Source organism: Argiope bruennichi, chromosome X1, assembly GCF_947563725.1.
Source record: "Argiope bruennichi chromosome X1, qqArgBrue1.1, whole genome shotgun sequence".
Lineage (NCBI taxonomy): Eukaryota > Metazoa > Arthropoda > Arachnida > Araneae > Araneidae > Argiope > Argiope bruennichi.
The window spans coordinates 102,734,679-102,878,857 of record NC_079162.1 but is presented as its reverse complement, the minus strand read 5'-3'; the positions used below and the strand labels follow the sequence as shown (position 1 = coordinate 102,878,857).

The 144,179-nt window shown below is 30.2% G+C and overlaps 5 protein-coding genes across 16 annotated transcripts; 1 reads left to right on the top strand and 4 right to left on the bottom strand.

Moving 5' to 3' along the window:
* Positions 1–22,333: 22,333 nt before the first annotated feature.
* Positions 22,334–22,750, bottom strand: LOC129959338 (uncharacterized). The gene has a single exon (XM_056072156.1). The coding sequence runs from the start codon at positions 22,748–22,750 to the stop codon at positions 22,334–22,336; it is 417 nt and encodes a 138-aa protein (XP_055928131.1).
* Positions 22,751–30,760: 8,010 nt separating this feature from the next.
* Positions 30,761–31,856, bottom strand: LOC129959153 (uncharacterized). Its single transcript, XM_056071978.1, has one exon. It carries the CDS (start codon positions 31,786–31,788, stop codon positions 30,880–30,882), a length of 909 nt encoding a protein of 302 aa, XP_055927953.1. The 5' UTR covers positions 31,789–31,856; the 3' UTR covers positions 30,761–30,879.
* Positions 31,857–33,115: 1,259 nt separating this feature from the next.
* On the top strand, positions 33,116–78,392 carry LOC129958597 (uncharacterized). 12 transcript variants are annotated; one of them, XR_008783262.1, is made up of 5 exons: positions 33,558–33,757; positions 34,623–34,652; positions 38,480–38,571; positions 42,901–42,950; positions 44,857–48,139. XR_008783262.1 is itself a non-coding variant. In XM_056071183.1 (4 exons), exons 1-4 carry the CDS (start codon positions 33,468–33,470, stop codon positions 77,580–77,582), a joined length of 345 nt encoding a protein of 114 aa, XP_055927158.1. In that variant the 5' UTR covers positions 33,116–33,467; the 3' UTR covers positions 77,583–78,392. The 12 variants fall into 12 exon arrangements, 4 of the variants coding, with proteins under 4 accessions (XP_055927158.1, XP_055927160.1, XP_055927159.1 ...); XR_008783256.1 differs by having other exon boundaries at positions 34,623–34,850; positions 44,857–48,138; XR_008783258.1 differs by lacking the exons at positions 33,558–33,757; positions 34,623–34,652 and adding an exon at positions 33,116–33,484 and having other exon boundaries at positions 38,511–38,571.
* Positions 78,393–98,358: 19,966 nt separating this feature from the next.
* LOC129959337 (uncharacterized) lies at positions 98,359–100,221 on the bottom strand. Its single transcript, XM_056072155.1, has 2 exons — positions 100,044–100,221; positions 98,359–99,599 (listed from the first exon to the last, which is right to left on the bottom strand). The coding sequence occupies exons 1-2, from the start codon at positions 100,219–100,221 to the stop codon at positions 98,359–98,361; spliced, it is 1,419 nt and encodes a 472-aa protein (XP_055928130.1).
* Positions 100,222–112,028: 11,807 nt separating this feature from the next.
* LOC129959504 (uncharacterized) lies at positions 112,029–138,447 on the bottom strand. Its single transcript, XM_056072365.1, has 9 exons — positions 138,404–138,447; positions 137,865–137,928; positions 128,022–128,095; positions 126,318–126,346; positions 124,352–124,386; positions 122,997–123,079; positions 119,760–119,824; positions 116,994–117,046; positions 112,029–112,085 (listed from the first exon to the last, which is right to left on the bottom strand). The coding sequence occupies exons 1-9, from the start codon at positions 138,441–138,443 to the stop codon at positions 112,073–112,075; spliced, it is 456 nt and encodes a 151-aa protein (XP_055928340.1). The 5' UTR covers positions 138,444–138,447; the 3' UTR covers positions 112,029–112,072.
* Positions 138,448–144,179: the final 5,732 nt, after the last annotated feature.

The window sequence follows — 144,179 nt, the reverse complement described above, 5'->3', positions numbered from 1 at the left end:
ATCTGCTTTAGCAAATAGTTCTTAATTTTTTTTTTTTTTTTTGCTCTTGCTGTAAGGAGGTTTAGTGCTTCCTTCTTGGCATAAAGTTCCAATTAGTAATGATATTATTAAAAAAGAATATTAATAAAAATGAATAATAAAAATTCAGTTATATGATAGTTATTAAATTAATTATTTAAGTAATTAAATGTATTTTTTTTATAAAATACCTTACTTCCTATTGTAATAATCATTTTGTTCAAACATTTGTTATTACTTTTTAATGATATCAGTAATTTTTTTACTATAGAATAAATATTTAGTATCGTTAGTTTAGTCGCGTTCTATTCCTTAAGTTGTATTGAATAATTAATTCCGGTATTATTTTATCACTTATTTTTTATAACAATTAATATTCTCTTCCTTTTCAATTCAAGTTTCGGAGTAAAACTGATGTTGATGTTGATAAAAGAACTGAAAGTTAAAAAAATTACTATATTAATAAAATACTGTAAAAATGACAAAAAGAAAATGCAAAACTATAGGAAAGTGCTTACATTTTCCTTAGGTAATCGTTATTTCTAGGTAATCTTTAGGTTTCTTTTGTTCATTATAATGATATTTTTGTTTGTTTCTTTTCAGAAGTTTGTCTGAAATACTCAGAAAAAGGGAGGGAGGGGCTAAAATTTGAATAGAATCAGCAGAAACAATTTACATTTTTTGAATCTTTTTATTATGTATTTTTACGAAAATAATAATAAAAATAAAATCCTGTATAAATTTTTTTTTTATAAAAATTACTAATCAGTATCATTAATATTTCCTGCATATTTCTAAAGTTTTTATACCAATAAAAAGAAGTCGGCCTAGTTATTTAGGTTGGAAGCACTATCTATTCTGCAATATCTCTTGAAAATCGAAATAAAGGGAGCGGATAAGCATTTATGAGATTTCATATGAAGTCAAAACTGGCAAAATTGGTGCAGATCTTGAAGATTGAAAATTGACTTTTAAAAAAAATATTTCTATTTTTTTCATAAAAGATGTACAAGGAAAGAGTTTTATTTCTCTCTCTCTCTCTTTATGTAAAGATTTTTCTTGAAAGTGAAAGGTGGAGTGCGGCGGACCACTTATGACATATCTACTAATTTTAATATAAAAAAAACAAAAATTGGTATAGTAATCGATGGTTTTGTGAATTATTTCAAATATATAAGTGTCTGGCGAATAGCTGGTATCATTTTAAAATATCAAATAATACGATAAAAATAATTTTCACAAATATTGCGATTCAAAATTTTAATCAATTAAGTAGCTTGTACACTTTTATAATTCCGTATTTAATTTTTGTACTTTTAAGAATTATGTTGTTATTTTTTCGCCATTTATGATTATTTATGACATAGGTATACAGAAAAAAATTTTGATGCTTGGTATTTTTTTTAATTAATTGGACGTATTCGGTTTCCTAAGATGAAACTTGAAAACTGTACTCCCCCGCCCCCACTTCTACCAGTTCTACTTTTTGAAATTCAATTTAGTTAAATTATGAACTGTTTAAAATTGCAAAGAAAAAGCTATTCTTCCATCAAATGACTTGAAAAAAAATAAAGAAACATTAGCATCCAATTTTACGTTGGAATAGACTACAGCTTTGGTTTTGAAATGATTAAAATTACTTATGTAAATGTGGCAATACAGATCGCTTCAATTTTATCTAAATCTCTTCAATCTTATTTATTTTTCATTATATAAAGTTATCTGAATTATAATAAACTGAATGTAAAGTAAGGTTAAGTTCAGTTAACTGAATTATAAAGGTCGCTTCAGTATGCAATATTTCATTGTTTTTGCCGAATGATTGAAAGGAATTTGAAAATACTGCTTATATGAAAAGGTATCTTCCTTTGCTTTCCAGCTTGATTAGGGAATTTTAAAAAAGAATAAGTTGCTTTCCGAAAGCTTTATTTCATGTGTTTTCCATGATTTGAAGCTCCGTAGCTTTCCTTCTGACATATGATTACTTGGCGTCAAAGTTTCTAAGCAATACTTTTTAAAAGAATCTTAGAGTATATAAATCCTGCAGTAACTAAGTATCAGTAATGAAAAAAATTTGAACCTGATATATTATTTTCGAAAAAGTACTAGTACTCTCCTTATATTTTGTATTTCATAGAATTTATATTTTTTAAAGAATTTAATTACTTTTCGACTATTGATCTGCCTGCGCCCCAGCCCCACCAAATAAGTGGTCCTAGGCAGTGGTTTTAATTTATCTATTCAGATTTCTGCTACTGCTTTCGCTGTGTACAAAGCTAACTATAACTTCCCACGATATGCCATATTTTATTTTGTCTGAGCCAAATCCATGCGGATGTCAATGCAGACTGATACGAAACACTCTCCCCCAGTGCCAGGATTGAACGGTGCTCTGTATGTCAAAAGGGCCAACTGGAGGCAATCAATCAACTCTTTCTGTTTAAGGTCTTCCAAATCTTCCCCTAGTAGAAAAATCTCCTCGTAGAGATCTTTTTTGACCTTTCAATTCGCCAACAGATCATCAGCACCATTGCCAATACCTTTAAAATAAAAACCTTCACTGTTTATTGAAAGAAAATCTTTTTTTACTTTCTCGTATATGTAGTATAGAGAAAATATAGTAATTGTCAAAAAATTCAAACTTGAGATTTTGATGAATCTTCACGTTTCAAACCTCCCTGAGTTCGGAAAACACATGTATGGAAAATGTCCGTTTGACTGTCTATGACAAAGATAACTCAAAAATACTTTGATATAGACAGATGAAATTTGGTGTACGGTCCTTATATCAAATTTTTACATTTCTAGCAAATTTTCAGGAAAATCCACTCAACGGAAGTCTGTTAGTCCGACTGTTCGAATATAATTTAACACAATAACTGCAAAACGAATAGGGCTAGATAGTTGAAATTCGACACAGAGAATTATCATCTATAGTTTAGACGCATTCCAAATTTCCAGCCAAATTCAACTAGATATTGACCGTCTATCGATCTGTACTTTTTTGAAACATCTAAACACGATAACTCAAAGACACAATGACTTCATTATATCAAATTTGGTAATGAATTTTGTGATTACAATTGTAATTTGGTTCTAAATTCTCTTTTCAATCGGTTGTGAAAAATTGTGCCTAAAACACAATTTTGTTTGATTTTTATACTATTAACCTCATGCCAAGAATTAATTGCCAAGGATCGCACGGTAGATTCAGTAAAAATCGTATATTCACGCCATATGTTAATAATACATAACTATTGCTCGCTAAAGATAAGCAAGACATACTCTGGGATAACACTTTTATTAGAGAGTATGCGAGAAAGTTTTTAGGACACCACTCCAGTTGATTTCAGATTGGGTTTATGAATGGTTACTTATAAAGTGCGAAGGAGCACTATGCAAGCTAGCTCTTACTTTCCATGCTTATATCGAAAAGTGCTAGAATAAATACAAACGATACATACTAAATGCATTTTGGTATATTGTACTACTTGATTGCATAATAAATTTTGAATAAAATCTGCAAAGGCGTTAACTATTCGTATCTATATAAATGCGTTAACTCGATAATACAACGAATTAGATAAATAAAATTGGCATGCAATCTTATTGTTAAAATTGTAGTTCTACATCGAATTTTGGGTTCAAGCAATCAAAAACAAGCATCCAGACTGTATACTTGGATTTCTTTGTTATACTACGAAGAACAATGCGCTCATGTTCGGTGTTCTGAGACTAAAAATCTGAACCCTCGAGTCGTTCAAGATTTTGTTAAAGATGGAAAGTTTTTACCGAGAGAGAGGGGAGAAATCCCCCTTATCATGGAGTATTGAAAAGTCTTCTATAACAACGCTGCCGCAAGTTCAATGAATGACAAAACCAGGCAAAATTAATGAAAAAAAGGGCCGGTTTCATAAAAAAAAAAAAAAAAAAAAAAAAAAAAAAAATTCAAAAAATAATTTTTGTACATTTTCTTATCTGTATATCGCATCATTTCTGTCTTATTCAAACTTTTTTCTTATTTATTAAATTCTCTTTTTCTTTCTAACTGTATATATATTACTGTCTATGTCAATAATTATTTGGTAGGAATAATTACCCATGAATGTAAATATATTAATCTCATTTATTGGTTATTATTAATATTAACCGATAAATTAATTGATTAAGAGATTAATTAATGGTGAAAAATGAGATAAATTTACCAGAATCCCGACATGTTTCATGAAACATAAAATCTGTATATTATGAAATTTTATTTTTTACTATTTATCTTTAATTAGATTCAAAGGTTCTGCACATTTCTTGTGACTCTTATATACAACCTGCTATTTAATATGAAATACTTATTAACGCTTACAACCTGTATTTCAATGTATAGCACGGTAGCACGAATAATACGTCGAACTTGCACGATTTAAAATATTTCCGTTCTGGAAGAAGTTGGGAAATATTCCATTTTCTTCTAGAATGAATGAAATGGCAGATAAAAATTAATTTTCAATTTGTGATCATTAAAAAAATTATTGTACCCGTCGTCACTCAACTAGAGATTAGTTCTCCAAGAAACGAACTGATCAACTAAGTGAACCCGAAGTGTCTCCATCATCTTCTGATTGTGCTGTTCTTTAGCTTACAATTCCGTGGATAGAGTTATTTTTATCTGCACACCGCTATGTGGATGTTACTATTCTAATTGCGAATTACCCATCCATTCGTTCGTAGACTTTCCTGTGAACTCAGCTATTCGTGATCTCTGTGGACCGCAGTGGCGAAGCGACCTATGGGGGAAAGATATACCCCAAGAGCCAATCTTATGTATCTTCGGGGCAAAACATTAGTGCACATATATCATATTTAAAAATGAAATATCATGGAGGAGTGAAAAATATAATCCCGTTCTCTGGGTGCCCACTGATAGCGACTGGGGTGCGAAACTATTATACCCCGAGCTGCTATTACCCTTACTACGCCACTGATGGACATTGCGTTCCCCCTGTCGGTATTTATAGAGCAGTTAGCGATCCATGCTACATATTCCACATTTATCAGTGACAGTATAGATGCACACCCGGCAGCTGAACATAAATTCTAAATAGAGAATCTGTCAAAAAATATTAATTTTGGATTGTAAGTGGAGTCGTAGTATAACTAAGAGTTAGTTACTCCATGAATGTCATGATTAGGGCCCGAGAAGGAACATGAGTTTTTATATCAACTAAAATTGTTTGATATATTAATGTCGCTTTTCCCACTGTTATGCACTGTTTTTTTCACATTGAAAATACATTTACATTACAAGGATGTTTATTGTTAGACGTATATGATTAAAAGGAAGTTGAAATAATTAGGGATTACTAGCTGCCGTCAGCGATCAGCTGTTTTGCTCATTAAATTGAATTAATTAATTCATTTAATTAATTAATTATAACTTATTATTTGCTTACTTATGTCAATTAATTATAAAGTGTTTGCAATTAATTGAATTTTTGTTAAATTAATTGTAAGAAAAGAACAAAAAATAAATTAGGAAATACAAAAAAAAAAAAAAAACAATTACAGGACAGACGTGAATTCGATAATAAATTGTGAATGAATGTTTTACATCTAATTAATCAGAAATCCATTCATCATTTTATACCAGAAGCATTAAAAGACCAAGAATTGTATTGAAAATTTTATATAAACTTAATAATCAAATTCATAACAAAATATTAATAAATTAATCAGTATATTGCAGAAAGTTAATTTGACTATTTTTCTGTAAAAACTCAAGATTGAATTTAATTTGATGAAAACAGTCTATGGTATATTTGCCTATATTATTCTTAAATGCTAGGAATTCTGACTCAACAAAGTTATTAATTTTAAATTAAGTATTAAATTATTAAATATAATATCAATATTGCGTTGATTTCAACCAAATGTATTAACAGTATAGTTTTGTTTTTAAATAAAGTATATTAGCTGTAAATAAAAAAACAAGATTCAAAACTTCAGGTAAAAAACTTGGATATGAAAATAATACTTGCAAAATTGAAATATTTTCGTATAAAACTCTTGGAACTGAAACTATAAATATAAGATTCAAAAATATCTAATGAAAATCTTGGAAATGAATGAAATCAAAAATATCAAATGGAAAACTTGGAACCAAAAATAATAAATGTAAAATTCAAAGATTTCAAACAAAACACTTGTGAATGAATGTAAAACACAAGACTCGAAATACTCCTATGATATTTTGGGGGAAAAATATGTAATATAAGAAATTGTTGAGTAATTGAAGAAAAAAAAAACATTTGTATTGTGTAAAAATAAATATTTGGACATAGTGATAATAGAGGGCAGCTTAATATCTGTCAGGGATGTAATAATTTCCCCTGAGGTATTTACTACCTTAGTCTAATTATCATGTACCATTAATTATTAAATATATAAGAATCTTGGTATGTTACTTTTTTCGTTTACAAGGTCTGCATGCATAATTTTTAAATAATATATTAGAGAAATTTTAAAAACTCAATATTTTAAGCTAAAACTCTTGACATTTTGAATAATAATAGAAAAAGATTATTTGCAATTATATTATAATAGAAAAATGCAATTCAAATAAAAATCAAAAGTTCAAAATATAAATCTTGAATTTAATCCGTTGAGTCGGTTGATAGTGGCCTTTTTTTTAAAAACTAATAACTTTTTGATGAATCATGGCACAGCTATCAACTTCTTGAAAATAAGCAGCACAAACACGTAGGAAAGCTGGAACGTTTCTATAATGACAAGGAGCACAAAAACACAAGGGTACTGAGCCGGAGTGTCGGATGAGGTCACAGATAACGGGCAGAATGCAGAGGATATCGCATCGGCTTAGTGGAACGACGTGGCCGTAGGAGAAAATCATCGGTGTTGGAGAACTTCAGCGTAGCGAGAGACAGCACGGCCGAACCAGCACGGAACATCTTTGGAGCACGGAAAGTTGCGGAGGCGCAATGCAACGTCAAATTGAAAATTTTTCACAGGAAACTATCCTTGTCGACTAAATAATATATAATTGATTTCGAATCCTGTCGGCTAAATAATATGTAAAGTTATTTTGGGTGTAGCAGAATGCAGGTTCGAAGACGTTGAAGAGACATGTTATATTTTAAAATTAATTTTAATATCCATTTCGTGAAAACAATTTATTTACAAGCAGACGCAGTGCGGCACAAAAGCAGAAGTAGGAAAGAAAGAAGAAGGAACGAAACAAATGATCATTAGCCTTATATAACATGGAATTTCCAGCCACGCGCAGATGGAATACATATGCTGACCTTTAACAAGGGCAACGGAAGTATCACTTTCATTTGAAACTTAGTTCTGATGGGGGATTAGTTTTAAAGAGGAATTAATTAAACCGAAAGTGGAATTGGATCACAAAATAAGAGAAATTTTTTTTAATGAAGTTAATATGGGCTAAATTAAGATAAAATCTAGTAAATGAGTTAAATTGAAATTAGAATTAATATATATATATATATATATATATATTGTTACAAACCTGTAATTTTGCTTCCCATCACGAATAGTGTCATCATAATAAAGACCGTTTTACAGTCATCTGTATTGGATGCTGTCGGATGCCTAGCCAATGATCCCAGAGCTTGGCGACCATTTGGCGACGAATTTGACGACTTTGGCGACAAAATGGTTAATGCTCGGAACTTCGAGAATTTTGTCGATCCGTCCACTAGGAACCGAGATACGCCTGACTGGTCTAGAAGCTTCTAACCCCGTCTCCCGGGAATTATAAAAGGCCGGCATTCTCAAGCTGTGTGTGTTGCCGTCGAGAGTCGTCGTCGTGAATTGTAGTCTTAGTTGCCGACAAGTAACGAGTCTTTGAGAGGATAGCGAAGTAACGGCAGATTGCCAGCGTTGTGTGGAGCTATTGCTGAATTGCTATGTGCCGAGTCCTGTTATCCACTGTGGAAGCAGCGTCGTGTTGTATAGGAGCCAGTTGTGAGTAAGTAGCGAAAGCGAGGAGACAGTGAGAAGTTCGTTTCAGAGAGACTGTAGAGCGAAGCTCCGAGGATTCAATCTCCTACTGGATTCTGTCTGGCCGCTTTCTGTGCTGTGGTCGATTACTACTTGTGGTCTAATGTTTACTGTACTGTTCTACTGTGCTGTCCTGTGTTCGTCTCGGCTGTAAATATTTGTCACCTGTGTACTCGTCCTCTGTGTATTAATGTCTTCGTGTAAATAAACGTCGTTGTTTTCTACTGAGGTCTGCTGATTGTGTTCTCACACCATACACCCACTATCAAGCAAACCCGACGGAAATAAAAAATCCGTAACAATATATATATATATATATATATGTAACACTTTTCGAATCCTGTCGGCTTTTTAATATGTAAGAGTATTTGTTGTGAAGCAGAATGCAGTTGTGACCAGTGAAGAGACTCCTTTTATGTTTTTAATATCCATCCTTTAATATCCATCGGGAAAGCATAATTATTTACAAGCAGAGACGCGGACAAGACGTCCGCCACAGAGCAGTACAATAAGCCGAAGTAGGGAAGAAGGGCCGAAATAAATTATCCCTCGCCTTATATAACCTTAGATTTTGATAGGGAAAATATTTCTTCACAGTGCCAATATATTAATAAGATTCTGATAGGGATTTCTGACACATGTCGATCACATGTAAGGGAAACACAGGGATCTTTTAAGAAAGAATGTGCTTACTGGACATTTTTACCCCTTCACGCCGAGCTTGTGAAAATATCGGCGTTTAGCTGACTAAGCAATTTTATAAAGCTTCTCTTGAATTAATTAAGTAGAGAAAGTGGAATTGGATCACGAAATAAGAGAATACTTTAGAATGAAGTTACTATGGGGTAAATTAAGATAAATTCTTGGAAATTAATTAAATTGAAATTGAGAGTTTAAAATATCATTACATATATATATATATATATATATATATATATATATATATATATATATATATATATATATATATATATATTTCAGAGAGACTGTTTCATAGTTATAATAAATATATAATACATAAATATTTATTATAACTATGAAAAAATAATTTTGCAGATGAAGAAAGAAGGATTTAATAATTGAGCTAAGAACTGAATATATAACTAATAGAAAAGTAAATTTTTAAAACAGTTTTTCATTCAACGCTGAAAAAAAAAGCCATAAAAAGTGGTAAAATAATGAAAATAAACTGTATTTTATTAGGAAAAGAAAAGAAGATGCTCCAGTAATGTTTAACAACTAATTTTTAGAAAATTTTGGAAATTGAAAACAATATATCTTAGGAATAAAATTAACGTAGTTAAAAAGATAATAATCTGCTACAAATCACTATGTAAAACTTCACAAATAAATATACAAAAAACGTCCTCTCCCGTAATGGGCAACGGCAACGTCGTGATGTTTCGGAGTTCCATGGCGTGACAATGTGGTCACGAGCAACTCCACATCATAATTTGGAATAATTACTTTAATTTGTAAGTTTAGGAAAAGATTAAATTTAATTGAACTAGTTTTGACGAGTGCAATAAAGCTCTAACGTGGTGAAATTTGGTATAATTGATAGATTTGAACTTTTCAGATATAATTATTAATTTAAAATAATATTTAGGTAATTTATGGAGTAAATAGAACTTTAATGGGATTACGTTGCACGTTCTTTTCTGTGGGGACTGATTTAGCTATTTTAAACTATTTATTTTCGAAAAAATCCAGAAAATTTCACGCGTGTAGCTCTTCGTAGCTTTTTAAAACCGAAACAGGAATAATTTTGAGATTTTAATCTACCAGATTGATAACAGAGTTAGTGAATTGTCAGTCTTATGACTGAAGGAAAATTGATGTAGGAATTATCATTTGCAGACCTAAGTCATTTTCTAGAGCAGGACGCAACAAGATCATATGCTGGCTACTGAAGTAACTCGTTACGAATTAGCGGTAATTTTTCGAAGAACTTAATTGATGTTCTTTTGAAAAATTCCTAAACCGGTTCAATTTGGAGGTCGTCATGAAGTATTTTCCATCTGACGTACCAGGGAGCAGAGCAGTATGCAGCTTCGTCACTTCTGAAAGGGGGAGGGGAATGGAATTGATTGGAATGAATGTAATTGTCAATGAATCTCAAAGTTCGAAATCTTCTCAAGCGTGTCGGTCGTAAAAAAAATTCCTCAATAAAACTTCTCAATCTTCTCTGCGATACATCCACTTCATTCGACACCAATACTGTATAAGAACTAAATCTCTTGCATAAAAATCACAAATTTATTTCATACCAATCTTTTTACATTTTTATAACCTACAAATTCAGTTTAAAGTTTATTTTGATCCAATCTGAGCTCCTGTTCTCAAACTGTTTCTAGGCTCGTTTGTTTACAGTATTTTATTCAGATGACTAATAATACTTCGAAGGTTCTGTAAGCGCAAAACGACAGTGTCCGACCTGACCGTCATTATTACTAAAGTGTTATTGTTTTATCATTTCTTTTGCAAGCCAAAATGCTCTGGATAAGTGTTTGAGATTTTTGAAGATCTCTTCACGTACAGCAGAGTGATGAAGATTACTGCTATACACTGGCCAGGCCTTCAACCGTCAATCATAGAGTTGAAGCTCATGATTACTATGGAGAAAAACATGATGAAAAAAATGAAAATTTGAGAAAAAAAATAAAATAATCTTTTTTTTTTCTTTCAACTTTATAAATCCCTAAAACGGGCTTTTCCACTGCTGTAAAACTTTCAAATCCATCCAAAAGCTCAACTAATTTATCCCCGATACTCAACAATTCTTCTGTCGGAACAATAGTTTTAAGAAAGAATTTGATCGATATAAAAATTATGGGCAGTTTCAACATTTCTAAACGTTTCGATTTTCCTAATCTATAAAAATTGGTGGTAGCATTATAGCAAACCAATTCCTGGAAAAATTGTTAAAGATGTTGGGAACTGTCCTACTTTTCAATCTGTATTTTTAATTTTTTTGTGGCTGTTGTAAAACCAGCACCGCATTTCCCTCTTTTTCGGAAATAACTTACATTTTTAGAACGAAAAACGATCAACAATTCATTGAATTTTTATCTCAATCCGTAGCTACGCCGTTTAAACTAGTGTCAATTCGGGTTTTGGCTGTTGTTAAAGAGCCCACATCTAAATGCTTTTGTCAGGCTGAGTCGAAAATTTCATATTTCTAATTGCAGAGATAGCGACATTTTTTTTTCTTTTTTTTTTTGGTTTTTCATCTAAGAAATCTTTTACGAATATACCAAAAAGATATTTCCCTCAAATACTATGTCCATCTTTGCTTAGGAAGCTCAGTTATTCGTTCCTATTCAGGATAATTTTCAAAACCAACTACATTTGCTTCTCCATCGTTACTGGCAACATTTCCCCGATAGCATTCTAGACTATCACACATCCACCATTATTTTAGGTATGAAGAATGAAAAAAGGCAAAGCATCACACAGCAGAAGTTTTCTGTCTTGAATAAAACAATGGAGATTCATGTCAATATTACGTTCTTTAAACCACTCCATGGGAAAATATATTACATCTTTTGAAAAAATATTCATTTAAATATGCATGATTGTTGTACTGACAATTAAAAATCCAAATGCAATCTTAGGTAGCCGAGACAATCTAATATATACATATAATGCGATTCCAGATATTTGAATTATTGGAGATAACTTCTTTTGATTTAACTTATTTTTACTGTGCTTCCGTTTTTGTCCTGTCTTTGCTATGAAGTTTGAAAAGGGTTTCTCTTTGGTTTCGGACCAATTTTAAGATTTAATGTCACAGGCCTAATCACAGTTTACAGAAATGACAGAAACATAACCAGAAACTAGGAACACAATTTCTAAACCGATAGAAACCGTTCTATATCATGCTCATCACAACCACCAAAGTATTCGGTGAGTGATATCGGCTCTTATCGACGCCAGGAATGAAAACTTCGAAGTAGTTACCGAAGATGGCCAAAACAAACGCTTTTTGTTATCATCACCTACTAAAACTATTTCTCCAACCTGAGGATTACGCGAATGATTTTCATTATTTTTTTGCACAAGTTGGCCAAGGTATTCCTTTCTAAAGCACTGACGTAGGTCTTTCAACAAGTTGTTGCGATATTGTTTTCTTTTATTGAGACATTCCGAATTTAACTCTTCAATATCTTCAGTGTTTAAGCTTTTGTTTTCGATAAGGAACATACTAGGAGTAAGAGGTTTGGTTTGGTTTGGTTTTTTGGCGCAAAAGCCATTTTTGGCCATGCTGCGCCAAACACAAGATTTATTCCAACATTCATTTTATTACAAAAAAACAATGCACAAAAACGATGTCAAAATTTATGACTCAAATTTGCTTTTCGATTCCAATATCTTGCAAGAATAAAAAAATATTTTATGAGTAAGAGGAATCAATTCTTCTGTATTTTCTGAAACATAGGTTAACGGTCTACAATTGATTTAACATTTAATTAACGGTCTAAATTTCCAAAATATTTTAGGAAATCTTGTTTCTATTAGAATTTTAATCCAATTCAATTTTGAGAGATCACTGGAAGCGCCCCGAAAATTGGTTCCATTATCGCAACAAATTGTTCGTGACCGGCCAGGTCTAACGATAAACTGTTTAAGGGACAAAAGGAAGAAGTCAGAAGATAGAGAATTTACAAGTTCAAGGTGAATGGTGCGATAGACAGCACAAGTAAAAAGAACTATCCACACCTTTTCTCTATCTTTCAGAAACAGTGCCCCTGCCAAATCTATTCCCACAATTTCGAACGGCTCACAATCTGTTACTCTATCTGGTGGTAAAGGCGTGGATTCGCTTGACATAGATTATATTTTAAAACGTTTACAAATTACACAATCATGCAGGACATTTTTAATAGCTTTCCTAGACCTTATGATCCAATATCTTTCTCTTAATAGGCTTTGTATCATTTGAATTCCAGCATGACAATTTTTTATATGTACAAATGTAATTAAAAGTTTAATAAATACACATTTTTCGGGTAATAATTTTGGGTACAGAAAAGATCTCTCATCATTCCGGTTAATTATTTTTGTTTTTACTCTTAATATGCCTTCATTGTCAAGGAAAGTTCCGATGAAATTGGAAGATTTTGCATCACAGAGATAACAACTCTGCACTAAAAGAATTAACTTCTTCTCAGAATATTCAATTTCAGATTGTGAAAGTTCAGAGATTTTACATTTGTCATTAACCTTACAGTTATTCACAAATCTCAATATCCCTGCAAATACTCTAATCATTTTATTGTAATACGATATTCTTTCTGCATACCAAGGGTGTGTGTCTTCGGTTACATTCATGTTTACAGATTTAGATTTTTTCCTTTTAATATCCACGTCATTAGACTAATAAACAATGCTGCTGAAAGGCCAAAACTCATGGTTCTCTTTTAACCACGATGGACCTTCCCACCATCTCAATTTTAGCATTTGTTGTGTGGAACATCCACGTGATAGAATGTCGGAAGTATTCATATCTCCTGGCACATGACGCCACGAATATCCCTCAGTTAGTTCTCTGCTCTCTTTAACGTGATTAGCAACAAAAACAGATCAGTCTCCACATTCTTTGATCCACCACAAAGCAACAGTGGAATCGGACCAGAGTGTGACTTTAATGCCTAATTCATCGATAGCTTTGATAACAGAGTTAACAAGTCTGGCTCCTATACAGCAAGCCATCAATTCCAACCTTGGAATGCTCAAAGATTTTAAAGGAGCCACTCTGTTCTTAGCCCAAATGAGCCTAACCTTAATTTCACTTTCTTCCTTTGATCTAATAAAGACGCAAGCAGCATATGCCCCCTTGCATGGAACTACAAACACATGTAATTCTGATGTTTAGTTAAAGTTCATAAAACGAGGCAACATTTCAGTAACATTAAAAGGAAGTTCATCCTCCCAAGAAAAATGAGATTTCCACAGATCTCGTAATATAAGTTTAGGGAGCAATGTAGAAGGCGTCAACATACCAAGAGGATCGTAAAATTTTTGTACGGTATTCTTTCAGAATCGATGAGGCTAGAAATACCCAAAACTACAAATTGCCAAAGTTTATTTACTGAAAAGGTCATGGAATGCGTTGATAATATCGTTAAAATATTATCTTTTTTTTATAAAAAAAATAAAAAAAAAAATCCTTTCCGAAAACAGTCTAACCGAATTCCGTTTCAACGCAGTTAAACCAGATTCTAATTCAACTGCATTTCCTGTCAATAATTTTCCTAAAACATCTGCGCCGATCAAACGGTTAATTTCCATTTCATTTCGAAGAGAATCCGAGAAATCTATTTTCTTTCTTTTCAGTTCATTCAAAATATCTTTATTCTCAATCCTAGGAATAAAGCCGCAAATTCTTCTTTCAGAAAGAACTTCAAAACTACAAGAAAATGTTTTGTCTAAATTACTGACCTCGATCGGGAATACATCACGATTCATCGGTTTAGTTTCTTTCCCTCCGAATAACGCATGAATAACAGTTTCAGTTCTAAGTGGAGAAACATTGAGTTGATTTAGATGTTTTCATTTATGAAGCTAGATTGCGAACCAGAATCGAAAACAGCGCGAATTAATTTTTGTTGACCTTGATGTCGAATAAAAACACAAAGCGTTTGCAAAAAGATAGTTTCGCTTATGCTGCTGTTAGAGAGGGAATTCTCAGATTTTGGAGCAACACTTTTAGATTCATTTTTTTTTATTCCACATTAAATCAAAATGATGGCTATTACAATGAGAACAATTCAATTGATTTTTAATATTACAAAAATTTGCTTATAAGCCCAAATTTTTTTAAACAAGAAAAACATACTCCTTTTTCCTTTAATATTAATTTCTTATCATCTAAAGACATTTTCTTAGCTGAAAAGCATTTCTCACTAGGTTGCGATTTGTCACAAAAAATACAGTTTTGAACCCTCTTACCTTGCGTTTGAAGACTTACCAACGCTGATGCGGTTGTTGATTCAATCGGTTATAACTGTTCATTATGGATTCTGTAATTATCCCTTCTACGATTGCCTGGCTGGATTCCAAATCCAGCTCTAGCAAAAGGTTAATCATTTCTTCACCTTTTACTTTCTGACGTATTAAGTTCATTAAGACCTCTAAAGTTCGTGGATCTTTAGTCTCTGACAGACTACGATGATTCTGGCTCCTTTCCCATGCCAATAAGATTTCTTCAGGCAAACAGGACTCCACAAGTGGACACAGGAATTCGCTGTATTTTTCCTGGGTACGTCCTAGGCTTTCCAGGGCGCGTATTTTCCCTTCCAGTTCGTCATATAATGCTGGAAGGTCAGTCTTGGAACGTCCGGAGGCCGCATTCTTCATCACCATGGACAGCAAGTCTCACGTATATTTGAACTAGTAAGTCTTCCCGTCCGAATCTTTCTTTTAGCTGAGCGATGGCTTTTGGATAGTTTTCAGCTGTAGCCGGGAAACTTTCCACAACACGGGCTGCCTTCGTTTTTGGCACAACAGCTTGCAGTAAATACTGAAATTTGTCTTCATTCGGAATGCTTGCATCCTCATCGATTTTCTTAAATTGACTCCAGAAGGTTAGGTATTCTTTGGCGTCTCCACTAAACTTCTTTAGCTCAATTTTTTCGAGTTTGAATTTGCGTCTTTCAGGGGATACTTTAGTACTAACTTCCATGCAGCTCATTTGTTCGACTTGAGAACAAAGCTCAGAATATGTATCCCGATATTCCTCAGCCGACAAAAAGTCTTCGTAAGCCGTTTCGGCATCTTCCAGTTCCAAGATTCGGTATGTAAGTTCGGTTTGGCATATTTCCAAACGATGAAATTTATCGCTAATTTGCGATTTCAAAATCACATTTTTTTTTTAGTTCAGGTACTTCCTTCGTAAGCTCTTCAACCTTTTTCGCATATACCGTAAACAAAGTACGATACGATTTTGGCTGTGTTTTCAACTGTGTCAAATCCATTGTCATGAAACTCAGAAAAATTCAAATCAAAAGTACCCGGTCCTGTCACGAACGCCACTACTTTCAAAAACCAAAACTAAAACATAGAATCTTTCAGAAATTTAATAGGTCTGCATCTACCAGATGCGGGGTACTTAAGTCAAAATAAGTTCAAAGGTTTATCAGACACATAACGTTTATTGACAAATGGACGATACAAACACACTTATAATAAATAATCACACGGCAAAGCCGAAATCACAATCCGAACTGAATATATCATGCAACTCGCAGGCTGGCGCCACAACACCGCCGCCAGGTGGCTGTTACATTTCGCTTTGCTTTACAACAAACGGCAAATTCTTACCCTCAGCCGATGACTAAAAGTGATGGATTTTCCGCGTGATATTCGAAACGAATTCGAGATGTATTTCAAACTTAACTAGTTTATTATTTGTAATCCTATAGAATGAGAAGGAAATGCGCGATATATTATCACTACTTTCATATATTAGCACCTAGTTTTCAGCTTTTGCTGATATATTCTACATAGTGTTCAACGAAGTTTAGCAGGAATATATACAACATACCAGTAATAAAAATAAAATTTCATTTTGTTTATTCTGAATATTAAAAAAAAAATTTTCCAGATTGTTTTTCTTTGAAAACCCAAGATACACAATGCTAAATTGCAGTCTCTCAGTAAGAGGCCGCTACGATCGTTGATGAAACTCCGAAGGCGAATGGGTGCAACTTCATTATACTTAACTGAAGTTTGCTGACTTTTATTATTTTGATCCCCTGATGCTCAAAACAATGAAAGGCAAAATAGGTGTGTTGGAACAAGTTGTCTATATACAAATTAAATAGATATTTAAATTTTTGCTTAGTGTCCAGAATGTTATTTTTAAAGATTTAAAATGCTTGTATATATTACCACTTTTTAAATAAAAGATATGATTTATAAATAAAATCACCTAGCATCAGTCCATATTCCTCTTTCATTGTAAAGGGTAACCTCTCATTAAAGCTTTGAAACAAAAGCTAATATTTTGAAAAGGCAGGTCATCACGACGTACATATTAAAAACGATATATTTTATCTCTTGTTTACAGCTAGATCGGCTCGTTCTGAAAATCTGCATTCTCGGAAGTGGTACAGATTCTGAATTACAGCCCAGTTTTTTTAGAATAAATTTTTAATATTAAGATTCCATAAGCGAGAATTAAATGAATAATTTTATTATTAATAATCAAATTGCCATTTAAAAGGAATAATTAATATTTCTGTTAAAATAATTCAGTTTACTCCTTTTTCATTAATTTGGATACAAAAAGTTTTTAATTAAAAAAATTACTATCGACAACTCATATTCTATTTATTTCTTATTATGAGTATTGTTCCTCGATACAGTTTTCAATATTTCGACGAAGACCTGGCGTCACTTAATTTGTATGGTTTGAAAGAATCCACTGTTCGAATTTGTTTTTGTGACAGTAATATTTACGCCGCACTTCCAATTTCTGATGAATTCATATTGACTAGCTCCATACTTTGCAAAATTTCTTACTCCTCATTAAGAAACATTAAACTCCTTTAACATTAATCTTTTTGAGAAATTAAGTTCCGGATAATGATAATCTTTTTAAAATAATAATCTTTTTGAAATTTATGTTTTGTTTTAAAACCGGTTTTTCATGAATTAATTCTGTTTTACTCTGGTGTTTATACCCAAAATATTATTTGAAAAATATAATGTAAATAAACTGTTAACTTTTATCCGTCACTGCAAACAAGTCTTTCCTGAAGTATAAATATTCGTTTGGTCGTACAAATGTTACTCAGGGTACTTACAATATATAGTGGCTTCTTATTGCTATTTTTACTTTTTTGTACTTACTTTTAGTAACAATTTTGTTTCATTAATCTTGGGATACATTGCTGTAACATCAATTTTGTTAATTTTTCTGTAATAATGACAGGTTTACATAAAAAAAAAAAAATCTAATAACTGCATAATCTTATTATCTTTCACATCAGCGTAGTTGTTAAATAATTTTTTAATTGTATGGAAGATGTTAATTACATATTTTCGAAATTCAAAGCATATAATCAAAAATTCTACCAATATGTAAAAAAAAATTAAAGATTTAATCTGATCAAATATATTTCACAAAAAGAAGACTTGACATAAACATTAATAAATTTTTAATTCTGAAAATAATTTTTCGTGGTTTTGATGACTATTGACTGATAATTTTTGTACGAATTTCTTCATATAACATTTTTTTTTTAATAATAAATATTCAGTTGATTCCAAAAAGCCGGTTTTTCATGAATAAAACCAATCAAAACCGATTTTTGTTTATCACACGACCATACAACTTTTTTGTCTTATTTTTTACAGAGATTAGTTAGTTTCATGTTGTCGTCACTAGTGCCATTCTTGACAAATACATCAATACCACGATTGGTTGAATTTCGTTTGCAAACGATTTTTCCGTCACTATCGTCAACACTTTCAAGCAGGTTGAAAAGAGTTAACGATGACGAAAATGTTTCTTGACCGGTTGCCTGCGGGCTTAAACGGAAAACTGTCCACGAAAGCGTAGACGGTATTTGCCCGTCTGATTAGGCCTTAATACTCATTGGCAAGACCTTTTATTTTTAAACCGATTGCTGTTTTAAATAACACAACTGTTAATAGACTTTGTACAAACCGCTTCATAGAGGACACCACTGTCTTTTTTGAATTCCAAAGTTCGGAAACTCCAAAAAAAATGTTAATTGTATGCAAAATTCCCCAATAAAACTTCTTAATTATGTCTGATAATGTCCGAGTTAATTTATCTTTGAAAATTATTTATTTATCTTTTATAATATTATCTTTAATTCATCATTTATAATTAATATTTATTCAATATAACTTTTATATCATTCGAACCTTTTTACCTTTTTAAAGATGCAGTTTGAATTTTATTTTGATCTAACGGGAGCGCCTGTCAACAAACAGTTTCTAGAAATAATTCAGGTTGGCAAGACATTTCGTTTTCGCACTCATAGCTGATTTAGACAATGTTTTAAATCATAAATTTTGCAATAGCTTTATCCGGAGATACATTTTTCTTTGAATGCAACATTTCGACGATTTGTCTAGTGGTTAGACGGCGCTAACAGCGACCATTCTTAAATTTGATAACGGTAGCTTCAACTGCTTTTATTCAGTTACAATAAATTTACGAATTTAACAGCGCATTCTTTTTTTTTATTAGTTTTCCTCTGTGATTATAAGGGTAATCAATTTTAAATATTCTATTTTATTATTAACAGAGGCCGCCTTCTCTGTGAAGGGACCCGGTTCCAAAAAAACCCATCTGGATGTTTTTTTTTTTTTTTTTTTTTTTTTTTTTTTTTTTTTTGTAAAGTAAAAGAAAGTATAATAAAAGTAAAGTTTTGTAAAGTAAAATTTGGATCAATTATTCTAGATTGTACACCTTTATATTTTTCCTTTCATAGTGCTGCCACTGCCATATGCCTGTCCGCTACGATTCATAACACATAAATCACGCTCATTTAAATCTTTTCAAATTTTTGCTGGACTTTCTCCAGTCACATCAGTCACTTCAATAAATCTTATAAATGATTTTTTATGGTTAATCTTTCCTCTTCAAAATTTGCATACCTAATACGACTGAAGTTTGTTCTTTATGGTAATTATCAGGAGTACAATCCATTTGTATAACAGTGCTTAGATGCTTTTATATCATATTAATAAAAACATTCATGTACTTTTTTGTGGTCAGATGTACACAAGTACTTGGATACTTTTATATCGTCTTTAATTTTGTTAAAGGCTTCATTTCCTAATGCTGGAATAATTTTTTCTTGTGATCTATGTGTTAAATGATGCACAATTCTATTTTTCGAATTTTTTATTCTGTTTATATGATTCATTAGCACAGAGTCCCATTTAGTTAGTAATTCAATTTTTAAAAAATCCATTATTGGGGTTCCTATTATTTCATTGGGTCCTCGAAGTGGAAGATTATTATATGCTAATAATAGAATCACGTTTAAAATTCTTTGAAATAGTAATTTAAGTAGTTCTGTTTCCTTATGTATAGTAACGATTTGTTTTATCAAGAGTCGAATATAAACTTTGTCGTTTTAATAATTCTTTCCAAGCGATAAACGAATTAAAGTAAAAAATAGAATACTGATGATCTTGAATTACATTTGACAGCTATCTCCAGTTATTATAACCACCTATAAATCATGTAGATTGTTCATTCCCTCTTCTTTTGGAAAATAGTATACAGCAAAAAACAAAATGTCGCGTCTTGAGCTTTTGAATATATTAATCAGCTACGAAGCTGAATTTCACCATTTGACATTTTTCTTAAAGCAGTACGCAAAGGAAAATATTTCCTTACTATAGACATGATTAGATCTAACAATATTAAATATTTTATTGTATGAATTTCAAACTATTATATACTATCTAACTTAGTAAGAGAGGTAAATGATCGTAAATTTACTTACCTTAGGTTTATACAGGGTGCGGCACAAAAACTCGCATAAAGTTATTACATCATAGAATAGGAGTTAATTAATTTTTTTTTTAATTTTTGTTCATTTCTTTTTGTCTACCACTTCAGTTGTAATATATTTTATAATGTATCTTTTAGATTTAGATGAGAAAGATCACCCATGAACTGAAAATAAGGGACCGATCAGAGCAAGGAATTGCAAAATCAGAGCTTGGATTGAAGCCTTACAAACTCGTGCGGCTCGAAAGACGCCGAAAAATTTTGAAACGGGTGGCATGTCAGAACTGAGAGAGATTCCTTTTCACTAATGAGAAGCTCTTTACCGTCCGAAATTCCGTAACTCCTAGAACTATAGGATTTGATCTGTAGACGCACCAAGCACATCAGCAGTTGGTGAAAATCGCAAAAATCCAAAGTCGGTCATGGTCCGAAGCGAAATTTGCGAAAGCTGCAAAACTTCTCTGATTTTTGTGGATGAGGGAGCTAAAAAAATTCAAAAAGTGTACCAGTGGGACATTCTAGAAGCTGTTATATATCCATGGACCAAAACGCGCTTCGAAAATGTAAAATGGGAGTTTCAATAAGATTCTGCATCAGCTCACAAGGCTAAAAAGACACAAGAGTGGTGGATGGAAAATTCTCTGGACGTGATATCATCTGGAGAATGGGCACAATACTCGTCGAATCTCAATCCAAAGATTAATGTGCATGGTCCATTTTGAAGTCTAAGGCTTGCACTAAACGACATAAAAGTTTGGACTCTCTAAAGAAATGTCTTCTGCGGGAATGGGATTGATTAAAGGTAGAAGACTTGCGGCCCATTGCTGAAAATTTCAATAAGCGTTTGCGCCTCTGCATCACTGCAAAAGCCGGCTACTTTGAAACCAATTAAATTTATTTATCAGTAAAAGTCTACTCTTATTATTATATATTATACAGGGTGTTTCAAAAATGACCGGTATATTTGAAAAATCAATAAAAACTACACGGGCAGCGATAGAAATACACCGTTTGTTGCAATATGCTTGGGAAAACAGTAAATTTTCACGCATACAAAGTTGCGAAAATAGTTACAATTTTCAACAACAGATGGCGCTGCAGTCTGGAAAAAATCTAAAGTACGATTATTTCCAAATATCCACCATGCGCAGCAATAACATGGCATAGTCTCAGAACGAAATGAGCAGAAACGTGTGTAAACGTCTCAGGCGGGATGGCTTCAAATGCAGAACAGATGTACTGCTCCTGTTGTTCAATTGTTTCTGGATTGTGGCGGTTCACCTTTTCTTTCAAGTATCCCCACAGAAAGAAGTCGCAGGGGTTCATGTCTGGCGAATAGGGAGGCCAATCCACGCCGCTTCTTGTATGTGTGGGATAGTCCAAAGCAATCACACTATAATCGAAATGTTCGTTCAGGAAATTAAAGACGTTGGTCGTGCGATGTGGCCGGGCACCATCTTGCATAAACTACGAGGTGTTCGCAGTGTCCTCTAAGGCATTTTGTACCGCCACAAATTCACGAAAATAGTCCAGACAGCGTGGTGCAAGTAATCATTGCGGATCTGAAAAAATGGGTCAATGAGTCCTTTGGAAGAAACCATTACTTTTTTCGGATGCAGGAACGATGGGACAGCAACATGGGGGTTTTCGGTTCCTCATATGCGCCAGTTCTGTTTATTGACGAAGCCGTCCAGGTAAAAATAAGCTTCGTCAGTAAACCAAATGCTGCCCGCATGGATATCGCCGTCATCAATCCTTTGCACCATATCGTTAACGAATCTCTCGTGCATTCATGGAAGCAGCGCTGAGGGGTTGCCGAGTTTGAATTTTGTATGGATAGAGGTGCAAACTCAGGCGAATGAGACGATACGTGGACGTTGACTTTATTTGGACCGCAGCTGCAACACGACGAATGGAAAACCGAAGCCGCTGTTGAATCACCTGTTGCACAAGCTGAGCATTGTCCTTTGTGGTTGCCGTACGCTTTCGCCCTACCTTTCCAGCACGATCATCCTTCACGTTCCCAGTCCGTTGAAATTTTTCAAACAGATTCTTTATTGTATCGCGTTTCGGTCCTTTGGTTACATTAAACTTTCGGTGACAACTTCGTCTTGTTGCAACAACACTGTGTTCTAGGCGGTGGAATTCCATCACCAGAAAAATCCTCTGTTCTAAGAAATAAACCATGTTTTTCACAGCAAACTTGCAATCGGTGAAAGAATGGCGAATTCACATACTGCGTTTTCTTCTATACTTTTCAAATCGCCTGCAGCGTCATCTGTTCTAAATTGTAACTAATTTCGCAAGTTTGTCTGCCTGAAAATTTACTGTTGTCCCTAGCACATTACAACAAACGATGTATTTCTATTGCTGCCCGTTTAGTTTTTATTAATTTTTCAAATATACTGGTCATTTCTGAAACACCCGGTATTTTGTTGATTTATTAATTTTTAATCGAGTTATATTAAAATTCGTTTGCACTAGACTGTAATATATATGTAAACTTCATATATATTTCCAAATCTGTCGTTTTTTTCAATTAAATTTCTTTCTCCCTTTTTTCCATTCCACGATTATTGTTTAGAATATTATTTTAGTTCTTGATCATGGTCCCCCCCCCCCTTAATCTCGGGGCCTCGGTTCATAGCATCCGTCACACACCCCAGATGGCCGGTCCTGCACATATACACAAATTTTATTAAATACACCGTTTCTTTGGTTTTTATAAGCAATTAAAATTGTTAAACAAATCTAATCCATCCACACTAAATGGAGGCGACTTATTTACTCGTTCATTCGGCAAAATTCCCATTATCTGTGATAACAAGATGGGTTTACAATTGAAGCATGTTCCATAAAGATGAGCTGTTTTTCGTGCCAAATCTCTATCACCTAATGGCCAAAAGTTCAAACGTACAGCATTTAGTAGTCCTTGAGGCCTAATATGCAATAATTTTTTGTGTACACTAGAAAAATAAATTTGATTCCATTATGAGTGAATTCTAATTTCAGTTTTATTCAGTAGATACTAAAAAATGTATTTTATAATGTTTCGTTCTTCTTTAAATATCAACACCACCAAAACTGTCTTCCGTGACGTGATTATGATGGTATATGAATAAGGCTCTTTCACATTTTCCTCTTTCTTCGGGGATTATTTAAATTAAAGGCATTGTAATCGCTTGTACAATCCCAGAATATCTTGCTTTTCTGTAGCCATCATTTCTAAATTAATATATATTTTAAGTATTAAATTAAAATGATTTTCTGTGAAGGAAATAAAATGAAATTTATATCTGAATAATTTTATTTTTTTCCAGTGGTACAATTGATGGATTTATAAAGATACTATAGTAATAACGCTTCCTTTCCCTCTCGCCATGGATTGTCTGATTAAGCGGTTTGAAATACGAAATTATCAAACATCAAATCATATATAAAACAGGCATAAAGAAATATAAAATAAACTTCATTGTGTTAGAAAGCATTATTCAATGTAAAAAACATTTCATGTCTCAGCTTACATCTATAATCATTGTTCCGAAATGCCACTTTTTGCATAAAAAATTGTATTTTTCTTGGAGTTTAATGTAAAAAAGAATTGTAATATATGTTTTTTGAACTGACGGAGGAGGACTATATTTGTGTTATACTTGGGCCAAATATAGACGACGATGAAAATAATTTTCGAAACAAGCAAAAAGTGTGGAGTGCTCTTTACGAATAGGGTAATGCTAATTTTTGATTAAAAAATAACAAAATATATGTGCAATAAATTTCAGCACTTTAATGTGCCATGAAAAATATATTCAGTTATTTCCAAAAATATATCAGACATCCATGATTATTAACCAATGGAAATGTATATTCAGAAGTAGATGACAATTTATTAAAATTACTGGTTATCGAAAGCGAAAGGAGAATATTTTCATTTTGGTAAATCAATTAAAAATAGAATTCGTAAAGATGCATTAAAATATTTATCATTGAGGAGAAATATTTGATTTCATCAAGGAAAAAAAATTACTCTTTTAAAGCAATTTTTTTTTTCTTTATATAAGATTATCTACCGCTATTTTTATAAAGTTTGACCTTATAAATATGACATGAGATAACCCTTTTACGTTGTTACAATATTAGTATATATATATCTCGCATTAAAGCAGTTTTTTGGAAATGCAGTTTTAAAAATGAAGGATATTTATCCGCATGGTTAGTTGTACGCTACTCTCCGCACCACTAAAAACAGCGTCTTCTAATTGGTCGCTGCTTTACCTACTGCGTTTTTTGTATTTAATGTATTTTATATTATTATTTTTTTTGTATTTAATGTATTTTAATTAATGCCAACTTCATAGTTGGCTCAAAATTAGTTCATGTAGGGAGGTGTTCACAGTTAGTGAAAAAAATTCCGATGGTAGTACTGGAACATGGATAGACAACAGCGTCACTGCTTTTGGACTTTGGAACTGTCTTAACGTTGAAAATTCGTTGTGCTTACATTAAATTATATAGCCTTATAAATACATCCTGGAATTCGTAATTTCTTTGAAATTTGTAACTACATACTCCATTCTTCTTATATTGAAATTCAGTTTATGATCTTTTCATGAGATTGATTGTTAAGGAAAGATGTTATTTAGAAGTTTCAACAGTGATTTTTTTTTCTAAGGGAAAAAAATGAATTTCACGTTTGTATATAAAATAATGAAAATTTCATATTTTCCGAATTAACCTATGTAACAATAATAATAAAAACAGCTCTAATTCCTGATCATATATAAGTTTAAAAATGTGGTTACGCTTTTATTTTTGTACTCAGTATGTTATATTCATCTCGTATGATCCTGTTCCATCTTTTAGTGTATTGATTCGTTAATTATAAAGTAATTTATTAATGAATTTACAATTTCACTAAATAATGTGCATTAATCTCGTTAAGTATTTTGGATTGATATTTTTAATCAGTTTTTACAAGATGCATTTCTTAAATTCTCAATGAAAATATTATTTAACAAATCCCTTCATTTTTTTTTTTCCTGCAAGATATTATATTTTAAATTTGTCTGATATGTCCAGGTTTTAATCATGAAGCTTGAAAAATTTTAATCATCTGGAAGAAATTATGATTGTAGCATCAGTTTTACATGATATATGTTTTAATTTATCCTATATAAGTTTTTCAAGACATTAAAATCTGTAATAATCATGCTTTGTTAAATAATATTCTTGTTCAATAAATTTTGCGATATTGTTTTGAGTAAGTTTATTTTAACTTATTGCTGCAAAATCAAATATAGAACTTTAATTTGCTGCAAAGGTTAAAAGAAATTTAGAAAAATTGTTTTCACAAAGGAATTCGGTCTATAGAATTTGCAGTCTTTCACTTATTTTTCGTGCCCAGAATATGAAATTAAGTATTAATTTATTTATTGTTGATGTTTAAAAATATCCTAAAAGATACAAAATAAAATTGACTTATTCAATTAAAATTTTCTGTTGAACTGAAAAAAAAAAAAATTATGATCTGAAAGAAATTTTCTGGAAAATGCATGCATGCAGCTTAAAAATTTGGGAAAATACTTTATATTTCTTAAATTTTTTTAAACATATCTTTGGCATACTTGAATTAATTTTTTGAAATTGTGAAAATGTCCTTAATTTTGTCTTAAAGAAACAGATATTTTGGAATGAAAAATGATATTTTAAAATTATATGGTTTTGAATGTTTAAATTAACAAAGAAACTAGTTAACTTTTCTTAAATTTGATGCAAATGAAATAAAAAATGCGGTGTAACGGCGCAGAAGAACTGCTTTCTATAACGTGGACTGTATAATAATGTATAACTAAAAGCACTTTTTTAGTTTCATAGCTTCATTTCGCATGCGATGCTTTGGCGTTCTGCAGCTTTTACTAACTCTCGGGAGGATTTGAATCGTAACCACTGTATGCGTACATTTTGGCAATCGCAGCGCCACTGCAGCATAATCAAAGAATTAACACACTCCCCAAGATTAATAAAATAAATAATAAATTTGTAGACAATCCTGTAAATATGCTGTATTTAATACTTCTTTTTATTGGTATAAAAACTTTAGCAATATACAGAAAATGTTGATGCTACTAATAAAATTAATGATACTGATTAATAATTTTTATAATTTTTTTATATTGGATATTTTTATTTTCATAAAAACACATAATCAAAAGATGAAAAAAATGTAAATTTTTTCTGCTGATTCTATGCATATATTTGGCACCCCCCCCCCATTTGTCTGAGTATTTCAGCCTAACTTTCGAAAATACAAAAAAATATCATTATAATGAACAAAGGAAGCCTAAGATTACAGATATATAACTGGAACAGGGTTAATGTAAGCTCATTCCTATAGTTTTGCATAATTTCATTTTGTTACTTTTGCAGTACTTTATTCATATAATGTATTTCTTACTAATTTCATATAATGTACTTCTTACTAATTTCATATAATGTACTAATTTCATTAGCTTTTCCTCTTTTTTCTCTTGTGATGTTTTGCTCATTGCTTCTGTTTATACATAAATTGTGCCTCCCAGGATTCAATAAAACGATTTTTAAAAATTGCAAATGGATTGATATAATTTGATTATAAAAACAATGAAAAAAATCTTTACCAAAAAAAGCATTTTTTATATTTTAATTGTAATATTCTAACATGACACGAAAATTTTTTTATATATTAGATTCTGATTTTATTCCCAATATTAAATATACTAATTGCTTCTAAAATCTTTTTTTAGATCATAAAAGGGTTTATTAGACTCATAAAGGGTTAAATATCGTACTATCATTTTGGCAAAGAAAAATTTATTTTATCACTTGTCAAGTTATCTTTAACAGCTTGTAATACTATATTGGAAACTTCCTCCATTCAATACTCTGAGTATGATTTTTGATATCTTAAATTTCTAATGATGTTCCAAGAAATAACTAGTTTGTATTTTTTAAGAAACTTTTTTCTAAAATTAAACATTTTTGAAATTTATGCAGTTACCATAATTTAATATAATATTATTTCATATAGGTTTACAAAATTCTTTTAGTAACAAAGAAAATGTGGAATCGAATTGCATAGTTTCTATTTGCCAAATTTTTTGAAGAACTTACCTATTCTTTAAATGGAGCACTCAATTTACACAAATTATAAATATTTTTTTCCAAGAAATAAATCAAAAATCAGATTTTATAAAGGAATTTTTATTGATACATAAAAGCACAAATATTTATTTGTTTGAACAAAAAATACTATTGCTTTGCTACATGAAACAAAATTGAAATTTTAAAAATTTATATTGTGGAACAATAAAATCTTCAAATAAAAATATATCAATCATTTATGATTTTCAAAAATTGTGAACTTTAATCCTACAACATTAGAAGATGCTAAAAAAAAATCAAGATATTCAGAATACTTATTAAATATTTTCTAAATTAATATAAATTGTGAATGTTATTAAATTTAACATAAACATTCTTAAGAAGTGTTTTGTCTCTGAAAATTATGAAAGTGTAATGAAACAAATACTGTTCAATATTTTTGTGTAATACATCATGTTATTAATGCCTTTATGAAAAAAAAATGATCTTTTGAGCATATTAAAATAGGAATATTATAAAAATATTAGATATAGATTACGAATTTTTTTTTTTTTTTTTTAAAATAAATAACATGTTGAATTTATTTTGTACTACATTAAGAACTCGACAACTATTCTCAAAATTAGAAGCTACAATAAGATTAAAATACTCAGTTTGAATGCACAAAACCAAAGTAATACATTTATAACTGGCTTGTTAGAATAATAAATAGTTTTAGGTTTATTAAATCAAATATATATTTTTAAATTTTTACTATTATAAATGAATTTATTTATTAAAATTATTTAATTTATTAATTAAAAGATAGCATTTCATTTCAGGAACCAGGTGAAAGTGAAAACGAAAGAGAATTATTGATTTGATAAGAATAAATTGAAAAACTAATAATAATGCATTTTTTACTATTTAGAACTATTCACTCTTTTTATTACAATAACAATGAAAAATTTTTATACTCCAAGACAGATTAACTTGATAGTACTGTAAAAGTAATAAGTATCATAACAATTTCCATTCAGTAAAAAAGTCTTCATCTGAAAGAAAAAAATTTGAAAAGAATTTTGCACATTTGAAATTCTTTGAAATAAAAGTTCCTTTTTAAAGTGTTACTTAATTTCACAGGGAGGGGAGGGGAAGTTATTTCATCATCTCAGAATGCACTATCTGGCAGATTATCTCTCTATGGTGTTATAATTTTTTTTTTTTTTTAAGGTTTTGATTTTTAATACTCTTTCTTTTTGTATTATCCTACCAACTTCTTGAATACAACAACTTTAAAATCTGATTCTTTTTTCTTCTGTGTTTGCATTGCAGTTTTTGTATACATATATCACTTAACATTACAATAAGATATGAAAAAGGGATTATAAAACAAATATAACAAACTGGAAAAAAGTAAAATATTTTAATAATATTATGAATGCAACAAAATGCAAAATATTAAAAGGATAAAAACCTGTAATATTTCTTTTCTACAATTTTAAATTATTTCTGAAGCCTTACAATAGGCATAACAAATTTTCTGTAATAACACTTATTGGAAAAATAAATAAAATTAATTTGCTCTTAAGCCATTAAATAAAATTAAACATGCTTGTAAATTTCTTATTTTGTTCAACATGTTTAAAACTCTTTAGCATCCGACAATCAATTCTTCTAGTAAAAAAACCATGCATTAGTGAAAAACAACTCAGAAAGTCTTTTAGTTGGAAAACTTTTTCATCAAAATTTTCTATTTTAAACAAAGCGACTACACATAAAACTAAGAATGCTTGTGGAATGATTATAAACACATTGATGAAGCAAACCTTTGACTTCAAACTTGAAAATTTACAACCTTAAATTCAGACTCTCATGCAAAAACTAGAAATATACATGTTAAATTACAAAAGCTTGAATCAGTGTTCAAGGAACAGAAGCTAGAAATATGTATATTAAAATTGAGAAATCCTGAAGCAGTGTTCACAGTGCAGTTTTAGAAACTACAAGTATACACAATAAATTGTGAAGATTTGAATAAAAAATATGTAATAACCCTTAATGTAATATTTAAAAATCACCTTTTTTTTTTGACTTGGAAGACAAATCATTATAAATTTTAAAAATATGCGTGATCTGAGGCTGTATTAGCTCTTGCTACCTCATATGTCTCATATTTTGACAAAATGATATTAATTAAGGTATCACCTTGCTTGTAGTTTGCTTCCAATTTCTTTACAGGTTTTTCTTTTTCAAAGGGAATGTTCTTTGGGGTGTAATTTTTTCAAACTACTAGAAGTAGAAGCCACCTAGGAAAGGCATGTTTGAGACTTTTCTGCAGCTTTTATGGCTTCACATTTATGTTTTGATATTGACAAACCTTTAATGAATTCTTTACATTGTTCTTCAGAATATTCCAGAATTTCAGATGTAAAGCTCATTATTAAAGATGTTGCACTGGATTTTAAATTTTCTAGTGTTTCATGTTGAGGCTTCTCTTTAATGATTGCTTGTTTTTCTTTAATTCCCTTTTCAGTACTGGGAAAATTAGAAATCCCATTTTGTTGTAGATTAGAAAAAGGCCTTTCTTTTAAGCAAAATGCATGAATATGTTTATACATGTTATATTTGATAGTATAATTTGGGCATGTGCATGTAATTTTATGCAGGTATATATTGCAAGCCAAATTGCAATTATGTTCTGCATCAAGATTTTTTTACTGTAATTTTGTAGATTTCTCCCACTTCAGACAATGATGTGATTATCCAAGTATTTTCTGACTGAACAAATGTCTGGAAATGTTCTTTCAGCTTATCAGCAATTTTATGTGTTTTTCTACTTGCACACATTTTTTTAGTTAGTTTCCCCTTTGAATAGAAGTCAATCTATTTAATACTTTTAGCCTTAAATTTTTAAGTAAACCGTGTCCAATCGTCCCCCACATTTCCCTTGCAGATCACTATTGCATTTCAAATCTTTGAGCCATCTTTCCATAGTCATATTGGTATTGATTTTGGCATCAATGCGATAACAAGCTGCCCACTACTCTGTTTGGTTACAGTAATTTTTGATAAAATAACAACCAAAATTATATGTGTCGGCATCTGAAAAAATTTTAGATATAAATATATTTAATAAAGTTTTGAATGTGGCTTCTTCAGTTTCGTTAATCAGCTCATATAATCTATTTGAAATTTCAGGGATTTTTTTCATTTACTATTTTAGTTGCTCCAGATGTTAAACTTTTCTTTAGTGCTCTTTTTACATGCCAGTCACATAAAGCATAGAAGTTTGGTTTACTAAAAATAGAACACCAAGTATTATAGAAGGCTTTATAATCATCAGACATAAAAGCATTAACTTTTATGTCTAAAACCCAAGCTTTTACTTTTTGAAAAAAATATTTAAAAATTGTTTCATGTTGCCTGTTATTCCACAAAAAAGCAACAAGAAAGCCTTCCCAATTATCATCTTTAATTAGCAGACTGGTCAGTTGAATGTTGTATTTATTTGTACCATGAGTAGAGTCAATGCACAACACTTCATTTCCATATATTTTAAACAATTCCTCCAGGGCTTCATTCATAAAGCCCAAAATAAAATCCTCTTTTTCTAAATCAGGAAATTCAGAACTGCCTTCACCTGGTAATTTATACATTAATATTGGATTCTGATCCAATACTAACATTTCATATATCCATGCTTCATCAGAGAGAACATCATTTTCATTTCTAATGGTGTCTCCATTTATTTGATACTTTTTTACAATGTTTCTAATATCCTGAGCAGTTGTTACTGCCAAATGCTTAGTTGGAGAAGATATGCCTGCAATATTATTTAAAATATTTGAAATTCGGACTCCTGTAATCAATTGACCAGCTATCTTCTCCTTTTCTCTTTCACACAACCGAAAATGTTTTATTTCAAATATGTGTCCTACATACGTAGGAAAATATTTCACATGCAACTGGCCTGACTCTTTACAACTTTTTACAGATATGAAAGCTGGGCAATATGAATTTATTTTACATGATCCAGCCAACTTTATATGGCGAAGATCTTTGCTCTTAGAGCTGAAATCTCCACTACAGTGACATGTATACATTGTAGTGTGAGAAGAATACTGCTTTCAGGTTCTTATATAAGATGTTGAAGTCGTTAGTTCAGTTTCTGTCTTCCAGTTTTTGAAAACACTCTAAGAGTTGAAAGTTAAGCTTTCATTTGTTTTAAATAAATTAGGGTGATTTTTTAAATATGCATATATAGTTGACTTTTAATAAAAAAACACATTTTTGCATTCACCACAGGGAAATTTTCTTTGAAATTTGCATGAAAAATTTTCTCATGCCTCCTGCAACATTGAATGGAGGAAAAGGATTTTCTGCAGATGGAACAGAGGATTGGAATTCTGGATGTAACATGGATCTTCTTATGCTTTATAAGAGCAACAAATTCATTAAATATTTCTTCACAATGTGGGCATGAAAATGTTGATGCCGACTGGACTGGCAAAGGATTAGGTTCTGCGAATTCACAACTTGAACATTTATATTTATGATACAAAAATTTGTGAAATTTTTTTTCATGTTTTTAGTGATTACTCTTTGTCAAAAACTTCTTTTTGCAGATTTGACAGAGATATATGGGTGGTAATTGCACTAGCATTCGTTTAGGTACTTCTACTTGGTTTGCTGATGGAGAAACAATTGGCACTGGTGTAGATGCTCCTGTATAGTTTGCTGGTGGAGAAACAATTGGCATTGGAATAGATGCTTCGGCATGGTTTGCAACATTATGCTCAACTAGTTCCTATTTTTTTAGCATGATTCACAAACAATACATTTGTATTTCATGTATATTTTTCCATGCAAATTTTTCTCATGCCTTCGACAATTACTAATTGTTTGAAATGTCTTAGCACAAAACTGAAACACGATTTTTTCCCCCAGAGATATATTAATTAAATATTTTCTATCATTGTTCTAAATTAAATTTGAAACAATAAATTTGGGATGTTGAGCAACAAAGTCGTTTCCAAATGAAAATTCATCAACTTACATAGAAAAAATACAGCAGGATTAAAATGCTTGAGAAAAATGAGGGAGCAAAGAGTTAAGTTAGTTTAGAGGCATAGTTAAAATAGCTCACTGAAGTGTTTTTCCTCATTTGTTCCTCAAGTTATGCCAATGATTTGGTTGACAAATCTAAACCATATTCTCTTGTTGGGACAGAATTTTTCAGAATTTCATATAAAATACCATTATTATTTGATGTTAAATTCAGTTCAATAATACCGTATACTCATTTCACCACCAAATCTGTTGTTTTTCTCGAATTTTTATCTCTTTCTGCCTTCATGATGACGCGCGATTTCGCGTGAATTTCATTGACTCGGATCAAGGACCATTTTATCCATTCGCGGTCTTCTAGTAAACAAATACACAAGAACCGCTTCACACTTACAGTTTTTTTATGTCTTCACATTAGTATTATTCTCATGTTAGCATCCGTCGTTGACGGTTGTGTTAGTGAGAGTATGAGCGAAAGGGAAGATGAAGAGGGCGCGATGGACGCCCAAGATAGCGGAATAAATTTAATCACGGCACGAGAGCAATTTGCTCACTGCCAAAGACTCACAGACCTACTCCTACAAATCCAACACATCCAAAGAGAGATGACAGTCTTAGACTCGCAACTACAGATGCTCTACAAACAGCCCCCAGGAGAGGCATTACAGGAAATAACCAACCAAAAAATAATCGACTACCAAGCCAAGCTCCAGGAATGGGACCGCCTAATAGGTGAGTCCAAAAATACTTTTTGCCCGATAGAGTGGTGCACTCTGCACATTTCTGATTCAATCCCCCCCCCCCAAATACAAAACCACATTCACCTATAAAAACTCTGAATTCAAACTAGTAGCTCCAGCTTCAAAAAAATTAGCTAGAATCATAACACTCGCAGGAAAGAACGAATGGATAACCTATTACATAAGTATTATGTCATTACGTCAGTTAGTACGACAGTGTGCTATTACTCGCTTTGTTTACTACTCGCTAACCATCCACAGTAAGGTAAGAAACCTCGATTTTTCTTTCCAAATTAATGCTAACTATCATTGAGCTATCACTAAGTTCTCAATTCTTGAAAGCTGAAGTTCTAGAAGTTCACTAGATTATTTAGTTTAATTATAATACATGAACCAAAATATAGGATGTAACATTTAACTAAATAATGGACACAGTTGCTAGTCATCTGTAGTATTTATGAAAATATATTTCTTTGCTTTATCTAATCCATAAAAAGAACTCTTAGTGATAGTTAATAAATATTTTATATTTTTTTATTTACTAAACTTTAATAATAACAATAACATTCTATTATATATCTATCGCAATCAACTTTTCTATTATCATTATTTAATACAGCATTAGAACATGAATACTTTTAAAACTTAATTTACAAACAAATCTTAATTTTGCAGGGAAAAAAAATCTCAATGACAATTCAGTTTCTCCATTGGTGTATTGTATCTAATTATTAAAAAAATTTAGTATTGCAGCTTTATTAGAAACAAAACATATATTTCATCACTTCAAAAAATTTATTTGACTTTAAGAGGCAGAATAAACTTACGTAATGCAATGTATTAAAAGAATACAAAGAAAATAGTTATTTCCATTTTTTATCAGTACAAAAATGTATTCTTTTGTATGAGAAGAAATATTATATTTCAATAATTTTATATTATTGTCTAGTAAAAAAATGAACACATAATAAGTTTGGATGGACACTCTAGACACAAAGCTGTAGCAAGTCTGAAAAGTCAAGGAAACAAACTAACCACGAATGAAAGTATTTTCATGAAAATTTGTTTTAAATATTTATATATAAGTTGATTTTTGTGAGGTTAAGAAAATGATATATTTGTTTTATTAGGTTTGCTTGGAAATCATAAAGGAAACCAAGGTATGAATGGCTGCTAAGCACAGGGCCGGCAATCTGGGGTGTGTGGCGGATGCTATGCACTGGGGCCAGTAAATTGAAGGGTTCCAACATGATTAAGAACTAAAATAATGTTCTGAATGGTAACAGTGGGATGGAAACAATAGAGAAAGAAATTTAACTGGAACAATCAATAGTTTTTGAATTGTACAAAGTTTACAGGTACATTATAGTCTAGTGTCAGTGTGTAACATATTATAAATATAAAGTTCTGTCATTTACCACAGCTACTAAGTTAAATTGCATATATTACTTGGATAATAAATATTATAAAATATTTAATATTTTTAGATCTAATTATATCCATGCCAAGGAAGTATCCCTCTGGGTGTTGGTTTCAAAAAAGAAGAATAGCTAAATTTAAAAAAGTCATGTGTAGGCCTGTTTTCATGTCTGCAGAGTAATTCTGTCAATGAAATTGCTTCGAATTCAGAAGTTACAATTTAAGCTTCAACTGGTGAAGAAAGTTCTTGCAATCAAAGTGTAGAAACTGCAAAAATCTTTGAAGAACCATATTTTTGTGCAAATATGATTGAATCAGAAAATAAAGATGAAAATGGCAATAACAAATGTGATCAAGGGTATATAAGTAATTCATTTTATGACCAAGCATTATACCTAATAAGTTTAAGATGTTTTTTGTTAAAAAAGACGTGTGCAACACAAAGGAGTTCTTGCTAAGAATGCTGAAAGTAGATCATTTTCCACTACTTACTACTTTTTTAAAAAGTACCAAATGGTGAAATACAACTTCACAGCTGGTTGATTTTATTCAAAATCTAAGACTTAGTATTTTGTTTTTATCAAACTTAAAAACTCGCCCTCATCTCTCTGATATAGATCCTTAATATTCTGAATTTTTCTTTTATAGGCCAACCAGATAACTGAATAGAAAGGTAAATTATCTATATTATGCAAGACTAAAAATTTTACCATTGATAACCTTTTTTCAAAAATTGTTTTAAGCATGGGTATTTTCTGGTTTATGCTCAACTTCTTTAATCTTTAGTAGCAAACAAAAGCAAATCAAATTTGCTCATTATATATGTAAATTTATTCATATTTGTTATGATTTCATTTGTTTCTCATATGATCTTTGATTTAAATTGTTTTATGAAGAAGTACTATTTTTCTTTTCACTTACTGAAAAATTTAATAAAATTTAAAATTGATTATATGAATCTGCTATTTTTACTAATTGCATATGAATCTGCTATTTTTAGAAATGAAAATTAATTTAGTTTGGAATCTGGAGGTTTACTGTTTAAAGTTTATTTATTTATTTTTGCAAGGCAATTCTTGAAGGCTGACATTCATAAGCCTTATTAAGATTTTTTTTGTCTTTATTTTTATCATATTTGTATTTCCTAAAAAGCTCACATTCATTTTTGTTTCTGAGGGTTTATTTGCATTGAAATGGAGACATTATTCTAAATCCTTTGTTGTTGTAAGGAAAACTGTTAAATTTATGATACTTGCCACTAATTTCCCACCTGAAATTTGATGGATTGTGTTCTGTATTCAAAAGTAAACTTTCTGAATTTTTCTCTATTTCGAACATTTTAGAATTTATTAAACATATTGCAGCTTATCTGAAATTAGTTGATAGACATTCCTGCTTGCATTTTTGTGATGATTAAAGCTGTTCACACACACATACACACAAAGCCCATCGATTGAAATGATTAACAGAAATTCAATTCCACACTGCAAAGCTTCTTTTATTTATTTTTCTATTTTTGTCAAAGAGTTTACTAATATTTCACTTGAATATTTTCTGCCCATTGTTAGATATATGGATAAGATGAATATTACTGGAAAATCTATAAAAATTAACAGCATGCATTAATGGCTGCCGATGCCATTGCATATTTAGACAATTCAGTGTTTTAAAATTGAGCGTTTATTTGACAAAATTAACACTGGTTTTACAATCAAAAGCCTCAAGACACCCTAAAAATTAATTCTTCCTTGACAACAAAATTTGTTTTTGAACAGTATTATCAACATTAGATTTCTTTGAGCATTTAGTGTAACAAAATTTCATTTTTTTTCTAGATTTAACTGAATGCATACTATCGTTTTCCATATTGAGACTAAAATATCTACCTGTGATAAACTTTTGAGACATCCTAATTTTTGGTTTATTCTGGAATCTATGGCAGCCAAATAATTCCACTGCCTATTGTTTCTAAATTATTTATGTTTTAAAATGTCTTCTTTCTGCTGCTTGTAAAATCAGTTATTTAGCCTGTAGTTTTTATGTTATCACTGATTCAAATTGGGATGTTCAAGAGTTTTTTTTTCTGTTATTTTAATTGTCTTTAAATATTAAAATAATTGTTATGAATTATTATTACTTTGAGTTAGGAAGATTAGTAATCCTTAAATTTACCATTTAAAATTAGGATATGTTGTTATTTATGTTAATATTTTAAGTTTGTTATGTTTGATATGTTAATATTTTAAGTTTGTCATGTTATGTTTGATATGTTAATATTTTAAGTTTGCACCTGATATTCTAATTGTGATAATTAAATTATATGAATTTTTTTTAAATATGTTATAAATATTGCAACTGATTATTTTTTTTAAACTAAAATGAAAACTTTCCATTTTTGAGACATTAATAATACTACAATTTAAAACATATGTATAGTAAAAATCTTTTTGAATATTTTTTTTTTGTTGGTTATTTTTAAGATTTGCTGAATTAACTGTCATGTTAATTGTGCCATGAAACCCCCAAATTTTGATGACTAAATAGTTGTGAAGTCTTGTCATTGTGTGTAGAATTAGAAGTATGAAATTAATAGGAAATTAAATGCCCAAGTTGGTATTCTAGCCCATGTATGTTTTTTTTAATTCTTATTTTGCTTGTAAAATTTTTTTATAATCCTTATTATAAATTGTGATATTTTTTGGTACTCAACAATTCATTAAAAACTGTGATTGGCTTATCTGCGAGCAGTAATTTGTTTGAACTTTTCTGTTTTTCTCATGCTGAAATTGTCGGAAGTAAGACATTCAAAATCTTTCTCTGTAATTGAAACTATTGAACTCAAATTTTTGATGCATGCCACTTAATTGTCTTTTTTTTTTTTTTTGGCAATACATTTTATATTTGTGAGAAATTTTCATTCCTTGTTTGACCCAGTTTTGTATTACTACTTCTGATGATATTCATATACTTTTACAGTAAGATTTATGCAGTATATTTCCAGATATCTCACATTTATCAATAATTAAACTTTTTGTTTAAATTATTAAATTTTTTTAAATATAATGTTATAGATATTGCAACTGATTATTTTTTTAAAAATAAAATGAAAAGTTTCCATTTTTAAAATGTTAATAATATTACAATTTAAAATATAATAATAGTGATAATCTGTTTGAATATTTTTTGTTTGTTTGTTGTTTTTAAGATTTGATGAATTAACTCTCGTGTTTATTGTGCCATGAACCTAATTGTGTCTATATTTTTATGACTAAATGGTTGTGAAGACTTTATATATTTCAAAAATGCTTCACTATATTATAGTTGATACACATAAACATGCATCATATACAAAAACAGTTATTTAGCATTGTAAATATGATTAATTTATTTTTAAAAATTAAATCTGAGCTTAGATGTTTCCACTGTTTAAATGATAATGATATTGAATAGATTGAAACTGTTTAGTTGTTTAATTAACTTATGAAAGAATTCAATATTTTCTTAATTATATTTTTTGTCTAGAAAAAAAAAAGTGTGTGCACTTTAATTTATTTATATTTACTTTCAGAATAAAATGCTTCATATTTCTATCCTTGCAGGCCTAATGATATTGAAATTGTGCATTCTCTACATGATTTGAGGCTAAAATATGCAAAAATGGTAAGCATTTTAGAAATTTTTTTAGGCATATTATATATATTTTTTTCTACACCAGAAAGTATATCATTGCTTAATTACATCATAAAATTATTTTTTGTTTAAAATTATTTGTTTTAAAAAAATGTTTTCCCAATTATATATCATGCTCGGATAGGGGGAGGACTTATCGCATTGCTCTTAGTTGAGCTATTTAAATGATAAGAAAATGAATTGTTATATTAACCAATTTATTCTTTCTAACCTGGGCATAAAAAATGTGAAATTTAAGCATCTCTTTTGTATTTTTGAAAATTGCATCCTTGTTTGATGATACTGAACATTTTAGTGAATAGTTTATTAAAATTCTTACTTCCAAATATTAAAAATTCCAAACTGCTTGAGTAAGCTTTTTAAGTTAAGCTAAATAAAATAATTGTGTAAATAATTTTTTTTTTAATGCCTATTACTACATACATGAATTATAAATTTTTTTTCATAAAAGAAATTTCAAACATATTTTTTCTTTAAAAAAAATGTGAGTAACTTATCTTTATTTATTTTTGTGAGTAATTTATTATAAAGAATGATTCTAAATTGAGTTGAATGTTATGTGTTTGCATTATTTGAAAATTAAAGTTCAATTTTTTGTATGTATTCATCTGTTTTTCACCATATTGATTTTTCATATTTTAGTGCATATAATATATTTTAAGATATATTTATCTGTATATTTTATGTTCCATTGAATTGATTTGTATGTATTTATTTTATTGTGATGACTTTTAAATAATTTTACATTTCAAGCAGGATTCTTAATTATTTGCCTAGAGCTATTATTTTGCCTTTTCCATTGTATAAGAGAGTTCTAATTCCTGTTTTATATACCAGGGTTTAGATTATGTACCTCAGTTCTTATAATTGTACTGTCTATTTATTATGATTTCAGTGCTTGTAATTTTACTTAAAAAAATATATATATTTAGTTTATGCAAGTTTTGTTGTCAGTACTCAGTAGAATAAATTCTGTGTATGAACTATTGCACATTAACATCTTTAAAGTGTACTTATTTTGTAAAAATAATTTAGCATCCTATGAAAGCATTCTTTACTCATATATATTGCCACATGGTTCACTCTTTAGATCTGTAATCTTAAAAAGAAATGTAAAAATTTAGTTTTTGTATTGTAGAATTATTGTTAATAAAATATCATAAATAACAGAATCAGTTCTCAGACTACACTTCTTATTGTTGCAATTTCCTTTTGCATGAAGAGTTTTAAAGTTTTATAACTACTCTGTATTGAAAATTTAGTAAAAATGGCAACAAATTTCTACTTTGAAATCAGGGATTCTCTTAGAAAAAAAAAATTATAAAATATTTTATTCTTTGCAAAGTTTTAAATTTTATTGTGAAGCCTTTTTCCATAAGTGTGCAGGATTGTTTATGAAAAATTCCTTATTTGATGCAATTATAATTCCTTCCGCAATCCTATTTCATTACTTGGTAGAAATGTTTTACACTTGGGTTTTTGAATTAATACAATTAACTTAATACACATTTAATTGAATGTTACACATGCATGGGCATGTAACAATGAAACATTAGCAAAGAATAGTAGAACTTTATTAACTACAGGCATGCATATGCTTCACCATCTCAGAAGACATGAATGTCCATTTCAGTGACATATATTTGCTATAGAAATTATCTGAAACCGATTCTTATTCAGATGGAAAATCTGGTTTCTCTCAAAATGAATTCCTGACTGTGAAGAGGAGCTCAAAATCAAATGTACTTAATATCTATCTTCCAAAACGAGTGAGGTCAAAAAGATGCAAAAAATAGGAAAGTGTAGGCTGCAGTTTCCTTCTGATATTCTTTAGAAAGGCGACAACAAAACAATATGTTGAAAGAAATGCCTGAACTGCATTCATCTGAATTTAGCCATGTAACTTTTTAGAATTTTCCAACTTCACGAATACTCTGCATTAATGAAAATATTCTGCATTTCATATAACATTGTGCAGACACAAAAGCTTGTCAACTCTTGCATGCTATACAGCTTTGGGATGAATTAAAAGCTCTTTTTTTCCTAAAAGTATTTAAAAAAAATTTATGTTGCATGACGAACTTTTTTTCACGAAATAGTTATTCAGAGTAGAATGAGAAAAATCTTAAAATATTTACTGTTTGATCTGAAGTTAACAAAATCTAAAGTACTTCAGACAGATCGATTTGTACTGATATTAGAGATTTTGAGCATGCTTATTCAATTTTCTTTCTTTCTTTTTTTTAAGAGCAGTTTAAAGCATAATTGTAGATGAGCAAACATTTAAAGCATTGGTGAACAATACATGTAGGGAAACCCTAATGAATTCTCGATTAAATTTTGGATGGTAGCTGATGTTCATTCAAAATATGTGTTGATTGTCTTTCTGTAATCAGAAAAAATAAATCAGACATTAGTGAGTTTGTGATTTGGCAGATCTGTTTCTTATTATTGAATAAAACATTACAATTGACATTTTTTTCTAACCAAAGCACTGCAAATTAAAGGTTTTATTTTTACTGTGAAGCTTAGAATATAAGAAGTACTGAGATTATTTTTGATTGAAAAAGGAGAACTGCACTTAATTAATATTCTCAAACATGATAATTTAGCTCTAACAGCATAACAAAGAAAAAAAAATGCAATACAAATATAAAAATTAATAGCTAAATATAATTTAAAATCATATTTTAGCAAACTAGTCTTGAAAAAAGTTTGGTTTTGGATAATTTAATGAGAGCTATCAAAATGATTACTGCTAGTCTTTTTAGATATACAGATTATACTGCCTTTGTAGTGTTAGATTTTGTTTTATTCCTTGTTCTTTATATTTGTCTAAAATAATTTTTTCTGGAGTTTTAAAATGAGACATCTTGCGACTTCTGTTTATTCTAGCGCCATCCTTAAACACTAACTTCTTCCATACTATTAAATAATTCATCTGCATAATGCTGACAAATTACAAGTACTCTGCTCAAACCATACATTAATCTCTTACAAATATTTAATCCATTATGCATTCTTATTGTCAGAACTTCCTGACAGCCAAAATTTCTTTTGCAAATCTGAATGGTGAAAATCTGATTTTGAGATTTGTTTCCTTCCTTTTAAACTAAGAAGAATTCTCTCTAATCTCTTGACATAGTGTGTTGTGGCTCAATTAAATTGCAACTTAAAGTTACTGAATTATTCTCAAATAAACTTATACAACCACCTTGTACTACATGTACTTCCGTGATTCCCATGCAGAGTTCTGAACGTATCTTTTGTTTCTAATCTGTGAATCTCGTTTTCGACTCTGCATTTTAAAATAAAGTGTACTGTTTGGACTCTGCAAAAGCTTGTTTTAACTGGGCTTTAAATTTGAATGTACTTCAAAATTATTTATTTCACAGCTTTATCACAATGTCTTTACATTCCTCTAAAAGTTCATTTAAGTTTCTCTTGATTTTAATTCTATTTGCCTTAATTGTGCACCATTCCAAATTGGTTTTATAGAGCCTTGAATTGTATCCTGATTTTTCCTTAACATTGTACAGATTCAAATAAAAAATTTATTCTTGTATTCAGTACGGACACCTACTCTACAGGCTTTTATGAGTCTTCCTTAAAATTCTTAAAAATTACATTGGTAGGTGGAATTTTTTATTCGAAATTTTCTATAAGTAGGGAGTTGTATTAATCTTTGTTATAGTACTATGCAATAGTAGTATTCTAAATGTTTTCCTTATGTTTTAATATCATCATAGTGTGTTCAAATAAAAAATGAAATGTTGTAATTATTCTTTACCCTCTGTTTAAGCCCCCTCCCCCTTTTTGAGCATAATTCCTTGAATCTGAAATTTTAATTTTTTAATGAATTGTAGTTTCCCCCCCCCTCCTCCTTTTCCTACTAAACAGAGGATTTTGTCCTATTTAAATAATGGTCACAGATGGGCACTATTGTAATGTAAACTGTTGAATTTGCTGAAATTTTCATTCTTGCTGTTGGTTTCATGTGTATTATTTTAAAGCAGTATATTTTATATAAGCTTTCTCTTCTTATTTGATCTGATATTTGTCTCTCACCTTCATACAATGCTTGTATTCAACAATTTTAAAACTTTATTAAGCATATTATGATGCATCTGAAATTTGTTGATAGAATTTTCTATAATGAATAATGTAACAATTTTTAATCCATTTTTATGCACCATTTTCATAATTCTATATTTCTGATACAGAAAAATTTTGTTCGCATCAACTTTATTTCCATGAGTACACTGCAAGAAAATTTCATTTTCTTCAATTCTTTTTTAGACTGAAATCAAAAATCTAAAGATGATCCGGGAATGAAAAATCTACCAGTAGTAAGGTTTTTGAAATGATGTTATGCATGTTGTATTTTTTTTTGGGGGGGGGGTTCTATTAACTTCTGGTTTGAATAATTACAAAATAAATTAGTTGTATTTCTTGCTTTCTGAAATATTTTCATGTTTGTCCATTATTTAGTTCTTTGTTGTTTGCAAAAGTAGCTACTGTTTCTGATGCTAGTATTGTAATTTTGTCATTGATCTTGACTGAAATTGTTATAACATGAAACTAATTTCCTGTTTTCTTATAATGAAATTAAATAAATGGCTTTCTAATTTAAAATAAATGCTATCTATAGTTACCATTTAACTTTTAGGAAATATAAAGCAAAAGGATTAATTTATTATACTGTAATAATATTTAAAGTGTTTCCTTTATGCTCTAATTTCTTCATTTTTTTGTTCAATAAGATGCCTGAAACTAATAGAACTACAGAAGTTGCTTTGTTAATCCTCTTAGTAATTATTTTTCAAAATGATAGTTGTTCAAATGTGAAATTTTTATAAACTTTTTTTTATGTTTTTTGAATATTTTTCTATTCAGGTATCCATTTAAAATGTAATTGAATTTAATCATTAAAAGACATTGATTTTAGGTTGTTACCTTATTTATATTAAATTGGTCACAGGGAGGCATACTAAATCTCATTAAATATTTAAGTTTAGAATTTTCTTAAATTTTAAATACATACCACTGATTTTTTAAATGCAGTATATTTTATAATTTGCAAAAACTTTCTCTTCTTACTTAGTCAACTTGTGATTAACTTTGGCTATTCAAGAAATGTTCATATTCCGTGTCAGTAAAATTTATTATTATTATAAGATGCAACTTTATTTATTGATTTTTGTATGTGAATATTGTTAATTTTTATTCTGCTGGTTTATACCTATATTTGTCTTTATTCAAAGCTTTTTATGCTGTAATTTTCTAAAAATAAACGTAGGAATGCAAATAATGTCTCCAGACATTTTATTGCTTGTTATATAATGTTTAATATGATTTCAGCAAATTCAAAATATACCAGACTGTAGCTATTTGTATAATGAATGAGTATAAACAAACCATGAGATAAATTTTTAAAATGCAAGTAATTAATTCTCTCTGGATTAAATTTTATTATTTTGAATTCTCTCTAGATTAAATTTTATTAATGCATACATGTATTAAATCAAACTAGAATGGACTGACCTAGATCTTATATTTATAATGCATTACAGTAAAATTTTCATGACATCCTAAGACATAATTTTATCCCAGAAATGTCCATTCATTCTTAGGATTCATTTTTATGTTACATTTCGTAAAAAATTTTAATGTCTTTAATCTTGCTGATTATATTATTTTACTAAGGACTTTGAAATCATGCATAGCATTAGGCATTAACAAGAAACCCTTATGTGTGTTTAAAACATATCAGCAGGGTCTTGAATCCAAAATTTGTTTCTCCCTATCTTTCTACTACCATGCCTAATTTAATGCTACATCAATGATTGCACTAAATACCATTTTTGCATTTTCCTGAAACAATATAGTTAGCACACATCTATAACTCTGTATAACATATTAACTACTTTCAAATTATTGATTTTTCCAAATTTTTATATAATACGTAATAATTTATAATGCTGCTAATAGTTAAAAAATACTACTATTATGGAATGGCTTTTACCAATTTTATGTTCTAAAATACACTTTAAACATTTACGCAGGTGATTTTGACTGGATATTTAGAATGTACCATTGTTGCTTAATTGGTTTGCTTCAGCGTTTATTTTGAGGGGATGCTACATTAGGAAGCCATTGCTAATGCTTTAAAGAACTTTAATAGGAATTTTAATTTCATAAAATGATTTTTTTTTTAAAAATTTTAAACCTTGTAACCTTCTTCTTTCTTTCTAGGAAATAAATATTTTGCAGAATTGTCCTTATAAAGATGTAAAGAAGGATTATAAGCCTTTTTGCCACTTCCTTGAAAGACTTGGTATTTTACTATTTATTTATTTATGTTTGGAAGTTGAGAATTGTTTTCTCTTTGGCAAATTCTTCATGTGGAGGAAAGTTATATGTAATATAATATATAGTTAATTTGTTATCAGGAGGGGCATGTAAACTGGATTATTTTTGTTATGAAGCATTCATGACTTTGTTGCTTCTGCTACCAGAATTGCAAGGTATATGCATAAACTATCTATATTTGAACTAAATTATGTATAATTTAGTATGGTAATTCATCATACTATTATCTTTCTCTTAGATACGTCTTAATTGCACCTGGGAAACAATTTTAATATTCTAGAACTTTTTTAAAGTAAAAGAATGACTTTCATTATGCCTCCTCTCTTTATTCTTGTGTTTCAACTCACATTCTATAACTCATTACTAATTTTTGAAATCCATATTACATCATTGAAAGTCTTCTTAACCCAAAAAAACCTTAGTAACAATCAGAGTTTTATTCCACTGTACCTAGAAGTGTCAAAATATTCCTTTATTTAATAGCTGCTGAGCAGGCTCTTGATATTTCTCTGTATAATTTTAATCTTTATATTTATGAGACTAAATGTATTATAAAATGTTTCTATTTCAGATTGTGCTTTTGGATGTAACTTAATCACTTTTTAATGTATTCTTAATATTGGAACAGAGGTAATTAATAAATTAAATTTTGCCTGAAACACTTGATGGTAGCTTGCATTAAATGTGCTGTTTGTCTATATTTTGTAAAAGCCCAAACAGTATATATACATTCTTGTTATTTTAATTCTTAAATATCTTTCTTCATTCTGCCAAATTTTTTAGGCTACAAAAAAATTATTTCTTTTATTCTTACTTTGAATGAAATTAGTGAATTATATTTTAAAATATATCAAAATAGTTATCTTCAGAAATTTCTGATATCTTTTGTTTATTATTTGGCACATACTTAATTTTTTTTGTAGTTCAATAATAATAGTGTCTATTAAAAATATTTTTGTGAAGTTCAAATTAAAATATTGCACTTTTAATGGATTCCCTTTATGATGATCAAAAAGTTCTGGTATTTATTGTATGATGAGAGACTGAGTGCAAATTGAACTTTTTTGGTGATATTCTTTCAAAGTGAATAAATACCTTGGGGAATCACCATTATGGAGATGCAAATGAGGATTACAAGCTACATAGAAACTTTCATTAATTATATTCTTCTTCCATGTTCTTTTAAAGCCTAAATATTGTATATAAATTCTTAATGGGCAATAAGTTTTGGATGCTGTGTATGGCATTTCATAATTTTGTGTATATTTAAATTAAGTATTCATGATGAGAAAATTAAGAAAGGTATGGTCAGATTGTTGAGATTGGTGCATTTTTTTTTAATTATCTGACATATGCACTTATTAAAATGATTGTGAAAAATTAAATTTTTTTTCTATATATATTATATAATCTATTTTCATTATTTAATAAATATTTTTATTAATAAATTCTTCTATGATCTGTTTTAATATCATTTCTAGATTACATGTTTGGGACATTAAACAACTAATCTAAATATTTAATGCTGTAGAGTTTTTGTGATTCTTGTTGGCAGTATTGATTTCAAGTAAATATCTGGTTGAACCCTGGTTGTTTTTTTAATAATACTGTATTTTAAATGTTTCATATTTATTTCATATTCAGACTTTGTAAATATTTTTGGCATTTTTAAGTTGGGAAGAAATGTTATTTATCAAATCTTAATTATTTTTTTATAAAAAAGTAGCTAAGCACTAAGAAAATAGATTTCATAATTTTTTCTCTTTTTTTGTTTCAATATTATTTTTCTTTAGTGAGAAACTCATGTATGCTTGAAAATTTGTAAATGAGGTTTGCATTCTTGAGATTTTTCAGAATTCCTCTTTTTCTCTATTCATCATATTATTTACTTTTTCAATCATTCGAAGTTGGTGGCTTAAACGTGTAAAGTTTGATCACAAATTTGTATGAATTGTTTATATAGTTTCATTTTTCCCTTCTCAAAATATGAAATTTTGTAGTCATGCCACTGATTATTAATGTGTGATTATTTTGATGAATTATAAATCAGATAAAATAAAAAAAATGTAAAAGTATTTTTTAAATTTCATCATGTTTATGCATGTCAAAACACTTTTATTACAAGAATAATTACACATTTAGAAATGAAAGTACTTTATAAAATTGTTCATTGCCCATTACTTATCCAAGATGGAACAAAAATGCGAGTCAGTATTAACTGTAGAGCAGCTTTATATTTTTGATCTAATGGCATTGTGGAAAAATGATCAAAAATTAAATTGTTGTTAGAAAGTGCATATATAAATTGCAGTCCCAGTGTGATTGTTATTATTTTCAATATATATTATAAAAAATAATATATATTGAAGACTAATTTCCTTCATATAACGTGTCTGAGCTCAAAAAAATTCACTACAGTGCCTTGCAGATAAATTGTATTGTTGCACTACTCATTCTATGATGGAGTGAAGAATTTGTGTTAATTTTTAAAATCTACATGATAAATTTGACAGCACTTTTGATAAATACAAAGAAGAAAATTCATTTGACATGAACAAGGAATGATAAATATGAATAATATAATATTTTTAACATATAGGCTTAATAAATCTGTTGTCAATTTTTAAAATTAGTAAAGCAAAATAGCATTGTTAATATGTAAAACATTTCTCAATGATGAATCAGAAAGAAACTATTCATGTATATATTGCTTCGGTTTTTTAATTTAACCCTTTGCACTCCTATATCAAGTATAACTTACGATATTCTGAAAAATACGTCGTTTTCATTTCTTGTTAGATAATGATTAAAATAGAAGTCTTTTAATAGCAAAAACTTTGACATTACTTTTTTGGAATAATAACAAACATATAACTATATTTTTCAATGTCCAAAACACATTAAAAAAATTATCGCACTCATATGCATATTTATGTACCTCATTACTTTTTGGCGTGTAAAGGATTGATTCTGACTACATTCAGTGTATCAGAATTTTAATTTCACATTAAAAAGCTAGCTCCATACTAGTTAGGACTGATATTAAATTTTTATCAATATTTTTATTTTTAAGTATTATTTAGATGCTATTTGTGATGCATTCTTAATCATATTTAAATTGAGGGGTCCTTTATTTTGATGAATGCTAGTTAACTTGTATTAAAGTTATTTAAATATTTGTTTTCATTTTCAGAGTGTGTGCATGTCATTTTATTAAGTCATCAGAATTCAGACCAAATAAAGGAAGATGTACTTTGGGATAGTTATTTATTTATTAACTTGACTATGCTTTAAAGTTTTGCCTTTCATTTGAGAAATGCATTGTATTATTCAAGGGCATAATAAAGTTTTTAGTTTACATATGTGGAAGTGTAACCTAGCACAATAGTATGTACTTTGCTGCTAAGGAGATATACAAAAATAAACACTTTAAAAAGAAAAATCAAGAGAAAATACTTATTTTAGAACTTCACTAATAACTAAATATCATAATTATTATTATCTGCAGGTTTGTTATTTTTGACAATATGAAGAATATATTGTCTTCTTTCTTTCTGAAGCAAAATTATTTTAGAAATATATATATATATATATATATATATATATATATATATATATATATATATATATATATATATATAATATAGTTTGTGTGTGTGATCAAATGGATCAACTTATGTGTTTTTATAACAAAATTCTGCATTTTTTACGAACACTGTTGTATCTATGTAAATCTTGAGGAACAACATGTTATTTCTTCCAAAGAATTGCAGTGATCCTTCCAACAAAAAGTAGTATTGAAATGCTTTTGGGGGTCCACTGCATTCACCTTTATTAAAGCCGTGTTTCAAAGATAAAATTCACACCTTTACATTAACTTTGATCAGTAACATTAAAGATGTAATGATCAGGATGATGCTGACTAAATATTTACTTGTCATACAATAGTTGTTAATTTTCTTATTGGTAGAAATAAAACATGCAATTACTACACCAGACTTCCTGAATTGTTGTGCTGGTTAGAACCAGCTATACATGTCATTCTGATATATTTCTTGCACTTTATTGTTATTTTTTATTTTCCTATTTGTTTCCTGTTCTTTTATAGCCATTAATGCTTTCAACTCACCAAAACTGCTTATAGACTTTAAAGTTGTTTATCACATAAGTATTTATTCATTTAATATGATGAGCAAATAAGCCCATCACTGAAACAGCCTTGTATTGCATAATGTAAACAAAAATTGCACATTTATAAATGAATGATAATTTCATTATTCTTGACTTATTATTTAAAACTTTTATTTTGTCTTATGGATGTGTGTGGCATTTCTCATTTAGTAGCCATACATAATTAGTGTGAATTCTTTTTTAAATTTTGTGTAACATTCTGAATTTTAAAAATATTTTTCAAAGTTTTTACTATCAGACTACAGACTGGTATTTTTGTTTCAGCTTATTTTATACTTCTTAAATATAAGCAGTTTTTTTTTTCCTTCCAAAGGGACTTGGTGAATTTTTTTAAAACCATTTAAAAATTATTTAGCTCATCACACTTTTAGATATTCTGTATTTGAAAGAATCTTTGCTTTCTCTGAAAAATCACAAAATATGTTCCAAAAATTGCTCTTGGACAAGTTTTTTTTTTATTTTTATTTTAAATAATATTTTAATTTCAGTCTGATTATATTCATTTGTCACGAAGCTGTATACAGTAAGTCATATGAATATATTGGGAAAATTAGTGCAAAAATTAATTTTGCTTCCCACTGAAATTCTTTTATATTTCAATGTATAAAGTATTCAGTATTTCTTTCTAGAATTATGCATGTTGAAATATTTATCCTGATATTTGGAGAATTTCTTATCTTCTTCCTAACATAATTCTACACCAGTAAGGTAACTTATTATTTGATTTTAAACTGTAGTATAATGTAAATTCATATTTATGCTGAATAATATTTTTATAAATAAAAATGCCCATTTATTTAAGATGCTGCATGTCAGTACATAATGAAGGGCTGTATTTCCACCCCACCGCCCCTGGAAATAAATTTTTAAAGGAAAGAATTTTATTTAATTTTAATGAAGGAAATTAATTTTTGTTGATTATTTTAATTACAATTATGCAATGCTAACAGATTAATATGTACAAATGTAATTAAAATCTGACTTATTTTTTATTTCGTAAAGAAAAATGTATGTTTCAATATTTTATTTTTAATTAGTAACATAAATATATGGGAAAATTTGTGTAAACTTTAAGCCTTATGCAATAACTTTGTATGTGTGTGTTTAATATAAGTTGAACTGTGTTTTTTCTGTATAGTCTTTGAGAAAATACAGCCATGAAAAAAGCCACAATTATTTATTTTAACTAAAGACTTAGATGAATCTTAGATGTAGTATTTACATATTATTGTCAGCTATACATGACCATTGTGAGAGACATGGTGAAGCTTCACCAAAAACCATATCAAAACAAAAAAGAAAATGAAATTTTTTAATTTCAATTTTCAACAATTTTTAGCATTACAGAAAAAGGGCTCCATGTTTTGGAATTGAACCAGGAGTTAAATTAAAGAATTGATGAGACAGCAGTTTAAGAAAAAGTTACACCTATTATATCCCAAGAAGTTTGTTAAACTTGTGCAATTATTAAAATTAAAGTGTTTTTCAATGTTAAATTTAAATGGATAAAAAATAATTAATTTTTCAAAATGCAAATAATTTATGCATGTATGTATGTATGTGCATACATCCATTTAGACACAGTCTTTAACCTCCACCCTGCTACCATTGCCTGTGGTAGGCATAAAAGAAACAAAGCTTTATGAAATGTTTGGTGCATTGAAATGCTTTTAGGTTTTAAAATAATTATTAAAATATAAAATTTAAATTTGCTATTGAATACAACATAAGACCAAATGTCTTCATTAGAGTTATTAATTTTTTTCAGAAAGCTTAAATATTTTTCAGCATTTTGTTAATACATTGATATTTTTGTAACTAATTACACTAAATGAACGTAGAGAGAAAAAGGTAACGAAATTTGTTTTAGAGAAGGTTGGTTTCACATCTGAAAAGGTTAAAAGCAGCTAAGAGAAGTTAGTAATGAAAGAATGAGGAATTAAATGCTAATGAAATTTTCATGAAAATAAATTAAACAGTAGAAGAAAAGCTGCTTCTTTTTAGCATTAAGAATTAAACTTTAAAAATAGAATGAAAAATCGCATTTATTTTTAGAAGTCTACATTAAAAACTTTTTCTGCCTTTTTCCATCTCACAAAGAGGTGGAACGACTCGTGTCTTTTTCCTCAAAGGGTCTGAGTATTCTAGGAGACTCTTGTCTTTGTTATTTCCATTTCACATTGGGAGCATAAACTTGGTTACTTAAACAATTTTCTTGAAATGCCTGGAGCATGTACTTGTTTGCAAATTGTAATAAAAAAAATTCCCATAATCAGCACTGCACTCAAATCAGATATTGTTTTATAGTATTTTCATGAATGTTCTCCATTTTAGTAGATTCAGAACAATTAGAGATATATTATTAATATTTATTATTAATATAATATTCAATTCAAAGCATAAGCATTAATGCATAAATTTAAGTGCTGCCTCTTATTGGCTGACAAATCTATAAGGACCAGAGAAGTACATTTACTCACATTTTTCGAATATAATAATAGATAAAGAAATTGCATTTTCGAAAACTAAATTTGTTTTGAATATATTCATTGAATATTAAAGATTTCTTTGGCGAGAAATATTTACTCAAAAAATTTTCTTGTGCTACAAATGAAAAAAAACAAAAAAAAACATCTTAAAGAAGTATGAATTTAAAAATATTTTTAGAAATTCTACTACATTTTAGTACAGTTTTCTTAAAATATAAGAAACATTTTAATATACATCAAAATAATTTTGCATGAAAATAACTAGACCTCATTAAAATAATCTTATAAAGGGTGGGACAGATATTCTCCCACCACCCTCAAAAGGTTATGACTTTTAAACTTGAAAAGTAGAAATCGGACAATGAGAAAATAAGTTTACAAAATTGAATGTTATTTTGAACAGACATTTGATAAGTATATAATTTTATTATCAGAACTTCAATCATTCATGCGAGGTAAAACATTATTCTTTTGAAATTAATTTTAATGAAGCTGTATTCAATTGGTAATGTGCAGTAAGATTTTTCAAAAAAAGCAAATATATAAATGAATGTTGATAAGAAGGAGTGTGTTTTACAAAAGTTATCCCAGCTTCTGGTTTCTCATGTATTTGAAAATTGCTCTGACGTCGAGTAAAATTGCTTGTTTTGACCATTTTTTTTTTTATTTAAATTGTGGCATAAAATTTTTTATGGTTATCTCAATTTAATTTTTTTAAAGTAGTGTCAGATTTGAATCGGACCAACTTTCATCACACATAAATATACTGTTACAAATCTGTAATTTTGCTATCCGGCACGGCGTGCTGAGCTTGGCCACTTGGCGTTGAATTTGGCGACTAAATGGATAATACCAGAAAGTTCGAGAAGTTTCATGATCCATCCAGTAATAACAGAGATACACTCAGATACGCCCTGATTGGTCAGAAGATTCTAGGCCCGCCACCCGGAACTATAAAAGACGGGCACTCAGAAGCTACGAAGAAGTCGTGTGTATCGTCAGAAGTTGTGTGCGTGCGAGTGGTCGGAGTCGCCGATGAATAAACAGATTTGAGAGGATCAGACAGCAAGCAAGCTGCTGCACTATAGCAATTAAATGTGCTGCGCTATTACAATTGATTAGCGGTATTTGTTGTAGAAGAAAATTTTTTGTAACATTTGGTGTCAGAAGTGGGATTAGTTGGACTTTCCTGTGTATGCCTTGAACCAGAAAAATGGATGAAAAAATTCGCATTGTTACTTGCCATGATGGCAGAGATAAAGAAAGGACAAGATGAATTGAAAGCCGGATATGAAGAAATAAAGAATGGATTAAAAAAAGAAATTTTAGAAGATAAAGGTAACAAAATCGAAGATGTCCTAGATATCACAGAAGAAATTGAGAGAAATGGCGAGAGCCATGTGGACGAAGAAAAGACTGAAGATCGAGTGGAGACCGGTGTCACTGAAGAGAAATTTAGCCATCCTGAGGATGAACTGGAGTTCAACAAGGAGAGGCACGAACAGGGAGACTGTCAAATAAAGGCAGAGCTGAAACAGACTTCTCCGAATGAATCCCCTGAAGTGGAATCGAAGGAGCCGGCACTTGGGGATGGAAAAGATGAACGCTCTTTGGACGAGTCTGTTGGTGGCGACCCGTGCTCAATGCCTGTGGATGCAGAAGTGAAAGAGACCCTGTTTGGATTGGATTCATCCCGAAAGTTGACTGGGCAACCTCTTTGCGAGCCTCTAAGTTGCTCCTTGTCGAGTGATACGGATGAACACTACGTAGGTGGTATCACTGATCCTTGTGGTCCTGCCCTCGATATCCTTAAAGAATTCAACCTTGCGGTGGATTTGCATAGGAGTGCGATGCAAAAAGTAACCAATGGATCTTCTGTGTATCCGGATCAGTTATGTCGTCGCAGAGGAGCCCTTCCCTCAGGGGCAGATGCGCTGTTTGGAAGATCCTGTGTTGAGAGCTACGGATAATTCTTGAGTGTCGAGAAGGGCCCGGGAAGAGGTGGACGTATTCCCGTGAAAGCTCTGCAGACAGAGTTGAATCCCTGGTTTTCAAGTGGACTCCAGAGGGCACTGTTGGACAATCCTGATAGCCGATTGGTTCGACGGAGGAAGTTGAAAGTGACCAACCGACCATCCTGGCTAGAGTTCGTTTCGGAGAGTCATGTTGCGATATCATGTTTGGCTCCATGGGACATCCTACATTTTAGGGAGCGGAATCGGGTCTGGGTGTACAGTCCGAGACGACGAAGACGTCCGTGTCAAAAGAATTGAGAAGGTTCGGATGGATCTTTGGTCGCCGCCAAATTAGTGAATGGTGTCATCTTCGAAAGCGCGGAAGTCGCCAAACGCATCAACATCGTCACATCATTCGGAAGCCTACGCCAGTTGTTGGATTGAAGTGGGACTGCCGGGACGTCAGTCTTTGAAGAGGAGAGCAATGTTACAAATCTGTAATTTTGCTATCCGGCACGGCGTGCTGAGCTTGGCCACTTGGCGTTGAATTTGGCGACTAAATGGATAATACCAGAAAGTTCGAGAAGTTTCATGATCCATCCAGTAATAACAGAGATACACTCAGATACGCCCTGATTGGTCAGAAGATTCTAGGCCCGCCTCCCGGAACTATAAAAGACGGGCACTCAGAAGCTACGAAGAAGTCGTGTGTATCGTCAGAAGTTGTGTGCGTGCGAGTGGTCGGAGTCGCCGATGAATAAACAGATTTGAGAGGATCAGACAGCAAGCAAGCTGCTGCACTATAGCAATTAAATGTGCTGCGCTATTACAATTGATTAGCGGTATTTGTTGTAGAAGAAAATTTTTTGTAACATTTGGTGTCAGAAGTGGGATTAGTTGGACTTTCCTGTGTATGCCTTGAACCAGAAAAATGGATGAAAAAATTCGCATTGTTACTTGCCATGATGGCAGAGATAAAGAAAGGACAAGATGAATTGAAAGCCGGATATGAAGAAATAAAGAATGGATTAAAAAAAGAAATTTTAGAAGATAAAGGTAACAAAATCGAAGATGTCCTAGATATCACAGAAGAAATTGAGAGAAATGGCGAGAGCCATGTGGACGAAGAAAAGACTGAAGATCGAGTGGAGACCGGTGTCACTGAAGAGAAATTTAGCCATCCTGAGGATGAACTGGAGTTCAACAAGGAGAGGCACGAACAGGGAGACTGTCAAATAAAGGCAGAGCTGAAACAGACTTCTCCGAATGAATCCCCTGAAGTGGAATCGAAGGAGCCGGCACTTGGGGATGGAAAAGATGAACGCTCTTTGGACGAGTCTGTTGGTGGCGACCCGTGCTCAATGCCTGTGGATGCAGAAGTGAAAGAGACCCTGTTTGGATTGGATTCATCCCGAAAGTTGACTGGGCAACCTCTTTGCGAGCCTCTAAGTTGCTCCTTGTCGAGTGATACGGATGAACACTACGTAGGTGGTATCACTGATCCTTGTGGTCCTGCCCTCGATATCCTTAAAGAATTCAACCTTGCGGTGGATTTGCATAGGAGTGCGATGCAAAAAGTAACCAATGGATCTTCTGTGTATCCGGATCAGTTATGTCGTCGCAGAGGAGCCCTTCCCTCAGGGGCAGATGCGCTGTTTGGAAGATCCTGTGTTGAGAGCTACGGATAATTCTTGAGTGTCGAGAAGGGCCCGGGAAGAGGTGGACGTATTCCCGTGAAAGCTCTGCAGACAGAGTTGAATCCCTGGTTTTCAAGTGGACTCCAGAGGGCACTGTTGGACAATCCTGATAGCCGATTGGTTCGACGGAGGAAGTTGAAAGTGACCAACCGACCATCCTGGCTAGAGTTCGTTTCGGAGAGTCATGTTGCGATATCATGTTTGGCTCCATGGGACATCCTACATTTTAGGGAGCGGAATCGGGTCTGGGTGTACAGTCCGAGACGACGAAGACGTCCGTGTCAAAAGAATTGAGAAGGTTCGGATGGATCTTTGGTCGCCGCCAAATTAGTGAATGGTGTCATCTTCGAAAGCGCGGAAGTCGCCAAACGCATCAACATCGTCACATCATTCGGAAGCCTACGCCAGTTGTTGGATTGAAGTGGGACTGCCGGGACGTCAGTCTTTGAAGAGGAGAGCAATGTTACAAATCTGTAATTTTGCTATCCGGCACGGCGTGCTGAGCTTGGCCACTTGGCGTTGAATTTGGCGACTAAATGGATAATACCAGAAAGTTCGAGAAGTTTCATGATCCATCCAGTAATAACAGAGATACACTCAGATACGCCCTGATTGGTCAGAAGATTCTAGGCCCGCCTCCCGGAACTATAAAAGACGGGCACTCAGAAGCTACGAAGAAGTCGTGTGTATCGTCAGAAGTTGTGTGCGTGCGAGTGGTCGGAGTCGCCGATGAATAAACAGATTTGAGAGGATCAGACAGCAAGCAAGCTGCTGCACTATAGCAATTAAATGTGCTGCGCTATTACAATTGATTAGCGGTATTTGTTGTAGAAGAAAATTTTTTGTAACATTTGGTGTCAGAAGTGGGATTAGTTGGACTTTCCTGTGTATGCCTTGAACCAGAAAAATGGATGAAAAAATTCGCATTGTTACTTGCCATGATGGCAGAGATAAAGAAAGGACAAGATGAATTGAAAGCCGGATATGAAGAAATAAAGAATGGATTAAAAAAAGAAATTTTAGAAGATAAAGGTAACAAAATCGAAGATGTCCTAGATATCACAGAAGAAATTGAGAGAAATGGCGAGAGCCATGTGGACGAAGAAAAGACTGAAGATCGAGTGGAGACCGGTGTCACTGAAGAGAAATTTAGCCATCCTGAGGATGAACTGGAGTTCAACAAGGAGAGGCACGAACAGGGAGACTGTCAAATAAAGGCAGAGCTGAAACAGACTTCTCCGAATGAATCCCCTGAAGTGGAATCGAAGGAGCCGGCACTTGGGGATGGAAAAGATGAACGCTCTTTGGACGAGTCTGTTGGTGGCGACCCGTGCTCAATGCCTGTGGATGCAGAAGTGAAAGAGACCCTGTTTGGATTGGATTCATCCCGAAAGTTGACTGGGCAACCTCTTTGCGAGCCTCTAAGTTGCTCCTTGTCGAGTGATACGGATGAACACTACGTAGGTGGTATCACTGATCCTTGTGGTCCTGCCCTCGATATCCTTAAAGAATTCAACCTTGCGGTGGATTTGCATAGGAGTGCGATGCAAAAAGTAACCAATGGATCTTCTGTGTATCCGGATCAGTTATGTCGTCGCAGAGGAGCCCTTCCCTCAGGGGCAGATGCGCTGTTTGGAAGATCCTGTGTTGAGAGCTACGGATAATTCTTGAGTGTCGAGAAGGGCCCGGGAAGAGGTGGACGTATTCCCGTGAAAGCTCTGCAGACAGAGTTGAATCCCTGGTTTTCAAGTGGACTCCAGAGGGCACTGTTGGACAATCCTGATAGCCGATTGGTTCGACGGAGGAAGTTGAAAGTGACCAACCGACCATCCTGGCTAGAGTTCGTTTCGGAGAGTCATGTTGCGATATCATGTTTGGCTCCATGGGACATCCTACATTTTAGGGAGCGGAATCGGGTCTGGGTGTACAGTCCGAGACGACGAAGACGTCCGTGTCAAAAGAATTGAGAAGGTTCGGATGGATCTTTGGTCGCCGCCAAATTAGTGAATGGTGTCATCTTCGAAAGCGCGGAAGTCGCCAAACGCATCAACATCGTCACATCATTCGGAAGCCTACGCCAGTTGTTGGATTGAAGTGGGACTGCCGGGATGTCAGTCTTTGAAGAGGAGAGCAATGTTACAAATCTGTAATTTTGCTATCCGGCACGGCGTGCTGAGCTTGGCCACTTGGCGTTGAATTTGGCGACTAAATGGATAATACCAGAAAGTTCGAGAAGTTTCATGATCCATCCAGTAATAACAGAGATACACTCAGATACGCCCTGATTGGTCAGAAGATTCTAGGCCCGCCTCCCGGAACTATAAAAGACGGGCACTCAGAAGCTACGAAGAAGTCGTGTGTATCGTCAGAAGTTGTGTGCGTGCGAGTGGTCGGAGTCGCCGATGAATAAACAGATTTGAGAGGATCAGACAGCAAGCAAGCTGCTGAACTATAGCAATTAAATGTGCTGCGCTATTACAATTGATTAGCGGTATTTGTTGTAGAAGAAAATTTTTTGTAACATTTGGTGTCAGAAGTGGGATTAGTTGGACTTTCCTGTGTATGCCTTGAACCAGAAAAATGGATGAAAAAATTCGCATTGTTACTTGCCATGATGGCAGAGATAAAGAAAGGACAAGATGAATTGAAAGCCGGATATGAAGAAATAAAGAATGGATTAAAAAAAGAAATTTTAGAAGATAAAGGTAACAAAATCGAAGATGTCCTAGATATCACAGAAGAAATTGAGAGAAATGGCGAGAGCCATGTGGACGAAGAAAAGACTGAAGATCGAGTGGAGACCGGTGTCACTGAAGAGAAATTTAGCCATCCTGAGGATGAACTGGAGTTCAACAAGGAGAGGCACGAACAGGGAGACTGTCAAATAAAGGCAGAGCTGAAACAGACTTCTCCGAATGAATCCCCTGAAGTGGAATCGAAGGAGCCGGCACTTGGGGATGGAAAAGATGAACGCTCTTTGGACGAGTCTGTTGGTGGCGACCCGTGCTCAATGCCTGTGGATGCAGAAGTGAAAGAGACCCTGTTTGGATTGGATTCATCCCGAAAGTTGACTGGGCAACCTCTTTGCGAGCCTCTAAGTTGCTCCTTGTCGAGTGATACGGATGAACACTACGTAGGTGGTATCACTGATCCTTGTGGTCCTGCCCTCGATATCCTTAAAGAATTCAACCTTGCGGTGGATTTGCATAGGAGTGCGATGCAAAAAGTAACCAATGGATCTTCTGTGTATCCGGATCAGTTATGTCGTCGCAGAGGAGCCCTTCCCTCAGGGGCAGATGCGCTGTTTGGAAGATCCTGTGTTGAGAGCTACGGATAATTCTTGAGTGTCGAGAAGGGCCCGGGAAGAGGTGGACGTATTCCCGTGAAAGCTCTGCAGACAGAGTTGAATCCCTGGTTTTCAAGTGGACTCCAGAGGGCACTGTTGGACAATCCTGATAGCCGATTGGTTCGACGGAGGAAGTTGAAAGTGACCAACCGACCATCCTGGCTAGAGTTCGTTTCGGAGAGTCATGTTGCGATATCATGTTTGGCTCCATGGGACATCCTACATTTTAGGGAGCGGAATCGGGTCTGGGTGTACAGTCCGAGACGACGAAGACGTCCGTGTCAAAAGAATTGAGAAGGTTCGGATGGATCTTTGGTCGCCGCCAAATTAGTGAATGGTGTCATCTTCGAAAGCGCGGAAGTCGCCAAACGCATCAACATCGTCACATCATTCGGAAGCCTACGCCAGTTGTTGGATTGAAGTGGGACTGCCGGGACGTCAGTCTTTGAAGAGGAGAGCAATGTTACAAATCTGTAATTTTGCTATCCGGCACGGCGTGCTGAGCTTGGCCACTTGGCGTTGAATTTGGCGACTAAATGGATAATACCAGAAAGTTCGAGAAGTTTCATGATCCATCCAGTAATAACAGAGATACACTCAGATACGCCCTGATTGGTCAGAAGATTCTAGCCCCGCCTCCCGGAACTATAAAAGACGGGCACTCAGAAGCTACGAAATGGTATATGAGAAACACCGACATCAGGAAGACACTGAATTATCCCTCCTTCAAGGAAGTAATTAAAAAACTCACAATTAATTTCTTTAAATCCCTCGACAATCATGAAAATGAGGAATTAAATAAACTCATACCATATACTCCTGATCCCAAATGCAAAAGACCTCGCAATGTTCTGTTAATTTAAATAAAAAAAAAAAAATACACGTATAACCAAATACCTCCACCCCTCCGACCTAATTCTGTGTTTCTTGTATACCTGTTTAATGGGTATTGTTATCACAATACCCATTAAATCACATTAATAGTATGATCAAACTAAATCTTAATCTTGGTATAAAAAATCTCACCCACGCAAGCAGCCAATGAGAAAGCTGAGCAGTTAACCATTCTAACCCCTACCCCTCTCAACATCCTGAGGAGAAAGTTGGAACTGTTAAGAGTTTCTCGATCCAGAACATCTGAAAGGAGAGCTTCGGATTGGCCGGAATACCTCACCCACCCCCACGCGCCGCTTACCAGACGTCCCTGATTGGTCGACGACAAATCCTATATATACCTCGGAGATATCCCAGTCCAGGTCATTCTATCTATTTTTTTTTTAATTACCGTACTTCTCTTTCTTTTTTTTTTTTCTCCCACAAAACAATGAACATATACGAATCCCCCAATAATTAAATAAATGGTGCACACTTTAACATAACAAGTTAGTTCCATTTGCGCTAAGTCTTAATATTACCAGATTTGCAGATGGTGGGGCCTGCGGCCCCAATGAGCTGCAACTCCCATACAACAATCCAGGTCATTCTAGCTCAAGCCAGGCTTCTATCCACATTGCTATGTTGCAGGTAGCCCACACCGGGCGGGAACTCCATCAATCATTGCTATCTAAAGGGCTACGAAGAAGTCCAAACCCTTCAAAAAGAAATTTAAAAACATTCCACCACTTAAACACACACACACACTTGCTCTAACAGATGAGGATAAAGCAGAATGCATAGCAATTAGTTTAGAAAATCAATTTCAAAATAATGACACTATAGACTTTGACACTGATAAAATAGTAAATGAAACTGTTGCCCACTTTAAATTTAATCAAAACACCTTTAAAGAAATCAAAACACCTCCCACCCCCTTGAAATTAAAATAGCTATTAAAAACTTAAAAATAATAAATCCCCAGGACATGATGGTATTAACAATAAAATGCTCAAAAATCTCCCGGAAAATATTATTTATGAGTTAACAATTTTAATCTATAAAATTCTAATTATTGGGTATTTTCCTCAAAGATGGAAAACAGCAACTGTGGTACCTATACACAAACCCGGCAAAGACCCAACCCACCCAACAAACTATTGACCTATTTCACTACTACCTTCAATAAGTAAGTTGACAGAACAAATAATCCTTAATAGACTTAATAACTTCCTAGAACAAAACAATATCCTTATCCCAGAACAATTTGGATTCAGAAAAAATCTCTCGACAACCCATCAACTATACCGTGTTACCGAATTCATCGAAGAAGCATTTATTAATAAAGAAAAAGCTGCAGCAGTCTTTTTAGACATCCAAAAAGCCTTCCATAGAGTTTGGCAACACTGTCTAATCTACAAACTAATTAATTACAATATCCCCAACAATCTAATTGAAATAATTTACTCATACCTGTCAAATCGAAAATTCAATGTAAAAATTAAAAATGCAATTTCCTCGGAAAAAAAAACATCCAAGCCGGCGTTGCCCAAGGATCAAAAATTGGCCCAGTGCTGTTTTCCTTATTTATAAATGATATACCTAATCAATTCAACACTATACTATGCATTTTTGCAGACGATACAGCGATACTCGCTAAAAACAAAAACCCAAACTACATACAGCTAGCTCTAAATAGACACCTCCACAAACTGGAAGGTTGGTTCGAAAAATGGAAAATTACTATTAACGTCTCGAAAACAGAAGCAATAATTTTCCACAAATCACCTATTAATAAATCCTTCCCCCAACTTAAAATTAATAACAAAATTATTCCGTGGTCTCAGAACTGCAAATATCTTGGCGTAATCTTAGACAGAAAATTAACCTGGAAGCCCCACTTTTTATATGTTAAAAATAAATTCCGTGATCTCTCGAGAAAATTTTACCCCCTACTATCATGGAATTCAAAAATGAATAGGGATAATAAATTACTTATTTACACAGCCTATTTGCGTCCAGTACTCACCTATGCCTGCCCAGTGTGGGGGTATGCTGCCAAAAGTAACTTAAAATTAATAATTCAACAACAAAACCAAATTATTAAAAGTATCTGTAAAGCACCCAGATATTTCTCCAACTCTGAAATATATAAAGCTATCGATTACCTACCTCTCAAAAAATTCATACAAAAAATAGCCACTAACTTCCATAACAACCTTGTAAATATCGATAACGAAGCAATAAAACTAATCCCTAAATACGAACCCAATCCGCGAATAAAAAGACCAAAAAACGTACTCCTCTAACACATCTAACCCTTTCACTAACTGGTATAACCCTTTCACCTTACCTGCTTAAATAAAGTAAACATTAAATGTACATGGCGCCATCTAGTGCTATTAAACTTAATCTGTAACTTCTGCACTGGATTTCCATCGCAGAGACCCGTTACCGCTGGCAGCATGCCCACTCACCCACTCCTACAGTAACAACCAATAGCTTCACGCCATTCCAAAACTCACTCAAAACAAGCCAATCATAAACCTAGCTTCACCAAGTTCACAACAGGACTCTTTAACTTCAACATTATAACAGTATCATGGCAATATATTAAAAGTAATGCTCTAATCAGCCACATCATTAAAGGGATAGTCCTTCTCCAAGGACGGGTGCCCCGACAAACTTACCATCGAGATCGAGCTACGAAGAAGTCGTGTGTATCGTCAGAAGTTGTGTGCGTGCGAGTGGTCGGAGTCGCCGATGAATAAACAGATTTGAGAGGATCAGACAGCAAGCAAGCTGCTGAACTATAGCAATTAAATGTGCTGCGCTATTACAATTGATTAGCGGTATTTGTTGTAGAAGAAAATTTTTTGTAACAATACTGACCTTGCATTAGTAAATAATGGTTCGTTCGGGATTGTAATTCTTTTATACATTATTATTATTTTCAGTGTAGGCATCTACTACCATTAGTGTCATTGAGGAAGAATGGAGTAAGATTATTCAGAGTTCATAGATCGTCAAATACAACACTATTCTACTGAAAAATATTGAAAAAAAAAAAAAAAGAATAGTTAATAGAGAACAAAATTATCTCGTAATTATATTGAAATAAACATACTATTGATTTATGATAAATTTTAAAATTTCATTTTTATGAGAAGGAAACTCTTCTTCCTCAGATGCATATTAAATTATGTTTAGACAAGTCTGTGTTGGTGGTTATCTGCTAGAATGACCAGGCATCACTAAATATTCAGGAAGAAGATTTGGGTTTTGAATCCTTGCCTTCATGACCGCAGATCTAGATCATTAAGAAAAAAGAAAAAAAAAAAAAGGCCATTTACGTATATGAATAAATATGGCAATTTCTGACAGGAAAGTTCCAAGTTCTAAATTATTTTAATTTTATTACCCATGACATAATTACTATAATTGAAAAAATTTCTTATTTCTGTTACGCAGTTATATTTTTTATGATCCGTCCATGTTTGGCTAATTTAGTTTCAGATAATATTTTGAAGTTGCATAAGTGCTATATTATATAAGTGAGAATGGGCCTCATATAATTTTGAATCAAGTTTTTGTGCTTGCTCATCTATCAAGATTTCGGAATCGCATAAAATGAAAACTATTTTAAAATCTTTATTTATTTATTTTTAAACCTATTTGGTTTAATTTTTCTCATTAAAAGTTTGGTGAACTAAGCAAAAAGTTAAGTGCGTGTTTTCATTTTAAAAATATTTTTAAATGGTGTTTTGCATATATTTTCAACGACATATTTCTTTATTGCAGTGAAACTGAAACCATTTCATTGCTTCATCAAATAATTAATCATGAAATTTGTTCAATTTTTCAAAGCGAAGAAATATGCTGTTTAATATCTTTATTTATAGTTGACATAATTAATAAGAAAGTGAAACTACGATACCGCAAAAGTTAGAAAACTGGTGTACTGAGCCATGCTATTAAAATAACAAATTTCTAATGTATGTTTTAATCTAATGCTTGAAAATACTTTTTTGAGGAAATCATGAGCTAGATTGAATGGAATTTAAACATAATGATTATTTCTGGTGAACCAGTTGATCGCCAATGTGGCTAGTAATAATAATAATGATAGAGAGACAAAAAAGAGTCTATAAATAAGAGATGTGCTTGCTCAGAAGACATCAAAATTCGCTCTATTCAGTACAGCATAAGACTTAAATCAGTTGTTCCTCCTTTTGAGTTGGCCTTCTGTGTGGGCTGGGCTACGATGGTTGCATACCAGGCTTCACACACATTCAACTGTCTCCCTCTCCTTTCCTTATACTTTCTTGATTAATTTCCCTCTAGTTTTTATTGTTAGCTGTTGTTTAGTTCTTGTTTCTTTTATACATTGCCCAACGGAAACGAATTTGTTTTGGAATATATTCGTATTTTTTTATTAGCAATCATTCATCTCCTCCCCCAAGAAAAATCAGTAATTTTCTAAAATATAATTAAACTAATTGCATTTAAAATTTTGAACTCGAGTCCTCCAGTCTCAAGGCCGAAACTTTACCATCAGCCCATGTATTAATATGTAATAAACACTTGTTTTATGATTTCATTTTAACGTATGCCTGAAAAATCTGCAGTTTGCTTATCCGAACTGAGTCTATCCTAATTATTTTATATTCTGTCTCCGCCGATCCCCTGTCATATTCCCTAAAATACAGCCGTATTCAGTTGCGACATCCTCTTTTTCCGCATGCTCCGAACAAGAGAAACTAACCAGTACCTTTCAGATTGGGAGATGAATCATGATTGGTCTCCGTGTGTGCCCCATCCTGCATCCACTCCAACTTACTGGAAGCAGGAGTTCCGCTCGCTAAAGGCTGTTCTGTCGTATTCATCGGCGATTTTTATCTGATCAGCAATAGATGGCGTTGGTATTTCAGCTGCAACCGGAGAGCAACCCAAAATTGGTCTTCTTGATGTCACGTGATTGAAAAATAATCATGACTAAGTATACCAAATTTTGCTAAAACTTGCAATTTGTAAATTCATATATAAACTAAATTTATTCATTAGATAGATTACAACAAAAGTTTATAGCAACTTCATTTCTCAATTCTAAAATTGAATATGCTTTAAAAATCCAAAATAATTTTGATTAATTCAGAATATTTTGTGCAATACAAAGATGTTTATTTTTAAAAATTACTAGATTTCGACTAATTTACTCACAACCAGAAGCTTGATTATTTCATTGAACTTTATACTGTCTAAAAGTTTTACATTTTTTCAATATCTTATATATATATATATATATTTTCTAAAATAAAATGAAAAATATTGAACCTCTGGAAATTTTTGATTCGAGAAAGTGAAAAAAAAAAAAAAAATCGAATACAATTAGTCCAGCACAATAAAAAAAAAAATCTCAAGCTATTCTAATATTCAATACACGCACTTACGAAGAATGACAAACAGAATTATTTGCGATGGTTCATTTCACTCAGATTCCGTATTAGGGATATTTAACTGGCCATTTTAATAATTTCATTTTACAATAATACCTGGTATTTGAATTAAATCAATCACACTCAAAAAATATGTGAAGTCAAATTTTAAAAATGGAACATGACTCATTGTATATACACTCAGATAAGTGTTTATTAAATGATATGATGGAAATCTTTTAAGAATTATTAAATATAATTTTTTTAATTAAGTAAGATTTACCTTTGAAAAGTTCTGAGATATAATGAAATATAGAAGGTGTTTTATGAAGTAAATAGTTTCTTTCTGAATATATAAAAACGATTGCTGTGCTTTTACTTTCAGCATATTATGAAATCATAGCTGTTACAGAATAAAAAGATCCATCATTTTAAACATGCATTACCATTCAATATAAAAGATTTTTATATAAACATTTTTACTTTCAAATAAAGAAAAGCATTTTCTTTAAAAAAATTTACAGAGAAAAGATGCTGTAATAAAAGGACATTGTATTGGGGTTCAGCAATAACAAAAACCCTAACCCTTGAATAACTTTCACAATAATATTTCATAAGCAAAAATAAAATAAAATAATCTTAAGAAATCAAAAGCAAGAAGATTTTTACTTAGCTGAATGCAAGACATATATTTAGTTCCCAGGTTGATGTGGAATTTATTTATCCAACTAAACATAATCTTTTGTCCATTTTTTACATCAATTTTCAATGAAATGTTTTTTTAAAATTATTATTATAGAAATAGTTGTGTATAAGATTTATTATCAACATATGTAAACTTCATAAAAATATTTCAGGTAAAGGAAATAGGACTTTCTAAATGACAAATACATACTTAATGATTTTTAAAAGAATCTCATGGGAGAGTTTATAAGAAGTTATTTTATTAAAAGATAAATATTAGTTGGAACTATTATCTAATCCTATATCTACTTAACTGACATGGACAGTTAATAACAGATTTTTAATTAATTATATATACTCATATTTCTGTCATGCTTACAAATAATCAAAAATACATTCAAAATACTTCCAATAGAAACTACAATCTTATTTAAGATTAATCGAAAATAGCGGATGCTACCAGATAGTTTTTGATTTTAAATTAATCGTATGAATTCACAAGCTCCGTTATGCTTATAGATAATCGTAACCACATTCAAAGTATTTCTAATACAAACAACAATCATATTTAAAATTAATCCAAAGTAGGTTCAAAGCAATTTTTCAGCTGTGAAAAAATAACGGAATCAACGACATCGCTCTTGAAGAGAGGTATAATAAGCTACTATTCCTAAGATTTTCCCCTTTGAATTGAATTTTTGGAGCAGCCCCTGGACGCATCTTTGAAACGCTAGTAGTGTAGGAATTGAAAAAATAAGAGACGCTTGGTATAAAAAGGGCTACGATTTCATTTAAAGTTGTTGGCTTGAAGTAAAATACGTTGATGTGGTCACACAAGATTAAGGAATGCTTTTTTACAATAAAATCAAATATTTTTATAAGCCTGTTTTATTTTTAATTTATCTGTTCCTTTTTTTTGATTATGTAAGAGCGCTCAAATATAAGCACCTGCATATGATGATTCATATTTTATTCATTGCTGAATTTTCAGTGTGAAGAATTATTATATTTTTATTTGTTGTTACCGAGAAAAAAATGTATTTGAGTTTCCAAGTATCTATGGAGAGTATAAGGGAGATGGTATTTATTTGAGAGTGTTCCAAACATGCTATTGATGTCTAGGAAGTAATTTATTTAGCATTTTTTTTATTTATTATAATTAGACGCAAACCATGTTATACCGGATTTTTCTTATTTATTCAGGATTTGGATTTAACTGTGTCTTCTTTGTTAAGTGTTGGAGAGAAGAAACGAATATAATATATTCCTTTTACTTAATCGATAATTAATGACTTATTTTATTTATTTTATTTTTAATACGTATATAAATCATCAAAAAAGGACGTAAATTAGTATTTTGTTCAAAAATTCTCCAAAAATGTTAGGCGATTTCTTTAGATATAAATAAAATCATATAACTATTATAGTACATGATATAATAATGAACTTTAATACAACATTGAAAATTATTATTTTACATAACCTGTCAAGTGTAACATAACATTAATTTAAATGGTTAATTAATATTGCAGCATATTATAAATACATAATTATAGAGTTCAATTTACAATTCAACTCAATGTGCCTTTAAAGCAGCAAAATCTTTTATCACATCATTGAATTAAACACTTTGATTAAGCATAGAGTTAAAACAGAGCAGATAACATTTGAAACTCCAACTTCAATTGAATATTTTCTCCTCTAATTTTTTATTCTTTTAAAGATATTATCAAACTTTTCTACAGATGCAATTGGTAATCTTCATTGTAATTCAATATACTTAAACAATTTAGTAAGAATTTCCAGGGAACATTGTGAGCTTTTCCGTTTAATGCATGTTCTACTGTTTGAAATTAATGCATATTTTACTAAGATCTTCCATTAAGTCATTTTAATAGGTTTATCCATGTCACTCATGTCATGTTTATAAAATCACTCTTTTCTCTAACTTGGTCATCATCCATGTCAATTAATTTATACAAATATATCTGGACTACTGAAATTTAGACCAGATTGATGCATTGCAAATTGCAACTCGGAATGAAGGTTTTTATGCTGCATTTATGTTCAGTGCTTTTTCATATTCTACTACTCTAATATTGTTATCCAGTTGTTAAAACACCAGTAAAAGAATTTCACTTTACTGAAAATAATTTACATAGTAAACAGTAGGCTCATTTTTTGCATTATTTTTCTTGAGAGAACTAGTTGGAAAAGTACTTTTTCTGTCCTAAAAAATTCCTATCTAAAAATGATCTGCACTTTCAAATAGTTTCTACATGTTATATGTAGAAAGAAAAAACTTACTGTAATGGCAATTGTTTCTTGTGAAATATTGAAAAGTAGAGTTTGCAAGTGTAAAGATGTATGGCTTGAGGTATTGAGAAATGTCCTAGATATCATTGCTTTTAGAAGTAATTCTTGATCAGATAATTTCTTTGCATTTTTTCATCAGCGCTTATTTCCCCTTGCATTTCATTTGTAACTGCTTTAAGATAAATGGGTCGTTTAGACGTACATTTCGCTAATTCATAAAGCATAAATTAATAACAGAAGATTTCTTATTAGTTGAAATTAAATATATCCAAAGCTTTAGGACTTTCGGTAATCTAATAATTCATATATATACAAAATCAATCACTTAATAACCCTAATATGTTTATAAAAATACACCAAATCTCATACTTAAAAATTTAGTATTCACGTTTATATGAAAGGTTTATAATATCATATATAAATATAAAAGGAAGATCTCAACTTTAAAACGTATTTGATATCTGAGACCTATACGTATATTTTTTAACAATATAAAGACACATCCTAAAGACTGATTTAAGTTGCGTGTTTAATTTAATTAATTAAAAAAAATAATTAAATTTTTCTTAAATGTATAATAATTTGCATTTGACATAACATTATTTTTGTGCGTTATTATTTTTGGATTGCATTCATGACACATTTTTTCTTCCCAAATATATTCATCCTAAATTTAGTAACTCTACGTACGATGGTTTGTCTTGTAAAATGGACGGACCATCAAAATCAGTGAAGTTTCTGTGAAAAACAGAATTAGTTAAATTTTTTCATATATGTCTGTTTCTAATATTTTCGTTTTTGATAGAAACAAACTTGTGAAGGTTTTAGCATAATTAAAATAATATACCCCTAAATACAATTTAAAATAATTTCTAAAATATATATTATGCAAATCAAAATGTATTTGCTCATGATCAATCAACATTAAATAAAAGATTATTCTATACTAGCCGCCTTTGGCTACCAGCCGGTTCGCCAATCTTAATGTTCGTTAAAATTTTAATAATTAAATATTTTATACAATTTCTACTTTAATAGCTTCTTCATTAAAATATTTTAAAACTTCAAATTTTGATTGTCATATAATTCATTCATAATATTATAAAGGCCTTCAGTCATAACGTAATATGTATCTCTCATTTTCTGTTAGCACCCGTAGAATTTATGCTTTAAATTAAAGTGGAAAGAATTAATCTTCAATTAATATAATAATATTTTTTACTGAAACAAAGCATTTTTTTTATAATCCGATCACTGAAAATAGAGTCACTCAGCGTTTAAACTCTATGGGCACTAAAGAATATCTTTTTTAATTTATGTAATATCTCAAGAGTTTGTCAACAAAATTTTCTTAGATTCATTATGAGCAGATCGATTAATTAACAATGTTTAAATTTAAATGCATCAAACACTAAGAAAATAAAACGAATCGTTTAAAATAAACGGTTGAAAACAGGTTTTAAAAAAACTACTTAAAAAACGATGTACTTAAAACTATAAGCATATACAAAAAATATATAACTAACATAAATACAATTTACTTACAAAAGCATGCGACTAACTCAAAAATAATTTAAATCATCCGTTGATAACGGTTGTCATGGCAACAATCAGAACAGAATGCGCATGCGTGAATTTTCTTCCCCAGTTATGTAACGCAAATACGTGATTTTTTCTACGCCAGTTGGGGTAACGCTATGCGGATTAGAAATTTTTAATTTCCTTTATTCTGTTTTATTTTAATTCAAAAGTACTTCAGAATGAATCTGAAAGATCGATTAATTAACAATGTTTAATTTTAAATGCATCAAACATTAAGAAAATATACAGAATCGATTGAAATAATCCGCCGAAAAATTTTAACCCTAGCCTCATTACTGTTGGGAGAAAAAAAAATTGAAGCCTTTCTCATTTGGCGGTGTGGAAAATGGAAGATTTTTTTGGCGGAAAAGTTGGCGGTGGGGAAAATGGAAGATTTTTTTGGCGGGAAAGTTAGTTTTTAATTAATAATTAAAATTCTAATTAAAAATTCGAAAAAAGGAACCCCAGGTGCACATTCCCAACCACCAAGGTATATATGTACCAAATTTGGTAGCTGTAGGTCAAACGGTCTGGCCTGTAGAGCGCCAACACACACACACACACACACACACACACACACACACACACATTGAGCTTTATTATAAGTATAGATTAAAAGAAAATCATTAAATACTAAATAATCTCTACGCATAATATCTTTTACATTCACTATAAACTGAGTTTATTTTTATTTGTTTCATTTTGTATCATCATACAAAAATAAAAGAAGAGGGAAAACATTTCTCTGCACAAATGATAATTAGTAATAATAGTAATTTATTAATTACTAATTATTATTACATTAGTAACAATAGTAATTTATTATTTTCAAAATAAGTGAATGATGAACAATGATAATCGTATTTTTATACTTTAATAGTGTTAAACATTCTTTGTGATAGGTTATTAATATAGTAATTTTAAAATATAAATGTTATGCAAAAATAATTCAAATTATTTTTTATGTGTAGTTGCATTCAAACGTTAATGTTTTGTTAAATATTCCTTCAAATTTAATGCCAAATCAAAAAAAATTTTAGCCTATGTTGAGAAAAACATTACAGCTATTACATAAGTATTACAATACATTTTTTTTTATTTAACAATATATTAATAGGAAATTATTCATTTCATGTTAATAACACGATGACAAATATCTATAACGAAAATATACTAGAGATTTAATCAAGGTTTCATGTACTGCGATTGAAAATAAATTACACAAAAAGAAAGGAATGTCATTCTCATAATTGTGAGGAGAGAAAATATTTTGTTAAAACATTTTTAATGTTAAAGCAAGAATTTCTCCTGAAATGACTAATTGAGTAACAGATTAAAAATTTACAAATCATCATAACAGTGATAACTTTATTCGGCAAAAGGTATTCACCTCGGAGGCCTTTGCGTTAGTATTTTTAGGGTGGGATTATTTTTTTTTATGTTTTCTTGTTATACATATTTTATTCTTTTTTTATTTTTTTTTATTTTTATACGTTACATCCATTGCCGTTCCAATGATGAACGGTCAACACTATATTGCCGCTCAGCGGTCAACACATCTTGCCACTCAATGGAAAGATCTCTCGAAGAGGTCACGTCAAAGAGCGGTCTACACACTACACTGCAATCACCTCCCAGGCAGACACCTTAGTAGACATCAGCTTCAATCTTTATATATAGCATTGAAAGATTCATTTATTAAGATAGTGGTAGAAACACAGAAAGATGTAATTGGCGGAATCTTACTGATTGTAATATCATTTGCCCTTAAACTATTATTATTGGAAAAAGACGCATACGTAAATTATTTAACTCAGAAATATTATTAATTACTAAATTTAAAAAAGAATTTTTATTCAAACATAATTGAGGTACCATATCCATTATCTCTTTTTAATTTTTAATGAAAGATTGTAGCGCCGCCTTAAATCAATAAGCAAACTGATTTCTTGCACGACCCCTGACAGCGCCATTTATCGGCACATTTTGGAACTTTTTTTCCTTCTTCAAACAAAATTCCATTACCTCACGATTGTTGTGCTAAAATACCAAATCATTCTGACAAGTAACTTTAAAACTATCCATTTTTGAAATCGTAACTTTTATTCCAATCACAATGAATGATGATCATGTCGTTACCGCCGAAAGGGGGATGCAGTAGCTTCTGAGAGTGAAGACTCGAGAGCAGAAGTCAGACTTCCAGCTCATATGATGATAGCACTCACGCTCGCTTTCATAACCTCTTTTTACAGGGGGGGGGGGCTCTTTCACACACCTCACAGAAAGAACACAGGGTGAATAATAACCATGTCCGAACCAGGACTCAAACCCGGGACGCCCAGATCACAGGGAAGACGCGCTACTCCTATTCCAGGAAGCCGGCAAACGCAACGTATAATATTAGTAATTTATTAATTTCATAATAAATGAATGCTGAACAATGATAACGGTATTTTTGAACATTCTTTCTGAGAATTTTATAGTAATTTTAAAAATAAATGTTTTGAAAAAATAATTTAAACTATTTTTATGGATAGTCGCATTAAAACATTAACGTTTTGTTAATATTTCTTTCAATTTAATACAAAATTAGCAAAATTTTAGCCTATGTTGAGAAAAAAAAATTACAGACGTTGCATAAGAGTTACAATACTTTTTTTTTTTTATTTAGCAAGCACTAATTTAAAAGGAAATTATTCGTTTCATGTTAATCACACGATGACGAATAATGTAATAATGAAAATATTCTGAAAATTTAATCAAGGTTTCATGTATTATGACTAAAAATAAATTACATAAAAAGAAGTGAATGTTCATTCAAATAATTATGAGAAGAGGAAATATCCTTTAAAAAAATTTCTTTAATGCTACAGCAAGTTTTTTTCTGCAATTCAATAACATAAGTCTGATTTTATTACTTTTAATAAAGAAACTATTGCTCTAAATTCAATTGCACTTCTTGAAATTTTATAGTGAACCGGATTGGATTTCTACGATCTGTGAGTTCATTGTGTAGCCAACTGGCCTTTTACCATAGCAAAATCTCTACAATATGCACGTAGTTTTCACAAAAAAGAATTGTTAAAGAACATCCAAATGAACGGGAACATCCGAATGAAATGTGTCCGTAAAGCCGTTTCTAATAAATATAATTAAATTCCCAAGAGTTTCAAAATTACAATACGGTAGCTTTTATGTCAACACACCACAGAAATTATTTAAATAATTCTAATGAAGAGGGGGGGGGAGAGAACGGCCGATTTATTAAATATGCGAAGTTAGCAATTGACCAGAGGCTCCTGAGCTCTCAAAATATTTTAGCGGTATTTTGAAAGTTATTTAATTTTATACTTTCATTTAATTGTAGAGGCCATGTAACTAAACTGCTTCAAATCAAAATCAAATATTGTATAAATTAACTTGGTACTCTATTCTAATGATATTCCTAATTATCATTTGCAACTTATTTATTACGCTATTTTATAACTCTAAAATATTAGGCACTTTTTAATTTTAAAACATATTCCCTACTTTTATAATATTATTAAGAAATATTATAAAAATAGGGGAAGAAAAAATTTGTATTTTTTACTACTTTGCTTAAAGTTACTTTAGGTTTAGGTTTAGTTTACTCAAATTTTAGCTGCTTCCTTTTTTTATAAGTGAAAATTGAGATCGACTTTTTAGAAAAAGATTTTCGATTGCATTTTGTCAAAATTTGCTTCTTAAAACTGCTGAATAAAAATTAAATTAAAATTTAAAAAAAATACTGGGTTTTAAAAATTTTTAGGGAAAAGAGGGTCTAGAGATTTGCATTGCGTCACGGCCCCTGAAAGGGTTAATTCGGTCTTGAATTCTTCTGAAATTGGAAATACTCACATGGTTTGAAATATGGAAAGTGATTGATTATATTCAGTGTAAATTCATCAGGTCTTTTGTTTTATAAGCATTGTGGGAGCATAGATTATGAGTAAAAACATATACTAAAAGTGTAGATCTACATTGTTGAAAAGTGCATTACAAAAGCTTCATTCATCACGAGTTTTAATGACTCATTTTAATCTAAGAAAGATCCTTAAAAAAATTTGAATTCCTGAATAATATAGACTGCATATATTAATGTGTAAATCAATTTCTTTTATTCTGTTTTATTTTTCAGCAGTAGATTTCGATTCTTGTTTTATAGTGCATCCAGAAGAAATGTAAATTTGAATTCAGCTAATATCTCATAGATTTTCACAGCAGCAAATGATCAGTTAGTGAAATAATAATATATTTCCGTGTCATTAAGCTCTCTTTTTATGCACTCTGTACTTGCAGTATTTCATATACAAAATGAAAAGTCATATAACGGACATATGATTTATCCTTATCGGATTACATATTTTTTAAAAAAATGTCAGATCCTTGAAATTAAACCTATGGTGATAGCAAGACAGATTTAAATTTGTAATAGCATTTTTACTCTGGAAATTTATTTTTGAAACTGATATAACACGCCAATTCATGGACACTTAACATCCGTACTTGGATATTTTCTTACTATTTATGACATTTCAAGAATTGCTTTTGTAACCATTCCCTCTTTAAAAATCATTAACCTCATTTAAATGCACTGCAAACTTAAGAAACATTATTTAAGTGTCTACATTTAAATAACATATATTTCTGTATTCGAATTTATTGAATCAAATAAACGAATCAAGAAGAAATAAAGCAAAATCTGATTAAATCATAACCTTTTCGTTTAATGAAGATCTTAATATTTACGTAAAGTAAATTACTTTCTAAAAATAGAAGAAATTATTTATGTTTCGAAGTAGATACAGTAATTATATGAGAAGAAATATCATTCGTCCTTAAACATTTTTGAATAAACACATCAAACATTTTTGAATAAATTAAGTGAAAGACAGAGTGAAAAGTATTCAGAATGCGTATGAAATTGTATTAAAGAACTTGTCATTAAGTATTTATAATTGCATTAAAGATCATGTTCAATTTCGCCAAATCTGTCACTTTTAGATAAGGTTTAAAATCTTGTAACATCTTATGGAACTGATTCTTATCTGTAATACAACGGGCTTGTAAACAAGACCATTGATTGGCAGTTTTATGATCGGTACGGAAAAGTCATACAACCGAGCAACAGGAGCCTTTTCTCACAGAAAGCAGGGTCATAAGCACTCCATGCCTCCTTTTTCCTTGAGGGAGAGTTTGCGGCCTTTTCTTCCCGATGGATACCCGATAGGTATAATCAATCAATGCCATTATTTGGCTGGAAAACAGTAGAAAGCCAACTTCTAGAAATCAGAAGATGAGGCCACCAAATTTATAGTTGTGCTATTTATTTACAACCTCATTAGATTTGGAAGGAGTTCCTTAAATTTATAATTGTGCTAGTTATTTACAACCTCATTAGATTTGGAAAGATTTCCTTAAATTTGAATTAAATGTCATTATTTATTTAAAAGAAAAATAATTCATAAACAAAATATTCATTAAGTTTTGTTTTTTAAAAAAATTTCTGAAAATTCTATGCCTCAACCTTTTTTCTTACGTAGAATATAATCATCAAGTTTATCGGACAATAAAAAGAGAATCCCTTTATCGGATCATTTTTTTTTTATTCGGAGGGAAGTATTTTATATGCTGTGTGATGTCGTGTGACAACAGAAGTTGAGCGAGAGAAAAAAAAATTATAAATTCATCAATCGCTCTGTGCATTTGAAGTACTATTTATTATTATTCTAGATAAACTGCAGTTTGCATTATCTTTTGTTACGAATATTTCCAGGAACTGTTGATGTCAATAAAATGAAATTCTAAGGATTTCATTATTTTACAATACAGAATTATTAAATGATTTACTTAAAAATAATGAACTCTTGAAATTCAGGAATAAAGAATGGGATATTTCTTCCGTTTAACTGGAAATAATTCCTTTATGAATAAATATTTTTTTTTTTTGTATGAATAATAGCTCTGCGAGTGAAACTACTCGGTAACGTGAAATTATTAAAGATTCTGTTCATTAATAACATTAAATTTCAAAGTGTTCAAAGTAGCATGAATTATGTAGATTAACTCAGAAAAAATTGCAGTTTAAGAAAATAAATTTGCAATTAAACGTTAAAAATGAGAGTAAAGAGGAAGTAATATTTTTTATTTCTTGATTTCTTTTTTTGATATGTTTTAATCATCAGCTTTTCCATTAATTATTAATAACATTTCGTACTTCCTTTTTTTTCTTTTCTTTTCTTTATATTTTTCAGTTATCAATTTACTTTCACTATTCAATCTTATAATTTTCTACTTTCATTTAAAATATTTCCAGTTCGAGGCTCAAGAAATTGCATGGAAAAAAAACGATAAAGCTATAAACAAATCGTGCATGCAAGGTGCTCTTCCTCCTAGTTTTATTTTTAAATCATTAATTTATATTTGACTTACATTATTTCTTGTTCTTAGTTTTTTTCAGGTTATTTTTACTGTCAGTTCGGGCCGAAAATTAGTTTTAGAAAAAGACGCGAAAAACACTAATAAGGTGAAAATCATTTGCTTGTTCATACGGCGTAGAACAAATGCATGTATCAGCACGCCATAAGGAATACGTTACTGCGCATACCGCGTTACGCAGGGTTTACCAGAGAGAGCCGTATGGAGATTAACAATAATTTACAGTGAAATATATTTATAGAATTAGAAAACAATTTTCAATGTGATTTTCAGTGTCTTGTTGCATATCAAAATAATTTTCGACAATTGTTTAAAAGGTTCACATATAAAAAAATATTTATATCTAGAATGTAAAATCAATAATGTACCATTTATATGATTTAAGTTGATAAAATGTTAACATCAGCTGCATAATTGATAAAGAAATTTAAATACTATAAAACTAACAGCTTAAACATTGTTATAGGAACTAAATACTGAATTTTACTGAGATTAATGCATTAATTTGAGAAATGCTTATTTTACAATCAGATGTAAATGTTGTCCTTATGGGAATTTAAACATTTATAAACATAAGTGCTAAGTATATTTCTTCCATTGTAGTCACTGTTATATAATGCAACCCATCTCACAGTAAAAAATATAATGAATACATCTACAGAAGATTTAATAAATGGAGATAAGGTAGATTAATTTAACATACAACAGAAAAAAGATTTATTAAATACACTTATATTATTTGCTTTGAAGTCTCCTTTTGTAATATTCTCTCCGTAAATATCTTCCAATCCTATAATTGACATTGTATCCTCAATCATGTATCCATCTCTATTTCTAACATAATTATGAAAATATTACAGGCTTTAATAATATCATGCGTAAATTATGCTAGAACATTAAAAAACAATGGAATATTCTCACTTATTGATGCGAATATCAAAAGCGCGTTCTATCTATCTTCTTTCTTGACAAATCAATAATTTAATTTCGACTGTCAAATGTGTTCCAGCATATGGACTTAGTAAATTTTTATGCAGCCGGAATGCTGCATTACCAACAAAAAAGTACGTCCGTCTCGTACACAGCGTGTTGTGATTTAGCCGCTGTGTTTGTAACTAGTCTAAATATGCTGGTAAAACACTGTGAAAATTTATAGTGTACAATCACTTTCTTTCGTTTGTTTGTTAGCGCTGGTTTCCCAGCGCTTTCTGGATAGGTAAAAATCACCTGCATTCCAAAAGAATACAGGTTGAGAAATTCAATATAAACTTTCGCTGATTACTTTTAGTGGTATTTTCATTTTACTTACTTTATTTTTATGAGTTTTTTTTTCTTTCTTTTTTTTCATTTCACATTCTTTCTGTACCATTTTATACAAATCATTACAATCTCTTCTAGAACTTCCAGTCGACGATGGAAAATTATGCCTCCTCGAAGAATCGAATTTTTCCAACTTTGGTATCGCATGCATCCAACTTCAATCGCATAGCGGTAACAAACGTCTCTCCTGCCATAATAACATCAGCATTCAGAGATTAACGAGTCTGGATTTTGTAAGGAAGCAAGTGAAGGCTAGGTATTAATAGGTAAATTTAGGTAAATAAATGTAGGTAAATTTAATCTGATAAGCTAGGTGGTTAACGGAATCTCAGGATCACAGGTGGATGATTTAAGAAGGACTGCAACATTCAGTAATAACTGCAGGTAGTGGTTATTCCAGCACGATCTTCAGTGACGTCAACAGCACTTTCAAATTTTTCAAAAAGAGCCTTGATAATACTATTTGCCGATTCATTTCTACATTAAATTTCCTCCAGAAACTGCAATAATTCATAGGAAAGATAGCGAATTTCTGCACCGTTTTAATACGGAGACCAAGGATTGCAATTGCGATCGATGCACCATCCTTACATTAAGGTAAAATGAGAATGAATAATTAGTTCTCAATCGGAGGAATTACTTGCGTTTGAAAAGAAAAAAATGTAGACAAAAACTTTGAAATTTGTTTTCTGTTTATTCGTAATTTTTATTTGTGCCAAATTAAGCAAGCATGTTGTAATTTCAATATAATCTACCCGCCCTTATTATTAATTACTGATGTACTATAAAACACTTTGAGCATAAGACGTCCTTCTATATACAGTTAATTAGATTTTCGTCGCTAACTCAAATTGTTAAATAGTCACTACCAAAGAAAAGGAACAACATAGGTCCCAATCTTAAAGAGAATAATAGCAATTCGTTTCATGTTGTGTGCTACTTAGACAGTGGCGGCATCTCACTTTCACCTGTTATCTGTAAACTAATACGAGGCAGTATTACGCCATCCATCTCTTTGACCTTAGGATAATGATGCCGACAAGGGATTTCATGTACAGAGGTCCTGAATTGTACTGACGATTTTCAAAACTGTTATTTTGGAAATTCTTGTTTTAAACACATATTAAAATAATTGTGAAAATTGAAATTATCTTATCCATTGTGGAAGCAAGATATCTTACTTTTATTGCTTTCTTGTGTTCGACTGTGTAATAAATGAGTATCCGGATTTTTTCTGTGTGTTTTCAAAATGAGGTAAATATTGTTACATTAACACTGCACCATCTGACAACACTACATTCGTGTCCCACAAAAATTATCATGCAAATGCCAGTGACGCCGTCTGGTGTCTTACAAAAATTGATTTAAGAATAACTAAAGAGGTCAGAACCAATCCTATTTTTGCCAAACAGAACCCTCCTTGTGTAGGATATATATGGAAGCTCAATAATTCTACTGTTTATTATTATTATTATTATTTGCAAGTTCATGACAGCAAATGGTATTGAAAGTAAGCAAAAACCAGGGAGTTTAAAGATCATCAATGAAGGTGAAGAGATATGGATTGTGAGACACGTTTACACTAATCCAAGAAATAGAGTAGTAAAATTGACTCTGTAATGTAAAACTAGATTCTGGATATCTATAAATCCTGAAATTGTCAGAAAAGTTTTAAGAAAACATAAGAATCATGAACATAATATCTTGAAGAAAGGTTTACTTCAGCATTCAATTCATTTAGATCGGCATTTACATAAAGCAGCCAGAGATAATTTTATTAAAATGTCAGTTTTGTGGATAAATGAACTTATAACATTTTCAGATTGGATGACAAGCAAAAAGTTTGGAGCAATTCAAATACATTATTGGATATCAAAAATTCGCGGTTTACTGTAAAATACGATGATGACAACCAATTAGCATGGAGCATGGCAAGCTTTGGTGTGAGGAACTTAGACTCTATAAATGATACAATAATTAAAAAAAAAAAAAAAACTTTGTAACTTTTACATGTATTGTTACATCTTCACAAAATTGGTATTCGATGGAAATGGCTCGTTGGGACAGCTTTATTCCAACCGACAAACCGATTTACCGAGTTAATTAACTATCTCTAAATTTTTCTTTACCGAAATCGAGATTTAGGAGAGTTCGGCTGGCAATATTCTGCTCTGTTCGATACATTGGTGAGCTTTCTCTGATTAGGAATAGATGGCGCTGTTAGTTCATCTATAACGAGAGATTCTAAAATTTACTCTTTCCTGATGTCATATGAATGAAAGGTTTGGGAAATGGAGGGACTTTTTATCATTGCCTTTTTTCCTTTTTTGGCTCTCAATTCATTAAAAAAATATTTCTGTTCTCGTCAAGTTATTCAACGTTCCATCTCAAAAATTCTTAAAAGGAAAAACTTGAATAAGAGAATTTCTTTTTTATTTTTTTCCGTTCATTCAGAATCTAATAACTATTAATAACTTTTATTCAATTCAAAATTTAAAAATACTCTTAATTAATATGTTTCTAATTGTTTCATCCAAAATAAATATTTATTATCGAAATACATAATAATAAAATTAAAATTTTAAAAGAAAAAATTGTAAATACAGATGCATTTTTTAAACAAAATAAAATTATTTAAATTTAATTAACTATTTACAGATACTTTTAATTAATATCCTACTTATTTTTATGCATGGATAAATGTTTATTCTTTTAATACTTAAATTCTAATTTAATATTTAAAGGAAAAAAAATTAAAAACGTAACATTAATGGCTAATTTAGCTAGCTTGAATCATTTTCAAACAATTTGGAATGTCCCTCGATAGCTCAGTTTTTAGAGAAAACTCAATGACATATAAATGAAACACAAACTCTTGGACTGTATCTCTGTTCCTTTATTCTCAACACTCCTGACACACCCTCTCTCTGGAATTTTACACAAACACTCAAAAAGTTATATGATTTCACCATTTGGTGGCGCTACAATTTTAGTAGGCGGAGCGTTCTGCTGACTTATTGGCGCCAACACAATTAATTTTCAAATTCTTGGATTTGTTAATTAAAATTGTTAAATTGCATGCATTCGTTTTCTAGAAACTTTCTTTCTGATCACATTTTTTTCAATTCAACAGAAAATCACTTTAATTGACCAAGTTATTTTATTCTGTATCTTTCGGTATATTTTTAAACTTCAACAATAAATAAATACTTTATTTGCATATTCAAGCCACGAAAAATAATTTCAAAACTACAAATTCTATAGACCAATATGATATGTGAAAACAATTTTCCGAAACTTTTTAACCATAAAATTAAAGTTCTACATTTGATTTTGCAGCAATAATTTAAAATAAAGTTACTCAAAACCATGTCGCAAAATTTTACTGAACAAGAATATTTATTTACAAAGCATTATTATTACATACATTTCAATGCCTTGAATTCCGCATAAATTTCAAAAGTTTATTTTTGTGCTGGTACCTTTTAACCACCCATGTAATTCCCCCAAAGGAAGTCCATTCTGAAATAAATGACGAATTTCTTTTGCCTCAAATAACTGCCTCCCCCCACACACACCAAAAAACTCCCAAATCATCTATTTTCATTAATTGAATAATAAATCGAAAGTCATTTTTTTTTAATTTTCTTCTTTATTCGACGACAAAGAGAGAATTTGCACTCTATTCATTTCAAATTACCCTTAAGCAGTAAACAGTTTATAACACGGTTAAAATAAATTTATTCGTTGATGAAATTGCGTCGACTCTTACGCCGGCAACGGAAATTTTTCCGCCGTATATGTAAACCTTCGATTTCTATGAACGTTAAAAAATCAGCAGTGGTTTAAATGGATGTGTATCTAACCACCCTAAATATGATGGTAAAACACTGTGAAAATTTAAAGTGGACAATCACTTTCTTTCGTTTGTTAGCGCTGGTTTCCCAGCGCTTTCTGGATAAGTAAAAATCACCTGCATTCCAAATTAATATTGGTTGAGAAATTCAATATAAACTTTCGTGATTACTTTTAGTGGTATTTTCATTTTACTTACTTTATTTTTATGAGTTTTTTTTTTCTTTCTTTTTTTTCATTTCACATTCTTTCTGTGCCATTTTATACAAATCATTACAATCTCTTCTAGAACTTCCAGTCGACGATGGAAAATTATGCCTCCTCGAAGAATCGAATTTTTCCAACTTTGTTATCGCATGCATCCAACTTCAATCGCATAGCGCTAGCAAACGTCTCTCCTGCCATAATAACATCAGCATTCAGAGATTAACGAGTCTGGATTTTGTAAGGAAGCAAGTGAAGGCTAGGTATTAATAGGTAAATTTAGGTAAATAAATCTAGGTAAATTTAGTCTGATAAGCTAGGTGGTTAAAGGAATCTCAGGATCACAGGTGGATGATTTAAGAAGGACTGCAACATTCAGTAATAACTGCAGGTAGTGGTCATTCCAGCACGATCTTCAGTGACGTTAACAGCACTTTCAAATTTTTCAAAAAGAGCCTTGATAATACTATTTGCCGATTCATTTCTACATTAAATTTCCTCCAGAAACTGCAATAATTCATAGGAAAGATAGCGAATTTCTGCACCGTATTAATACGGAGACCAAGGATTGCAATTGCGATCGATGCGCCATCCTTACATTAAGGTAAAATGAGAATGAATAATTAGTTCTCAATCGGAGGAATTACTTGCGTTTGAAAAGAAAAAAATGTAGACAAAAACTTTGAAATTTGTTTTCTGTTTATTCGTAATTTTTATTTGTGCCGAGTTAAGCAAGCATGTTGTAATTTCAATATAATCTACCCGCCCTTATTATTAATTACTGATGTACTATGAAACACTTTGAGCATAAGATGTCCTTCTATATAAAGTTAATTAGATTTTCATCGCTCACTTAATTGTTAAATAGTCTCTACCAAAGAAAAGGAACAACATAGGTCCCAATCTTAAAGAGAATAATAGCAATTCGTTTCATGTTGTGTGCTACTTAGACAGTGGCGGCATCTCACTTTCACCTGTCATCTGTCAACTTTGTAAAACACTTGTTATCTGTAGCTTTGGTGTGAGGAACTTCGACTCTATAAATGGTACAGTTATTAAAAAAAAACTAAAAAAAAAACCCTTTGTAACTTTTTCATGTATTGTTACATCTTCACAAAATTGGTGTTCGATGGAAATTGCTCGTTGGGACAGCTTTATTCCAACCGACAAACTGATTTACCCAGTTAATTAACTATCTCTAAATTTTTCTTTACCGAAATCGGGATTTAGGAGAGTTCGGCTGGTAATATTCTGCTCTGTTCGATACATTGGTGAGTTTTCTCTAATTAGGAATAGATGGCGCTGTTAGTTCATCTATAACGAGAGATTCTAAAATTTACTCTTTCCTGATGTCATATGAATGAAAGGGTTTGGAAAATGTACGGACTTTTTATCATTGCCTTTTTTTCTTTTTTGGCTCTCAATTCATTAAAAGATTATTTCTGTTGTCGTCAAGTTAATCAGTGTTTCATCTCAAAAATTCTTAAAAGTAAAAACTTGAATAAGAGAATTTCTTTTTTATTGGTTTCCGTTCATTCAGGAATTTAATAACTATTAATAACTTTTATTCAATTCAAAATTTAAAAATACTCTTAATTAATATGTTTTTAATTTTTTTCATCCAAAATAAATATTTATATTCGAAATACATAATAATAAAATTAAAATTTTGAAAGAAAAAAATTATAAATACAAATGCCTTTTTTAAACAAAATAAAATTATTTAAATTTAATTAACTATTTACAGATACTTTTAATTAATATCCTACTTATTTTTATGCATGGATAAATGTTTATTCTTTTAATACTTAAATTCTAATTTAATATTGAAAGGAAAAATAATTAAAAACGTAACATTAATGGCTACAGATAATTTACATTTTCAAACAATTAATTTTCAAATTCTTGGATTTTAATAATAATAAATTATCAATTCTAACTCAACAAAGCTGTATTTATATCAAAAATTGAAAGCAGCAGCTGATATTTGTTAAATATGTTAGCAAAGTTCCCCAACTGCAGTAATGAAAAGAAATAGTTGAGAGCAGGTATTAATTTAATGACTGCGTAGGCAGATGGTTCAAAATGTATTAAGTAGGGATTGCAATACCGGACCAAAATTTCAATATCGGTATTCGGTATTTTTTAAATCTTAATATCGGGATACCGGTATTAGAAATTTTATAAAAAGAAAGAAAACACAGGTGTTTCTTTGTTTTATTTGCCAGTTTTGTTAGAGAGTGTAAATATCACAAAAAATAATTTATAACTTATAAATTATAACAGTATATAATCACAAAAAAGTAAAGGAACATCTTATTTATTTAAATCACAAAAAAGTGTAAATATCACTATTCAATCTGTGGTACTATTACAAATTTTTGAAATGTGATCTTAAAAAAACATAATGCATCAATTGTACTGTCATTAAACCTGAAAAGTAATTTTGTGTAAAAATTACCAGCTGTCGAAAACGCTCTTTCGGCATCTACGCTAGCTGGTGGTACTGTTAGCAATGCGCGATATATTTTTTTCAAGTATTTACCTCTAAATCCCTCATCTTCAAATAAATCGATTTATCGTCGGATGGTTTTGGATATAGCTGATTTGTGTATTGTATTTTGGTTCGTTGAAATTTTTTTTATTTATCGCTAATTCTAATTTTTGTTCAAGTGACAATTCCTTTACACTATCGACAGTAGTGACATCATAATCTTCGATAATTGAACCGAATTCTTCGGAATGTTGATAGGTTTGTGGGTAAAAAATTTTAAGAAAATTTACTCTAAACTTAATCAGATTTGAATTGGTTATTTTCTTTTCTTCTTTTTCATTTTCATTTTAAAAATCATTATAATTATGTAAATACCATAAGACATTTTCTATTTCGGTATGCCTTTCTTCTGTGCGATTTTTCAATGTAATACATAATTCTTCAGACAGTGATGTGTGCTGTTCTTTCAGTGACTGCAACATGAAATTTATTGTTGAATTAGCTGTTAATAAATTAGAATCTCTCAGACATAATGTCTCTTTTGTCAGTTTTATTGGAAGTAGAGCTTATATAGTTCTGGATATTAAGTCGAATTCACTATTTGAAAAATTAATTTACAGGTTTAAGTCGATTATTGCTTTTTGGATTGGATTTCTAAATTTCCAAAATCGTTCCATCATTAGGAGTAAACTGTTCCAACGTGTCTTAGAATCTATTATTAACATATATTCTATTTTATTTTTAGTTAATATATATTTTTGTAATATGGCATTTTTTGTAGGGGAACGTTTAAATATCTTAAAATTTTTTCGAACTTTATAAATTATAAGAAGCAATTCCTGATGGGTTAATATTTCAACCTCATTAGCAATTACATTGTCAATATCATTCTCAATCTTACTCTCTTCAATGTCGGAATCCGAAGTTTCTATATCCACAGTATTTGGATTCTTCTATTCTCGAAATTGACTGGCCATTGCGTTTTAATATGTTCATGAATGAAAATTTAAATGTATATTATCATTATACTAAATCTCATCCCGATCTCAGATTTCAACCCCGTACCCTCCCCTTGTTAGTTTGTGTTTGTCAAGATTTAATTTTCCTTGGAACTTTATTGAAATTATTTTAATTAATCGTGGGGAGTGTGTTGAATTTCTTGATTTATTATGTTGATGTGGCACTGCGATCGCCAAAATATACATGTACTATAGTTTTTTACGATTCGAATCCTTGTAAGCGTTGTTGAAAGTTGTGGAACGCTAAAATGTCACATCCGAAATAAAGCTGCGAAATTAAAATGGTGTTTCTTTCATGCATTATGATACAGTCCACGTTTTAGAAAGTACCTCTTCTGCTGCATAGCACCGTATTTTTATTTATTTCATTTGTAATAAATTTAAGAAAAGTTGATAAGTTGCTTTGTTAACGTAACAAACAAAACCCTATAATTTTAAAGTATCATTTTTAAAACTAAAATATGTTTCTTTAAAACACAAATAAAATGTAAAACATTTTCAAAATATTCAAAAATTAATTGAAGAATACCAAAGATATGCTTCAAAAAGCTTAAGAAAGATAAATTATTTTCCAAATTGTTAAATTGCATGCATTCGTTTTCTAGAAACTTTCTTTCTGATCATAATTTTTTTCAATTCAACAGAAAATCACTTTAATCGACCAAGTAATTTTATTCTGTATCTTTCAGGATATTTTTAAACTTTAACAATAAATAAATTTATACTTTATTTGCATATTCAAGCCACGGAAAATAATTTCAAAACTACAAATTCTATAGACCAATATGATATGTGAAAATAATTTTTCGAATTTTTTAACCTTTGTATAAAATTAAAGTTCTACATTTGATTTTGTAGCAATAAGTTAAAATAAAGTTACTCAAAACAATGTTGCACAATTTTACTGAACAAGAATATTTATTTACAAAGCATTATTATTACATACATTTTAATGTCTTGAAAAAATTATATATGATAAATTAAAACATATGTAAAACTGATTCTATAATCATATTTTCTTTCATATGGATAGATTCTTTCAACCTTGATGAATGAAATCTGGACATAGCAGACAAATTGAAAATATGATAATATAGTTGCAAAAAAAAAAAAAAAAAAAAATGTGAAGGTATATGTTAAATAATATTTTTATTCAGAGTTTAAGAAATGCATCTTGTAAAAGCACATTAAAAATGTCATTACAAAATACTTAACGAGAGGAATGCAAATTATTTAGTGAAATTGTACATTTAATGAAAAATTACTACAAAATTAAAGAATCAAAGCACTAAAAATGGAACAGGATCATACGGGATATATATAAAAAAGCTCACTGAGTACAGAAATAAAAGAGTAGACACATTTTTAGAAAGTTATATAAGATCCTTAACTAGGAGAGTTTTTTTTATTGTTATTATTACGTAGGTTAATTTGCAAAATATTAAGTTTTCTTTATTGTATATACAAAGTGAAATAAAAATTTCTTCTGCGTAACAAAAGAAATCACTGATAAAGCTTTTAAATAACATTTTAAAAGAAATCAATAACAAATCGTTAATGAAATCATTAACGATCAATCGCATAAAAAGGTTATAAAATGAATTGGAATATAAGAAGAATGAAATATGTAATGTCAAATTTAGATGAAAATATGATTCCCGAATGTATAAATGTAAATAAAAAGTAAGCAATAATATAACATTTTGACCATGGTAATTTTTAAAAAATTATAGAGGAAATAAGTTTCATAGCAGCAGATAATTAAAAAAAAATATCTTATATTGAGCTGTCCTACAACTTTTTCTGAAATTTTGAAATTAAATTAAATAGATATTTATAAATATTTATATTTTTTGATGCATTTCACATCAATGATTTTTATTATTTTAATGACATTTAAATTAATTTTGCTGATTATTAAAGGTATGAAATTTCGATTCTTTCAATTATTGAATTGGTTCCTTTGGTTAAATTAATTTAGCATAATTATTTGGTATAAAATGTAGATTAATTTTTAATTTTCTGTAAATTGGATAAGAATTCAATTTCGTAATAAAAAAATTTCAACATTACTGAATAGTTCTGCATTTTATATGCAACTCCTCCCCTTGTCGATATTATGTATTAAAAAAAGCCTCTAATGATGAATGTGATTGCACCAATAAACCTTATATATCTTATATTAGAATATTTGATTCATTACATAAAATTATTGAGTCGGAAAAAAGGTAGAAAAAGTTGCAGCTAAATCATTTCCAGTTTCAGAATAAAGATGAAACTACAGGAAAGATGATAGAAAAAGAACTTGGCAAATGCATAAAGCCCAATGAAGAGGACGGGTACAAGAATTCTGAAATAATGTGTGATTGTCTATTGAAAATTAACCGCTTAACTGTTTTGCCCGAGTGCCATACGTGCATCGATTTATCGAATTTTGATAGTTGTCAGCAAAAAATAAACCATTCATAACGATTATAATTCAATATTAAAATGACTTCGAATACATAAATGAGTCAAGTATTCAATGGATTTTCATTTGAATCAAAATAAGAAAACATTACCAAAATAGAAGGTGTCATCTTATTAGATAGTAAAGAAAATAAAACAGTTAAGGGGTTAAAAATACTTTGCTGGGATTACGATACGAATATAAAAGATTGAACTTTCCCCTCATACTGATCTGGATTTAACGACAAGCCAGCAAAGGCGGTAAAATTGCAAAATCTAAAAAATCACATACGCCCCTCTTTTTTTTTCTTCGCGAACGGTGTCATGCTTTTAACCTGCATCTTAAGCAATGGCCAGACACATGTGTATCGACTGCCGAGTTAAAATTAGTTCCATCTTTTCTGCAACTGGAGGAAAGAAAATCATACTTCCCATCTCTTTATTTCCAATCCCTTCCACCACTAGTATTATTACCTCTAATTAGTTTTCATGTTAAAGTTACATTTCATATTTTCAAAGGAATACACAAAATAAAAACTACCCAGCCCTAATGCGGACTGAAAAATTCAATGCAGTGATGGAGAGAAACAAAATTAAGAAGCAAGTTTGGAAACAATAGAGCAATAATCACTCAATAGTTTAAAAAAATATTGTACTCTTTCAGAATTGTAGGAAAATTTAATTATTTGGAATCGCTTATCACTTCTTAAAAAATCTTGCCGAGTGCGTAGTGTCATGGAAAGTGCTTAAATTTTCAAACCATTTTTAAGCCCCTAAAAGTGCATAATTTTCTGGAGAAGTGCAAAGGAAACTTTTTATTTGTTTCCCCATACATTGTATAAGATAAATCATAATCATGTTCGTAAAGGTTTATTTGCTGGATGTATCAAGAAAGAAAACTAACAAATGGGAAGAATTCAGAGTGAAATAGATCCAAAGGTATTAAGTATCCAAGGGTATTAAGGATATCCAACACGTATTAAGATAACACATAACAACTTTTTTCCCCACTGCCTCTTTCTTCAACAATGTGCATTGATATTTATTGAAATATTGGCACAATTATCCTGAAGATACTTACCATGCCATACTTGAAACACTATTTCATTTATGAAAATATGCGCTATGCTACTTATGAAAATACATACCATATCATACTTTTTACTCCAAAAGTGTTCAAATTTCAGTGGAATTCAAAGAAACTGAAAAATATGTTTTAATTATATGTGATTAAATGTATTTTTAATTTTTTTGTGTATTGTGAAAGAAATATATGCAGATTAGTCCAAGGAACAGAAAATAAGAATAAAGCAGGAGGGATCTGGTGTTCCAAAAGGAAACTTTTCTCACAACGCTTAAGGCAGAAAGCAGGGTCATAAGCTTTCCGTGCCTCCTTTTTCCTTGAGGGAGAGTTTGCGGTCTTTTCTTCCCGATGGATACCCGATAGGTATAAACAATCAATACCATTATTTGGCTGGAATATAGTAGAAAGCCAGCTTCTAGAAATCAGAACATGAGGCCACCAAATTTATAGTTGTGCTATTTATTTAAGACCTCATTAGATTTGGAAAGAGTTCCTTAAATTTATAGTTGTGCTAGTTATTTACGACCTCATTAGATTTGGAAAGATTTCCTTAAATTTATAGTTGTGTTAGTTATTTACGACCTCATTAGATTTGAAAAGATTTCCTTAAATTTGAATTAAATGTCATTCTTTATTTAAAAGAAAAATAATTCATAAACAAAATATTCATTAAGTTTTGTTTTTTAGAAAAAATTTCTGAAAATTCTATGCCCCAACCGTTTCTTTTACGTAAAATATAATCAATCGGACAATAAAAAGAGAATCCCTTTATCGAATCAATTTATTTTTTTCTGATTCGGAAGGAAGTATTTTATATGCTGTGTGATGTCCTTAGTATGTGACAACAGAAGTTGAGCGAGAGAAAAAAAATTATAAATTCATCAATCGTTCTGTGCATTTGAAGTACTATTTATTATTATTCTAGATAAACTGCATTTTGCATTATCTTTTGTTACGAATATTTCCAGGAACTGTTGATGTCAATAAAATGAAATTCTAAGGATTTCATTATTTTTCAATACAGAATTATGAAATGATTTACTTAAAAATAATGAACTCTTGAAATGCAGGAATAAAGAATGGGATATTTCTTCCGTTTAACTGGAAATAATTCCTTTATGAATAAATATTTTTTTTGTATGAATAATAGCTGTGCGAGTGAAACTACTCGGTAACGTGAAATTATTAAAGATTCTGTTCATTAATAACATTAAATTTCAAAGTGTTCAAAGTAGCATGAATTATGTAGATTAACTCAGAAAAAATTGCAGTTTAAGAAAAGAAATTTGCAATTAAACATTAAAAATGAGAGTAAAGAGTAAGTAATATTTTTTATCTCTTGATTTCTTTTTTGATATGTTTTAATCATCAACTTTTTCATTGATTATTAATAAAATTTCGTACTTCCTTTTTTTTCTTTTCTTTATATTTTTCAGTTATCAATTTACTTTCACTATTCATTCTTATACTTTTATACTTTCATTTAAAATATTCTCAATTCGAGGCTCAAGAAATTGCATGGAAAAGGAACAACAATGATAAAGCTATAAGCAAATCGTGCATGCAAGGTGCTCTTCCTCCAAGTTTTATTTTTAATTCATTAATTTATATTTGACTTACATTATTTCTTGTTAGTTTTATTCAGGTTATTTTTACTGCCAGTTAGGGCCGAAAATTAGTTTTAGAAAAAGACGCGAAAAACACTAATAAGGTGAAAATCATCTGCTTGTTCATACTGCATAGAACAAATGCATGTATCAGCACGCCATTATTTAATTGCTGCATCATATGTTGCGCAATTACGTTCATATAGTTTTTATACTTCTGTTCATAAACAACATTAGTTAATTCTATTACTAGCTTCATAAATTAGAAATAGAAACGTTTTTCATGATTGAAACAGTTTTCTATTTGGTTTGAATTAATGTTTCAGTAAAAACAAATATTTAGAGATTCAATTATTTTAATAAAATTGGATCGTATTGAAAATTCACTCATATATCTTCCATAAAACTAATGAAAGCCGTAAAGTGTGAGCCAAAAAAAGCGATAATTACATTATTATGAGTGCAAAACATTGCCAATAAGATGCCAAGGCTTAATCCAATCAGAGCTCGTCAGTACCCTTTGCCGTCTATACAATCTGCGAACTCACAAACTCCAACTCTGTTGAATAGATAAGAACTACAAAATTACCCTCACTGCCAAGTTTGTAATCTTGAAAATAACATTGAACATATTATCTTATTTTGTTCCAAATACGCAAATCATAGGTCAAATCGTTTTGCAGAACTTAATATTGATCTCCATTCAAAACGTTTATTCAAAAAGCTGTTTCTGAGAAGCAATATCTCCGGATTTTTCTCCAATCTGTGAAGTTTTTTAGCATCTATTGAATGAACTCTTTTGGAATTACGGGAATTGGGTTTTTGGCCTTTGTTGCCAAAAACCCCATTCTCTCACATTTCAATCAATTAATAGAAATTTTTTGTTTGGGGTTCTTACCTTACTGTGGATGGTCGCCAATTGTGTTTTCTTTTTTTGTGATGTTACTTCATAATTTATATATATATATATATATAAACAATATCTAGTGCCTTGTGACACTAAGTTCATTATGAAAATTTAAGATAGTATATTTCTGATTGGGCATTTATTGTTTCAGTTATTTGTTTCCTAATTTTGCTAAAGGACAACAATGATTTTTAATGCCCTACCTCTTCAATCAGATAATAAAATATTTCATTTTCTTCAGAAATACTTTCAGTCTGTGTAATTTAAATTCTGTTCTTGGTTATATAAATTATATATAAGTAAATAAAAATAAAGGAGAATTTCTTTCATGTATGTAGTAATTGCTGGGTTGTATAAATTTCTAGAATTGATGATAGCAAAGTAAAATAAATTAGATGAAATTTTCACCTCATTACTAAAATTTATGAATGCTTTATAGCGATTTCCTTTTTATTATTGTTTTTATAGTTCTTATTCACATTTTGCTACTCAGCAGTTTATTAAAAATATAACTTGATTTATTCATGAGCATACATTAATTTTAGTTTATTCATGTTGAACTGGTCTCAGGGCAGCATTCTAAATATTCTTCTGTTATTGAAACTCCTAAATTTTGTATGTGTGTCACTGATTTTCTGCCTAATTTTTGTAATGCAATACATTTTTTTCATCATACATTCTCTTCATACTTGACCCTTATTTATTCACATATTATTTATTTTTAGTATCATTAAAATTTATTATGCATATGATAATGTAATGTAATTTGTTGATAAATTTTTATATATTAAATGATTCAAACTTTATAAAAACATTTTTCTGTTTTTTGTTCTTGATTATTCTATTATTCTGTTGGACCAAATATATTTCTCTGTTCAACTCTGAATTTAGAGCTAATTATACTACAGTGATTTTATGTGATTCTAAACCTGGAATTGTTTTTACAAAATTGGCTCTAATTTTTATGCTAAAGTAATAGTGAAAATTCTTGTGAATTCTAATTTTTTAAATTCATGTTCTTATATGTGTGTGGCATTTAAATTGCATCGAAACTGTGTTTAGTTGAATAAACTCATATAATTAAGTCACTGCAAAAAATAATCTTCTTTGTGAAAAGTAATTAATATAAGTCAAAATTTAAATCAATATAAAAATTGCTGTTATATGTAAGTTAGAAAATTTTTTTAAACAAGACGAATGAATGAAATAAAGCAGTAAATTTACAAAGGTGGTTTACCTCATCTGGTTTGATGTTTTGGGTTTCTAATGGAACTTCTCTTTTTGTATATTACTGATATGACCCAGATTTTAAGAAGATTTGCCCGAATTACATTGTAGGAAATGAACCTTTATGCTTATATTGGTATTCCATTTTTCTAAAGTTTATATAAATATTTGATTTGGGTAGTTTCTGTCCACTGTTAAATATATGGATAGGATCAATAATATTGGAATATATATATAAAAATTAGCAACATGCATTAATGGTTGCAGATGCCATTGAATATTTAGAATATTCAGTGTTTTAAAATTGAACACTTATTTGACAAAATTAACTCTGGTATTAGAAGCGACAGCCTCAAGATACCCAAAAAAATGAAATCTTGACAAGAAAAATTTTTTTTGAACAGTATTATAAACATTATATTTATTTCTTTGAGCATTCATTCTAACAAAATTTCATTTCTTCTTCTTTTTTTCTAGATTTAACTGGATGCATATTGAAGTCCTCCACATTGAGACTGAAAAATCTACCTGTGGTAAACATTTGAGAAACCCTAATTTTTGGTTTATTCTGAAATATATGGCAGCAAAATAATTTCATTGCTCATTTTTTCTAAATTATATCTGTTTTAAAATGTCTTCTTTGCTTGTAAAATGAGTTATTTAGCCTGCAGTTCTCATGTTATTTCTGATCAAACTGTGAGGTTTAAAGAGTTTCATTTTTCTCTTCTCTTGTTATAAATGCGTTTAAAAATTAAAGTAAATGTTATGAATTACTTTTTTTGTGTGTAGGGGGTATTAAAAATTTAATGATACTTAAGTTAGTAATCCATAAATTTACCATTTAAAATTTAGATATGCAGTTTTGTGAACAAAAATGTGCTTTGACTATCCATTTCTTAATATTTTAAGTTTTCTCCTGATGTTCTAATTGGGATAATTAATTTTTCTAAATATAATATTATAGATATTGCTAATGTTTATTTTTTAAAAATGAAATGAAAAGTTTTCATTTTTAAAATGTTAATAACACTACAATTTAAAACATATGTATAGTGAAAATCTTTTTGAATATTTATTTTTTTTGTTTGTTGGCTATTTTTAAGATTTGATGAATTAACTGTCAAGTTAATTTTTCAAGAACCCTCATATTTTGATGGCCGAATAGTTGTGAAGACTTTTTTGTCATTTTATGTAGAATTAGAGATATGAAATTAATAGAAAATTAAATGCCTGAGTTGTATCTTAGCCTATATGTTTTTTTTAATTCTGGTTTTGCTAGTGAAATTTTTTTATAACCCTTATTGTAAATTGTGATGTTTTTTGCATTTTTTTGCTACTCAACAATTCGTTAAAAACTATGATTGCCTTGTTCGCAAGCAGTAATTCATTTGAATTTATCATTTTTTCTCATGCTGAAATTGTTAGAAGAAAGACATTCAAAATCTTTTTCTATAATTGAAACTATTGAACTTTCCTTAATTTTTGATGCATGCCATTGATTTCTGTCGATTTTTTTTTCATGTAATACATTTTATATTCATTAAAAATTTTCTTTCCCTGTTCGACCATTTTTGTATTATTGTCTCTACTTCTGATAATATTCATATGGTTTTGCAATAAAATTTGTACAGCATATTACCAGATATCTCAAATTTAACGATAGACTTTCGATTTAAAATTTTTAATGTAATGTTATAGATATTGCAACTGATTATTTTTTTAAAACTAAATTGAAAATTTTCCTTTTTTAAAATGTTGATACTACAATTTTAAATATATGTATAGTGAAAATCCTTTTGAATAATTTTTTGTTCATTGGTATTTTTAAGATTTGATGAATTAACTATCATGTTAATTGTATCACGAATCCCTTTATTTTGATGACTAACTGGTTGTGAATTTTTTTTTTCAAATATTTTTTCAAAATTCTTCACTATATAATATTTGATACACAGAAATATGCATCATATACAAAAACAGTAATTTAGCATTGAAATATGGTTAACACTAAGGTTATCTGTTTCCATTTTTTAAATGACAATGATACTGAATAGTTCATACAGTTTAATTGTTTAATTAACTTATGGAAGAATTCAGTATTTTCTTTATTATATATTTTTTCTGTATTTAAAAAAATGGGTGTTTTTTTATTTATATTTAGTTGTGAAATAAAATGCTTTATCTTTCTTTCCTTCCAGGCCTAATGATACTGAAATTGAACATTCTCTGCATGATTTGAGGCTGAAAAATATCAAAACGGTAAGCATTTTAGAAATCGTTTTGGGCACATTATATTTTTTATGTACACCAATAAATATATACACTGCTTAGTTACACTACAAAATTATTTATAGTTGAGTATGTTTTCCCATTTAAATCTCATGCTTGGATTGGGAAACAAAAAGAAAAAAAAAAAAGAATTTATCGTGTTGTTCTGAATAGTTATTGAGCTGTTTAAATGATAACAAAATGAATTGTTATTTTAACCGATTAATTCCTTCTTAAAAAATATGAAATTTCACCCTTTTGGCTTGAGAAGTGACTCATGGTCACCATTCAGGACGGTGCATCATTTTGACATTATATTCATTTATTTTCCATTTGTGATTGATGAAAATACTTACAGAATGGTAAAAAAATATAATTCGGGATAATTCAACTCGAAACAATTAAATATATTTATTTTTTAGAATACTGAACAAGCCCTTGTATTAGGTGAGTAATTTTGCACTGAATTGCTTTCCTAGTGCAAATGATTAAGCTTCTGTTTTTTTACTTTTGAAAAAAACACCTTGTTCTTGTTTGATGATTTTGAAGCATCATGTTCATTTTAGTGAATGGTTTATTTAAATTCTTACTTCCAAATATTGAAAATTCCACAACTGCTTGAGTAATCTTTTTAAGTTAGGCCAAGTGAAATAATTTTGTGAACTAAATTTTCTTGTTATATGGTTGTAGGACTACTACATACATAAATTTTAATTTTTTCAAAAAAAAAAAAAATCTTCAAACATATTTATATCTTTAAAAAATGTGAGCAACTTATTGTTTATTTATTTTTTGAGTCGTGTATCATAAAGAATGATTCTAAATTAAGTTGAATGTTGTGGATTTGCATTATTTAAAATTATGGTCATAGCAATGAAACATTAACAAAGAATAGTAGAACTTCATTAACTCCAGGCATGCATATGCTTCACCATCTCAGAACACATGAATGTGCAATTCAGTGACATATCAATTGTAGCAGAAATTATCTGAAACCGATTCTTATTCAAATGGAAAATCTGGTTACTCTCAAAATGAAATCCTCGATATTAAGAGGAGCTCAAAAGCAAAGGTACTGATATCTATTTCCCAAAATGAGTGAAATGAAAAGGATGCAAAAAAATAGAAAAGTATAAGCAGCAGTTTCCTTCTGATATTCTTTACAAAGGCAACAACAATAATATAATATATTGAAAGAAATGCCTGAACTGCATCCATCTGCATTTAGGAACTTTTTGGATTTGACATTAATGAAAGTATTCTGCATTTCATAAAAAATTGTGCAGATACAAAAGCTTGTCAATTCTTGCATGATTGCAGCTTTGGGTTATCGATGAATTAAAAGCTTTTTTTTCCTAAAATTATTTCAGTAAAAAACTTTGTGCTGCATGACTTAAACTTTTTTTCATGAAACAGTTATTCACAGCAGATTGTATGAAATATTAAGATATATATTGTTTGATCTGAAGTTAACAAGATCTAAAGTAATTCAGACAGATCAATTTGTACTAATATTACAGATTTTGAATGTGATTATTCAAAATTATTTTTTTAAAAAGCAATTTGAATCATTTTAGTAGATGAGATAATATTTCAAGAATTGGTAAGCAATACATATAAGGAAATCCTTATGAATTCTTGATTAAATTTTGGATGATAGCTGATGCTCAGTCAAAATATTTGTTAGTTGGCTTTCCATAATCAGAAAAAAAAAAATCAAACAGACCCATTCATAATACAACAGTGAAATGTGATTTGGCAGAGCTGTTTCACATTTTGAACAAAACATTGCAACTGATACTTTTTTTTTTTTTTTTTTGTTAACTAAAACACTACACATTAAAGGACATAACTTTGTTTTTACTGTGAAGCTTAGAAAGTAAGAAGTACTCGGATTATTCTTGCTTGAAAAAGGACAACTGCACCCAGTCAATATTTTCACAAATTATAACATAACTCTACTGGTATAACAAAGCAAAAAATGCAATGAAATTATAAAAATTAATAGCTAAATATAATTTTAAAAAAATAATTATATTTATTAAGATAAATTATATTTATCCATAATTTATTATACCATAATAATATCAATTGTTTTTAAATAATCAGAAATTCAGATTTCTTTTGAATTTATTAAACAGTAATGAAATGCGGAAGGGAGTTAAGCACCTTAAAATAGTTATTTATGATCACTGAACAGAATACGGCTGTAATTAGTAAAAACTCTGAAATTTAAATTATTTATAATCTTGAATTTAAACAAAATAAATTCATCTTCCATTGACAATATTTTAACATTATATTAATCGAAATTTCAAGAAGCCAGAAAAATTCGAATTGCTGGAAATTAGAAATGAAAATGTCTGATTAAGCTCAAAAATGCTTATATACTTTGAATCCGTATGAAATCAAACATGGAGTCAAAGATGAGGTATTAGATTCCAAACTGCATCATCTAACACTGCAGGCATATTCTTACAGTGAACTTATTTTACATAATGTATCTTTAGGGAACTAAATACTGAATTCTTAACTATAGTTTTGAAATGTTAAATAAGATGACGAAATCGCTAAAGGTAATTAAAAAAAAAATGGAGATTTTAATTTCCATTTATCGCCATAAAATGTCCGTTGTAAAAGTTGATTCTTTGCACAAGTGATTGCTTCACCTGTTCATGCCGTTGTATTTAGCGAAATAATGAAATTTAATCCTATCTCTTTTTTTCGTCCTTCAGATCTGTTCCAAATATGATAGACTGGCACCTATCCTGCAACAGTACTTCCATGTGAACTTAATTCCAAACGAGCGTTAGCTGTAAACTACATTTTTATCAAACGAATCCAGGCAACAAGTAAACGTTACTTTGAACATGGAATTGAACGCTTAAAAAAATTGTGCATTTACACAAATACAAGAAAGCGGGATTTTATTAGCATAATTAATCGTTGATTACTACAAAAATACGGTTGAAATGTCCAAAACTAAGCAAATCAATATATGTTCCAGAATGAAATCATTGATTAATATTTTAGTTTGGTAAGTTAATTAGATTCTTCTCATTTAGAAGCTACATGCAAGAAACTTTGAAGAGAAGGGATTCGAATATCATCCCAAATTCTCTGTAGAGAGTTTGGGACAGACTGCGAATAATGAGTCGATTTTCCTCGTTTTATAGAACAAGTAGTGAAAGCTTGGCTCAAAGATATCGCATCACAGCTTAGAATTTACACAAGCCTCACAAAATAATAAATTTATTCTTATTGCATTGCTTCACAATTTTATTCACACACAGAACAAATTCACATACACCATAGATTTTCTCGCCTCATCATAATGAACTATAATGCTCATTCCACACACTTCAATAAACACATCAAAACTACAATTCTCTGCATGCTCAAAGTACACGATGATCCATAGATTTCCTTCCTCGTTAATGAAACACTCGCAAGCACTCCAGACCTTTCTCCATGATTGTGTATGCACATTAGAATACTATTGTTCGGAAACCAAACTAAACATAGAATCTTTCAGATATTAAAACAGGTTTGCATCTACCAGATGCGGGGTACTTAAGTCAAAATAAGTTCAAAGGTTTTTCAGCACATAACGTTTATTGACAAATGGACGACACAAACACAGATACACTTATAAAAATCACACGGCTACGCCGAGATCACAATCCGTGCTGAATATATCACGCAGCTCGCAGGCTGACGTCACATCATCGCCACCTGGTGGCGGTTACATTTCACTTCGCTTTACACCATCCCCCCCCCCCTTGAGACTCAGAATGAGTCTCAAGTACATAGCAAACATTATTCAAGAGATCGAGTTTTTTAGGTGCTTTCACACATCTGCCAAATCGTGTAAATTTACATTCGGTAGCTTCAGGGGTGGTGAAAATGCGAGGAAAATCGCCCTTTCATATAGTTTCATTTTTAATACTTTCATTATCACTCTTAGTGAGAGAATCTATTTCATTAATGTTTAATTCTAGAGGAAAAATTCGCTGCACAGGCCTCAGAGAAACTCCAGACTGTGTTTTTACTTTAACGGTACGAATTTTTCCGTCGCGACTTGGCAACACATCTACCACTATCGCCAAAGGCCAATTCAATCGTTTTTTACTGTTGTCTCCTATTAATACAATTTCACCAATCTTGGGTTCATGAATGTCTTTTTTCTTATTTGGTTTTTGAATTAATAAACTCAAATATTCTTTTCGGAAACGAAGTCTTAAATCTTTCAGCAACTTAGTTCTATATCTTATCCTTTTTCTTAAACGTTGGGTCTCTACCATGTCTATGTCATTAGTACTAAAATTTCGATTCTCAATTAAAAACATAGAAGGAGTTAAAGGAATAAGATCATCTGAATTTTCAGAGATATAAGTTAGGGGACGCGAATTTATAACAGACTCGCAGTCACATAACACAGTCTCGAGCTCCTCAAAAGACAAGATCGATTTTCCGAGAGAGCGTCTTAACAGTTCTTTGAGAACCCGAATCAACCGTTCCCAAAAGCCTCCCCACCAGGAAGCTGTGGGAGGAGTAAATTTCCACAAAATTCTACGAATGTTTGCTTCCCTAGTGATTTTTTCCCAATCCAGTTCAGATAATTCATTATTTGCACCTCTGAAATTAGTGCCATTATCTGAGTAGATGGTTCTTGGTCTACCCCTTCTAGCTATAAATCGACGGAATGCCATTAAAAAAGAATCGGTACTTAGAAAAGCCACAAGTTCTAGATGAACAGCTCGATATACAGCACAAGTGAACAATACAATCCAAACCTTCGAACTGTTCTTCAAGAAAAGTGGTCCCGCTAAGTCGACTCCCGTCACTTCAAAGGCCACTGTGTCGGAAACTCGATCTTCAGACAGCGGACAAGACTCAGTAGCCAATGGTTTTGCTTTATAACGTTTACATTTAAAACAACCATTAAGTACATTTCTAATAGTTTTACGTGATTTTACAATCCAAAATTTTTCTCTTAAAATAGACAGCATAATCTGAGTACCAGCATGACAATTTTTTCTGTGAACAGATTCAATCAAACACTTAGTAAATATACAATCAATTGGCAAAAGAATTGGACTCAAAAAGTCTGGTACATCTTTACGTTCAGTTATACGTGTCTTAACTCTTAAAATACCAACATCATCTTTAAAAATGTCAATTGACAATATTGAACTTTTATCAGCAAAATATTGGTTTTGGATTAAACGTATTAATACAGTTTCTGCGTTTTCGATTTCTGATAGAGAAAGTTTCGAAGATTTAGAAACAGAATTCTTCTTACAGTTATTTATGAAACGTAAAGTCTATGCAACCACATTTATAATTTTATCATAATCAGAAAACCTAGAAGCATACCAGGGGGTTGTCTCTTCCGACAAATTTACATTACTTAATTTGGTTTTTCTTCTTTCTGTCTCTATTTCGTTAATGTCATAGCAAATATTATCTAATGGCCAGCATTTCGCGGGCAATAAGAGCCAATTGGGGCCATTCCGCCATTCAGACTACAGCATATATTTAATAGAGCAACCTCTTAATAATAAATCAGCCGGGTTCATATTTCCTGGCAAATGGCGCCATAACTGACATCCAGATAACTGTTGGATTTCTTTCACTCTATTCGTAACAAAAACTGACCAATCTCCTTGCTCCTTGATCCACCAAAGAGCAACTGAAGAATCAGTCCAGAACGTGATTCTCATATCTGGTAAGTCAAGGGCATTACGAACAGAATTTGCCAACCTTGCCCCAATGCAACATGCCATCAGTTTGAGGCGCGGTATGCTCAAAGTTTTCAAGGGAGCTACTCTAGATTTCGCCCGTACAAAGAGTAACTTTTACTCCATCCGAATCAACAGATCGTACAAAAATACAGATTGCATATGCTTTTTTACTGGCATCTACAAAAACATGAAATTCAGAAATTTCTAGAATTACCATATATCGCGGAATTTTTACATTGTTCAATAAAGATATATCAGTTAGCCATTTACAAAACTCTTCAATAAAACAACTTGGGAGTATTTCGTCCCAAGAAATTTTACTCTTCCAAGTTTCCTGTGACAGAAGTTTGGGGAGTAAAGTGACTGGGACTAACATACCAATGGGATCAAATATTTGCTGTAGAAGGGACAAAATTAATCTTTTAGTAACTCTAGTTTCACAAGTTAAAATTTCAAAATTAATTTTACATTTCAAAGTATCCTCATCTAAATTCCAAATTATTCCTAAAACTGAAGTATTTCCAGAATGTTTACTGATATGTTTACATTCCACATTACTCTCCCAACCTCTCAAGTTAAAACAACCTTTAGACATAATAATTTTTGCCTTTTCAATAAAATTCTCAGCTTCTGAAATACTACAAACTCCAGTTAAACAACTATCAACATAAAAAGAACATTTGAGTTTCTGCACAACATCATAAAATTCAGTAAAATTTTCAAGAAGATGCATAATTGTAGCATTCAATAAAAATGGGCTCGAAGAAACACCAAATACAATTCTACAATGTCTGTAAATCAATTCTTCATTACAAGGATAAAAGAGTCTAAGAAAATTTCTATCTTTAGGTGCAACAGATAACATTAAGAATGCCTTCTCAATATCTGCACTAATACCAATTGGATACATTCTAAATCGATCGAGAATATCTGGTATTAATTCAATTAGATTAATTCCCTTAAACAAACATTCGTTCAAAGAAGGTTTCCCTCGCTCAAAAGCAGAAGCGTCAAAAACCGGTCGAATTTTTGTAGTTTGGCTTTCCAATTTAATCACTGGCCGGTGTGATAAATAATGGCATTCTTTATTTAATTCTAAATCCGGCACATGTTCAATAATATTCAAGTTTTCCCAATCCTCAAACACTTTCTTGTAATCCGAAAAGAATTCCCCATTTCCAAATTTGCTCATCATTTTTTCATGTCTTTTTCAGACTAATTCTTTATTACTAGGTAAATTCTTAGAATCATGTTTCCAAGGAAGTTCAACTTCATATCTTCCATCAGGAAGAATTTTCATTTTGTCATTAAAATCATTTAAATCAATATCGCCTTTTCCCCCTTCAGATTCGGTGGGGCTAGATATACCCAAAACTTCAAGTTGCCAAAGTTTATTTACTGGAAAGGTCATGGAATGCATTGATAATGTCGTTAAAATATTATCTTTTTTATAAGAACCCTTTCCAAAAACAGTCCAACCGAGTTTCGTTTCAACTGCGGTTAAACCAGATTCAATTTTCAATTGCATTTCATGTCAATAATTTTCCTAAAACATCTGCGCCGATCAAAAGATTAATTTCTGTTTCATTTCGGAAAGAATCCGAGAAATTTATTTTCTTTCTTTTCAATTCATTCAAAATATCTTTATCTTCAATCCTAGGAATAAAGCCGCAGATTCTTCTTTCAGAAAGAACTTCAAAACTACAAGAAAATGTTTTGTCTAAATTACTGACCTCGATCGGGAATACATCATGATTCATCGGTTTAGTTTCTTTCCCTCCGAATAACGCATGAATAACAGTTTCAGTTCTAAGTGGAGAAACATTGAGTTGATTTACGATGTTTTCATTTATGAAGCTAGATTGCGAACCAGAATCGAAAACAGCGCGAATTAATTTCTGCTGATCTTGATGTTTAATGAAAATACAAAGCGTTTGCAAAAAGATAGTTTCGCTTTTGCTGATGTTAGAGAGGGAATTCTCAGATTTTGGAGCAACACATTTAGATTCATTATTTCTATCGCACATTAAATCAAAATGGTGGCTATTACAATGTGAACAATTCAATTGATTTTTAATATTACAAAATTTACTTGTATGCCCAGATTTTTTTAAACAAGAAAAACATGCACCTTTTTTCTTTAATATTAATTTCTTATCATCTAAAGACATTTTCTTAGCTGAAAAACATTTCTCACTAAGGTGCGATTAGTCAAAAAAAATAATAAATAAATAAATAAATAAAAAAAATACAGTTTTGAACCTTCTTACCTTGCGTTTGAAGACTTACCAACGTTGATGCGGTTGTTGATTCAATCGGTTATAACTGTTCATTATGGATTCTGTAATTATCCCTTCTACGATGGCCTGACTGGGTTCCAAATCCAGCTCTAGCAAGGTTGATCATTTCTTCACCTTTTACTTCCTGGCGTATGAAGTTCATTAAGACCTCTAAAGTTCGTGGATCTTTAGTCTCTGACAGACTACGATAATTCTGGCTCCTTTCCCATGCCAATAAGATTTCATCAGGCAAACAGGACTCCACAAGTGGACACAGGAATTCGCTGTATTTTTCCTGGGTACGTCCTAGGCTTTCCAGGGCGCGTATTTTCCCTTCCAGTTCGTCATATAATGCTGGAAGGTCAGTCTTGGAACGTCCGGAGGCCGCATTCTTCATCACCATGGACAGCAAGTCTCACGTATATTTGAACTAGTAAGTCTTCCCTCCGAATCTTTCTTTTAGCTGAGCGATGGCTTTTGGATAGTTTTCAGCTGTAGCCGGGAAACTTTCCACAACACGGGCTGCCTTCGTTTTTGGCACAACAGCTTGCAGTAAATACTGAAATTTGTCTTCATTCGGAATGCTTGCATCCTCATCGATTTTCTTAAATTGACTCCAGAAGGTTAGGTATTCTTTGGCGTCTCCACTAAACTTCTTTAACTCAATTTTCGGGAGTTTGAATTTGCGTCTTTCAGGGGATACGTTAGTACTAACTTCCATGCAGCTCATTTGTTCGACTTGAGAACAAAGCTCAGAATATGTATCCCGATATTCCTCAGCCGACAAAAAGTCTTCGTAAGCCGTTTCAGCATGATCCAGTTCCAAGATTCGGTTCGTAAGTTCGGTTTGGCACGTTTCGAAACCACGAAATTTGTCGCTAATTTGTGACTTCAAAATCGCAAGTTTTTTCAGTTCAGGTACTTCCTTCATAAGGTCTTCTTCAAGCTTTTTCGCACATACCGTAAAAGAAGTACGATACGATTTTCGCTGTGTTTTCAACTGTGTCAAATCCATTGTCATGAAAATCAGAAAAATTCAAATCAAAAGTACCCGATCCTGTCGCGGACGCCACTATGTTCGGAAACCAAACTAAACATAGAATCTTTCAGATATTAAAACAGGTTTGCATCTACCAGATGCGGGGTACTTAAGTCAAAATAAGTTCAAAGGTTTTTCAGCACATAACGTTTATTGACAAATGGACGACACAAACACATATACACTTACAAAAATCACACGGCTACGCCGAGATCACAATCAGTACTGAATATATCACGCAGCTCGCAGGCTGACGTCACATCATCGCCGCCTGGTGGCGGTTACATTTCACTTCGCTTTACAACAACTATGCTTTATGCCTTTACACGTGGAATCAATCGATATCGGAAACAATTCCGCATGTGATTAATCCCCTAGTAATCGATATGTATCTGTTATTTTGTTGCTAATTTAAATATACAAAAAAATTTCATCGAATTCTATAAATGAAATTTCAATTTAAGGCAATTTGGTAAGGCAGTCAAGAATTACTTTTGTACAGAGGAACTACCAAAACACCAAAGCATCCGAATGCAAGAAGTAGTTGCTAGTGCAAGGCTGATAGACAAAACATTAAACTGTATGCTTGCCAGATTCGTCTAAACATAAGGTGGTCTACGATAATTTTCACAAGAACAAAGAAAAAAATTATACTGAAAAATTTCACTTTGTCTTTTCTGAAAAAAATATATCAAAACGATTTTTAGTCAAATAATTTTAAATGACTCAAATAATACTTCGAAATGAATGCAAAGCTGACTAAAGATTTGCATTTGCGATACTGATAGTCATTCAGCTATTGGTGGAAATGCCGTCTATGTAACTTTAAGAAATCAAATAAAACTGGAAAGTTGGAATTGTTGACTATGCGAGTTTAGGTTGGATATATTGAACTTCCAGTTTTGAATCTACCTAAGGGTTATTTTGTGAATGTCACCTGAGCAGCACTTTGATTGATCCAAAGCAAGTTTAAATCCTATCCATGTGAGATTTCATTATGGTACGAAAAAAAAAATTAATATCAACCAACCTAAGGATGAAATTTTGCAGTAGCTAGAAAGATTTTCAAATTAACTCCGGAAGCAGCTATGTCACAGAAAAAAGCCAAATAATCTACAATGGTTCTGTAGTCAGTGTGATAAAACATTTTGGACGTTTTAGCAGCGTGCACTTAGTGCAAAAGAAACGTTCAACACATTCCACTTAACCAATGGGGAAATAACTTTAGTAAAATTGTAAATTTCGGATTTCGATGCAATTTTGTCCTCAATCTTAGAAGGTACTCCACTACAAAAAACTGAATTTTTAATATGACGGACGGAACCAACATCTTCGAAGGACTTTCTTCCAATAATATGGTAAACAATAAAATAAGAGCTTTTGGATTTTTATTGAATATTAGTTCATTCATTTGTATTTAAATTGAAGCTGAAAAGAAAAAAAAGCTATTAGAAAAAAATTTCCAGAATTTCTTTCAGTTAACTTCTGTATGTTTATATTCTTGATAAACTCCCACTCCATCGATTTTGGTATTCTATTCTTTCTATTCACATAACAAGCGATATCGTGTATTTTAAGCAAAATGGGCAGTTCTAACTCATTCCCGACGCCACTTAGCCATTTTTTTGTGGAACGATGCAATTGACTGTTAATTTAAGTGAATTAAGGAATTAAAACTAATACAGATTACAGGCAAATATTAAGTGAAACATGAATTAATGATTTAAAACTGAGAAACGTAGAACCAAAATAAAAGAATTGCTTATGCCGAATGAATACGAGAAGCGTTTAGTAATTCAAAAGGAAAATAATCTAGATGGAAAGCTCTGAAGGAAACGGATATATACATTAGTGGCTGTTTGTGATTAGTTCAATATTTGACTAAAAAGTAACCGTGATTGCTTCAAGAAATAAACCACATTCATCGAAGTTATTATCAATCGGCTGGTTTTCAATATAATTCATTTTCCAGAATTTCCTAATGCGATTTCGTTACATGTAATGATATTTAATACTCAGTTGAAAGGGGAATTCGATTCCAATACCATGGCCATTTATTTGTCTGAATTAAATCATTCAATTCATTCTCTCCCTAAACATCCACCAAATCTGAATTTTGCGCTCCGATAACTTCAGATTGCATCAAAACCGCAAACTAACAATGATAAATCACATCCGAATACAGCATAGAAAGAGATTTGAACGGGGAACATTACAAAATTATAGTCTTACTCAGTACATTTGAGCATTCTTAAGGAAACGCCATGAAACATTGAGGAATGAGAGTCCAATCGGAAATATTTATTATTCTATTTTTCAGGCAACTTCCATTCAAACTATATTCCGAGACAATATCTATCAAATGTTTTTATTCTTTTATACATGACGGCATTAGAACTTGAGTGCTTTCTTGCAAAATTTCTCAGCATATATTGCACCTGAAAAAAACCCCTGCTTAATCCAAAAAAATCGTTAACAACCGCGTTTTGTACATTTAGTAATTAACGCTTAATCAAATGATTCAATAGAAAATGTTTAAAATTACACAGTATAGTTAATTTGGGAGCCAGCAATGGAGATCATGAATAGCTTTAAAATTTTCATTTATCGGGTTTTATAATCGTTATAAATACAATTTACCACTTGATAATTTTCATCATCTTACTTCCATCACTAAAAATTCCTATTTATCCATTCTTCGCATTAAATTTCAATAATCGTACAATTCTTCCTAAATCATAAATATATCAGATATTCCTTTTATTGTTAAGAGTTGGTAAAAATTCACGGAATTTCTTTTCCACAGTTCAGTAAAAAAAATAATTGCCAAAGAAAGTAAGAATTTCTCTTAATCATCTCCCAATTTATTTTATCAAAATCGAACTTAAAAACAAATCAAACGAATTAAAACATTGTTTTTAATAAAGACATTTTGCAGCGACGCCGAAATAAATGTATTTTGTTTTGATGAGCTAATTTTTCCAGAAATTTTCGTCGGAAGCTTAATTTGATAATTGCAGTAAAAAAAAAAAAAAAAAAAAAGTGCCTTTTGATTTTTACGATTTTACATAGTCCAAAAATTAAGAATGCCAATTTAATAGATGGTATATAGGACTAGCAGAATTTTATTTCATTTGCGCCCCCCTTTGAAACTAGGATTATTAGGGGATGTAAGAAGTTATTGCTATTTGAGTGTTGTAAATTTAAAACAAAAGGTTCAAAACTGCGTTGACTATTTTTAAATAACCTCCATGTAGTGTTGGGAATAAAAATTCTAAAACCCAAGGTGTGTCGTTAGCACAATCATAGGCATCTAAAAATCCCAGCAGCCTTCAATATAGAAACAACGGTAAAGACATTAAAAAATCTTAACAAAATTACTTATATTTAGGAATTTAATTTTTAAAATGAAATTAGTTATTTCATAATTTATAGCAAGATTGGGAAACTAACTTATTTTTAATTATTAAAATAATGTTCCATTGATATTAAAACTTCATTTTAAAAGTTAGCTTAGAAATGTATTCTAAGTAATTCATTCTTGGAACTTCTGTTTATTATCTTTAATGAAATTTCAAAAAACATTGATATTAATATTGAAATACCACATATCTTTGTAACTACAAATTTGATAAATATTCAAAAAACTAAAAAGGAACTGAACTAGAAGGCTTTGAGATTTACTTGAAAATTTTCTTTGACGTTCCACATTCCTTTAATTAAAAACTCGAAAAGACAATTTTTTCTTCTGGTGCAAATCAGAGAATGACCAAAATTTCTAGTTTACTACAAAAATTTGTTATGCATGAAAATTTGTGTCTATTAACCGATGGTAAATTTGCCCATCTTTTGAATCAGTCGATGCTATTAGAGTTGAAGAACGAACTCCGATAGCATTTCAGTTCAGTTTCTTCTGTTCTGATACAATACTAAGAAACTGAACAGAAGTACTAAGGGAAATATACAATTCAAGAATCACTTTAAAATATTTCAACGATTTTCGTTATAGTAACTTGAAATTTCAATTCTTCAGCTACAAGTATTTGTTCAAGAAGCTCTAGACATTTTAGCTATGAACATATAGAAAATGAAAAAGGTGGACGATGCGTTATTCTGAAGAATCAACGTAAGTTTTGTGTAACTGGAATACATGGTACATAAATATGCATTTTTAAGATTTGTTTTCATACGCATCCAATGCATGATCAGGCAACGAAATTTTTTTACTCAAATTTCATGCGATTCATTATATAATTACTGTACAAAAAATTTCATTTTCAGGTTTAATACTCTGTTTCTTTGCAACCAAATTTTATTTAAAGTATGTGTTTTCGTTGGGAAAATTTAATTTTTTTCAAGAACTCTGCATGTATTGATACGATATAAAGTCTAGAAAATGAACATAAATTTCAAATTGTTCATGAAATTTCCAAAATTTTTTGAATATAATGCACTATACAGGAATTATTTAACCTCAAACTGAGAAGTTTGAACTCCTGATTAGATGGGAAATTTTAATTTGGACTTTCCATCCATATACCAATAGAAAGGGTATCCAAATTATTAGTTAAAAATATCAAAGTAAATTGTGTCATTTGTAAGTTAAACAATTAAGGTTTTAATGTAATGTAATTCGAATCCGATACCATTTACATAAGTACAACGGATTAGATTAGGTTCAGTGCATTTTTTCCCCCTCGAGAACGAGACTGCTGAAAGTTATTGCGAGTCAGCCTAAAAAGTTAACTTAGTTTATTAAATACTTCTAATGAATTTCATAATTTTTAATATTTTGAATTTAAATACGCAGCCATTTTGGCGCAAAAATGTAACGAGTGACCTAGATTTAATAACCAGCATAAATCATCTGAAAAACTAACTGTAGAAAATAATCAAATGTTGCATTGCTAATTATATAATAAATTTTCACTTCATAATCTTATTCCTAATAAACTTGCAGAATTATCAAACAGAAAATTTAAAAACCATTTTCTCAAAATCTTGAAAACAGATTGAAAAGCATTTTCGATAAATAGAAATATCACTCCAATCTATTGTAGGAATAAAATATTTTTGAATTTGAGAAGCTTCTAGTTGGAAAGGATTCAAAAGAATTTTTTTAAAGAAATTTGATGCAGGTAAAATCTGCAAATGAAAAAAGAAAATAATCTTCCAACCATAAAAATTTACTAATGAAATTAAGCAGACATGCACAACGAAAACTGCTTACCTTACTGATATTCAACCCTTGTTGAAACTGCGCTGTCATTACAAAATGGCAGAATTTCCGAAGGCTTGGAAAGTTTCATGTAATTCATTATCGAAACTGGAAAATAGATGGACGAAATGCATGAGGTTGAATACACATTAGTGCTATAAAACATTTACACTAAATCCATATAGTTTCTTTCCACTTCTAGAGCTTTCGTCCACATTACATGGATGTATTATGCACACCATCAAAATCACTTCTGTGGAAGTCGAGCAATAAACTCCCTACCACAAATACAACTTCATTTCTGTTGTCATAATAAGGTTATTGAAAATTGATATGACTTTTCATTGTATAATTTCATCAATTGTTAATGTACTATAACGTAACGCAGCATAACCACGCGTTTCTTCAGGCCATGAGAAATAGAATAACGTAGTAACATTCGAACCGTTTACTACATTCTAACCATTTTCATAGGCAGTTTTTTTCTTAGCACTCACAGATAAATTTAACAAAACTATATGAAACTATTTTCGCTCTCTTTCATTTATCTGTGCAATCAGATGAAGACGCCGCAAATGCAATCTATTGAATATCTCTCAATTCAGAAAGTTGTTGCCACTATTCTTTACCCAAATTTTTTAAAATACCAGAACCGCGGTAGCATAGTAGTAAAGTTTGGATTTCGAAATTAAAGGAGCATGGATTCGGGATATGTTTATATTTGGGATCCGTCGTGTATGTGAGTTTGGTAAACGTGAAATTTACCATCACGTATCAGACGCTCTCACCTTGGTGCAGCAGGAACATTTGGAGAGTGGATGCTGGATAAGATGTTGCGAAAGTTATTTGAGCAATGTTGTAAATTATGAATAAATAAATCAAATGCAAAAGACCAATGAAACTTAGAAACTTAATCTTTCTCTGAATCAGAGAGTCGAGGTCTTTAGACGTTTCACATGATATCGAAACTGTTTACTCTTCCGCATAAAAATAGAGTAAAAGAAGATGTGAATAAAGAATAATTTATAATAATTATAAAACAAATCTACCACTAAAATCTATAAAATAAAAAGCAATGAATCGTATTGTTTAATGAGTAGATAAATACGATCTTAACAGATCTATCGTTTCTAATTGAAACATGCCGCGAAGCATAATTGCAATTCAAAAAATTATTAAATATTAGTTATTTGGATTCGCACATAATAGCACTCAAAGTGAATATATTGAAAGATTTTGACTGGTTCATTTCATCAGAAGAAAATATCATAAATGAGAAATATTTGACAGGGATTACCGATAAGATAAGATATAGGGGTAGCTATAAGGGGTTAGCGATAAGATTTTTATAATCTATGAGACTATAAAGAATGAAGGAGAAAGAGAGGAGGATGCGCTGTTACTAATAATACAGAATGCTGTAATTTCTTTTTTAGACATCAGAAATATTGGCCTGGAAACATACCAGACGAAGGAATATAAAGAAAATACGAACGATTTGGGTTCGATTTCCCGCCAAAGATGTGTTCTTATTTCACAATGTGATATTTTGATTTTGATAGGCATTACCACAAAAGCTGATAATGTACTTTGAAATTTTATTCCTATAACATTTTTCCCATCTCATTGTTTTGCTTTTATTCAAACGACAGTTACATACGATTCTCGGCATTTTATGGATGGTATTTGGTAGAATTTGATTACGACACTATATACCAGTTAGTGAGTTTGATTCTCAGCCAAACTCAGTGATATCCCGAGATTCTCAAAATCCCAAACACATATGCCTTAATATTATATCGCGTATTTACTCTTTGCATTCGGAAAAGTAATTCGATGCAAAATTATTAACCTAACACAAGAGCTTGTTTATTGTTCCGAAATATAAATATATATAATTGTTTCAAGTTGAATTTCCCCGAAAAAGGAGTTTACATCTTTTTACCATTCTTTAGGTATTTTGAATAATCAAAATTGAAAAATAAATAAATAAAACGTCAAATTGATGCACCGTCTTGAATTGTGATTGAGATGTACCATCCGAGTGCAAAGGGTTAAAAATCCATTTAGAATATTTGTTCTGTTATTATACTCTCGGAGAAAGTAAATTTCAAATAGGAAATTCAACAGCATGAGAGGAAGTTCTCTCACAGTGATGAGGAATAGTATGGAAGGATGGTCTATAGTATGGAAGGATGGAATATATAATAAAAGGTTTTTACTTTTCCAACATCTGAGAGATTGAACCTTATTAGCAAACAGATTGGTTCGGTTTATTAGAAACTACTTGGCGCAAAGACCTTTCGTAGAAAAGTTTGCGTCGAAATCTTATTAAAAACTTAAGAAATAAGTATTAATAAAAGTATCGCAGACTCAATTTCATCTAAAAAAACGAATACAGTCTAGAAATGCAAGACTTAAAATTATTAAGTTTGAATTTCCTTAAAAACACGAATGTCTGGGGAAAATGTGAAGATGAGACCTTTCATCCAATAAAAGCAATAGCTCAAAAAAGTACTCGTAGAAAAGCTTTTAAAGCGATATATATAAAAAAAAAACATTCAATGAAAACGTTATGCACTTGGAATGGTTCCCCACTGTAATTGCTTATTGCGCTAGTTTTTCTAAACACAAAACAGTTATGGGTCAGGCGAGTGTGACTAACACGGAGTTTTGTCAAATCTTGGCAGAAAACCATACAGACAAAATTTGTTCGATACTATATAATTTATTATTTAGTGTTAACGGCAAATAAGCTAAAATTAGGAGACACACAATGAAGGTCTAGCAGAACAGTATATTGTAAATCGATAATCAGTAGGAATTTCAGCACAAATTGATCTCATTTGACTCCGGCTGAGATGAAAGTTATTGAAACTTCCTCCCCTCCCAATCACTTCAAGGAACTGATTTTTATCTTTGTGCTTTGGGCTTTGAAAATTTTTGAATGTTTTGCAAGACTTAGACTTATTTCGATTCTTCGTTAAAATTTCTAGTAATGGTATCAACATTGAAGTTTCATTTTATTTTATCAACTACGTATTTATTCTTAATAATTTTTCAGCTGTCTTTCTCTAGAGAAAAAAATAAATCCAGACTATATTTCATTCTAATATCATTTATTAATCAAAAATATTTTGCCAAACAGAAAATTTTTAAAATTTACTTATAAAATTGAAAATTTTGAGTATTGATGAAAAGTACTTTTAAGAAGATATTGAAAAAAAAATTATGTCAGAATTTCACAGCTTAAAGTTTACAAAAGAGAAGAAAACATTAGTTGCACATTAAACAAGCTTGACATCAGCATTCCCGTCAACAATGCTTCTTGCTTCAGGATCATTTGCTTCTACCAACTCAGCAGGTGCCACTGAAAATGGGAAATGCAATTAACAATTTGCAAATCGATTTGTAAGAAATAAAACAATTGGTAATTTGATGAAGAACGGTGTAATTCGAATGTATTAAAACCGTGAAATCGAAATAGACGAAATAACAAGGTCCGTTTTTAATACAACTTGAAATTTATTTTCATATTTTCTAATTTATGATAAATGAGGAAAATATTTTAAAACAAAGAATCATAGATTGGAACATAAAAATTTTCATACTTTTGAACTGTCCAAACATCCTTTTTATTTTTTCTCAAGATTATTTCATACGTTAAAACTTATCAAAGGTTGTTATATTTTGATTCTTAAATGTTTAGATTTACAAAAAATGCTATTTTATTATTTTGGATAACCGCTAGGGACAAAAAACCCCAGATAAAATACATTTCAAATCCTAAATACCAATAAAATTCATGTATTCTTCGCATAGTGATCATGTATTCCGTCCGTGACTGCAGCGACATGTATTTGATCTATGGCCAATGTAATGGAAATGCCTGACGAACTGCTAGGAAGTATGCCCGTCGATATCCGTTACGTTGTCCTCTCTATGTCAAAGTCATCCGCAGGCTGGTCGACAGACTCAGAAGTACAGGAAGTGTCTGCCCGACAACCGGCCGTCATGATGTTGGAAGACCGCATAGTGCCCTGAAGCAGAGTTCACATGAGGTGAACTATTGTGCGCAATCATTGTCCCTCTGTTGTTGTCCCGGTATTGTCCACGAGTGAACAGTTCAGACAACGTTGTTGGGACAATGGCAAACGATTGTCCCGAAGACACAACTATTTACCATTGTCCCATTGGGGTCACGTGATATTCCTGAAATAGGCAAGATCTTCTATTGCGCGCAATAGTTGGCCTCGTGTGAACCCACCTTGACGGTATCACAGGAGGATGCAATACTGCGGCGGGTAAAAGAAAAGTCCGAAATAAGCACGCGCTCTAGCTAGTGAGCTGAATTCTGCTAGAAGTACTGTTTACAGGCTCTTACGGTCAAAGAGGTTACACCAATTTCGGTACACAATAGTGCAATGTCTAAAACCAGATGACTTTCAGAAACACATGGACTTTTGTGAATGGCTGTTTCAGCAACACAACATATATAATGGTTTCATTGCTCATATCATGTGGACTGAGAAGTCATGCTTCACTCTAGATGGGGTATTCTAACATCACAACAACCATATATGGTCCCATTTCAATCCTCATTCAATCAGGGCCGCAGAAACAACAGGAACGCTGGTTTACAAATGTGTGGGTCGGCATACTCGGGGACCGCCTGCTTGGTTGCCTGAACGGTTCTCGGGACATTCTTCTTGATTTTTCTCAGTAATATGTTACCCGATTTTTTCGATGACATATCCTTAGCGGCAATACAAGGCCTTTGGTTCAAATGTGATGGGGCTCCGGCACATTTCCGTGCTCCTGTAAGTAATTGGTTGGATATGGAATATCTTGCACGCTGGAACGGATGTGGGGGTCCAGCTGTGACCGCCACGATCGTCCGACCTTATACGGTTGGTTCTTTTTCTATGGGGCTATCATAAGAAATTGGTGTATCCACATGTAGTGACTACATAAACGGACTTAAATGCGCGTCTGCATGTTACTGGCACTTCGGTGGTCACCGTGCTGCTGCGACGTGCGCAGGCATCCGTTCCACAGTGCAGCCAAGCCTGCCTCGATATGCACGGTGGACACTTTGAACATCTGCTTATGTAGTTTGCAAATAATGCTGTTGATGTATCAAATAAACTGATCTTTTCTTGCACCGGATGTGACGTCATACTTCGTTTTTCTTATTTTTCTAGTAAACTATGTGTTATATTGATACAGTTTTCTGGGCACTTTTTCAAAGCTCTAATATTGTCTAACAATTAAAAATTCCATTCTAAATGTAATTTCAGCTATTGTTATTTTATAAATAACACCAAATTACAAATAAGTTTTTTTCGTTTTAAGGTGACTCGACAAATGATATTAATTTTTTTTTCAAAAGAGAAAATTAAATAATATTGAACTGAGAGTCCTTAAGCATTACCGAATTATTATATATTTGTGCAGTTTCATGGCCGAAGAGAGAGAAGACACTTTGAATTTCTAAACTTTCTGTTTATTTCATCTAGGGAGACATACTTTATGTACAAGCATGAAGGCACAAGGTACGTCAATCCACAGCACGACACAACAGCGAAAAAAGTGAGAGAGCGAAATATTTTTCCCCGGTGAAATAAAAGAACATTTTAGAATTAAGTTGATATGGGTTAAATTAAGATTAAATAATTAGGATATTAATTAGGATTTAATTTAGATTCAGAGATATCATTACACACACACATAATAATGAATAAAATAAGGATTAAAAAAACTTGTAACTCTCACCAGATGGGGAATTTTCTGCAACTGTTCCCGAGTTTGTAGCTTCTGGAACCAAGATTTTCTGTGCCGAAACGGAAGGAATCTTTCGAAACGGGTTTTCAATTACTCTATTACTTACTGACTCATCTGACGAAAATCTATATATATATATATATATATATATAAAAGTGCAATTCTGAATTATCAGGTTTTATAGATTTTATGCACAAGTTGCAAATATTTTTTTTAAAAAATACGATTGAAAAAATAACATATTGTATTTGATGTTGTTAAAAACTGAATAATTCTGTTCGTAAAAATAGGTAAAATTACATTAATAATTAGTCAAGAAGAATATTTAATTCTGATATGCTATATGTAGCTCTATATTTGTAAATTCAGTGCAAAAATCTAAAAGGAAAACTGAGGGGGGGGGGTGTCGCTGAAAACTATATATCATAATGAATATATAATTAAAACAATTTAGTAATGTAAATAAAATTGCTAGTAATTTACTTTATTTTCGTTTTATTGGAGAGAAGATCTTTAAACAGAAAAACCACCAACAAAGTATAATAAAATTGATATTGGATCTTTTGAAAAAATAAATATAGGGATATTGCCGTGAAAGGAATGTTTTTCTTTTTTAAAAGCCTGTCTTTATTTTTAGTGGGCGGGGGATATAGCGTTATCTGACACTACGATTTCTTGAAGATTCACTGAAAACACGCAGATGCGAAACTGGTTCCAATCTCATTCCAGTCTGAAAAATTCAGAATTTTTATACACTCTGTACGTTTCCGAATTGTATGGCCTATGGCTTAGGGCTCCATTGCATTCACGCGAAGTCTTTCCACCCAATTATTTTACTAGCAACTTTATTTTTTACCCTTTACATAATTATAAAAAAGAGATGCATCATAATTATGCTAATTAGTAAGATTGAATAATTAATTTTGATGGACAAAAAAAATCAGTTTATTTTCATAATATATTCAAATATTTATTTAAATAAAAAAATCAATATATAATGTTTTTTAAACGGACTAAAAATATAATATAATTTCTGCTAACCCCATACAGACTGTCCTTTAAAGCATAAAGTCGTAATTATTTTAAATTCACAGTCAGAAATTTTCAGGACAATCATTATAGGGCTAAAAGAAAATATTTTATACGTTTTAGTCCGTTTTATAAACGTGATCTATTAATTTTCTTTTATTTACATAATTACTTTTTGCTTTTTAGTCAAGTGTCTGCGAAATTGCAATCAATTTTAAGATAACTTTCGTATGAATTAAAGATTTGGTGAGACGCCATCTGTCGGTAATGGAAGTTTTTAATCATTGCAAAATTTGCACAGAGCAGACTGACAAGAAAGCGATTTAATATCGCATTGTCACTCCGATCTAAACTATATTTAAAAATTCAATTCTCTTAATTCATCAGGACATTAGTTCAAAATCGATTGCAAAATTTGCATTCATACAGACAGACAGAGGCGAAAACGAGTTAATAAAACCATGTTAAAAAATTGAATTTCTTGTAGTAGTAAGTAAGTTGTCGTTTTGAAGTTGGAGTTACATATGGCATGAAAAAATTTTTTTAAAAAATCCAGCAAAAAAAAAAAAAAAAAAAAAAAAATCTAAAACCAAATCGGCAGAAGAAATCACTCAAAAAAGTACTGCTCTGATTGTTTGAATTGCAGGAAAAATAATGGAATGAATTAAAAAAGAAAAAACTTTTTGTTGTTGTTGTTCAAAGTTATGCATTCAATACTAATATTTACATAATCATGATGCATCTGTTTTCAGAATTTGGTAAGGCTTGAAAAATAAAATAAATTCGTTAGCAACAAGAAGCATAAAGAGTATAAAAATATTCTTCTATAATTCAAACTTGGGTTTTTTCTCTGAATTACTTGCATCGCACACCTCACAAATTACACCTATTGAAGACATTCGTAATTCTACTATGATTGCAGAAAATCATAAATTGAGCTTTTAGTTTAGCAACAGTTATGCATTTTGCAAAATCTTTATTTTGAAATGCTAAAGTTTCGGAAGAAATTTATAAAAAGTTATTTTATTTCTAACGTTTCAGATTTTTGTTACTATATTTTAACCGAAGTAATATTAACACAGAAATACAACAATTTATAATTTCAAAAGCATGAAAGCTTAATAAAACTTCAAAAAGTAGCAAAAAGTTATTTAATATGTGGTAGCCTTAAAAAATTAATCTTTAGACTTGCATGGAAGGGAAATGGCATTAAACATTCTAACAGTGGTTATTCAGACATGTTAAATTTCAGAAGAGAGTAACATATCATCAAATTATTCAAAAGAAAATAATTATGGAAATATTGTTAAAGTATACAAATTTATCCAAATGTTTATACATTGCAGAGAAAATAATTTTTATCTCTATAAAGAATAAAGACAAAATGGTTAATTTCAAGTAAAGCTTTTAAATGATTAAGCTAGCTATATGAAATATAATTAAATATATGACCAATATCAAGTACCTGTAATCTGATGGTAGACGCGGCAGCAGACCGAGACGTTTTTGAGGTTTCTCCTTACAAAAAAAAAAAAAAAAAAAAAAAAAAAAACCATTAATAATATTTTTGAGAAAACATAAATTAAATAAATTATCTTAATTTTGTCAAAATGTTAAAGCGCTAAATAAGTGTATAAAAATATTAAAATATATTGGCAACATATAGGTGAAACTTTTATATTGGACAACTCATTCCTATCTTGGGATGTGCTGCCTTACAGTTGAACTACTTCAATAAGTACCCGCTACTACATAGAAGAAACCAACAATGTTCATAAGTTCAGCCAAGAAATATATTTCTATGCAAAAATCAAAATTTTTGTAGAATTTATTTCTTTATTTACAAACCTCAAGAATTATTCTAGGATTTTCTTATATTTTTCCTTCATTTTGTGCGGTAGAATTTAGTTAATAAAACTACATACTGTTTGTAAGTTTTAACATAACTAGTATCCGTAACAAGAATCAACGCGTAAACTGTCATCTGTTGTATCATGGATCACAAACACATTCAGTTCTACACCGGCTACTAGTCGGAAATCTTTATTCTAGAGCAACAGTTGTCTAGAGCACATTTGCTATTTATAGAATACTAAATCAACCAACGCTACATTTTTCAAAACGCTTTCAAAGATATATATTGCTATTAGTCAAGAAAAATAACACTTCTCAAATTATCATTAAAACAGCTAATTGTAAAAAAAAAAAAATAATAATAATAATAAAGTAGCACTGAAAATACAATTAAAAAACAGCTGGAAATGTTAACATTGCGAGTTCATTTAGTTTGATCCTTTTGAGATATTTTAATTATTATTTATTATCAGTAAACGGGCATTTCGTTTTATTTTCCAAAAATATCGTAAAAGCCCTTATATTTCAACATCTACACACACAAAAGATTCATAACTATGAAATGTTCAAATCCACTTGATAGCAGATTTCACTCCTCATGACTTTGACAATAGTCATATTTTTGTTAATATTTTTTGACACGCTAACATTTTAAACCAAAACAAAAAGTTCCACACTTCTGCGACTAGAATAAAATGACTTATGAAGCCTTCAATATCACGATTGTAGACCATTTCGTTGAATTTGCAAAGTAGACCATCCAGTCCTCGAAGTGGCCATTGATTTGTCTGAGACCAAAGCTTCATTGTTCTCTCATTTCTGATCATAAACAAATAGGATTTATTTATTTTATTTAAATTGTTAAAGATTTTTTCTAAATATGAAAAAAAGACGAGGGTATGTCTAAAATTAAGATTTCCTATTTTTGTAAGTAATACGTTATTGAATGAAACAATACAAAATATGAATATTTATATAATTTAAGGTATTTTGCTTACTAGAACTATATGCCATTTCAAAATGCTTCTGAAATTAGCTATTGGCCTATGATTAAATTGGAAACTTTTTATAATAACAATTATCGTGCATAATTAATTCTATTAAAATAGCTGAATTATATCAATTAACTACAACTGTGCGATATCGCAAGAAAACAATTTGCTGAAATGCAATACAACGTTTTACGTATCTTGTTACATGTTAACAATCGTGACAATATCACATGTAGAGAGAAACATAGAAATATTATAAATTACAAGATAAAATAATCATATTTCATAAAGTTTTGATTTTGCTGGATGTAAACGTTGGTGTACAGTAGCAGTTCCTACAAATTTAATACAGTTAATGGGCGGCTCTATCATTTCGTTCTCTTGAGTTTAACTGTTTCTCGGGAAAACTATAGTTTAATACATCACAGTAAGTTGAGTTTATAATTCAGTGAAAGTCAACTGAAATTATATATGCGTATACGTCTAAATGGAGCATCGTATTACCATTACCGCGGTTTTAGTAAACATGTTTTACAAAATGAACTTGAATTCCATTTCTATGTCTTCAGGTTTTAATCATTATTTTCTTATGTGAGCAATTAAAATTGATTAATTTTTTACCTATAGCTTTTTATATTCTAATGCCGACATGGAATAATGACAATCCACCATTACTTTTCATTTTAACGTTTATCTGTTTCACGATCACTCACTTTGATCCCCTAGTTGAATAGCTTATCGTAGCCCCTTGGTATATCGCAACTCTCCACAAATACAGCCCAAGCAGTTGCCCGAACCACTTGTGCTGTATTTCCTCTCGGCCCAACTGGACTGAAAAGGAATTTGAACGAGTTTTATATTTAATACTCAAGTTCACGCCATGCCAATTCTGACCGATTCTTTGCATTAATGACAAATTTTTCGATTGTCACCACTCTATTGGCTTGGCGTAATTGTGCATTTTTGACTCTGATAATCCCTAGCCACACTGTATGAAGAGAATGAAAACCAGTTCAAAATTTCCCTCTCTAAAATTTTTACAAACAAATCAGGATAATATATTTAGTATGAAAGTTTTTTCGTCACAAGAATTTACTTATAAAATAATGCGTTCTGTAGACGCTAACAGACTGCAATAAAGCTAGGAACACTTCATTATGTTTTGGAATGTTCAATTTATTTATTGCTTACATGTTACTTATTAAAAGTAGAATAATGTTTTCTTTTTCGAAACAATAAGAGATCTACGCTCCAATCCTATAATCTAAATTCTTATTTTCAGTTTTATTGTAATCATTTAAAGAAAAATATCTGTTCAGTACTGTTGGAAAAACATCAATTCAAAAACAGAAAAAATTCCAACAATGCACATGAATCTAACTTACTGACTTTACTCTCTTACGAGTGGGTTTTCGCATCTCTTTTTTTGGCAGTTCTCTGGTGGCTGATTCTATAAATGGTGAAAAAAGAAGAAAAAAAATTAGAATCTTCTAAAATTATCGTGCATTGACCTATATACTCACTTTAATATGAACTGTTTTCTAAGTAAAATATGATGGAAGACGAAAAGAAAAAAAAAAAAAACCATAGCCTAGTTGTTAAGAATATAAAACTCGAGTTTGATTTAGTTTACTTACATTAACATCATGTTTAAAACAAACAAAAAACACTTGGGTTAGTTTGACACAGATGTCATAATTTTGAACCTCAGTCATATGACGAGGATTATACCTGAATTGGCACATTCCTCTCTTACTTTCCGCGGTAAACCAAGCGGACATTTAGCTCCGGTGGATTTATTGCGTACCAGACTCGCTAAGGCGGCAGCTTTTCAATAAAGTCAGGTGTCGAGCTTTAAAAACTCCGCTCCCGAAGAACAAACCTTACTACCATACTATAGTAACCCCAACTCGTGCTTGAAGGTTACCTCTTATTTCAAACTGTCAGTAGAAATATTTTAGCAATTTTTACTTTTTACAGCACGTTAAGATATCCGACTAGATTCGGAGACGAATTTTTAAAAAATGATGCATACATATTTTTTACTGTACCAAATAGCTAATACAGATTTCGAAGGTCCCTATCAGAAGAAAAAGATATACTCATTACCTTTAGTTTTTGAAAAATACTGTTTGTTTAATGAAAATTTAGAAAAATTTTAAATGTTAGGAAAACAGCGCACTAATTAAAAAATTTAATTTTTATCTCACCTACATATAGCTCAAACTACATAAAATGTAACAAACCAACCACAACATAAAAAATATTTTATTAAATAAAAAATTTATGAGCATTTGAAGTTACCGTTAGTGATTCTTTGTCAAAATTTGTTTATGTTTTGAACTTAAAGTGCTTGTAAATTAAGCTATCTTAAAATCCGTGGTCTATCACACCCTCAAAGGTATTGGATACATGCATACCAAATTTCACGAAATTTTATTGAATTGATTTTGAGATATGTTTTCTGTGAATCAATCACAGTGAAATATTCACTCCTCAGAAAATGCGCTTAGATATTGTACTTGTAAATTCGTTCATTCAAATGCGCTGGAAACAAATGTAGTTTTCACCCTTTTTAAACTGAAATGTCAAAAATAAATGAACTACGGTCGAGTAGGTAGAGATATAATATAAAGATATCAAATATTATTTTTGAGAAATTTACGGTAAAAATAAAATAAACCGCTCATTTTCTGTTAAAAATAACACCGTTTAGGATTTCATTTTTATTTGTTTCGTATTATGGAAACTACTGTACCTACAGTTCTATCTCACATATATTAAAAACAAAGTCTGTTTTAGAATGTAACGAAGTTGGATTGGAAGTTTGGACTTTATTTTCAGATCATAAAAATAAATTTCAAATTTTCTGGAAAAATCCTTTTTTCAACCTAATCGGATACCTTAATTTTTTCTTATGTTTCTTGGGTGCTGTATCTTACATACTTTTTTAGCAATCATGGGAATATTAATTACTTATAGAAAATTCTATCACTATTTTATAAACTGATAACTCACTCGAAATATTTTACATAAACGAACCATTAAAGCTATATAAATTTTAAGTTAGACTAAGTCAGCAAAATATTTCCCGGATATAATACGAATGACAATGCCTCAAAATTTAAGTTTTCACATATAATGCATTTATTTATTAGGTTAAATTCGTAAGTTACATTTGTTAATAAATTTACTATAACTTGTATACAGAATATTTTGAAAAATCGTGGAATGAATTACCTCAGTTTTAAAATTAACAAAATTAAAACAGTTTTAATTTGAAAAATAGTTTTTGTTTTATTGTATCGGGCTGAATGGACACCACCTTCCCCATCATTCTTTGACTTAACTCTTTTGTGTTTTCCACCCACAATTGCATTTTCTATACATGGACTGCAGCATTCGCAACTTTTTCAGATATAAATACAATCACAAATTTATTTAATCTTCCACTAAATATTTAAGTCCATTATCATTTAAACACATTTTTACTTTTAGGGCTTTCGATTATCAAGGGGGAAAAAAACCCAGAAAAAAAGATAAGCAGAAAATTTCTCTATTTCTTCTAAACTTTTCTTTTTCTTCTATAAGGAATGCGTTGTAGCATTGCGTATTTTATTGCACACGGTTTGAAGGGAAGAAGGGTTTGTAGAAAAATGCAGTTTCAAAGATGTTTGAAACAGAGTTTTGAACGTTTTTCCATTATGCAAAATTTTTCCGACAGTCCTTAATTTAAAAATAAACAACAGGATGAAAAAAATAATTCACGGTAAAGAATAATTCACAGCATTTTTCTAGATAACAAATGTGAAAAAAAAAAAAAAAAAAATTGATCTGTATCAAATTTAACCTTACAAAATATGATTTTTTAAAATTCTTCGATGGCTTATAATTCATTGTAATATTTTTAATATTTCTTAAATTATTCCAGATTGTTGAAAGAGAAAAAGCCAGATCATATAGAAATGCATTTCACAGAGTAGTAAACAAATTATCTTACCACCATGATTACAATGCACGAGACATCACTGCCCTCATAACATATACAAGGTTACCTTTGATGTTTTTGAGGATGAAAAAATGAATACTATATTTCTGAAAATCCAATAAGAAGTGTAACGTCAAAAGTATATAACACAGCGATTCCTTAACTCTATACCCATTTGAAAAATTCTCAAATTTAGTAAGTGTTACGTGGAATGAATCAATTTATTGTGAAATACTGTTTAGTAGATTATTATTAAAAAATTACTCGTGGTAATACAATTTCTATATTTAGGGAGTAAAATACGATTCTAGGATTTTAATTGATTCTAGGATTTTAATTGAGTTATTTAATAACTTTTATATATTATTATTATTGACTAATAATAAAGAAAATTTGTTTTATTATCACTTTAAATAACTAATATTTGTTAATTGTATCGACATCAAATTTGTTAATTGCGTGATCTGAGGATGTGCATTCAGCTAATATTTCCAAAATATCACGGAATTAAAAAAGCATTTAAAACGAGGCTAAAGACGGTATGTATTGCTTTATATCAAATAAATCGTTGTTGCTTTAATAAAGATAGAATTACAAGCAAGCAAAAAAAAAAAAAAAAAAAAAAATCTCTTACCGGTCTTAGTTCTATTCGCAATTCGTCTACTTCTACGCAAATTAAGTTCCTTTATTGCCTGAGCTGAAGGCCTGGTCACTTTCCTGAAAAAATTTGTATCGTCCCTTTACCTGGTCTTTATAAATATACATTTTAACTTTAAATTTAGATGGAAAAATGAGATGTTTTAAAAAATGTATGATGAAATAAAACATCTGAAAGAGAAGTTGAATTAAATATGCAAGAAAATAAAAAACTGATATTCATAAATTTAAAAATCTTATGAATATTCATAAAAAAGATGGTTTTCATTAAGATACGGATTGTATTTTTAAAAAAATGCGTCTCTTTTTTGCTCTACACTTTAAATTACTTTTTTCCTTTTTATTTTGTATTTAACGAATCATTACTCAAATTTGGTTTCTGATTTTAACCCTGTAGGACATAATTAAAATCAGAAAAGAGAAAAGTTTTAAAAGAAGCTTGGATTTACAATTGCTGAAAACCTAGCATTCGCTTACGTTAAAGGAAATGATATTGAATATGATATTATTTGTTTCAGGGCGATATTTAAATTTCAATGTTTTAAATCAAAATGTCAAGAAACGGCAAACAACAAATTATACTAAAAATGCTTAAAATATACAAAACTTTTTTTAAAAATTACTCTGAAATTCAGTGAGAAATTGTTTTTAGATAAAACTGAAATAATCGAAAATATATAGTGCTAATTCAATAATATATAATATACAAAACATTTCTGGGAAAAATGCTTTGATCATTATGCTAGCGTTCCTTATAAAAGATTAGCATCATTTACTTCTTTGGGCACCAGAGAGTTTTTAAATAGGTCCTGAGTTATTTTATATCGTTACAATATTATAAATATTTTAGATAATTATGAATTGTGATTCTGAATTCAACAAACATGCAGCCTAAACATCCTTCATATGAAGTATTACTCTTCAAAAGTAATTTATAAAGTTAGGTAATAATTTAAAAGAATTCTTTCTTAAATGAATTCTAGAGCTTGTCTTATTTGATTTATTTATTTTTGCTTTTCTAGTATTAAATATCTAACTTCATAATACCTGGATGAGAGAAATGTAAAAAAGGATTATTCTTTTCAATCTGACATGAGAAAAACGACATTAAGCATTGTATAATTCAGTTATTTGAATATTTTAAATTTCAGCATACAATAAAACATAAGCAGATCAGTAATAAAAGCGGAAATATTTTCAAAGCATACAAATGTTTTTAAAGCATACAAATAAGACGATTTTATCTCTAAATAAATATAAGAAGAGTACTAGTCAATTTAATTTAAATCAGCAAATAAATAAAATAATATCATAAAATGTGTCACACAGTACCGTGAAATTGAATGCTTTGCTTCAGATGGGGCTCTCTACAGAAATAAAATTGCAATTATTATTTGAACCCAAAAAAATAAAAACACAAACTAAGTAAGATAAAATTTTAAAAATAAAAGAGCTAAAATTTTACTTTAACAAACATTTGTCTATATTCTAGCAAAAAAGGAACTTTTTATTCTATAAATGTTCTCAAAATGCAAACATTAAAATATAAAAAGCGTACAATGGATAACTATTATAGAATGAAAACTTCGTAAGAAACTTTCTTCAATACTTTTGTATGCTTAATTAATGGGAAAAAAATCGTATAAGTTTCACTATCGTATAAGTTAACTTCTTTTCTTCCATCTAAAAACGTAATTAACATAAATTTGGATTTCTGAAATCGGAAAAATCCAAAGGGAAAAGAAGAGGAAAATAATAACAAAAACAGAAGATTAGTTATCATATTTAAGTAGTTACATAGGATAACTGTAACTGGCAGCTTTCATAACAGATTCATTTCGATATTTAGATTTTTCATCTGTTGTTTATATACATATAACTTTCGAATGCAAGAAAATGCAAATCGTTCTTTATCTAATCCAATTGTTGTTCCATTTTCTATTAATGCCAGTACAACAGATTTTCAAACAGAAAAATATACTAGCTCCTTCGGCGATCAGCAGTTCATCCGTATCCCAAATAATCGGCAAAACCAAAGAACAATCCTGACCCAATACTCTTCTGATTTAACCAAATTTTATTTCACATGAAATTAATGTCATCAATAAAAACAGGAAAATCAAATGAATTTCATATCAAATCAATAGTACTCTTCTCAAACCAATTTCCGATTCCGAGAGATATTTCAAAACGTTACTTCTCTGTCCTTTCTCCGAGGGGGAAAACTTGACAGAGTTCGTCTGTGAATCACTAAATAAAATATATAACGGACCGATTTTGCCAATTTTTCATATCTAGGGGCCATACGCTTTCATATGAAATAAATTTTATTTAAACGGTTCGGTGGTTTCGGTTGCTGAGCTCTATCGTATGATTTCTCCAATTAGAATACATAACCCAGTTTTAATTTTTCGATTTGTTTCGAAAATTGAAGGAGAAAGAGTACAAGCAACCTTTGATAGCATATCTCGGTTCAGGATCTTTTATATGAAATCAAAATTATTGAAATCGGTTCAGCAGTATTGGCTGAATTACTGGTTTCTAAATTTTCTTTTTTTATGTATACAAACACTATTCATATCTTAATACCAGGAAATAACATATTTTACGTTTATTGCATTTTTGAAATAAATTTATATATTTTTTCATTAAATTTATATCCAATATTAGTTTAGAAGCTGCAAATACATAAATTTCAAGATGAAGCTAATCGTCGTACTTCATAGTAAATAGAAATATATTTTTAATTGCTGCATATGATTTTTAAATCAAATATATTCGAGAGTCGTCAAAATTGTGACTGTCAGCATCTATTCAATTTCAAATATTTCTCTAAATACGTAAACGTACTCTGTTAGATATACCGAACAACAATTCTAAAAAGAAAATGAAAACTATTTTAAAATCATGCTTTCCAACTTCCTATTTAACACCTACAACAAGATCTGCGATGAAATTTTCAGATCTTATATTGAAACTATGATAGAACTTCTTTTGATATTTTGGCTCTTGGATAAAATTTCAGATAATAAGCAATGTTTTCTTTATGATATTAACATTCTTCTACAATTCTATTAGCATATCAAACATCAATAATTTGAGAACATTTTAAGTTCTTTATTAGCTTAAAAGTCGATTATTACAAAAAAACTATCCACTGTCGTCTATAATAAATTTCTTAATTTACCTTGCAATAAAGTCAATTATTTAATTGTTAAATTTTTGCAGCTTATTATGTCAAAAAAAACATTTAAAATATAAAAGAAATATTTCTGAACTGCGCATGTTTCTAGCTTACCTCCTTTGTAATCCTTGGTTTCGGAAATTCTGAAAATGATAAAAGAATCTTTATTTAAAAAGTAAAAACACTAAGCAAATACCTAAATGCAAAAAATTGAAATAACTTTTTATAAATATATGATTCATTCTTGAGGGCTTAACGCCGTTCTATTCATTTTGTGATGAATTTCCTATAAACATCATAAAAAAAAATAGATATACTTTAGCAATGAAACCTAAATTGTAACCTAAAAAAAAAAGAAGCAAAATTTGACCTTTTTTTTATGTTAAAAGCTTTTAAATATAAATCTTTTATAGCATCTTCCTGGATTGAAGTAAATATATCTCTTGCTTTCCTGAAATCCGCTTTAACAATAATGATATATGGGTATCCCCGATTTTCTACAAAAGAAAATTCTTAAAATTCAGAAAAATTGTTAAAATAATAGAAGCACGATTTAAATCAAAAAATACACAAGCTGTTATTTTAGAGATTAGAGCTCATTGGCCCTGCTAGAATGTAAAACTAAATTTTGAATGGTAACTGTTATTTTAACTGTTTAAAAGGTTTTGGTTTCGTTTTAGAGCGGTTTTATTCTTTTAAGTTTATGGGTTTAATTTCCTTTTTAATCTTATATAAAAATATTATAAAAAAGAAGGGTTATAGAATATGTATGTATTATTTTAAAAAAATCTGAAATGAAAGAAAAATTTCTAATTTTTAAAGTGGAATAGGTTAGCAAAAATATTTTCAAAATGTAGTATGAATAATGGAACCACAAAGTTTCAGCTATACCACCCTCTAGATTTTAAGTTAAATCGTAAGTTACATTTGTTAATAAATTAACTATAATCAGGCTTGAGAACTTTTCATTATTCAAGTAACATCTCAATATTGAAATATTTTTTTCTCTAAAAAGTTTAAAAAAGAAATCAGAATTCGAATAGTGTTTTGATTATTCCGTAAACAAATTAAATGCATTTTAATGATTATGGAGAACATCAAATTGCCCCTTCATTTCACCATTTTATTTTTGTTATCTACACACCATATCTAGCCTTTTCTGCTATAGAAAATTCGTTGGGATTGAAATGTTTTATTATTAAAAAGTTAAAAAGAATTATTGTATTCAACTTAAACTTATTTTTAAGACAAAATAGTATGGGATATGCATATGCACATATATATATATATATATATATATATATATATATATATATATATATATATATATATATATATATATATATATATATATATATATATATATGCAAACTATTTTATCTAAATAAACAAACTTATATTTAGATAAAATAGTATGGTTATACTTTACCACAGTACCCCTTTAAATAATTCCCATACTGAAGAAATATTGCATGGAATAAAACAAATTATAACAAGTTCTTGTTTTATTGGTTTTAAGTTTCACAGGTTAATAGAAACAGGTATTCTGATATAAAGTGTAATTCTAGAAATTTTTAAATATTTATTGATTAATGTTCTGAATGTTTTTTTATGTTTAATAATTCCTTAATCACATTATTTTAAATGACAGTTTCCTATACCATTTCCAGTATATTGGTTAATTTACTCTTGATTATGAATGAAAAAAAAATTATTTTAAAAATAGGATAGGTTACATTAGATTTATTACTTCTAAACAAATTGTTGCTATTTAGGTGAAAATCAGAAATTTTTCTGTTAAAAAAAACGTGAACTTACTTGAAGTTGTTGCTTTTAAATGTACTTTTCCTTTTGGTTTTGCAGTCTTGCCCTTGCTGCTTTTTGCCATTTTCCTATAAAATGCACATTATCATATTATTTCATATATAGCTCTAATTGGTCATCTAGAAATTTCTTTAAATTGAAAATATCCATTTGAATGAATGATAGAATACTGTAAAAAATTATTTTAAAAAAAAATTGAAAATTTGACTTTTATAATTTTACATTTTCAAAGAAAAAAAAATGGCATTTATTGTTTATGTTTCACTTTTATAAATTGATTTTTATGGCATGTTATTTTTTAAAAGTCATTTAAAAACCAAGCATTACAGTTTTTTAATGGATATATGTGTTTTATATCAGTCATTGCTGTTATCAGTGAAAAATTGCCCTTTTTCATGTTGTTCTATATTCAAGCAATCATTATAAAATATTTGCTGTTGTCATTGATAATACTGTGAACAGAACATGTTATAATTTGTGAATATTTTGAAAAAAGCTTTTATTCAGTATTTATTAAAAAATCAACTATGTTATCATTATAAAAGATTAATGTTAAATATTCTATAATTTGGTTTTGAATATATTATATTTAAATTTCAGTGTTAAAAATGCATCACCAGTAATAAATATAGTGCTAACAGACAAATTTAAGTGAAATATTATGTTTAGGGTAAATATTAGGTTTAAATTCTAAAACATAATTTAATAAACTGAAATATTATGTATTAAGGCGAGTGACTGCACATGTAATTACAGATATGATTACTTTTAAGTAATTTTGAAAAACAAAAATATGTTATTATAATGAAATAATATTTAATATTGGTACACTAACCAAGTTCATATGCAGCTATGACAAACATGCCTAATTTCATATATTGATGTTCATCATAACTATTTCAAGTCATGAATATCTTTGAAGAGCAACAATCTATTGAATAGAACCATGCTATTAGATATTAACCTTGCATCTCTTAAAATCATAGTAAAAAAAGAGAAATCAAGACCATAACAAATATGTAATAATCTGATTTTTACTCAGTAATTGTATTTAAGAAATTGATGTTTAAATATACAACTGAACAGGAAGTCTTTTAACCCATTCTCATCTTTTTGTAGTCTTTATCAATTAAAAAAAATCCATTTGTATTTATAAATAAAATTATGGGTAAAGAGAGGAATCATGATTTTAAGCTATAATTTGTCAGTGAAATAATACACTCGTATGCCTAATACAGTGATGCAGCTAATATTAAGATTACAAAATAAGCATAAGTAGAATCTTATTAGATACAAGTAACAAGTAACACAGTTGAAATATTATAGGTTTAGTTTTGGAAGCATCCAACTAATGCTGAAAGAAGCAACCTATAACATTACTATATAAACATTATATATTATATTAACTATATTATTAACTATATAAACATTACTGCTGCATGCTGAAAATGAGGTTACTTGTCATATTTTATGGTAAAAAATATCATTCTTATGACAGAGCTAAGATTTTGGATTCTGGCACGGTTTAAGGAAAGGGTTTTTCGGTAATTTTGGTTTGTTATCATTGCTAGTCATATTCAATAGCACATATCCTCTTTAATCAGAATATGATGTATGACCTTACATTATGAATTTTGTATGACCTTACATTATTGTGTTTAAAAAGAAAAATTATTCAAGCTTCTTGAGGGAATTTCTAGCTTGTAGTTCAACAGACTTCTTCACTTTTATTGGAGAGAAAAGGTTCTTACCAATTCAAAAGCCTTTAAGTTCTTCCCAATTCCTGAAAATCTTTGAAAACTGCATTTTAATTCATAAATAAAGAAGTCATGGCCATATGTATTATTTTCAAGAATAGTATTTTTATGCTTAATTTTACACATAAATTATGCAATTTTTTTTTTCTACATAACACTTTTATATTCGATTTTAAGTATCAATTTTAAAAATATGTTTTTAAAGGTTTTTATATGAATATCAATCTTTATAAATCATCACTAGAATTTTCAGTAAGAATAATAAACATGTATGATTTGTAATGTGTTTTACGAATTTTCTCTTGCATCTGTTCACAGGATTTTATCTAGAATGACTTAATCAAAATTTTTCTTTTATTTCATGTTAAATTTCGAACAGAATATGACTGAAAGATTAAATAAAGTACAATAATGATGATTTTACAAAATTACTTTTCATAATTATTCTTCAGTATTACTACAAAAATAATATTAAATTGTAAATCGTAGAATTTGTAAACAATGTTTAAGATATTAGAAACATTAGACATTTTTCAAATTGTATGCCTTTCTGTGTCTTAATGCCCCCTTTTGTAAAAATAAGAATGTCGCTATTTTAATTAAACATGTTTAACTGTATTAGTTCATTGCCCCTATGTAACAAAGCATAGCTAGATATTGAACTGTTATTTTTACCATTTAATAGACTTTAAAAGTTTTCAAAAGAACAACTGCTGATAAAAAATGTGATTTTCAACAATAAACTCAGTACTTACATGAGTCTCTTTTTGTTCATTCATATTTCTTTGACTTTAATAACTCATAGTAAATTTTAAAACAAAATATTTTATTTAACTTATGTATAAATAAAAGTGAAGTTTATAAATAGCTTGTATCTCATTAATATCCAAGATACTAAAAAGATTTTGCTCACAAATGCTCTAAGGGATATTGAAGAAATTTGGACAGTTCATTAATATTGCATTTTTAATTTTTTTTCAAATTAATTTCTCTATTTATTTTTGAGTTGCTACTCCTAATGTTTTGTTGAATTTTATACCATTCTGTAAAAGTTATAATTTGGGGAGAAAAAAAAAAAAAATTGACATAAAAATTCTTTTGATTAAGTGTGTAATTTTTCAAGAATCTGAGGTTTAAAAATTATTTTCTGCAAACAGTTGCTGACATTAAAAGGATATTGTATATGTTTTATCCAAAAGTATATTTACATTTAAAATGTTAAAAAATTTAATAAATGCATTTGTTTTCATACATGTTGGCATTCTGTCAACTGCTGATATTAAATATATATATATATTCGATTCTACATTTACACTTTATTAGTATGATATTTATATTATATAATTATTAATAGCTGATCTCATATGTTATAACTGTAGTTTTTGCTATAAGTGCTTCAAAATTTTCTCATCTCTTCCTTCTATTAATATTATGGCAGAATAAACGTTGGGAAACAAGAATAAAATAAAAATTTTCACACAAGTTTATGTAGGGTGTGTAACATCATTAAAAGTCTTTAAAAACTGCTTTTATTTTATAGTCCTTAAAATTGCTTATTTTTTTTTATCTGCTTATATTTTCCTTGTGATGTAAAAAAAAAAAACTCCATTCTTGATTTGCTCAATTATAGGCTGTATTTTCTATGCGATGTCAGATCATTCAATATTTAATGAATCTAAAAGTAAGTAGGAAGGGTTTCATTTCAGTTAAAGGAAATACTAATAGAAATGGGAAAATAAAACATTTCCATTTACTGGACTCTTTTTTCACTTCTTTCAAATAGGGGGAAATCTAAACTTTACATGTGTGTAACTCTTCTTTTAGCTCTTGCTTCTTTAGATAGGGGGGAAATCCTTTCATTTCAGAAATAATTTTATGTATTCATGTAAATCACGAGTATTGGTTTTTGACAGTAACTTCATTTCACCATTGTTTTTCCACACATGATTACTTGTTCATTAAATGTCAAGTTTCATCTAGTTACTCTCTATTAGTAATTTATTTAAGTATTTTTACTTGAATTAATTTTTTTTCAAAAGTTTAAAACAGTAAGTCTGAAAATGTGTATTTCTTTTATTGTGTACTTCCATAAGAGAATACACAGAATGATTCAAGGCTTTCAAAAATAAAAGTAAAATAAAATATTTATGATGCTTCAATATTACTTTTAAATATATGTTACTCTTATCAAAAAATCTAAAAATAAATTAACTAATACCAATAAAATTCTCATTTTATTTTTTCATATACAAACTATTGAAAGAGAAATAATTGTAACCTTGCCAAATCTCTGTGATTCAAACTGCTGAAAAACACATTTTTGGAATTATATCTGTCTGTGAACATAACTGAAAAATGCTTTGAGCTGGAATATCTTAAAATTGAATTTGCAGATTCCTACCAATTTTTGAGCAAAATCCATTCCTATCCTGGGATTCCAAAAGTAAAAATTTGTGCGCTCTGAAAATTTATGACCTTACACAAGAGAGGAGCGATAGTGCCTTTATTAGAGAGGATGCAATGAAGTATTGGAGATACATTTTTAGTTGGTTTCACATGCATAGTGGAGTATATTAAGACATTTTTTCAAAAGTATCAGAATAATGACCTGCTTTTGCCTTTTCATGCATCTGATATACACAAGTTAATAAAACAATGATTGCATTTTTTAAAGTTTTGAAAGAAAATTTCTGAATTCAAATTATTTCTTTAGTAAATTGCTAATGACAGTATGATTTTTCTAACAATATATCTTGTTCTCCAGTTGATAAAGTGGGTGTGTGCATAAGAACGAACAAATCATTGAAAGACTTACATTATGCAGCAGCAATATCCAATGATATGCTTTTCAAGTATGACTGTCAATAGCTTGTTTTAAAAATGTTGAAATAAATAATGATTGGATCTTTAATAAATGTTGCATCAATAAGAAATGTATTTTTAGCAGAGAAGAAATAAGAGAGAGAAAAGAAACATGTTCGCAGGTATACTCTCATTAAAAAGGATAAAAAGATGTAATGGAGATGCTATTCTCATGAAGTTTATAAATTTCCATGTCAAATCATCTTTACTCGATTTCAAAAATTTGCCTGTCAGGAAAATGAAATTGGAGGAGGTTTTTTCTTTTTATATTTTATTTAAAGAACCTAAATTTAAACTGTGGAGAGTTTTAAAAATTATTTCATTCCTCCTCGAACAAGCATCTATTAAAAGAGGATTCAGCATTAAATAAAATATTGAAGTGGGAAAGTTGACTGAAAAATACATGTTTCACAACATGTAGTCTATGATTACATAAAACAGTCTGGCAGAATCCACTCAGTAAACATTACTAAAGAATTGAGAATGCTAACAACATTGATCCATTCAAAATATTGCCTATTTTGTGGGTAACAGATGGCTCAAGAAAAGTTGTCAATGATATGAAAAAAGTTAGACTCTGCTTTGTAGATCTCTTTAAGAAAAAAGAAATTTCTCTTAGAAAAGGAAATTTCTGAAATTGAATAGAAAGCTAATGTTTGACAAGCCAGACACTTTTCACTATTAACAAAATTTAATGAGTTTGGAAAGTTATTAGTGAGAAAATTGAACAAATTGAAGTGTTTGAAAATACCTGTAAAAAGAAACAGCCTTTTCTTTACATGTGTAATAAAATTAGCATGATTTTTATATTCTAGATATGTTTATTTAGGTTCTTTACCTTTTTTGAGCAATTGGAATGTTAATGAAATAGAAATAAAACATTTTTTTTTATTGTGGGACTAATTGTAGAGTAATTAATTTAAGATATGTAGTGGAAGTCTTTTAATAAGATTTTTTAAACAAAACTTACATAAAAAACATCTTAATTAGTTTCATGTTGATAAAAAAATATTCAGTAATTCTTGGTGGTATTTTATGTTTATATTTGCTTAAAATTGGACACTGATTGAGTTAATATTCAACTTAATTTTTTTCATTGAACTCATAGTTCTATAATAAAAAATTCTAGATTAAGGTTGGTTATTTTTTTTTTCTCTGTAGGTGCTTAAAAGGTACTTGTTAAGTGTTTATTTTTAAAAGATAAAATTATTCTATGCACCTGTTACCTTCTACATGACTTTTAAAAAGTATTGCAATAAGATCTAAATTTGTATTGGATGTGCAAGACACACATTAAAGGCTTGAATTCAAAATCTTGCGAGTCTCAAATCCACAGGATTACTTTTTGAAATCTTAGAGAATGAGTTAACATATCATTTTTAATGAGACTGGTACTGAAATGTGACCAAGTATTAAAAATTTCTGTCCCCTATTCTAATATTTTAATGATTTCTAATATTGTATTAGTCAGGAATTAATTGAAATTTAGAATCATTTTTTCCCATATGTATGAGAAATTATAAATTCAGTGATTATATTAGATAGTTAATGACAGTTAACAACTAATAATCTTTTAACTATCCTGATAATTTATTAAGTACCATTTCATATTTATTAACATTTGATTTACCTAATAGTCCTAATTATGGTCGAGATACTTTCTCTTTAATATCAAAAACTATGTGTGCTTTTGTTTTCCTACTCAGAATTTTTAATTTTCTATTTTCTTATGAGACTTGGGTCAGTTGTAAATATCAAAATAAACCAGTAGGAGTGGTCACGTGAAATTTTTTTTTTGCATACTCTAATGAAGATGTTATCTCTTTCCCCATTTGTGCATAACATTGTGAACCTTAGGCAAAGGATATAAATCTGATGCATGACATTGTTGAACAATAGTTATGAAATATAGATCTTTTTCATCAATCTAACATTTCTAAATCTGTTGTGGGATCCTTAGCAATTATTTTAATGATTAAAAATGAATGCAATTAATAGTACGAGAAGGTTGAATTTTTGTTTTAGATATATATATATATATATATATATATATTTCAAATTATTAAAAAAAATTAACACAGAATTACAAGTGTTGTCACAAAATCACATACCGAATTCCATATATTTAAGTCATTCGATATAGAGTATTGCATGTACATGCTTGTAGAAATACAGACCAAGAGATGGATGAATTTGGTTCCAAATTTGATAGGTATATAATTATCTAATAGAGGTAAAATATTTTTACAAAATTTTATTTATCTAACTTTTTCTATTTTGTAGTTTTTGTGTTTAATTATATTCAGACAGACTTCCTATTGTTGGATTTTGCTCAAAACTTGATACAAATCTATAAATTTACAATAAAGACCATATACCAAAATTCAACAACCATGCAAATTCGAATTTGTTTTTGGTTTATACATTATATTATAATATAGCATTCTAAGCTTAGTTTTTGTTTGAATTCTTTATGTAGTGAAGTGTGTGCTTTATACTTCTGTATCTTTTAATTGTTAATATATGTCTAAGCAGTCTTGTTTAAAAGTATTTTTAAAATTTATACACAGTTTTAATTCACACACACACACACACACACACACACACACACACACACACACACACACACACACACACACACACACACACACACACACACACACACACACACACACACACACACACATATATATTAGATTAGGTATAGATAGGATTAATTTCAAGTTACACTTAAACTTTTATTATTCTTCTGCATTAGTAAGCAAATTTTTATGAAAAAATAGCTTGAGAAAAGCTAGTTTTCACTTCAGATCAGCTATTATTGAGTGTATGTTACAATCATTTATAGAAAATAAAAATACATTATATTATAGCAGATGATCAAATCCCAATTCAGAATACAAATAAATGTATATGAAAAATACTGATGTACTAAATGACATTTAATGTTGCAGAAATTTTATTTTCATCTTTTGGCTTTAATTCATGCATTCTTGAAAATTCTATCTTTTCATTATAAAAATTAAATGATAGCATTTTAAATGTAAATGGTTCCCTATTGTCTCGTGGCCACCACTATTTTCAGACCCATGCTGCTACTGCTTCCCATTTTTGACCAGATCATGAAAAGCACCTCAACAGATGGTATATATATTCATAATGTACTTAATACTCTGCCAGTGAAATCTCAATGTTGTTCTCCATAGGATAATCTGGATCGCTAGATGGCCATTTTAAAAGTTTGCATGATAAAATTTATCTAAACAGTACATGAAATTTTTCCACTGCCATCTGTCGGGTAGCAATTTAAAAAAGATATTGCATTAACTGTAATATTGTTATTGCATTGGTTAATATTTTTGGTATGAGTATATATATTAAGTTTCTTTAATTAGCACTATTTTGGCATGAAATGTTGGATTAATTATTTTGATTAACAGGTGTTTTTTGTTTACTCTTTTTATTTCTCCTAAAACTTAAAACTGAAACTTTTAAATTTTGATATTTTATATTGAATTTCAATCCACAGACTTTCAAATTTTCTTTTTATCAACCATCAATATTTAGAATGTTATAAAATTAAACTAACAGGAATACTTAAGTTCTTTTCTTCACTTGTATACTTTCACAGTATAGTGTGTTTGATGTTGAACTTTATCATATAGTGAAGAGAATAAGGTGTGCATTCTTTCTGTTAATTAATTAAGTACAAAATTTCATACGGATTTAAAGTTTTGATACGAAGATTAAATATTAAATTTCATTTATCTTGCTTTTGTTTGAATTATCGTGTTCCAGATCAACAGACTATCAACCAGTGGACAAGTTTAATACAAAATTTGAAGCAGATACAGGGGCAGATTAAGCATGACTCTTAGACACGTTTCCCTTACCAACATCCAAAACAGGTGTTTGTATATCTTTATTTTAACACCCTTATTAACATTTTAAATTGAAAAATATTTTGACAAACTAAAATAACAAAATATTTTAATGCAGATTATTTCCAAAACAATTAGTTTCATTATCTTGTATATAAACCAAATGTAAATTTAAAGCAATTTGTCCAAGAATGTTGATGGAACAAAATAACAAGATCTTTTTAACATAATTCAAATAGTATTTAATTATAGAATCAAAATACCATATTTAATTTTTTTAGACTTAAACTTTCAAAAGATAACTAGTTAGGAGTGTTTTTAAAATAATAATAGTAAAAATAATAATGTTTAAAATAATAATGTTTTTTTTTGTCAATTATTGCACTCACATACACCAGGGCAAGCAGACAACATGGATCTCAACAAAAAGTCAATAAAAGAACAGGGAAAAAAAAATACAAGTGAGGGTAAAGAGCTAATTTGCATCCTTTTGGTTTATGGCCTTTTTGATTTTTGACAGGATGTTGATGCTAAAATTACATAAAGTAAAAACAGTTATACATGTCTTATTTATGATGTTTCCTCACAGTCCAGATGCATTTGGAATCAGTGGAAGGAAAAAGTACTTTGTTATTAGGATGCAAAAGTTTGATTGCCTTTAGTTTTCCTGTTTTCTAAAATTGATAAATATTTCTGTCTCAGCCATTATTTCTACCATTTCTAGGACTTCGTGAAAAAAATAATTCGTGACTTTGGAATTTTTCACAATCAAAGAATTAATTGAAGACAACTTTTTTGGAATTAATTTTAGTGATGATGAAAAATGAATAAGAAATTTTTATACCTTCCTGTAAAGACATGATAGACTCCTTTGAGAAACTTCAAGCTTGTTAGCTTGTCAAAATATCTCATGAACCTGATTGAATTCATGATACTGTATTGAATACTTGCTTACAGTCAACATATCCGAGACAAGTAAAGATTTTTGTAATTAAATGTGTAACTATATCTGCATAAATTCATATAAAAAAGAAATGTGTAATTTGTAAACAAGTTACAGAATAAATGTTAATGTTTAATAATTTCTTTCACTTCTATGTAGTAACATGCTAGTACTATCTAAAAAAACTTTAAAGTTATTACTTTCAGATGAATTAATTACATTATTAATATTAATTTTATAATAAACAAAAAAATATTAAAATTTTGATTGCAGCCATGTCTTAATTTATATGTTATTTTGCATCGATCTCTTGAAGAAATTATATATGGTGCTTTACTGCACATGAAAAATATCAATTTAAAATAACAGTACAAACGGGAATAGAAAAGAATACCTGGTGGAATCCTTTTTACTCGTCTTTGGTGGCATTTCCACTTGATCTATGTCCAGTTTTTTCACTGTGAAAAATTTTTTTAAATGTAAGAAATCAGAAAAGATCCGAATATATATATATATTATGTTAAAATTTGTTATAAATGCTAATGTTTTACATTGTATGTAAATAAAGATATTGAACAACACTATTTTAAATGTTCTACTGCAGTTAGTTTACCTATAAGCACAACTAATAACTTTAATTCACATTACTTCACTTTTTCTATTACATATAAGGATTTAATCAATTAGCATTTTATGGAAGATGAAAATATTTAATTATGTTTTTAGCAAAGAAATTTAATAACAAAATTGTAGCACATTTTAATATCGTTATTGTAGCCAAAATCGAAATGAAAATTTTTCATCTACTTTTTTAACTGGTATTAAATCCATATTTTTCTATAGAAAAGATGAAGTAAACTAAGTATTTTATGGAAGGTGAATAAAAAGTAATAATTTTGCATACTGCAAATAAGAAATTAAAAAATTTCTCACCTTCTTTTCGAAAGAGCTTACGAAAGTGATAAGAATTCATAAGATATCCCATTTTTCGTTCTTTCGGGGACGATTCCGAAGATCTTGAGTGACAAAATGTAAGTGCTTAGATGGCGCTAACAGCAACGATCTTTACATTTAATAACAGCAGCTCCATCTGCAGGGGTTAATATGAATTGGTTTTATTCCGTTAAAATAAACTTACAAATTTAAAACACTTTCAAGATTTTATTAGCTTTCCTTTAGTAATTATAAAGGTAATCAATTTCCAATATTCAATTTTAATCTTTATGAATTGATAGTTGAAGAGCTTTGCATAATCATGTAAGGAGATTGATCAAATTTCAAAGTAATTTTTATATTGCTCGTAAATCTTCGTGAAAAGCGTTATTATTATTTGTTTTATTATTATTCGTTTCATGATTGATTCTTTATCAGTCTTTAAAAGTGGTCGATATAAACAACGAATTTCTGGTTGCAGGATCCGTGATACAAAGCAATGCGTAAGGCATTATTTTTTCTATCAGACTTAACTTCATGAAAATTTCAAAACAAATAATAATCAAACCCACTGTTGTCCGAAGCAATCTTGAATAATATCAATCCAAATGTTTCATAATGTCTTCTGGAACACAGAATCTCAATTTATCTATTGACTTTTCTGGAATTGCTAAGCTTTCGACATTCTCGTCCATTCTAAAAATCTATAAAGAAAGAGTACACAAATGTAAAGAAAAATATAAAAAAAAGAGAATGTGCAGAAAATAAATCTAATCAAAATAATAATTCCAAAAGTAAAATATTTGAACATAGCAAAAGCCAATCTAAATTCTTCAAGTTGCATCTACCAGATGCCGGGCGTTATTGGAAATAATTCAGTCTGCAACCATTAAATTAAATAATATTTATTCAGAACACCCGCCGACCATACACTCGTGAGTGTATGTACATAATGATTCTAAATGTACATAATAAAAGTCACAGTTATACGAACGTGGTGGCATGCAAAGCCACTCATTTCCAAAAAGCATATTTCTTCTTAATATGAATCAAAGAACGATTTTAGCCTTCTACAAGAATACGTACCACCAAACGCCACATAATATAAAGCTGAGATTCGGATATTTTAGAATATTTCCGACTTTTGTTTAGTTCCTGTACAAACAAAACCATTGCGACGCCGCAACAATCGTTTCCAAATTTCGGAAAGAAACCAGCGATTTTCCTCCTTGGCTTGCAACTCGCATCTCAAATCCGTCCTTCAAGAAGCGCTCTACTGACGATTGCAGCGCTGCACAGCAGGCAGTCTCATTACTTTGCGGATAAAAATCCTGTTAAAATGAATTTTCACTGACCATTTTTCAATCCCCAATAAGTATAATCATTACATCTCGCATAACGTGCATTTTTTTTGGGGGGGGGGGTACAACTAGTTTATCATTTTTAAATTATTTTCTGAAAATTTCATATTATTCTCTATGGAGGCAAATTTCACGGATTAAATATATATCTTAGATGTGACTTTGGAGAGAAATTTTGTAAATTAAGATAAAAACATTGTTCTTTAGAAATTATAAAGAAATATAAACATTAATCCAATTTAATTTAATATTCGCATATTTTACTAAAGGAATAAATTATTAATATAGGCAGCTTTATTACATGAATTTAAGATGACAGAATCAAAGTTTACATAGCTTTTTAACTTTACGTCATCTTCATGAGTCCCATCTTTGTAATTTTCAAAGCTTTGATTCCCGCAGCATTGAAAGCCAAAAAAACCACTTTGCAGTTATTTACACTCTTAAGGCGCAGAATTTTTCTTCTTTCTTTTTACTCGAATACTTTCTTAGCTTTATACATCGTTGGTATGCGGTATCATCCACACTGTAGATTCGTTTATCGATTAATTTGTTCTTTTCAAAGATCGTAAATTTTTAAATCAGTCTTTGACTTTTTTTTAGTTAAAAATATTGTTTACAGTTAATAATATTTATTTTTATATTATCTTTAAAAGGAGAAATTGTTTGCCATAATTTTCTTTTGCCTTTTATGAAAAACTTTTCTTTTATGCATTTTTTTTTTTAATGTTAAAGTTTTCATCCAGCGACATTTGAAAATTAGTCATCAATTTTTTGTTAAAAACGCATAAAATTCCGAGTATTATATTTCGGAAAATATTGCTTAAAAAAAAGAAATGATTTGTCTTAAATATTCACATGAATGCTAAGGATGATACTGTATTCTGTGTTTCTAAAATAATTGTATCAAAAATAATTTCATTATTTTTGTATATACACGATAGATATTTGATATAAGAAGGAATTATGCTACACGATTGATATTTAATATAAGAAAGAATTATTCCATTATTAAATAAAATTAACGAAATTGTATTTAGTATATGTGTCTTCAAAATTCTCAATTGTATTCAATAGAGTAACTTCTTAAATATATCTATGAATGATTAATTGTTATATTACAATTTAAAACGATTATTAAAACTGTTTTATGGCATTTCAGTTCATATTAATTTTCCGATGTCAGGCTTTCTATTGTTCTTATTTAGTTGGGGGCAGAAGTTTATTCAATGTATATATAAATAGAAAAATAGGCAGGCAATTCCTGGTTGAAATAAATGATATGGAAAATACCCTTCAGAAATATTATTTTCAACATGTAGCAGTTTTTAAAAATTAGTGGCTGCGGTACTGAGATCGCTCATCAAACTCCTTAATATTTGAATAATATACACTGTTCCAAGACACACGCACACACACACACACACACACACAAAAAAAAAAAAATTAAAGAACAAACTCAAAGGAGCTTATCAATTCCAATGTCATGCAAAAACAAATTTGGGTGGGAATAATCTCCCAGCAAGTCTTTTACTTCAATATTATTTTTACCAAAATGGTTTCATCTAAATGTACTAAAACTAGGGCATTGCACCAAAATATGATCAATGGTTAAAAGACAATGACAGGAGGAGCATATAAGCGCTGGTTCTGAATTGAAAAGATGTTTGTGTGTTAGTCTGGTGTATCCGATTTTAAAAAGATTTAATAAATTGATTGTCTTCGACTTAAATTATTATATTTTTGTAGATCTTACCAAGGGCTGAACTTCGTATAGCTTATTTTTATCTTGCTGGTCCCAAACATTTTGCCATTTTTTCTCAAGCTGATTTTTTATAGCTTGCAAAGCATCATTTAAAGGAAGAAAATTTTCAAATATTGCTGTACAACTTCTTGCAGCATTATCTACTGTTTCATTTCCCTGAATTCCTGAGTGCCCAGGAATCCAATAAAATATTACCTGTATACCTTTCTCTGATAAATTAAGATAATATTCTACACATTTCACCACTATTGGATGACTTGAAGGAGAAACATTTTTGAGAGCGTCGATTGCGCTTTTGGAGTCTGTGTATAAAATATTTCTTTTATAATCCTTTTCTAATATTTTTATCAAAGCCCTGTATATAGCGTAAATTTCCGATGTGAAAACGGAGCAAAATCTGTGCAATCTTTCTGAGAATATATCATGCCTTAGCATTACAGCTGCACCGACATTGTTACCAGCTTTGGATCCATCTGTAAAAACAGCTTCTTAATTAGAAAATTGTATCTGTGAGCGTGAAACATGGACTGATAAACCAAATTTAATGTTGTCGGCTTACGTCATTTTTCAAACATATCAATAAAATTAATAATTGTATTTTTCCAAGGAAGAATTTCGTCCGATTTATTAAGGACTGGGAAGTCTTCTATTCCTAGATCTCTGAGAATTTACCCGATCCTGAAACCAAAAGTGGGAATGAATGATGATCTCAATGCGAATAATGAACTATATAGAGGATTTATGACTTTATAATGTAATGGATGAGAATCATCACTTTTTATTTTCAAAAACAAATTAAGTGCTAACTTGTTCCGTCAATGTTCTAAACGAGGCTCGTTGCAAACACAATACAAACTCATAACTGGGGAAGTTCTAAATGTACCTATTGACAATCGAAGACTGATTATTTATAGTATCGAGTGGTCGTAACGTAGATTTCGAGGGAGATGCATAAATAGCACTACCATAATCAAGTTTTGAACGTATTAATGCTCTGTAGATCTTGAGTAAGCAGCCGCTTTCTGCCCCGTACCATAACTTCGAGAGTATTTTCATTATATTCATGGAAAGCGTACATTTCCTTCTCAGATAATCAATGTGTGGTTTAAAGATAAGTTTTGAATCAAGAATCATACCTAAATCTTTATTTCAGAAACAACGGGAATTAGTTGGTTATTTAATTTAAGTTTCGGATCTGGGTGCAATCCTCGTCTTCTGCAAAAATGAATTGCAGCAGATTTTTGAGAAGAGATAGGGAAGCAATACATTTTTCCCCATTCACAAATGTTATTAATCGCTTCTTGTAGCTTTTCCCTTATGAAACCCATGTCTTCACTTGAACAATGTATCTGGAAGTCGTCAACATACAATGAGCCATTAACGCCTGCCGGAAGATTTTTTATAATATTGTCACGGAGGTACTTTAGTATGTAACTCAATGACACACAAGAAGTAGAGACAAACAAATTTATTAACTCAACTCTGAACTCAGAACACAGTGACTGACAGATATTCTGCTTTTATACTAGCAGGGAAAGTTCCAGAATACTTTTCTGGAGACTGTAAGAAAAGTCCAGAACACTTGTCTGGTAAACTAAAGAAATGTCCAGAATCTTCTGGAACATGAAATAAAGGAAAATAAAATCATGGAATTAAATATTTACACAGACTGTGAATCGCATAGTCTCTAGCGGGATAACAGCTTACGATCTCTTGATTAAGAGACCAGTGCCATGGCCATTCGGCCATGGAGAGTCCACTGCCTCTTTTCAATGCGGCAATATTGATTTTTATGATAAATAAAATTACACTCAGGACGCTACTCTGAGGAACGCCTTCGTCTTGATGGAAACTGGCCTACAGAATATTGCCAGATCGAACTTGAAAATTTCTCGTTCTTAAATTAGGATAAAATTTCGATAAAAAATGGTAAACTGCCATGGAGGCCGATTCTATATATGTCCCGCAATATACCATATCTCCAAGCTCCATCGTAAGCCTTTTCCATATCAACATTAACGAAACTAAATGTTTCTTGCTTTCAAAAGCCTATCTGATTGATGTTTCTAATTGTAAAATGTTGTCCAAAGTGCTCCTTCCTTGACGGAAACCGCTGAAAAGGAGATAACCAATTCTTTCTTTCTAGAATATATATTAATCGAGCATTTACCTTTCTCTCCAAAATTTTGCACAAACAACAAGTAAGTGCTATGGGCTGGTAGTTGTTTGGATCTTTGGTATCTTTCCCTGGTTTAGCGATCGGAATTATTATTGCTTTTCTCTACGAATTAGGAAAACAGTTTTTGTGCCAGATTCTATTAAATAGTTGCAGGATATTTTGTAAAGATTGTTCATTAAGATTGTTGATCATACAAAAATGAATATTATCAGGACCAGCTCGAGATTTTTGCAATGCTCTTTTTAGTTAGATAAAACTGAAGTCAGAATTATATTCATTGTTAGTTTGTATTAAAATCTAAATAAATTCTTTCTTCATTTAATTTGTAAGATATAAAATCCTGGGGGTAAGCTGCTTCACTAGACACTTTGGAGAATGCCTCGCCCAATGTGTTAGCTATTGCATTAATGTCTGTAATAAGTTGTCCATTTGAATTTAAAAATATCAAAGGAAATTCATTTTTAAAAAGGC

Coding starts and splice junctions, on each gene's coding strand:
- LOC129959338 (XM_056072156.1), bottom strand. CDS start 22,750: ATGGTTTATTTCTTAGAACAGAGGATTTTTCTGGTGATGGAATTCCAC.
- LOC129959153 (XM_056071978.1), bottom strand. CDS start 31,788: ATGTATACATGTCACTGTAGTGGAGATTTCAGCTCTAAGAGCAAAGAT.
- LOC129958597 (XM_056071182.1), top strand. CDS start 33,181: ATGTTAGCATCCGTCGTTGACGGTTGTGTTAGTGAGAGTATGAGCGAA. Junction 33,485..34,622: donor GGAATGGGACCGCCTAATAG/GTGAGTCCAAAA, acceptor TTGTTTTATTAG/GTTTGCTTGGAAATCATAAA.
- LOC129959337 (XM_056072155.1), bottom strand. CDS start 100,221: ATGGCATGTTGCATTGGGGCAAGGTTGGCAAATTCTGTTCGTAATGCC. Junction 99,600..100,043: donor AATCCAACAGTTATCTGGAT/GTCAGTTATGGC, acceptor ACATTTTTAAAG/ATGATGTTGGTATTTTAAGA.
- LOC129959504 (XM_056072365.1), bottom strand. CDS start 138,443: ATGAATTCTTATCACTTTCGTAAGCTCTTTCGAAAAGAAG. Junction 119,825..122,996: donor TGCGAATAGAACTAAGACCG/GTAAGAGATTTT, acceptor CACCATTTATAG/AATCAGCCACCAGAGAACTG. Junction 117,047..119,759: donor CTCGTAAGAGAGTAAAGTCA/GTAAGTTAGATT, acceptor TTTTTTTGTAAG/GAGAAACCTCAAAAACGTCT.